At 41.2% G+C, this 144,179-nt stretch overlaps 3 protein-coding genes across 8 annotated transcripts; 2 read left to right on the top strand and 1 right to left on the bottom strand.

Moving 5' to 3' along the window:
• Positions 1 to 869: 869 nt before the first annotated feature.
• On the bottom strand, positions 870 to 55,736 carry aldh7a1 (aldehyde dehydrogenase 7 family, member A1). Its single transcript, XM_048526973.2, has 18 exons — positions 55,358 to 55,736; positions 45,407 to 45,460; positions 45,225 to 45,290; positions 40,166 to 40,246; positions 36,233 to 36,356; positions 32,123 to 32,255; positions 29,703 to 29,747; positions 26,599 to 26,676; positions 22,315 to 22,412; positions 22,131 to 22,172; positions 15,152 to 15,246; positions 14,912 to 14,996; positions 11,309 to 11,415; positions 10,699 to 10,815; positions 10,268 to 10,365; positions 9,595 to 9,668; positions 6,856 to 6,931; positions 870 to 1,197 (listed from the first exon to the last, which is right to left on the bottom strand). The coding sequence occupies exons 1-18, from the start codon at positions 55,544 to 55,546 to the stop codon at positions 1,143 to 1,145; spliced, it is 1,617 nt and encodes a 538-aa protein (XP_048382930.1). The 5' UTR covers positions 55,547 to 55,736; the 3' UTR covers positions 870 to 1,142.
• Positions 55,737 to 61,315: 5,579 nt separating this feature from the next.
• Positions 61,316 to 96,312, top strand: phax (phosphorylated adaptor for RNA export). 2 transcript variants are annotated; one of them, XM_048527429.2, is made up of 6 exons: positions 61,316 to 61,427; positions 64,427 to 65,109; positions 70,404 to 70,524; positions 72,670 to 72,753; positions 93,269 to 93,377; positions 96,167 to 96,312. In XM_048527429.2, exons 1-6 carry the CDS (start codon positions 61,350 to 61,352, stop codon positions 96,193 to 96,195), a joined length of 1,104 nt encoding a protein of 367 aa, XP_048383386.2. In that variant the 5' UTR covers positions 61,316 to 61,349; the 3' UTR covers positions 96,196 to 96,312. The 2 variants fall into 2 exon arrangements, with proteins under 2 accessions (XP_048383386.2, XP_048383385.1); XM_048527428.2 differs by lacking the exons at positions 93,269 to 93,377; positions 96,167 to 96,312 and adding an exon at positions 73,769 to 74,400.
• Positions 96,313 to 103,340: 7,028 nt separating this feature from the next.
• LOC132209490 (protein JTB-like) lies at positions 103,341 to 135,267 on the top strand. 5 transcript variants are annotated; one of them, XM_059644664.1, is made up of 8 exons: positions 103,341 to 103,628; positions 107,278 to 107,372; positions 109,260 to 109,384; positions 115,152 to 115,262; positions 119,216 to 119,256; positions 127,478 to 127,563; positions 130,616 to 130,689; positions 134,557 to 135,267. In XM_059644664.1, the coding sequence occupies exons 4-8, from the start codon at positions 115,189 to 115,191 to the stop codon at positions 134,711 to 134,713; spliced, it is 432 nt and encodes a 143-aa protein (XP_059500647.1). In that variant the 5' UTR covers positions 103,341 to 103,628; positions 107,278 to 107,372; positions 109,260 to 109,384; positions 115,152 to 115,188; the 3' UTR covers positions 134,714 to 135,267. The 5 variants fall into 5 exon arrangements, with proteins under 5 accessions (XP_059500647.1, XP_059500650.1, XP_059500646.1 ...); XM_059644663.1 differs by lacking the exon at positions 103,341 to 103,628 and adding an exon at positions 103,954 to 104,084; XM_059644665.1 differs by lacking the exon at positions 103,341 to 103,628 and adding an exon at positions 104,490 to 104,508.
• Positions 135,268 to 144,179: the final 8,912 nt, after the last annotated feature.

Here is a 144,179-nt window from a genome sequence, read left to right as displayed (position 1 = left end):
ATTGATAGTCGAGGGTGGGGGGGGGGAGTGATATCCACAAACATATCCTCACCAATAATTGTATTACAGTTTAGTAGTTCGTTGAGGTGTTTTCTCTATCTGAAGCTGGTATCTTCTCCCTCAAAAGATGCTATCCTTACTCCGCACCAGTCTGAGGCCAAGGGTGTTGGGTCTGTAGTTTGCCTTGATGGCACTAAGAAATCCTGGGTGTCACGTGAGTCAGCAAGGAATTACAGCTCCTTATTTTTCCTCAGTGCACCACTGGTTCTTGATTTCCCTTGTTCTTCTTTATAACTCTGCCTTTGGCGTTTGAAGAGTTCTTCTCTTTGCCTCACTGGTGATGTTGTTTTGCCAGGCACGTGCTTAGGACACCTAAGTTCTGTCTGCCGAAACAAATGGTCTTCATCCAGCTCAATGAGGGGAGGTCAAAAGAAACATTTCAAAGACTGCCTGAAGGGTTCCCTCAAGAAATGCAATACAGATGTCAACGCATGGCAGACCCTCACTCAGAAGAAACCGACTTCGAGGAAACCCCTGAATGAAGGGACACATTTCTTCAAGACAACCAGTTACCAAGAAGTACAGAAAAGCAACCAGAGAAAGGAATGCCAACAATCTATACGTCAAGTACCACCATCACTTCCTGGAAACACCCACCAAATGCATGGTTGGAGATGTGGCTCGAGAATCAGGCTCATCAGCCGCACATGGACTCACTGAACCTATGGCCAGTGATATCAAATTTCCTGTCATTCCCTGTAGAAGTTACGTTAGCAATTTCTGCCATCAAGAACTCAAGGGAGAGGATTACGTTTTTATAGCAACAATTTTTTTTAAAATCTGTTCAACAAAACAAGACCACAATTGAATAATTTCAAAAACATCAAATTTTATTTCCCATCTTGGATGTTACTGTTGGGAAAGAAATACATGAGTTATCGAATCAGCAGAAAAAAAAAAGTGATTTGTTGAATTTCGCACAACTGAAAAGTGAAAGAGTATATAAAAGCCCATTTCTGATAAATCACAGGTGCAGTTATTCCACATCATTCACATGATTTTGTTCCTCTTCTGTAAAATAGCCTACTTTTCTTGTTTCATCGTGAAAATCTTGATAGCTGCAGAAATGTTGGTGGCTCTCATCACTCAAACTTGATTCCTTGGGCAAGAGGAAGTTCCTTGCTGTAGTTGATGGTGCTAAGGAGAAACAAAGACTAACTTGCAATCAATGAAGCAATCATTATCTGAGGCAAGGAATTTTTCAGAAAAATCAGAAAGATCCTCAAACTAATGTAATGGCAGTCATGGGCTAACTCTGGACATAGTTACTTTTTTTCTGCCCCTCTATTTTAAAAATACTTTGAAGGAGGTTTATTAATTTTGGAAGAGACATTACAGGTCAATGGCGTTACTGAAGTTTGCAATATCTCCTAGAAACGGGGGCTTTCTTATATTTTGCTTTATTTTGACAAAAACAAAAGTTGCAATAACAAAGAAAAGCAAGAATACTTTGAGAACAGTTTAAAATGTGAGACGTGGTAATATGTAGTCAATAAAATGTATAAAGTGCTGGGAAGGTTTAAGTATTAATTAGCATCTTTACCGATCTTGAATGATTTAAAAAAAAAGCTCATGTCGATATGAAATTCCACAAGCTAAAAAAGTGAAATTGAAATATGTCCTGAAGATTAAAAACAATTGACTAAATGCTCTTAAAAAACAATCCAAAGAAAGTTAAGACAGGTTTGTTGTTCACTAACGTCAGGCTTTTAACTACTGCATACACTATCCTTGGAACAAGTCGTTTTATGAGATGAGACTTCATCATTGCAAAGTCCTGATCCAGAAATTCTACTAAGCAAAGTTTCACAATTGTTTTACTGACACCTATAGGTCAAATCTGCATTTACACATTCAGAATAATCAAGTTACGTTGATGTAGGGGCTTTAATGTAGAAAGCCACCTATTTTCCACTTAAGCATCATGACAAAAATCGGACACTGGCGAAGGAAGTCATAAACAGTAGAGGCTCAGGGCTTGATGAAAATTCTGGGTTGTAAGGAATGTCTTCAAGAAAGACGGGAATAGAAAAGTTAAGCATTTCATCTTCAAGTGGAACATTAAGGGGAGGTGACGGCAACCGAGCTTGGGGAAGCACCTCTTGAGTGAAGGCAATTGCATGACCTTACACAGGACACATCTTGAACGGAGGGACTCAAGGTCAGCCCACAGTAAAAGCCCTAAACAATGCCAAGCCTTGGCCAAACGGTTAAAATGTACTTCAAGATCCAGGCCGGTAAGCCATAGTTGCTGCCGGCATGCGGATGACTTACTGGCCAAGTGGCAGCCCCACTAGGCCCAAACTGAATTAGAGAACTCATAGGCTGATATCCAGCAGAGTGCACACCATGGAAAGTCCTCCTTCATCTGGTTTGGAACAATTAAATTGCTTAACACCCGCCAAATCAAAACCAATCAAAATAAACATCTGGTTAGATTGTCACCCAATTCTACTGGAGGTCAACACTGGAGCAGCCATTTGAGCAATCGCAATACCAGTCCTTAAGAAACTTCGCACTGGACTCCAAACCTTAAATCAGCGAATGACTTCAGCGAGGCTGAGAACCTATATCTGGGACCCTTTACAGATTAAGGGTACAACTTCAGTTCCGGTCTCTTATGAGAGGCAGCTGTTTCAGTTACCACTGATTGTAGTAAAAGGCTCAGGCCCAAGGCTGATGGGGCAAAATTGGTTGACAAAGATTCACCTTGATTGGCTCAATACGTTGCAATTAGAAAATGGCTGCCTGAGTGAAGTCCTAACTAAATACCCGGAATTTTTTCAGGAAGGCCTACAAACTATCAAAGGAGCCAAGGCCAGCTTGGCTGTTGACGAGGAAGCAATTCCAACATTCTGCAAGGCCTGCGCAGTGCCATTTGCCTTATGGGCAAATGTAGAGGTGGAAATCAGGAGGCTAGAAAGTAAAGGAATCATCAAACCAGTCTGGTTTGTGGAATGGGCAGCACCAGTCATACCGATTGAGGCCTGAAGGACTGGTTCACCTTTGTGGGGATTTTATACAAACAGTAAACCTCTTTTCTCAGTTGGATCAATACCCAATCCTTCACATAGAGGATTTATACACAAAGCTGGCAAGAGGACTGTCCTTCGTGATGCTAAACATGAGCTATTTGGACTTGCGGTAGATGAGGATCCCCAGAAGTATGTTCTAATTAATACCAATAAAGGTTTGGCCAATACACAAGACTGTCATTCGAGGTATTGACAGCCTCTGCCATTTTTTAGCGGACGATACAGAACATTTTACAAGGTCTACCCCAGGTCACCATTTATCTAGATGATGTGCTAATAACAAGGAAAACCAATAAAGAGCACTTAGATCTTAGACGTTTCTCCCAGGTGGGCGTTTGCCTTAGAAGGGAAAAGCATGTCTTCCAGCACCCAAGTGACCTACAAAGTCGACAAGACTGGGTTACACCTATTGGAAGATAAAGTGAGGGCAATCGAAGATGCCAAGGCTCACACGTCTGCACCAGACCTTAGCTTTTTCCTTCGGCTGGTCAATTATTACGGAAAGTTCATACATAACCTGGCAACCTTTGCATCAGCTCTTAGAAAGGGTCACCTTTGGAAATGGTTACGTACACAAAACCGAGCTTTCAGGGAAGTGAAGAAACAGCTATCATCTTCCGCGGTGTTGGCACACTACAACCCCAAGCGTAATCTGGTGTTGTCATGTGATGCCTCCCCATGCAGCATTGTATGGCCCAGTGAAAAGAAATACCCAATAGCATATGCATCCAGGATTCTGGCTAATGAGGAGTGTAAATACAGAGATGGGGAAATACAGAGAAGGAAGGTTTGTTGGCCATGTGTGGAGTTAGGAAGTTCCACCTAAACCCTTATGGGCATAAACTGTTAAAATAACTTACCAGAAACCCATACTACATTGGCCTAAAGATAACAAGGCAGTGCCGCCCATAGCTTCAGGCTGAATTCAGCAGTATATTAAGTGCATATAATTACAAGTTAGAACTCCATCCGGGAGGCCAAGTCGCAAACACAGACAGATTGAGCTGCCTCCCGCTGGTAGATACGCTACAGGTGGTACCACCACTGGAATTTTATGGGCACACTTGCAGTCACAGTTGACAAAGTCAGACTTTGGATGCAGGAAGATCTGGTCCTGGTGAGATTAAAACAGCTGGTGGTGATAGAGGAAACCAAAAGGGTCATCACAATCAGAATTGAAATCTTTTTAGACCCAGAGAGACCAGGTACTAGTACAGGACAACATATTATTATGGGGAAGTGACTGTCCCAACCAAGAGTCACCACCAAATACTGTGTGATCTCCACCAAGGTCATCCAGGAGTTTCCAAAATGAAGATGTTGCCAAGGCATTACGACTGGTGGCCAGGATTGGATACAGACATAGACGCATTGTTGGCACAGTGCCCAGAGTCCCAACAAGGTCAAAAATTACTTCCAGCAGCTCCCCCACATCCATGGGAATGGCCAGGTAAACCCTGGGCTTGGTTACAGGTCGACCACACAGGTGTTTTCGTGAGATCAATGTTCTTAGTTACTGCAGATACTCACACAAAGTTGTTGGATGTGCGTAGAGGTCATTCATCAAAACTCAGGGACAACTGGTGAAAAACCACGCACATCTTTTTGAAACATACAAACTCCTCATTTACCAGCAGGGAATTGATTATTTCCGCTAACCAAGAGAGGTAGTTTACTTTGGGGGCAAGAATTGACGTAAGAACCACAGGAATAGCCTTGCATGGGCAAGAGGCGTGGTCAATGCAAGAGCAGGTCCAAATGATGTATAAAGATCCGGTAGGTGATATGGTCCTGAACAAGCACATGGATCATACCAAAGTTGCAAACTCGCAAACTGAGCAGGAGACAAATGTGCCCGGCTCCTCGATAGCCTTTCAGATTGTTCTGGAACCTGTGGGTTCTTCCTTTCCATCAGCAAAGATACCTCGGGATCTTAGATGGACATGGCAGATGTCACTGCTTCAATGCTTCTGCTGCCTGATGAAAAGAACGAATTTCTTGCGAGGCACTCCAGACACAAGAGGCAAGCTAATGTGCATTAGATGCTGCAAATATCAGGGGCAGAGTTGGAGGCACCTGACCCAGTGCTAAGACACCCCAGAGGAGGTACAAAACAAAAAGAAGCAGACTCTGTCCTCAGGCTCAGAGGGAGAGGGATGTAGTGATCGTAATGAGATCAGCCAGGGGAACCTCACTGAATGTGAGTTCCCTGATTGGCGCTGTTAATCTGGTCTAATCAGGAAGCTCTGGCTGACAACATAAACAGGAACGTCAGAGACTGTGTTCACTCTGACAGCCTGCTCTGAGGAAGCTGAACCAATGTTAAGTGCGATGTGTAATCAAGGATGACTGGGTGATGTGATATCGGTCTCTGCGGATTCTTTCACATCTCTTGTGCATGGGAAAATAATGGTCACAGTGAGTACATAACCAATCTCTTTGGGATGATTTTCTCAGCCTCAGTACTTCATGAATAGCACCAGTCTCTTGTGGACCAACTCTGCCTGTGGGCAAGTAAAGGAATTCTTATTGCTGTGCTATATCTAACTTCACCTCAAAGCTGTACATTAACATCATCTTTAATAATAAAAAACTAAATGACTCCTAAAACAACGCAGGCTTGCTGGGATGAATGACTTGTTTGCTGTACTTTCCACGCAGTTCTGTATAACCACAGGGGAATCCAGCAGGGTCAGGGCAATATTGCTGGGCTTCAGGCCTTAAATCGGTGGAGCAGTAACAAAGCAATTCTCTGGGGAGTGAGTGACGAAAAGATGAACTACTTTTAAATATAAGAGACTGCTTTCCACAGTCTTTAACAATGACACGAGGAGGATAGGCAGAGCTCTTGAGGGATTTCCAGTTAAGCTAATGTATTCAAAAGATTTCCTTTTAAAATTATGCGGCAAGTGAAACCATTATTTGAAAATTTACACTTTACTACTTTGGATTAAACCCTGTTCGTTGAGCTTGCAGCAATGAGATGGAGGAGGAAAAGGATCGCCAAAAAATATAAATTTTTGAATTATCTTGTGGAGTGGTGGTTTAAGATCAATTTTTTGATGAGAGCATATCCAGCCTCACTTCTGGTGTTTCATTGGCATTTTGCCAGTCAGTTCATTATGATTTGCTGCGGCTTTACAAATTGCAAATTGGGCAAATACTTTGCATAAATTCACTAACCATACAGTAGACGAAATATATCTCTGTCTCTGCCTACTTATCTGAATGTAAATATAGCATTTGAACATTTGGCACACTCAAGTCTAACACCCGCAAATTCAACAATACATTTTATTTCAAAGCATGGCTTAAAAAAAAGGCAAATGTAAAGAAACATTTACACCAAGGGAAAATGCTCAATGCTTTACTGATGCAATAACCAACTTTAGGTGTACCCAAGAACCTCTGCACAAGAATTATCGAAGTGATACATGAAGACAAGCCCACAGAGCCGGTGGTTTACAGCAACCTAATCAATAACAGACTGATTTTAGCAGTAGAAAAATATATTGAACTTTATATAACACTCCTGTATAGCACCACAGAATTCAGCCTGGTGCAAGGATCATCTGCTGGCTTTTTCTAAATTTCTGTTTTAGAGAATAGAGCTCAGATTTCTAGTGTCAAGGACATCTACCAATTTACAGATAAACCTAAAATATGAAGTTTTAAGTTCTTCAATATGTTTTTATAAAACCTCTGCTTTATTACCTGATGATATTCATTCTAAGTAACAAAGACTAACACATTTACGTACCAGGTAGACCTCCTCATATAGTGTTTCCAAGCATCACTGCCAGACTCTCTACCACCACCAGTGTGTTTTTCTCCACCTAAAAACATGAGAAAAAACAACAGTATTTCCATTTCCTTAACTTTAAGTCAAAAATAACCACTTTTAAGAGGCAGAAGTGTCTCGTATCGTTAGCTTTTGCAGGGATCAACAGCATAATTGTGCAACAAAGGTTGAGGGGTTTAACTGTAAACCATTCCTTGCCCCCTGATGTGCAAAAACTCAGATGAATTTAGATCAGACGGCAATTTAACATGTTAAATTGCTGAAATAGAACATGTTCACTGGAGGCAGCACAACGGCAAGGCAAATAACTCTTCCTCAGGTGACGGGAGCAAGGGCTATGCAATTGAAACCATAGCAAAGTGGCTCATTATTTCTGTTCTCAATTCATCTTGGCAAGTTTTCATAGACCTCAGGAAACAGCAGAAGTAGAAGGAAATGTGAAAGGTTGAACACATGAAGGGAATGCATTTACAGCATTGCTACTGTGCTCGGAGGTGGCAATGTTTCTTCACAGCCCCACTAGCAAACCTTTACACAACCACCTATCTCTACATTCTGTTGACACGCCTCAGCCCTCCCACTATCAACACAAAACCAATATTCTCCTCCAACCTCTCTGCAACCCACATACAGACTACAGAACATCCACTAATCATCATCGCCTGTTGTGATCATGTTTTGACACGCCATCCCAATGCCTCATAACAGTTAACCTAATAATCACGAATCATAATTGCCCCGGGCTGTGGCCCTGTCCGAGGGCCCAACAAAGACCTAAAGCCCAGCAACCAATCAGGCTGGTTTCAGGAACAGAAGTTGCTGGATGCTCAGAAGGTCTGGTTGCATCTGTGAAGAAACAAGTCAGAGTTAATGTTTCAGGTCCAGTGACCCTTCCTCAGAATTGACGTTAGCTGAGAAAACATTGGTATATACGCAGAAAGTAGGAAAGGGGATGGGGTAGGGAATAAACAATAGGATCAAGCCTGAAGAGACAGAAGAGCAGTTGGATAGACAAAGGAGTTAATAACAATCTGGTTAGGAGTGTGTGAATAGTTGTAAATGGGGACTGTTAGTGACTAACAATTGGTAGTGTGTAATGACAGGCCATGTGATAACAAGGCCTGATGTGAGAGGTAAGGGGTTAGGACCCGGGAATGCTCAGGCCCTAAAATTATTGAACTCGATATGGAGTCTGGAGTGCTGTTGGGTCCCCAAGCTGAAAACGAGGTGTTGTTCCTCCAGCTTGCGCTGAGCTTTGCTGGAACACTGTAGCAAGCCAGAGACAGAGATGTTGGCCAGAGAGCAGGGTGGTGCGTTAAAGTGGAAGGTAACAGGTAGCTCAGGGTCATTTTTGCGAGTAGAAATTAGATGTTCTGGCTGGTTTCAAGGCAGGGATTCTACTCAAAAAAGACAACACTACTATAAAGTTAAAGCTACAATGAGTTAGTGGCTACAACTCGAATCTTTTGCTCCAAACCCCTGCCCATGAAACAATGGGGTCAAAAATTCCAATGGAGCATCCTTAAAAAGGTTAGAGAGCTACCAAATCACTGGTGCTGCTGATGGAAGAAACGATAGGTTTCTAAGAGGTGCTGGTGAAGATCAAGGTTCTCGCCATAAATAACAGTTTCAAAATTGTTTTGGAAGCTACGTCTCGAAAACGTGTAAAGATTGTCACAGCTCCGAAACCTGAATAGCCATATTTAACGTACTTTGACTCTGCATCTTCCTAATGAGAAAAACTTTGATTTCCTTTATTGGAAATCAGTATGTGGAACATTTTAAAACAAGTTTAGAAACTTCAATTTAACAAGTCAAATTCCAGCTTTTTAGGGGGAATAGACAAGTTTTTCCTGGGGCTGTCGATGTTTTCCAGGATATATGTAGCCCTTTAGATACCATGGTTAAGGAAGTTACAAAGTGACCTGTTTTAAGGGAAGGAGAACAGTTGGAGGTTATTTTTCACATTAGTAATAATGACTTGGATAGCAAGTAAAATGTGGCTCTGCAATCGTAGAAAATTAGCAAGCAAGACCTCATATGTAGTAATCTCCAGATTACTGCCAGTACCACACACAGATATGAGCAGAAACAGAGATTACTACACGTGAACAACAGCTGCAAAAGTGGTAAAGGAGGGAGGGCTTCTGGTTCCTGGGGCACTGGGATTGGTCCCTTCAAAGATGGAACCTGTGCAAGATGGAGGGGTTGTACCTGAACAGCGTTCGGACAGAGTTGCTTGCAGGGGTGTTCTGCGAGCGCCATAGGAAGAACTTTAAACTACTCAGCAGGGACGTGGGTTCCAGAGCAAATATTATAGAGGAACAATAGGGTGCATGAAATACTTGGAGAAAAATAGCACCAAAGGACTGAACATTTTGTCATACAGAAAGTATCATAATTACTTGAGGTAGGTTGCATGGAGCAGAGGATCAGTTCCAGGCATTCGTTGTTAGTATGTTGATAGATTGCCCATGAACTGTAAAATTTATGCAGGTTTATTGCAGCTGCGTAAGTTATTTAAGTAGAAGTAAACTAATATATACTCGACCTGGTGGTTATTATGCAACGTATTCCAACATATTTTAAGATTTCTTCAGTTATATAACATGTATACTTTCAAAATTATTCTTACTTTAAAATCCTGTGACATCAAGTATCATTCAAAGAACAAGGTAAAATATACAAAATCATTACCAAAAGCTCCTCCAATTTCAGCACCACTGGTTGGAATGTTAACATTTACAATTCCGCAGTCTGAACCTTTGGGTCTGAAAAAAAATAAAAATTTGTAATTTAGTAGGACTGAGCCACAAGAAACAACATGAATATTCTGAATGTTACACCAGAAGATTCCTTTTGATTTCAAATTCACTATTTGCATAGTATGCGATTGAAACCATTTCCAACTTTAGTCTGCTGCATTTTGCACGTGATTTGAGCAAATTCAGACATGAACAATTTGAACTCTGAAAGACTACACATTCGCAGTTACTCATTCAGTATCATATAAGAGCTGATGAGCCAAATGTAAGTGAAACTTTAAAACAAAAATCAGATGACACGTGGGCTACTACAGTTCCAATCATTTACTTCTTTTTTCCACAACATAGAAGCCATTACTCCAAAAATAAAAGAAAAAATGAATGTTTATGCTTAAAACCAAATTGTAGTCAAAATTTGTAAGTGGGGTGAGGGGTAGAGGAGAGCAAAAACAAGAATAAATGGGAACATTGTCAAAATAGAACAAGAAACATTTGTTCTTGTGTGTCCAGCCAATGGCAAAGAGCTGTGTAAGTATAATACATCTGACACCCACACATCTATTATTTTTTAACCATTTTCTCAAGAGATGAATAAAAATTATTACCCCATCCAACGAAACATTCTGCCGACATCCTTGGTGAAGATGCTACTAGATAGCCCCTGTTTAACTTCATTGTTCCATGCAAATACTTCGACTTCCGACTGTAAAAATAATTCAGCACTCAGAAATGTAAAGCAGTGTAGAACAATTCACAACACAAAACAATATACTGACACCAAACAGTTGTGTGTTATAAATTAATACAGAATGGGGTGCAAGGCTTTTGCGTGAGCCACTGCACCATAACCAAAATGTTCCACAAATTCTTGTGCAATTACAAAAAACCCAAACAAAAAACTGTTAGAATTCTTCAATTGAAAAGACTCAGTATTTTACTTCAATAGAGCCAATAAAGAATAAATTGAGATGATGTAAAAGGTTCACCTATCCAGTGCTCTGTCACATTACATTTTAAACATAAACTTTTGCTTTACCTTAAATTTAAGCACATACAAAATGGGAGCAAATGTCTCAGTGTGAACAATTGATGCATCATGGGGAAGTCCAGTCACAATAGTTGGTTCCACGTAGTTTCCCGGACGATTAATCACCTATCACAAGACAGCAGCAATCAATATTAATAAACCTGTCACTGCTCTTTGGCCCTTAAATATATTTACACTAAGAAAACAAGAGGATTCGAACTTGAATTAAAGCTCAGACATTCTTCATTGGCATCACATGCAGATGTCTGTTAATTCAAGCTGAATCAACTCAATAATAGTGAAATGAGTCATGACCAGAAGGAACCTAGTGTAGCATCTTAGTGAAACCTACAGGGTAGATTGATCTTAGTAGGATAATAGGTTGGCACAACATCATGGGCTGAAGGGCCTGTACGGTGCTGTACTATTCCATGCTAATATCTGGAGATTGTATTGGCCTGTCTCACTTATCTAATTAATAAATACGGTAAATTTTCAATCCTCATCTTGCTGACTGTTGTCACTGCACCATACCTCTGCAAAGTCCTACAGAGATGAATCCTTCCGACTCAGTGTTCTCTTAACCCATTTCATTCTGCCACTGCAACAAAGGACTTACATTTCCACCACAAGCCACAGTGCCACCCTGCTGTTTGGCCTGTTCCACTGCATTCTTGTACATATCCACTGCCTGCTTAGTGTGGAGAGGGCCATATAAAGTAGTAGCTGAAAATAAATTTTAAAAAAATTTAGTGTACTTGCACCATACAGCAGTTGAAAATCTGGAACATGGTTGCTAAATTTTCTGATATGGTACCTAAAACAACTTTGTTCCAAACATCAAGAGTCAACCCAAAGCAAAAAAAAAATCAGCAGAAATCAATCTACGCTGCATACAAGAATCCAATTTTTGTAAAAACTGAAAGAACAGCGGATGCTGTAAATCAGGAACGAAAACCGAAGTTGCTGGAAAAGCTCATCAGCTCTGAAAAAAAAAAAATGTGAGGATGGTCACCGGACCGGAAACATTAACTCTAATTTTTCTTCACAGATGTTGCCAGATCTGCAGAGCTTTTCCAGCAACTTCTGCTTTTGATTCATTTTTTGTCACAGGGTTCAAATTCACAACCAGCATTTTCAATATCTATGCAAGAACGGCAAAACAAACAAAAACATTTTAGCAACAATTCTGATTTTCCAAAGTTCTAAGGAAAAGTGTAAGTCTTATGAAAACAACATAGGGAGGTGTCTGATAGTATTGCCTGTTGTCAAATTTTAATTACCCTTGTCTCCCAGTGTATTTGTATCACTTTCCATTACTCCTTTAGTTATTATGCTGAATTGTAAATGGTTTGCAAATTTACCTCAGTGGTTTACATCTGTGCTTCTACTAGCTGATGCTTGTGGTGCCACAAATTTCACTCTTGAACATTCCTATCTTAGCGGTCAGCAGTCTCTCTCTGCAGCCATGTGTATTTAGGGGTTCCCTTTCTCAGGGACCAGTTTGTACAGCGTTAATGGCACAGGTTATCTTTACTGTCGCAAACATTGCAAAAGGCGAGATTATAAGTATCACCAAAAGAACTGCTTGCTGAAATTCAAAATCCCTAGGCTTCTATCGTTAGCTTTTCCGAATGGGTGCCAAGAGGTGGCAAACAGAACAGGCAACAAATTGAAGCTGGTAGTCTGCCAAAAGAAGTTGGCATCAAGTCCAAACTATGAAGAGGAAGAGGACAACCAAGGAGGGAGAGAGATATAGCTAGTGAGGTGCTGGAGACTGTAGGTAGACGGCTTCTTGTAAGGGAATCAAACATCACAGGATTAACTATTAAAATGTAAGTGGAAACAAGTAGTACAATTACACCATATTTGTAATCTAATCTTAACTATAGCATTACTGCATAGTCACAACCTGAAATGGGCATGACAGAACAAAGGTGAAGATTTTAAAAAAAAATTCAGGAATCATGGCTTTGATCACAGATAGCAAAAGGAAACGACATGCCTCCTAACTGTTTAATATAGAAGGTGGACAAGTTAAACACATCCACAAGACTTGTCTGAGCTTGGCATCAAGTTTTTTTTATTGGCAGCATGAATGCTGCTCCTGCTGGTTTCAGCATTAATGTTGGTTTTAAGCTTCTTGTCACAATCGTATCCCATTTCTCCATTTTAAATTTTCAATGACCAATTTGATTCTGTACTGTATTTAAACTTTCTAAAGGCACTTCATAAGATGCTACACGAAAGGCCACTGTGGAAAATTGAAATTCATGACAAAGGGATAACATATTGGCACAGATAGACTTGCTAGATAACAAGAAAGCGTATAGGCACTTTTATTTTCTTGCTAGCACGCTATAACAAGTGATGTGCCACAGAGATCGGTGTGCAGCCTCAATGTTACACAACTGATGTGACTGACTTGATGAAGGGGCCAAAGGCATGGTTGCTAAATTTTCTGATGACACAAAGTCAGAAAATAAATGTAATGAAGAATAAAGAGCCTACACAAGGATATAGACAGATTAAGCGAGTGGGCAAAGATCTAGCAACTAAAGTTTAATGTTGAGAAAATACAAACTCATCCATTTTGGCAGGAAGAGCCAGAGAAGTAGATTAGTGAAATAGTGAGAGATTGCAGAGCCCTATGATGCAGACAGATCTGGCTGTCACAGTACATAAATCACAACAGATTTGTTGTGCAAGCTACAAAAAGCAAGTAAGAAAGCTAAAAGAATACTATTTTTTAACACAAGAGGAACTGAATACAAAAGTAGGGAGGTTATGCTTCAGTTTTACAGATCACTGGTGAGACTGCATCTGGAATACTGTGCACAGTACTGGACACCATACTCCTTAAAAAAAGGATACAAATGTATTGGAAGCAATTCAGAGAAGCTTACTAGGCTACTGTGGAATGTACATGTTTTCTTGTGAGAAGGTCAGACGTGCTAGTTTTATACGAGATGAGAGTTTGGAAGAGATGACTTAATCAAGCCCGTAAGGTCCCGAGGGCTCTTGACAAGGCAGAAGTGGGAACAATCTTCCCTCTTGTGAAAGAATCTAGCATGAGGTGTCACCATTTGAAAATAAGTGGCTGTCCATTTAAGACACAGCTAAGGAGACTTAATGTCTCAGAGAGTTGAGAGCCTTTCAAAGTGTCTTCTTCAAAAGGCCATGGAGTCAGAGTCTTTTTAAGGCAGGGTGGATATACTAGATAGATTTTGAAAGCCAGGACAGTTGGAGGCAGGGGGTTAAGAAATAGGTCAGAACATAGCGTATGCAGATCAGCATGATCTTATTGAAAGGCAACAGCAGGCAAAAAATGGCTTAACAGCCTAATTGTGCTCCTTATTCATATATTTCCTAACATCTAGTTCTGAATTACTTTTAATTATCCTCACAAGCACTGAATGTTTAATCAAACTATCTCAAGTCTCCTTGCTCAGTGATATTCCTGAACAGTTTAAGTGAGGGACAGTTCATGGTAACATATGAAGTAATTCACATAATTTTATGACGGTGCTGTCACTTTAAAAAGGTGGTTTTGCCCTGGGTTTTTTGAAAAGAGATGGTGTGGGCAAAAGGTTACAAATGGATTCCTGTAAACAGCTTAAGTAAATAACTAGGAGACCTTTAGGTTTTGTCTATAAATAGTTGGAACAATGGAAGGGGAATGGCCAACTCTCAGACTACGCTCTGTAGTTTCTTTTAAGCTGTAGCAGTCAGAAGCTGTTTGGGGTCCCAGAAGAGCGAGAAGCTTTAATAAATAATGCTAGCTGATCACATCTCTGAAGTCTCTCTTGATGTTGTTTCCTCTGGGATTGGAGAACTGCATGTAAGAATCTGCATCTGAATTTACCATTTTGCCAAGGGATGTGTTTATGGGATATTATTTTGTTGGAACAGTGAATTAGAAGTAGGTACTGTATCTACGATTTGGTTAAGTTTTACGATAGTTAGGTTATTCTAAATTCCTCTTTATTTCATTTGTATTTTAACTATGATGTTTAAATAAATTGTGTTTTGCTTAACATCAAGTACTTTGACCAGTCACATCACATCTGGAACATGCACTTCACATCTACTTTTAAAGTAAGTAGTAGAGAGAGTCTGGGCTACCTTCCTAAAATATTCTGAGGGGTCTAATCCATAACAATTTATAATGATTTTTAAACAATGAGCAATTGGGTTTTCAAGAAAGGAGCAAAAAACTTACAATCTAATGGATCTCCAATTCGGACCTGCTTGTAAGCTTTGACTAGTTTTTCCACCACACCATCATGAATACTTTCATGTAAGAACTAAAAAAAAAGCAATATTTAATATTTCTATTTTAGTTAAATTTCTGAAAAATTATAGAATGATTTTTAATCAAATGAACTTCATAAAACAAATGGTTAGTCATTTTGCAAATATTTATTCAGAAAAACACTGGGCAGTCTTGGTTATAACTCACCAGACGTCTAGTTGTTGTGCACCTCTGCCCTGCAGTTCCCACAGCAGCAAAGAGAACAGATGGAATTACCATGTTTAAATCAGCATCATCGAACACTGTCAGTGATAAGATAACACCAGTCAAATTTCATGAAGAGATTCAGTTAGAGAACAAACTTGTTCCAAGAACTGCTCACAATCTGCAGATTCTTTGTGACATATAGCGACAAAGTTATTCATCTGGTACTTAATGTCCAGCTGATATTACAGAAGACCACCAGCCCTTGCTGGTCTTCACAAAAATATAACTAAATGTATTAAATTACAACTTCAGCCATTACATTGCTTTGTTCTTACGGGAAATGACAATCTTATAGCATGGCAATTTATTAACCATGCAATGCCATTTCCATTTCAGCACTTCTAAATTATGACACTGAATTTACAGGGTACTTTTTAAAAAAAATTAGGTACATGAAAAAACTAAAATTTATGTTCTAAACATTTGGTTACCTGCTGAGCTGTCATTTCATAATCGTTGGTCAAATAATTTTCAGTGTTCCACAAACAGTTAATGTCATGGTTGGACTTCAATTTTAAGTAATAAAGTGATCTGCTCTCCAAAAAACAATTAACCCAGTGTATTTAGTTTAACAATAAAGCATATAAAGACTTCTCTTAAGAGGATCGGAAAGTTAAATATCACTGATTCTACAACTGAGAAAGAATCCAAGTTCTATAAATGATCATATATAGTAAACTGTAACAGCTTTATTTGGGGTCCAAAAGCTCTACATAGTATGTTCCTTTCATATCATGGTAAAGGTAAAAATATTAAAAGGACATTTTGGACATAATAAAGAGTGATTTACATTTCAACAAATAAAAGAGAAAGGCACAGATTTAAAAGTAAGAAATATTTCATTTGTCTTGTGGTGGAACTGGGAATTCAATTTTAACTATCATTTGGGAAAAAACAAAAATATAAGGTTCATTCCCAGCAATATCATTTCTGCAGTACTTGATTCTTACCAGATGATGGCAGCTTGTCTCTTTTTGTGTGTAATCTGAATTTCCTCTAATCAACAATCATTTCAAGAAAGCAAAACTAGTCCTGAAATTCCATACAAGATTTTGCTGATCTCCCACCATAGCTTATTAGCAGGCGAACTCTCAAGAAATTCCACATTGGAGATTTCCATTGCAATGTAATGTGCCTGAAGTGAATTTGTGTCTCTGGGAGCGCAAGAGGGGAAAAAAGTCAGATAGAAGAGAACACAATCACGGCAAAATTAGGTTTACAATCCATGTGTGCCAGCATGCAAGCTGTCGTAACTAAGGTTGGTGAGCTATTGGCACAGATATGGAAGGTGGTGGTACATGACATTGTGGGTGATAAGAGAGACCTGGCTCAGAAAAAGGAGAGGCTTGAAACTAAATAGAATCCTAGAAACGTACAACATGGAAACAGACCTTTTGGTCCAACTCACACGTGCCGACCAGATATCCTAAATTAATCTAGTACCATTTGCCAGCATTTGGCCCATATCCCTCTAAACCTTTCCTATTCACGTACCCATCCTGATGCCTTTTAAATGATGTAAATGTACCAGCCTCCACCACTTCCTCTGGCAGCTCGTTCCATATATGCATCACCCTCTATATGTGAAAAAGTTACCCCTTAGGCCCCTTTTAAATCTTTCCACTCTCAACTTAAACCTATGTCCTCTAGTTTTAGACTCCTATCCTGGGAAAAAAGACCTTGGCTAGTCACCCTATCCACGCTCCTCTTGATTTTATAAACTTCCATAAGATCACCCTCTCAGCCTCCGATGCGCCAGGAAAATTGCCCCCAAGCCTATTCAGCCTCCCCCTATAGCTCAAACCCTCCAACCCCAACAATATCCTTGTAAATCTTTTTTTGAACCCTTTCAAGTTTAACAACACCTTTCCTATAGCAGGGAGACAAGGATTGAACACAGTATTCCAAAAGAGGCCTCATGATTACGAAGTATTTAGGAAAGGGAACAAAAAGAAGGAAGGAGGTTGACAATACTGATTAAATGCCAGAGGGGGTTGTTCTGGAGGGGCTGAAGATAGATTCTATTTGATTAGAGTTAAGCAACAACAGGCATAAGCATTATACTGTTGGGTGTGTTCTATAAGATACCATCAGGAGGGATGTAAAGGAGCAAATTTGCAGGTAAACACCAGAGCATTGCAACAACTATTTAGCCATCATTTCCATCACCCTCCAGCAAGATGCCACAATCAGACACATACTTGGATTCTCCAGCATCTGCAGTTCCCATTATCTCTGATCACATATTTCCCTACCCTTCCCTTGTCAGCATTCGACAGGTACCATTCCCTCAAGGGCACCTTGGTCCACTCCTCTTCCATTCTCAACACCTTCCCACAGTCCCACGGTACCTTCCCCACCCACAGAAGGCACACCACTTGCCGGTTTCCTTCCTCCCTCCTCGCAATCCAAAGCCTCAGATACACCTCCTCGGTGAAGCAGTAATTTTTCCTGTACTTCTCTCAATCTGTTCCACTGTATTCACTGCTCACAATGTGGTCTCGTCAACTATAAGGAGATGAAATACAGACAGAGTGACTGCTTTGCAGAACATCATTAAAAAGTTCCCAGGCTTTCAGTTGCCTGCCACTTCAACACACCACTGTGTTCCCATGCAAACATTTCTGTCACAGGACTTGCTATTGTTCCGTCGAATGCAGCGTAAGCTTGAAAACAGCATTTCATTTTCTGCTTGGGGACCCTACAGCCTCTGGGACTAAACATCGAGTTTAATAACTATACAGACTGATTTAGTCCTTCCATGTTTTTTTACCCACCCTCACACCATGGTTTTTTCAATGACGTGTCACTTTCAGTACAGCCTGGCCATTCTTTTCCTAATCTCAGCTCTCATTATCACTTATTCACCTTCTCTTCTGTCATGGCCGACTATCAACAATTCTCTCAACTGCCTACCCCATTCACATCTCTCTCTCTGCTCTCTCCCCACCCATCTCTGGCTTTCCACTCACCTTTCCACCACCCCCATCTCATCTTGAGCGTAAATACCATATTTTTCTAGCTGCTATCAGTTCTAATGAAGAATCAATGTACTTGAAATCTTAACTTTGCTTTTTATCCACAGATACTGCCAGGCCTGCTTAGTTTTGCCAGCAATTTTTGATTTTGTTTCAGATCTCCAACATCTGCAGTTCTTTGTCTTATTTTAGGGCGGGTGGTTCGATTGCCAGCAATCAAAGGAAACCTTAGATTGTTTTATTGAGAAGAAGCTGCAAAATATGTACACTTGGCAGACAAATGCATCGGCCAGTTTGTTAACAGTGGAGTCTGACAAACTCCAAATTTCGAAAAAGCTGTTGAGAATGTCAACACTCCTGTGTCAGCCTGTATTCAGCAGCAACACATAAAATTATTGCAAAGACTAGTAAGTCAAGCCCTCTATGAAAAGCAGTTTTGTGTTAGCAGCAAGCCAGAACGCTTGGGGAAATAAAACATGAATGAGTGAAAAGAGATCCCAGTAAAAGCAACATGAATAGCGCAGGCATGTGGTCAGTGCTGGAACCTTTGTTGTTTACATAAATGATCTGGATGTGAATGTACGAGGCACGATTAAGTTTGTGGATAATACATAATCTGGGAGGTATCGTTGTTGGCAAAGTATGTCAAAAATTACACAGCAATCTTGATCAGATTGTACAAAACGCTAGTGCGACCTCACTTGGAATATTGCGTACAGTTCTGGTCGCCCCATTACAGGAAGATGTTTAAGCATTGGAAAAGGTGCAGAAGAGGTTTACCAGGATGTTGCCTGGTCTGGAGCACAGGCCCTATGAAGAAAGGCTGAGGGACTTGGGTCTGTTCTCATTGGAGAGAAGGTGGTTAAGAGGGGATTTAATAGAGACATACAAGATGATCAGAGGATTAGATAGGGTGGACAGCGAGTCTTTTTCCGTGGATGATGACGTCGGCTTGTACGAGGGGGCATAGCTACAAATTGAGGGGTGATCGATTTAAGACAGATGTCAGAGGCAGGTTCTTTACTCAGAGCACGGAATGCCCTGCCTGCCAATGTAGTGAACTCAGCCACATTAGGGGCATTTAAACAGTCCTCGGATAAGCATTTGGATGATGATGGGATAGTGTTGGGGGAGGGGCTTAGATTAGGTCACAGGTCGGCACAACATTCAGGGCCGAAGGGCCTGTTCTGCGCTGTATTGTTCTATGTTCTATGTAGATGAGGAAGCAGGCTGAGGGTTGGCAAATGCAATTCAATCCAGATAAGTGCAATTTGGAAAGTCAAACCAAAGTAGGGCATATTGCAGTAAATGGTAAAGTCCTGCTGAGTGTTGTGGAACAGAGGGACCTAAGAGTACAATTTGATAGTTTGTTGAAAGGTGCGTCACAGGTGGACAGGGTGGTGAAGAAGGCATTTAGCATGCTGGCCATCATTGGTCGAGGCATTGAGTCTCGGAATTGGGACGTTATGTTACAGTTGTATAGGTTGTTAATGAGGCCATACTTGGAATACTGTGTGCAGTTTTGGTCACCCTTGCTATAGAAAAGACATAGTTAAGCTGGAAAGTGCACAAAGAAGAAGTACAAGGATGTTGCCAGGGCTAGTAGGCCTGCGTTCTAGGTACAGGTTGGACAGGATAGGATTTTATTCCTTGGGACATAGGAAAATGAAGGGTAATCTTATTGAGGTGTATAAGATCATTACGGAATAGATAGAATGAATGCATGTAGCCTTTTTCCCCCAGAGAGGGGGAATTAAAAACTAGAGGGCAGAGGTTTATGGTGAGTGGGGAAAGATTTAAGAAGGACCTGAGGGGCAATTTCTTTACATAGAGTGGTGCATATATGGAATGGGCTGCCAGAGAGAGTGGTTGAGGCTGGTACAATAGCAACATTTCAAAAAACATTTACATTGGTGCATGGATAGGAAAGATTTACAGGGATACAAACCAAATGCCAGCAATTGGAACTATCTGAGTGGGCACCATGGTCAGCATGGACCAGGTTGGGCCGAAAGGCCTGTTTCCATGCTGTACTTCTCTATGATCTGCTGAAATTCCCCAGCATCTTCCCTATTTATTTTAATTGTTCTGTTGGTGGGATTTTGATTAACTTCAATCAACTATCAGGGCTAATTCTGATGACACACAATCCCGAGATTTATTTTAAAAAGCAACAACGTTTAATAGAAGGATTTCAATAGAAGGACAGAAGGATTCTGTCCCTGTCAATGGAAATCCATTTTATTCGTAAGTGTCCACAAGAGTGTTGAACAGTGGTCAGCCAAATATTGAAGGACAGAGGTGAAATACTCTTAGAACACATTACTCTCAAGTAAAACAGAATATCATGTAAAATAATTTATTGGAGTTGGTCCTCAAATGGTAAGCCCAAGATAGCACTGAATGTCCATTCAGGGGAATACTGAGTTTGGAATCTGAGTCCCACTGGCAATTTTTAAGGTGATAGGTATTTAATTGGGTGGGAGAGTGTTGTACGAGGGTCCAACATTCAATTAAGTTTGAGGCAGAAAGACTGGTCAACAATCTTCCCACCCTGACATATTACTTCAGGTCCTCACGTAGGTAATTAATGCCCATAGTGGAATAGGTGGTTTCCTTATGCAAAGGCACACTGATTGACCAACCTGGCATCAGGAACAGAGGTCACCGAAAGTCCACCTCCCCTTTACCTCCAAATCGCCTCTCCTCCTCCCGCAATCCCACCGTGCCCCCACTCACCTTTGACCTCAGGTTCTATTCTGATCCTGGGCCTCTGGCGGGTGAAATACAAACAGGTGCCACTTCTGCTAGTAGCCAGGATGTAGACGTGCCAATGAAGTCACCTGACGAAGGGGCTACACTCTGAAAGCTTATGATTTCAAGTACATCGGTTGGACTATAACCTGGTGTTCTGTGACTTCGGATTTCTCTCAGTAGTTTGAGGTGGTGCAATGTCTGTCCCCAGAGTTATTCATCCTGGGGAAGGCCCAATGGTGGGTATATAACTAGCTGACTGGCTCTTAATAGAACAGGCCTTCCTCAACATCTAGCCAACCTGAGAGACCCACATCACAAACATTAAATTCCACCTTTTACACTTATAACGAGCCTGAGTATCAATCATTTGACAGATACTGCAGCAACATCAATAAAGGATACCATTTTACAATTTCATCCAGTACATTTTGTTTTAAAAAATGTCATTTTAGTAATGATTCATTCCAGAGAATTATAAGACTCTGTGTTCAAGATTTAACTGTGCAATTATTTGTACCTGTTCAGAATTAAAGTAATGTGCTTCAAGGGTTTTACAACATCGGGATGCATATATCTAGAGTTTCATGAAATGTCACTATTTCATAAACTCCAGTGCCCAGTTTTTGGGTTATAGTTGTAGCATTTTAGAATCCCTACAGTATAGAAGTAGGCTATTTTGCCCATCGAGTCCACACCACCCCTCTGAACAGCATCCCACCCAGATCCACACCCCTATCATATTCCTGTAACTTTGCATTTCCCATGGCTAACTCACCAAGCATGCACATCCCTGCACACTACAGGCAATTTAGCATGGCCAATCCATCTAACCTGCACATCTTTGGACTGTGGGAGGAAACACACACACACACACACACACACACACACACACACACACACAGGGAGGATATCTGGTGGGGCGTTTGCACAGTCGCCTGAGGTTAGAATCGAACCCGGGTCCATAGTGCTGTGAGGCAACAGTGCTAACCACTGAGCCGCTTATGTTTTCTTTTGTTTAAGCTCATGATTATACTTCAAATGAGAAAAGGAAATAACACTAAATGACTACTCTAGATCTAAATGCATTTCCTCCTCTTTGCTTTGCTTAGGAATAGGACAGACTTCTCCAATCTGAAAATCTAGCTTCACATCTAAAGATTACACTGGATCAAAACTGACATTACCAATGATAGCATTGTTCCCGCCAAGCTCCAGAAGCAATCGCCCTGGAAGTGCAGACAGAAGAGAAAAACATTATAGTTCATCTTCACAAAACCATCAACAGTCAAACAATTTCTACTTCACATTATGCATTTTATTGCGAAAACGTACAAGTTTCGTTACTTGTATCTACAAACGACTACCTACCAAATCGCTCTTGAACCACTAATGATACTTGTTTGCCCACATTTGTGCTACCAGTAAAAGACATGAGATTTATCCGTTCATCTTTGCTCATTGCAGCACTGAAAATTAATCAAAAACAGCTTTAGAATATCAGTTAACTTCTGGGGTACTCAAGTATAAAAAAAATCACAGAAAACTTTAAGTTGCTTGGAGCCAGCTGGACAATCAATAACTGAAAGATATCAGCTTCTCCACAAAATCACATTAACTGAAACGCCTGCAGAGTTTTGCAATAATTTTGGTTTTGTTATAATATGGAATTTGGTTTATATAAATAATGGATTACAGAGAGGAATATTTTAACATTGCAATTCTGCCTGGTAATGTGGAAAATTACAGTAATGGACAAAAGATTTAGCGTTATAGTCGTAGGATGAATTCTAATGTTGAACCGATTACCATTGAGTTTTTTTTACACACACAATATTATGGAGAAAAAGGTCATTCAGCTTGTCACCTACTTATATCAAGGGCAACTCAGCTAGTCCCACTCTCTTGCAGTGCTGCTAATCTATTTTATACACACGTTTATTAATTCCTGAACTCACAATTGAACCTCCCTCCCAACTACTTCTAAGCAGTGCAGTGCAATCCAGATCCTAACCATCTGCTGTATAGGAAACGATATTCCTCTAAACACCACTGGCTTAGTTTGATGCAGCCACTAATTTATCTGCATTCTTAAAAAAGGAAAGGACATCAAGATTTCAAAACTTCACGAATCCTGCTGCTAAAATTCGACAGCTGCACGAAACTAAAGGTACAGTCATACAGTGGTTTCAAACAAAAAGGATAAGTAATCTAGAGAAACAAACCGGTGACTTGCATGCAAACACCACTATGACAGCTGTGGAATTTAAAGCTAAGTAATTAGACGAGTTTAACATTGGTGATAGGAGTCTTGAACACCTCCACTGGAGAACTGGCAGGAGCCTTATGTCCATGCCCTAGGAGAAGTCCTCTCGAATTAAAAGCTCATCAGGCCGTTAACAGGCTGGTGTCAGCATTTAGGAATCCAATTCTCAGAGCTGCCAGTTACTCTAGGCTGACAGCTTTCCACTGTTGTCCAGTACGACCAAGAGTGCTGGCTGTTGTGAGGAATGCACCCACCAGAGGCCTAGGACCAACAACAGACCTAAGCCCAGAAGTGAGTAAAGCCAATCTGGAGGTTGCTAAATAATGTGGAGGGGGGAGAAGGGGTCAGAAGGACAGAGAATGGTTTTTCAGCATGCTCCCACCCCATTCTGATACGCAGCAATGTGACAATAATGCCTCAGAAATGGCATGTTTTTGGTCATTTCAATTAAACCATTATGCCAGACCAAATCAGCATTAAGATAGCTACAGGAAGCAACAACAGCCCACACTGCCATGACAACATTCAAAGTCACCCATACCGGGAATCTGTGCCAAGATTGGGAGAGCTTTTTCAAAGAGTTGTTAAGCTACAGTCCAACAGTCATAAAGTGAGTTATATATCACAGCCAAGATCCTCCATTAATATCACTATCAGGGCTGAATCACTAACAATGGAGGCAGGGCACTGTACAACCAACAGGCTCGGAGAGTCCTCAATAGTGACTCTAGGACATAAAGGTCTGAGGCACCCAAGTAAACATGTTCAAAGCAACTTGCTAACTAACATCAACCTTCATTCCTCAGCAGCTAAGAACATAACTCAATAGAATGGTCAGTGACGATAGTGATACAAACTTTTTTTCACTGATTCAGAGGAAAAATGACTTTGTTGGCTGGGCCAATGCTTATTACGCATGCCTAACTGCCCTTGAGAAAGTGGTAGTGAACTACTTTCTTGAATCATGGCAATCCATTTGGAGCAGGTATCCCATAATGCTGTGAGGGAAAGAGTTCCAGGATTCTGACTAAGCAAAAGAAAAGGCATAGCAATACATTTCTGAGTCAGGATAGTGATTGGTTTGGAGGGGATCTTGCAGGTGTGGCATTCTCATGTATCTGCTGCCCTTGACATTCCAGATGGTGGTGATCATGGGTTTAGAAAGTGTAGTCTAGGCAACATTGGCGGATTTCTGCAGTGCATCTTGTAGATGGTACACACTGCTGCCACTGAACGTCAAGCGTGTGGTGAGCAGATGTTTGAGAATGTGATGCAAATCAAGCGGGCTGCTCTGTCATGGATGGTTTCAAGTGTCCTTGGAGCTGCACATATCCAGATAATTGGGTAGCTTGCTATCGTACTCCTGACCTCTAAGTGTAGATGGTGGGAAGACCTTGGGCAATCAGTTACTCACTGCATAATAAATAGCCTCTGACCTGATCTTTGAGCTTCAGTTTTTTGCGTAGCTAGTCCAGTTCAGTTTCTGGTGGAGGATTCTTTGATTGCAATGCCACTGAACATCAATGATTATTTCTCTTTTACTCATACCCTAGTTTAGTGGGAATGTTACTTGTCAGCCCAAGCCTGGGAATACTGTTCAGGTTTTGCTACAGTATCCGAACATTACGCAATCATCAGCAAATCTTCTTCACTTCTGGTCTTTTGATAGTCAATGGATACACTGGCAGTAATCTTCCAAAAATCCTTACGCTCTGGAACAATCTATAGATGATTGTGAAGTGCCAATGTAACACATTTATTCAAAAAGGAAGAGACAACAGAAAGATAACTGCAGGTCTATTAGTTGTAACACCTGTCATTTGAAAGTCTACTATATAGTCTTTACAGTCTACTATAAAGGACTCAATAGGAGAGCATTTAGAAGTATAATCAAGCAGAAACAGTATGGTTTAATGAAGGGGAAATCATGTTTGATAAGAGCCCATGGTAGTGTGGATAGAACATTGTCAGGGATAACTAAAGAAGACTGAGAGTTGGGATAAAGGGACCATTTTCAGATTGCAACCTGTATTTAGTGCAGTGCCACACAGATCAATGTTGAGGCTACAACTATTTACAAGTTATATTAATAACCTGGATGGGGTAAGTGAATGTACTATCACCAGGTTTACAGATCACATAAGAATAAGTGGTTAGGCAAGCAGCAAGGATGACTCAAAGAGTCTGCAGACGAATACAAATAGGTGAAGTAAGAGAACATAAACTTGGCAAATGGAATATAATGTGGGAAAATGAGAGGATTGGCTGGCAGAATAGAAAACCTGAATTTTATTTAAATGGGAAAAGACTGCAGAGAAAATTCCTGCACAGAGGGACTTTGGGGTCCTTGGGCACGAATCACGAAAAGCTAGCATCCAAATTCAGCAGATAATACGGGAGAGAAAAATGAATCGTTAGCCTTTGTTTTAAAGGGATTGGAGAATAAAAATAGCAAGGTCTTGCTAAACTATGCAGGCACTAGTGAGTCTACAACTGGAATACTTAAACATTGACTAGATCCCTTACCTAAGGAAAGAGAAATGGGCATTGATGGCAGTCCAGAGAAGGCTCACTAAGTTGTTTCCAGATATAGAGGCACTATCTTATGAGGAGAGGTTGAGTCAGCCTGTTCTCATTGAAGTTTAAGAAGAATGAAAGGCAGCCTTATTGAAACATCCAAGATAATTAGGGGACTTAACAGGGGAAAAACTGAGGTAGTTTCCCCTTGTGGGAAGGTCTAGGGACATGTGAAGTGAACACTATTTGAACAGAACTGCTTTGCAGTAAGGTAATGGCAAGTAGATCAACATGGCAAAAACATTCGGCAAAAATTTAACATTGCTTACACTGTGTTGTTCCAAATGGCAAGTACTCTAACTGCATTTTTAATATTCTTTCACAGTATGCAGTGTTTCTGGATAAGCCATACCTAACTATCCATCAAGAAGGTAGTAAATATGTTCATATGCCACACATTATATATATATTCTAAGAGGGTTCAGAAACTTGCTCTCACAAAATATATTCAATGTTTATAATCTAAACTGCATCCTCTGGTTACTCTTTCCTTACATCATCAAATTGTTTTTGAAGAATTTCAAATATTTCTGTTCATTCATGTGACTAGTTATCACGGACATTTAATCTGGATTATAAAGGATGCAAAGTATTTTACATAAGAGTTCATTGTGGAAAATCAATTTTCACCAAGTCCATCATTTCTTCACTAATAAACCTGCATAAGAAATTGTAACAAACATGTATTTAATTATTTTTCTTAACTATTATTGTACTGGCGAGTGGGACAATAATTGATACCCACGGTTCAGCTAGTCAACTAATATACTTCAAGAGCATTAGTCTGCTGTCATTACTCTTTCTTCACTTACCCAATGTCAGCACCTCCACATGTAAGGGAACATATAGCTCCGGGTAATTTGTTGTTTTCCAAAACTTCAGCAACAATTCTGTAAAAGGGGAAAATTAGAGCAACTTGCAAAGTTTGCAAAAACTTTAATTTCAAAAGTAGATAAAGCTAAAAGACTAAAGGCAGTACAGACTGTCTGGATTTTAATCGCTATAAATTTACGATTGATGACACTTTACAGGGTTATTTTTAAAGCCGTTAATAATCATTCCAACACTGACAAGGACGCAATCCAATAAACATTTAAAATACTTTATGGTGAAAATGGAAATAAGATGAAATTATGCTTTTTTGGACAACTGAAGTGAAACTGAAATTTAAGCTTAAATTTTAAACTTGCATAATTTTGAATAGACAATTATATATCAGTCAACTGCAACAGCTGAATGGTCAAGCGTTAGTTACACAGAATGGTTCCTGGCTATCTGAAACAATTGTTTGAAAGATGAAATCTTATGAAAATAAGCTGGGCATCGTGTGAGGCTTACAAAGCAAATGAATTCAGAAAAGTTAATTCAAAGGACTTTTTATTTTGCAATTCTCCTAAACTTTTTTTCAAAAATAAAAGCTTTAATCAAACTTAAAACTAATATGAAATTGCACAAAGGGGACAAACTCTGTAAATTGATGAAGTTGGGAGAAATTGACATTCTAGACCCAGGCTGTGGAGGATTCTTGTTGCTAAACGACTAGCTACCAGCTAAAGTAGTTAACCTTCATGAGTGACTGGCAATGCATCAAAACATTAGAGAGGGAGTAGTTTTATAGCCACGTTACAGAAGATCAGACGAAACAAAAAAGTTTGTTGGAAATAGAGTCAGAAATCACATGTAAATGTACAAAATGGGAGCAAAAGTTGACCATTCAGACCTTCAAGCTTGTCCTATCATTTAATGAGATTGTGACTGATCTGTTGTGTTTTCCCATCGACACCCAATAACACTTGGTTCCTCTGTCTGACAAGAATTGATCGACCTCTGTCTTAAAAATATTCAATTACCCACTCTTCAAAGGTCAAGTTTCAAAGTTGCTCAACCCTCAGGAAAAACAAAGTCTCACCTCTGACTTGTGTCCATGCTGTATGAGTCTATGACTTGAAAGGGCCTCAGTCATTTTGTGAAACCAATCCTGGTTCTAGGCTAATCCACAAGAGGAAACATTCTACCCGTCCACCTTGTCAAGATTATTCAGGATCTTATAGATATTTTTCAAACAACCTCTTCAAACATGTTATGACACCCCACTGGAGCAGTTGGGACTTGAACCCAGACCTTCTGCTACCCTCAAAATGTTGTACACTCAAATCAAGCTCAACCCTCACTCTTCCAATCTTCAGCCTGTCAAATGTGCCTTAACAAGGCATCCACCAGTTTCAAGTATCAATCTCATAAACTTTGACTGAACCAGTTCCAAAGCTTTTACATCTTTGTTGAAAAAGGACAGCAAAACTGTGCACAGTATGTGAGACGTACTCTTACAAATGTCCTGTGTAACTGAAGCATAATATCCTTTTTGTGTTCAATTCTCATGAGAAAATAGCATTACATTACCCTTTTTGATTACATTCTGTACCTGTATTCTAATTTTTCATAATTGAACACACAAATCCCTCTGTATCTTAGAATTCTGCAGGCCTCTTTCTGTATTACTCATTTATTATTCATATATTTACATTCATTAATTTTTTTAAACTATTCTGTCAGAGGGAAGAACTTCACACTTTCCCACATCTGCATCTGTGTCTCTATTAATCTATCCTACATACGAGTACAACAATCCAGTTAGTTTTCATGCCAACATACTCCCCCTTAAATCGGTCTAAAATACTAGTCTTAGCCCTAATCTTCTCCCTTTCAAATTGCATGGAAAATTCACTCATTAGTGTCGCTCTAACAATGGGCGCCTTAACTCCAAGGTCAATTATCTCATGTTGTACAAGCCAAATATAATCTACCCTCTGGGTAGTTCCAAGACAGGTTGCTCTAAGAAATTATCTGAAAAGCCTTCTGTGAACTTATCAAAGCCAGTACCACCTATCTGATTTTGCCAACTAACATCTTTACTGCTGTCCCTATAAACACATTTACCAATAATTCTTATATACTTTGTCCTACATTGCAGTTACTGTTAGACCACTCCCACTAGTGACTTTTTTCCTGTATTATTGCTCATTTCCACCTGGACTGATTCTACACCCTGATCCCATGATCCAAGGTCATCTTGAACCAGTGCACAAATCATTGATTAACAGTGCTACTCATCAATCTTTATGATCCTGAAGCCATGTCTCTACAATATCTACCAAGTTAACTTATTTACTTCAATGTGCATCACCATCAGTTCAACCTGGTTGTGGGCCAGGTGCCACCACTCATAATTCAGTATCCAGTCAAGGAAGAAAGGAAAAAAGGAGCAGACAGGCTTTGGCATTAGCTAATTCAATTATTATGCTCGCAGATAGAATTCTGTACGAAAAAAATGGGCTCAAATGAATTGTATGGTGCTTCCTGGTACGTGGATCCTATGTTCAACACTGAGTCGATAACGGAGGGAGCAATTGTTGTCAACTATATGGTGATAAGTAACATATCAAGAAAACTCACTAAACTTAAGCTACTGGAAAGCCCAACACCTGCACCTATGTGCACTATTTTCTGAAACAGTATGTACAGCACATGCAAATGAAATGACACGTGTTCCTTATATTTATCACTTGACTATGGGTTTAGTGTAAGATATCGGACAGTCAGTATTTCAACCAATGGGACGGATTTTGGTGTATACGTAGGTAACATAGGTTCCGACTAAACGAAAAGAAAAATATGAGTAGAGACATTGGCAGGCAGAGTTATTTCCCAACTCATTCTTTGCGCATGTTGGCAGGTTGCCTCCAATCCCATGAGCTCTCATTTTTGTTACGACATTTAAATAGAATTGAGTATCCATAAGAAAGGTCAGTACAATATAAAAGAGTCAAATTACATAACAAATATACCTAGGACTAGGGATAATCTATAGTTGCTGGAAAACAATAAATCATTACATGTCAATAGAAAGTATACTTACTGTGTAACTGCTACACTTGTCAGAGGAGTCGTAGGAGCTCCCTTCCTGTGAACATAAAACAGATAGAATCATAAATCTGAGGCACAAGTGGCCCGTCTCATCCAAACCTCATCCCAGATTTTAATTGGTAGCCATCCATGTTATCACAGAATCGCCACAGTGCAGGATTGTCTACATTGTGTCTTCACTCTGAGCATTTTAACTTAGTGCCACTCTCCTGGTTTATGTAATCATGTATTTTAGATGATTTTAAAACTGCATCTCATTTCCACAATAGAAAACATCACCTATATCCACACCTAGTGCCTAATGGATGTCAAGGACCACAGGGGGTCAGATAAGGCTTCAATTGCCAAAATAAAACTTAAAACACTGAAAGAAGAAAGTTCCAGAGAAGCTCAGAAGGTTTGGCAGACAGAAAGAGTCTCAAGTATGATGCAACTTTCCTTCATGCAGGAAGTCATAGCAGACTCAGAATGAGGTTGCAGATTGTTTCTGTTATTGTTAGCCGGTTCTCTTTCCACAGAGGCTGCCAGACCTGCTCACTTTCTCTAGTGCTTTCAGTTTTTTGTTCAGATTTTCAACATCCAGCCAGAAATAGTGGCGTGAAGATAAATCTGTGTCAGAACTGATGGGGAGATTTAAAAAAGTCATGTTACTGCAAAGAAAAGCTCAGAGCTTTCCCAACCATGGGTACCTTGGATATCAAGGAGCACACAGGATAGTAAAAGGCATTAAGGGGAAGCTTGTATCAGAGACTGAGAGCGCAATACTACAGAAAGCCGAGAGAAACGGATAGATTATTGTCAAGCAAGGGTTACGGGGGTTTACGGGAATGTGGAATTTAAAATGCAGACAGATCAGCCACGATCTTAGTGAATGGTGCAGCAGGCTCAGGGGTCTATGGAGAAGAAAAAAAAATTAGGAAACATTGTGTGTAACTTTACATCAGACATAACCATTTAGCTCTTTGGAACCTCGGCTCCTTGGAAACACTGTCCAAATTAATACAGTGTCTGTTAAAAATTAATTCTTGAAAAATTCTTCTATTCTATTGTTGTTTCGCAGCAGTTTATCAACTTAGATGTTGGTTAAGTCCACGAACTAAGTGCTGGAGCTAAAAGGTATATGACAGACAGATCCATGCCTAGGAAACATACCCATTAACAATCTCCTTAAAACTCAGTTTTAGGAGCCTGCCAGCAACATTTCCTGATTTCTCAACCTCTTATGCTGTTATATCACTATTGTTAGAATTCAAGTAAAACACTAGAATTGAGTGGTGTGCTGTCATTTTCCATACATTACCTTCGCAACATATACTACACAGAGACTTTAGTTGTTTTATTGAGACAGATAACTGAAAGTTTATTAACAATGAAAAATAATACTAATGACATCTCAGACTTAAATATATTCTGAAGTCTTTGCTTACTTATGTTACTATCACATTATAGACACAGTTGACATGCTAAGTAACTAACCATCCGAGTAACTAGGTGGCTGTCTGACTTACTGCTTGTCTGCACGCAGGGTAAGAAGGTGACTTTTTATATTAGAGCACCACATGTCATGATCTCATTTATCTGTCTTAAAGATACAGTGCCATTCTGAGATCTGTGCAATAATGCAATACGTAGTAAACAATGTAATATTTATCTCAATGTGAGACGTCATCACACAATCGCAAATTTAAGATGTCTACATTTAAAATTAAAGTTAATACTGGAACCAAACACAGGTTCTGAGAAATTAGCATCCAGGTCTTGCAACAAAGACATCTTAGAATTTTGTGCAGTGAGCAATAAGTCAAAGGACTGCATTAGGTTTGCAAGTATGCAAAGGAGCAGGTTGTATAGTTACTCTTGGATATAAGAACACAGTAACAAGAGTTGCAGCATTAATAAAAAGCAAAAATCGCACTAATAACTGTTAAACTGGACAAAACTGACAACTCATCTGCTATAAGTCACTATCACTTTGTGTAGGGTAAACTAAACAAGATGTGGTTAACTTTATTAATTACACAGTACCCTGAGTAAGGCAACATGACAAGAGTGAATTTAATTGAAATTTACAAGCAAATTTTTTCTCAGCGTTAGTTTTAAAATTGAATCAAAGAAGTCTAATCCTTTGTAGGCTGATAATAAAAGAGTGACATACAAGATGCTGGCTTGTTGTCCTTACAGCCTGCAAAAAGAAGAGGAAGGGAAATACTTTCAGCTAATGTACCCGTCACTTTTGGCTGCAAACGAAAAGTAGGGAATCAAACACAAATCTATCTTGTCTCAGGCAAATTTCAGTCAATCAATCAAGTTATACAGTGAAACATACCTTTGATCAATCTATGAAAATGTATTAGTATAAAAAGCAGGATGGATATAGCTTGGATTGCCTACATACAAGTAAAAAATACTTACCAAAGACAACAGTTGCCGCAGACAAGTGCAAGGGCATTATTCCAGCCATAAACAGCAACTGGGAAGTTAAATGCAGTGATGATTCCTACTAGACCAAGTGGATTCCATTGTTCAATCAGAGCATGTCCAGGACCTTGGAAAGATGTCACGAAAGTCAAGTACAAGTTACATACATTGTGGATTTGTTTCAGACTCTCTAAATAAAAATACGGGGAGAGAACTTCATTGGGATGGGTCCCATTTCCTATCATTTATGTTATTTCACAGAACTTTTTTTAACTAAACTTTCAGTTAGAATGTGATGTGAGAGTGGGAGGAATAGTACGAACAATATACCCTACAGTCATTATCTACCTAATGTTAAACAAATTATGTACCCAACAGGTTGAGGAATGTTAATGTTTCGGACCTTTAGCTGCAGTGGGGTCCCACCTTTGGTTTAACAACTGCAGTTGCTCAAATCTCCTGCACTTGGAATTTCTGTTTCTCTGGCCTGACCGCTTTCCACAAATCACTTTTCACGCAAGACTAATATAATGGAGAATTAAACTTGGATCCTGAGAATTCTAAGTAAGATAAAACCAATTAAATACACTTGAAGATTGAATGCTTTAAGGGATAGTCGGAGAAAGGACAGAACTGTGAAAAAAATAGGCTTTTTGAAATTTTTTTTTTAAACAAAGTCCTAAAAAGAACCAGAATATTACATTTCTAGAGTCTCCGGATAACAACATGAGAAATATACTATCACCACCAAAATCTGACACTTTAACATGACCAGAAAAACTAATTTCAGAACAAGTTTTGTCACAGTCACAAAAACGAAACAGTTAATTTTTTTAGCTGTTCTGATTAAAGTTATGGCCTGAAATGTTAACTGCTTCTCTTTATTGATGCTATCTGCCTGCTATTTCCAACAGTCCTGTTTTTATAGAGATGGTAGGAACCGCCGATGCTAGAGAATCTAAGATAACATGGTGTGAAGCTGGATGAAGCGGGCGGTGCGGGTTTGGGGAACAATGAGGTTAGAGGCTGTGAGTGGGAAGCCACCTGAGGTAATGAGGTTGTGGATGGTTTGGGAGAAAATGGTTTGGTGCTTGGGGGTGGGGTCATGATCCGGGGGATGGTAGGAGAAGGTATTGGAGAGTTGGCATCTGGCCTCAGTAATGTAGATGTCAGTGTGCCATACTACAACTGCGCCTCCCTTGTCTGGGGGCTTAATGATGAGGTTGGGATTGGAGCAGAAGGCTGCACGTGGTGGAGAAGTTGAGGCGATCGATGTCTCGACGACAATTAGAGATGAAGAGGTCAAGGGAGGGTAGGAGGCCTGGGGTCGTGTCCAGGAGGAGGGGGTGCATTGGAGGCGAGAGGAGGTGTCAGTAGAGGGAGGGTTAGTTTCACGATTAAAGAAATAAGCGTGGAGGCGGAGGCGACAGAAAAACTGCTCAATATTTCGCCCAGAGTTATATTCATCAATGTGTTGGTGGAGGGGGACAAAGGTGAGACCCCCTTACTGAGGACTGACCATTGGTCCTCAGTAAGGGGGAGGTCTGGAGGGATGGTGAAGACTCGGTAGGGCTCAGTATTATTGTTTTGTCTTGAGATACTGGCTGTGAAAGTGGTGGGCAGAATGACATCAATGGGTGGGACGCCTAAACCCTCCGCTTTTTCCTGTCCCGCAGACCTGACCAGTCACCCTACAGTGACACCCTCATCCGCTTATCCAAACGCGTCCTCACCCTCAACTTCTCCTTTAATTCCTCCCACTTCCTACAGACAAAGGGGGTGGCAATGGGTACCTGCATGGGCCCAAGCTATGCTTGCCTCTTTGTAGGGTACGTGGAACAAGCCCTCTTCCAAAGCTACACTGGCCCTGTCCCCCATCTTTTCCTCCGTTACATTGAATACTGTTTCGGCGCTGCCTTGTGTTCCCACGAGGAGCTCGAACAGTTCATCCACTTTACTAACACCTTCCACCCCAAGCTCAAGTTTACCTGGACCATATCTGACACATCTCTCTCCTTCCTGGACCTCTCTGTCTCCATCTCTGGCATCCACCTGGAAAGCGATACCCATTTTAAGCCTACCGACTCCCACAACTACCTAGAATGCACATCCTCCCACCCACCTTACTGTAAATATGCCATGCCCTATTCCCAATTCCTTCGCCTCCACTGCATCTGCTCCTGAGAGAAGGTATTCCACTCCCAAACGTCCCAGATGTCTCTTTTTTCAAAAACCGCAACTTCCTCTCCACAGTGATCAAAAATGCCTTCGACCATGTCTCCCGCATTTCCCGCGACCCACCCCTCACACCCCCATCCACAATAATAACCAAAACAGAATCCCCCTCGTCCTCACTTACCTCCCCACCACCCTCCAAATCCAAAGCATCATCCGCCGACATTTCCGCCATCTGCCATCCAACCCCACTACCAAAGACATTTTTCCGTCCCCACCCTTATCTGTCTTCCGGAGGGACCACTCTCCCCATGACTCCCTTGTCCGCTCCACACTCCCCTCCAGCCCCACGACCCCCAGCACTTTTCCCTGCAACCAAAGCAAGTGCTACACCTGCCCTCTCCCCTCACCCCCCATCTCAGGCCCTAGGAAGACTTTTCACATCAAACAGATGTTCATCTGCACATCCGTCAATGTGATATACTGTATGCGCCGTTCCCGTTGTGGCCTCCTCTACATCACGGAAACCAAGCAGAGGCTTGGGAACTGTTTTGCAGAACACCTATGCTCTGTTCGCAACAAACAACTACACCTCCCAGTTGCAAACCATTTCAATTCCCCACCACTATCGTCGGACGACATGTCCATCCTGGGGCTCCTGCATTGCCACAGTGATGCCACCCGAAAGATGCAGGAACAGCATCTCATATTTCGCTTGGGAGCTTTGCAGCCCAAGGGTATCAATGCGGGCTTCACAAGCTTCAAAATCTCCCCTCCCCCAACCACATGCCAAAACCAGCCCAGCTAGTCCCCTCCTCCCTAACTATTCCTCCCACCTCAAGCGTGAATCAGATCCATTTTTACAGTAACTGGTGAATGTGGTTAGCAATACTACAACTAGATTTCAATTCCACACTTCTTAATTTAAATTCAGGTTGCCATGGTGAAATTTGAACCCGTATCCTCAGAGTTTAGCCTAGGTTTCTGGATTATTAGTCTCTCCCAGATCTCTCAATATCTCCTTTGGGGCAGCACAGTGGCTCAGTGGTTAGCACTAATGCCTCACAGTGCCAGGGACCCGGGTTTGATTCCAGCCTCGGGTGACTGTGTAGAGTTTGGACATTGTCCCCGTGTCTGCGTGGGTCTCCTCCAGGGGCTCCGGTTTGCTCCCACAGTCCAAAGACATGCACGTTAGGTGGGTTGGCGACGCTAAATTGCCCAATATGGTGTTCAGGGATGTGAAGATTAGATAGGTTATAGGGGCATGGGTCTGGGTGGGATGCTCTGAGGTTCAGTGTGGACTTGTTGGCCCAAAGGGCCGGTTTCTATACTGTCGGGATTCTATCTGTATGTAATATTTTTAAGGCACTCTTGGGCATTGAGTGATTATGATAATTACATTATGACATATCAATAAATGCAGTCTTAATTATCAAATGCAAATATTTTGCATGTTGCCACAGTTTGTGCAAATACTGTCTTAGGGACAGTTATCTCGGATTCTCCAGCATCTACAGTTCCCATTATCTCTTGTGCAAATACTACCAGTTTTTTTTTAAACATACAACCTTCCAGATAGAAAGGTAACTGCAAAAAAAATTGCAATTCTTACAGGAAAACCAAGCTTGATACCTGTATTCAAACATTAGATGCCCTTGAACAATGGTTAGACACAGGAAAGGCTATAGAAAACAGCTTCATCAACAACCATGATCATATAGGTGGTGCTGATGTCAAACAACATAGGATATTTAACTAAAAATGCAACTGTAGTGAAACGGTTATTACTCTCTCAGTCTTGTCTGTTTGTCTAGGATTATGGTAAATCACTTCCCCGTTGTCTAAAATGCAGATTTCATTCCACTGTATTAAATCAAATACAAAATAAATGTACTCAGCATTAAGAAGAGTCGGAAAAGCTTCGCTTACGTTCAGATGGTAGCACAGGCCCTCCAAACATTCGAGACAGTCCAACCGCATAGTCACAGATATCAATATATTCCTGCACCTCTCCGACACCCTCGACTGAAATTTTCCCCATCTCCAAAGAAACCTTAAAAAAAACAAATTTTTTTTAAAAAATCAGTATTAGAAACTTAAATGCATCCCAATGTACCATCAAATTCAGAAGGTATCAATATCAATTGCTGCTGTAAGCCTACCATCTCGAAATATCGATGCAAAAGTGTCACTTCATATTAGAATCCAATATTGATCATACATTCTCCAGCTTCCACAACTGGTGTTAAGTTAAATCAGATGTGAAAAAGAGAAAATAAATTAAGCCAAATTGCAAATGAAGCCAATTACAATCAATGTTTTTCTTTATTCTTTCATAGGATTTGAGCATGCCTGACAGTAAGTTGACTTCTCGATCCACATTAGTTTATCTGGTGAAGATGAGATTAAGGAGGGAGTGTCATGATTTTGACCCAGTGACAGTGAAGGAATGGTGATATATTTCCAAGTCAGGGTGAGATATGACATAGTCTAAGCTATTCCTTGCTATAATTTTGGTAATAACATTTTGACAATAAGCATGTTACGCAAATGCACTACCACATACGAATTACTTCTGAGATTGAAGTGCAATTGTACTGGCATTGGACAAAATACAAGCCAAACCACAGTACATGGCAATCCCAAAACAAATCCCTTGAAAAGTAAAGTTGAGGTTATGTGACGACATCATACTCAAGTAAGCTCAATGTAGTAACAGGAATGAAGCTCTGGAGTTCTAGATCATAGATGACAAGCAAACATCAGTCATCTGAGCCAGAGCAGGTTCAGGAGTTTGAACATGTAACACAAAATATATGAGAGATTTGGAGATGCTGCAGTGGACTAAACAATTGACCATGAAACATATCCTACAGAAGTACAATAATGCAACGCTAATACAAGAGAATGGTAGTACGCATACTGAGCAAGTCAATGCACATGATAATGCATGCAATTATTATTTTGTTATATTGCATTAAAGGATAGGGATGTATAGGATAGAAATTTAGTCTGTACCATATGTCTCCTGGCTTTTCATAGTTACGTGACCTGAATCATGCATTACTTAAGACAGGCTGCCATCTTTTACGTCAGTTTTCATGAAGTCACAGCACAGGTCAGCCTGTTGTCCAAAGCAAGAGAAATAGCTGATCATAGACTGCGGTGCTTAAGGTACTAACAGAGGATCGGTGACAAGGCAGAGAGCGACATCACCACTGGGCAGGAAAGTTGTGGGAGAGTACAGCAAAGGTGTGGGATTTGAGCGGGTACAGGTGGGGAGGGGAAATGGAAGTGCGAAGCCAGTTGGCAATGCCACAAGGCAGTGTGGGGTAGGACAGAAGCAACATTTTCTTTTGGGGTGGGAGTGGCACCACCTAGAGGTGGGAAGACAATAAAGGCAGGCAAGGCCTGTTTCCTCATATTAAAAAAAACTTTGGCCCATAGTCCCTGAGTTTCCACAGCATGAGCCAGCAGGGTCCCAGTGTCAAATGATGAATGTACACAACAATGTTAAATGATGACAGAACTCAAACAGGTCCTAAAAATAAACCAACATTAAAGTGAAATAATGTTAAATGGGGCCAATTTCAAACAAATACTTTACTGCAACTGTGTCCTTGCCACTGGAGCTTAACAAATAAAATTGCAAATTTTAACATGTTGGAGTCTGTACCAAAACAAAATCTCTGTCTGTGACCTAGCAATTATTTCACTCACAGCTCCATTTCCTGCAACGACAATAATATATAAAAGAATTAGTCCCATTTCCAAAAGCTACTGACTGCTGTTTCAAAATTCACCTACTAATTAGGGTCATGAGGTCAAGGTATCTGGGAGGTCAAACTCCAGCAAGGAATTTAACAGTTTGAGCAGAGAAGAAAAATAAATACTCTATTACCAAAGTATGGGACCATAAAGCTGCGAATGCTGTGAAAGAAATAGAAAATGCTGGAAATATTCAACAGGTTTGTTATTCTCTATGCCACTGTTAATTTTCTTTAACTCCGTTTTTCTCTCTCTCCTCAGTTACTGCTAGACCCTGCTGAATATCGCTGACATTTTCAGTTTTATTACTCTCAGTGATCCTGATTTATGCAATCAACCTAAATTAGTTACAAATAAGAAACAAACAGAACATGAAGCGGCTGTTCAGGCAGTAAGTCTGCCAAGCACATAATAGGAATATTCAAATGGTTTTGTGATCCATGAATGTAAGAAGTTCAACTTTACCTCAACAATTTACATATACACTTCATGCAATGCAACAAACTTAGAGAACTGCTCCGTAAAGCCATCAGAGTTGCCAAGAGGCTGTCCCAAACTATGTTGCAGGCCCAAGCCAACAAAATGGATACCCACCACCTGTGGCAAGGCCACGGCCACATAACAGAACACAGAATGAAGCAAAGCAAGATAGCAGGCACTGGCACATCCCTCCCTGGACACGCTCAGTGCTTTCTGTGCTCAGTTTGAGCAGAATACCACCAGCGTGGTAACACATGCCATGACAGCCCCAGACACCCCTATTCCCTGTCACCACTTCAGGCATCAGATCAGACTTCCTGGGAATCAACCCAAGGAAAGCAATAGCCTGGACGGTGTCGCCAGCCATGAACTTAGATCTTGTGGACCAGCTAGCCAAGGTATTCACTGGCATCTTCAACCTTTCCCTCCTACAAGCTGAAGTCCCCATCTGCTTCAAGAAGACCACCACCATCCCAGTACCTAAAAGAAAAATCACATGCAGTGTGCCTTAATGAATACTGCCCAGTGGCTATGACCTCCATAATCCTCATCAAATGACCAACCCTCCATCTCATCCCCACCTCCTTGACCTGACAAACCTGTCCATCTTCTCTCTCAGCTATCCATGCCTCCCACCTCACTGACCAATCCCCACCACTGCCTGCCTGCATTTATCTATCACCATCCCACTTACCTTCCCCTGCCCCACCCCTTTATTTCCGAGTTTCCCTCCCCCACCTCATTTCTGAAGAAGGGACCTGACTCGAAACATCAATTTTCCTGCTCCGCTGATGCTGCCTGGCCCACTGTGCTCCTCCAGTTCCACGCTGCGTTATCTTTAATCTCTATGACCTTGTTTGCTATGATCTGCCTGTACTACTTGCAAAACAAAGATTTTTACTGTGCTTAGGTACAATAAATCAAATCAAATGTTTGTTTAATAATCTGCCATAATAATTATACTCATTTAAAGGCTCTAGAATCAAAACAGTGATTGCAATTGCTTGCAAATATCAAATGCCATGCCAATGAATTGCTTTCTTTAAAAAGAAAATATTGTTTTGCAATTACGATTTAGCATTGTGATGGTTAAAAGAGGTTAGCAAGATACACACATCATCCAGGGACCCGATCAAAGAGAAAACAGAAGAAATCCTGCTCCAGGGCAACAGAGAGAAGTTGATATCAGGTACTAACGCCAATGCAAGGATTTAGAAAGCCAGTAAGAAATCAATTATTAATTTATCTAAATTATTTTAGGACTTTATTTAAGTAAATAACTTTATAAACATTATTTACGTAAATAAATCTCTGAAAGTAATATGTGAGCAGCTCTTTTCAGCCAATCTATTTAAGGTAATGGAATTTTTAACAGAGGTCATAGCATATAGAATAAATTACTTTGTACTTTCAAAAGGCATTTGGAATTTACAGAATTCACTGAAATGACAAAATATTTGTTGGATGCGAGACTTTTGCACAAACTGACATGGCAACATTGCAGTATTAATTTTAATGGCAAAAAAAAATTAGTTAACTGATGAAAAATAATTCACACAATCCATGCTTTCTCTCAACATCAAACATAAAAAATCTCCACCCAATAATACATACCAGATTGCCCAGTACTTTAAGTTTCTTTCTCAAAGCATCTCCAATTTGTCTCACAATTTCTCCTCGTTTTGGTGCTGGAATCTGGACAAGATTTTAAAAAAAAAGTCTTGTTTTAAAAAATTGACTAGCTTCTGGATTTAATTTTCCAATTTTAAACAGCCATGAGCTCAGTGAATAAGATGAAGATCAGTTAAAGACTGAAAATAAATATTCACTCTATGCAATAGAACTGATGGAATTACAAAAACAGCTTATATAGCCCGAGTACATTGAACTAACAACTTGATTCTGCTTATTTTTCTAATGGCCTCCAAACTGCTACTCCAAACATATTTAAACAAAATATTCAAGAGTGATCACCATATCTTTGCTGGGAACAGCCCCAACAGACAAAGATGGTACTCCTACCCCCATCATCTCAAATATTTATTGGCAATGTACTTAGTGGTCCTACACTGGGTATTTCCTGGCACAGAGATAATGGGAACCGCAGATGCTGGAGAATCCGAGATAGCAGCATCTCAGGAGCACAAAAGCTGATGTTGCGGGCCAAGACCCTTCTTCATTCAAACCGTCAGCTTTTTTGCTCCTAAGATGCTGCTTGGCCTGCTGAGTTCATCCAGCTCCACACTTTGTTATTTCCTGGCACAATTCAGTTCCTATTTCAAAAGTCAGAGTTGGTTTCATCAGGAACGGTAAGTAGTACAAACAATTGTAGGACTACCAAGATCTAAACTCAAACCTTGAGAAGATATCAACTACAAATTTATCAGATCACTTATTCTTGAACCCATGTTTAAATTACAGCTTGAAGAGAATTAACACCTTCCTTGCAATTAACTGGAAAATCTTGGCTATCATAATCCAGTCCCTCATGAGAGTAATTCGTGATTAAATTGGCAGACACTTTTAAAAAAAAAACGTTTGTTGCAAAGACATATAATACTTTGTCTTATCGCAATAAGTGTATTTTGCTGTTAAAGTTAGATTTGGCCGGATAATGAACACATGGATTTACGTTTGAAAATTGCCACAGGTTCTACTTTCATTCTGTTGGCTACAGTGACTAAAGCCACTGTGAATCTAGACTTCTCATGCTCTGTGACTTTTACCACAACTATTTTCAAAACTTTCTCATTCTTCACGGGATCTCTGTATATAGAACTTCACAGACATTTCATCTATGTTGTCAATGTGACCTAATGGGTACTCCTATGATTTTTTTTCTTTATTCACTCACAAAATGAGGGCATCGCTGGCAAGGCAGCATTTATTGCACTGAAGGCAGTTAAGAGTCAACCACATTGCCGTGGGTCTGGAGTCATATATAGGCCAGAACAGGTAAGGATGACAGCTTCTTTCGCTAAAGATCATTAGCGAACCAGATGGGTTTTTTCCAAAACCAGCAATGGACTCGGTCATCATTAGATTCTTAATTCAAGATAGTTATTGAATTTAAATTCCACCACCCACACTGGCGGGACGCCAACCTAGGTCCCCACAACATCATCTGGATCTCTGGATCAGCAATCCTGCGATAATACCACTCGGCCATCGTCTACTGTGTCATCTCTGAGGCTAGTTCTTACTACCTCTGAACTCCAGTGTAATTGTCTTGACTGTGAGACATCAAGGACTCTAGCAAAACCGAAGTCAATGGGAATCGGGGAGGAGTCCCCACTGGTTGGAGTCATGCCTGGCACATAGGAAGATGGCTGTGGCTGCTGGAAGTCAGTTTTCTTAGCCTTAGGACATCTCTGCAGGAGTTCTTTTGGGTAGTGTCCTCATCCCAACCATCTTCAGCTACTTCATCAATCACCTTCCCTCCAACCTAAGGTCAGGGGTGAGGACGTTCGCCCATGATTACACAATATTCTGCACCATTCACCACCTCAGATACTAAAGCATTTCACCAACAAATGTAGCAACAGCTGGACAATATCCCTTCTGGGGTTGATAACTGGCGAGCAGCTTTCATACCACAAAGGCGACGGGCAATCACCATCTCCAACAACGGAGACTCTCTTTGAAAATCACGCTTTGACATTCAATGGCAATACCATTGCTGACTCACCCACTATCAACAGCGGTGAGTGGGTTCCACAGGGCTCTGTCCTTGGGCCTCTACTGTTTGTAATTTTTATTAATGACTTGGATGAGGGGATTGAAGGATGGGTCAGCAAGTTTGCAGACGACTCAAAGGTCGGAGGTGTCGTTGACAGTAGAGACGGCTGTTATAGGCTGCAGCAGGACATTGACAGGATGCAGAGATGGGCTGAGAGGTGGCAGATGGAGTTCAACCTGGATAAATGCGAGGTGATGCATTTTGGAAGGTCGAATTTGAAAGCTGAGTACAGGATTAAGGATAGGATTCTTGGCAGCGTGGAGGAACAGAGGGATCTTGGTGTGCAGATACATAGATCCCTTAAAATGGCCACCCAAGTGGACAGGGTTGTTAAGAAAGCATATGGTGTTTTGGCTTTCATTAACAGGGGGATTGAGTTTAAGAGTCGTGAGATCTTGTTGCAGCTCTATAAAACTTTGGTTAGACCGCACTTGGAATACTGTGTCCAGTTCTGGGCGCCCTATTATAGGAAAGATGTGGATGCTTTGGAGAGGGTTCAGAGGAGGTTTACCAGGATGCTGCCTGGACTGGAGGGCTTATCTTATGAAGAGAGGTTGACTGAGCTCGGTCTCTTTTCATTGGAGAAAAGGAGGAGGAGAGGGGACCTAATTGAGGTTTACAAGATAATGAGAGGCATAGATAGAGTTGATAGCCAGAGACTATTTCCCAGGGCAGAAATGGCTAGCACGAGGGGTCATAGTTTTAAGCTGGTTGGTGGAAAGTATAGAGGGGATGTCAGAGGCAGGTTCTTTACGCAGAGAGTTGTGAGAGCATGGAATGCGTTGCCAGCAGCAGTTGTGGAAGCAAGGTCATTGGGGTCATTTAAGAGACTGCTGGACATGCGTATGGTCACAGAAATTTGAGGGTGCATACATGAGGATCAATGGTCGGCACAACATTGTGGGCTGAAGGGCCTGTTCTGTGCTGTACTGTTCTATGTTCTATGTTCTAACATCCTGGGGATTAACATTGAGAAGAAACTGGCCATATAAATAGTGTCCATACAACAATCTAACCTGTAGGAGAACAAAGTTGGACTTTGTACAACTGTAGCGTCTATCTGTAGACTGACTGTTCCACTTGACTGTTCCATAAGAATGGCAATTTGTTTTCATACTGTAAAATTCCATGCAAATAAATAATCCAAGAGCAGGTCAGTGGACACAAATCCCGCAGCAAATGACTCACCTCCTGACACTCCCAAAACCTGTTCACCATCTATATGGCATAAGCCATCTCCCTTGCAAAACAGCTGTTATCACTTGCTTGATCCAATATGCTGACTTACTTGAGAAGTGAAATTAGCCTTTTCTGGGGTGAAAAACTGAGGCCAATTACAAATGCAGGAACAGCATTTGGAGCTGAAAACAAGTCTGAGGGCAGGGAGGCAATTTCTATGCCAGAAATATGCCAAAGTATGATTTTTGGCAATGAAAAAGTAGGGGTCGATTTATATGCCACAGTTCAAGATGACTAATCTGCTAGAATAGTCTTGTCAATAGATTCAGATTTTCAGAGTTGTTTCACATAATTTCACTAAACAGCAACAGAAACGTCAACAGTTAAGCAAGCATAAGACCTTGCTGTTTGAGTTGGGTTTTTTTAAGTACTTCTTTTTAACTTGAATTCTTGATATGTAAAACAGAGAAATACCAGATTATCAATAACACCTGATCAGCAAATTTCCTCCACAGAACCTTCCAGTACAAAAACAAAATGTTTCACTTGAAAGCACAAGAATGGCAATCAGTTTACAGATTGTTCCACTGTAGTGTCTAAGTCCAACTCTGCTCTCCTTCAGGTTACATTGCTCTGTGGTCAATTGTCGAACTGTTCATTGACAGCTTGTCAGACTAAACTGCCTACTTGTTAATCCAACCTATTAAAAAAAAATGTAGCAATCAAATACAAGTCAGCTTCCCCAATTTAAGAAGCTGAGTTAACAGACCAGGAAATTTCTTCTTCAACTTGTGTGAAATGAGCTGATGTGAACCAAAAGAGATGAGCTACAAATGTACACTGCGAACTCCCATGTCAGATTGACAGCCTAAACATGCCAATCAAGTGCTAACGCAAGTGGAAACCCAAATTACCTATTATAGGCAGAATATGGGAACAGGCTAGATAAGCAAACAGACAACTCAATCTCTGGGGCACCTCAGGAAGAGGGCCAAAATAACTGCAAGCTACAATGAACTTTCATTTTAAAAAGTAGCCAAAGCTCAACAACCAATAATATTAAGTATTATGATATTGACTGTGCCAGCTCTCACTTTATGAGCTAACATTAGGCATTTAGAGCATCAGTTACTACAACAATCCAGGGATGGAAAAACTTATTTCTAAAGTTTAATGTAATTATTTCCAAGCAATTAACAAATCAAAATTGTCATTGTCAGATAACCATTCATGCTGCGGAATCTCTAATTTAAAAGGGAAAAAAATGATTGGGTAAAGTATTACCATCAAGAAAGATATGTGACAGATTAATTTAAAATATAAATTTAAGACGACGAACAGGTGAATAGGGTAGGGCAAGATGACTGAACACACTGGCAGTGAATGATGGACTAAACTGTGAGGTCACAAAGGGGTCCCAAAATATAAAACCAAAGAAAAATAGGAAGTTTGAGAGATAGGACAGGCTGAGACCATGGATGGATAATAAGGATGACAGCACTTCAAACTCCTCAATTATGAACTTGATGGTACTCAAGCAGGGCCCACCTCAGATCAAGAGGAAGCTTGAGTTTTTTTTAAAAGTTGTTATAGACTTCAAAACAGAAGTGATCTAGCCAGGTTTCTGGTCAATAACAATTCCCAGGATGCTGCCAGTAAGGGATTTTGATGATAGAGGTACTACTGAACATTAGCAGAAAGAAGTAACAGGCATCATGATCTACTCCCGATCTCTTTTTCGAAGATAAAGCTTACATCAGCCCATATTTTCCATGCTTCTTTTGCCTTTCGTACAGTCTCTTCATAATCTTCCAAAGTAGCCTGCAATATAGCCAAAACAAATTTACATCACCACTATCTGACATTGCATCTGAATACAACATCAATAATTTAATAGCATCAAGTTTCAAGTCTGAATAATTAAAAAAAATCATCACCTGTCTTACTCTGGCTATTGGTTCATTGTTTGCAGGGCAGTAGGAGGTAACAACCTACAAATAAAGCAGAATAGAACAACTGAATCGATACAGTCTTTGATAGTCAAAGTCATTGAATCAAAGTCCATCTCTAACGTAATAATCACTCCTAAACAATTCAAACAGAAAAGAAGTACTAATAAAAAAAAAGAGTTAGGCAAGGGGTTTTGAGCAACCTTTCAAAAAAAGCTAGGAAGACAGAAATGCTTTGGGAGATAGTTTCAGACGAGATGAAAGTAAAATGGTGAATGTAGGTCAATGAATGTGCATATCAACAGGTTTGCTGCTATTGAATGTCAGTTTTCTGTGTTCCTTGTCTCTCTGAATATCAATATTTAGAAGTTTAATTCATTTTAGGATACATTCTTTATTTTTGTCCTTACAACTAAAATGAACAATCTCACACTCCCCCACACCTTGTCAGCCACCTTGTTGTCCAGTCACATTTAGTGGAGCACAAGTTGCCTTTTGCAAATTATTCAAAATGAGTTACTTCAGGAAATCAACTATATTCATAAAAAGGATGCAGAGGGTGCTATTTGTATGAATTTTAAACAGCACTTACTGAATTGCTGCAAGGAAACCTGTGAGAAATATTAATGGATGTGGTGTTGTCAGGTATGTAGCCACATGATTATGCAACATAAAACAAGGAAGACAATAAATACATGGTTACCAGATTTGGCAGCTATAAAAAAGTGGGTCATTATTACAGACTGCAACACAGATGTGGAAATATGGCTTTTCTGGATGTGAGTTTGCTCACTGAACTGAAGCTGAAAAAATATACTTTATTCATAGAATGTACAAAAAAAAATTATACACCTACCCAGTCATGCAAGCCGCTCTGGGTTACCCAGGGGGTACGTACACCAACTACAGGCAAAAACAAAGCAAAGAAGAAAAAGAAACAAAGCAAAGAAAATACCCCGGCAGATGTCTCCCCGCACAGCCCCAACTGGTCAGGGGGACAACGGGGAAAGGTGCCAGCTGGGCCCAGTTAACAAATAGGGCCCTTTTTTCTATTCTGGACGAGGGGTTTCACACGGTGGTCTTTCCCCACCGCGCCTTGGCGGCGGCTGCCCCAAGCTTTAGCACGTCCCTCAGCACGTAGTCCTGGACCTTGGAGTGCGCCCGTCTGCAACACTCGGCCGGGGTCAGTTCTTTCAGCTGGCAGACCAGCAAGTTGCAGGCAGACCAAAGAGCGTCTTTCACCCCATTGATGGTCCTCCAGGCGCAGTTGATGTTGGTCTCAGTGTGCGTCCCGGGAAACAGCCTGTAGAGCACGGAGTCCTGTGTCACGGAGCTGCTCGGGATGAACCTCGACAAGTACCACTTCATCCCCCTCCAGACCTCCTGTGCATAGGCACACTCCAGAAGGAGGTGATAGACAGACAGTCTCGTTTCTCCCCCACCACCGCCACAGCCGCCTCAAGGGCAGCGTGCTGTGACACAGAGATTCCGGGCATGCATAAAGGATTTCACTGGCAGAGCCCCTCTCACCGCCAGCCAAGCAATGTCCTTGTGCTTGTTTGAAAGTTCTGGCGATGAGGCATTCTGCCAAACGACTTTGGCAGTCTGCGTGGGGAACCACACAACGGGATCCACCCTCTCCTTTTCCCAAAGGGTCTTGAGGACACAACGTGCTGACCACTGCCTGACGGCCTTGTGATCAAAGGTGTTTCCCTTCAAAAATTCCTCCACGAAGGACAGATGGTACTGGACGGTCCAATGACTCGGAGCATTCTGCGGCAACGAGGCCAGGCCCATCCTTTGCAACACTGGGGACAGGTAGAACCTCAGTAAGTAGTGACACTTGGTGTTTGCGCACTGAAGATCTACGCACAGCTTGATGCAGCCGCACACAAAGGTAGCCATCCGGGCGAGGGTGGCGTTCGGTGCGTCCTTTCCCCCATTTTCCAGGTCTTTGTACATCGTGTCCCTGCGGACCCGGTCCATCCTCGACCCCCAAATGAAGTGGAAGATGGCCCAGGTGACCGCAGTGGCGCAGGTCCAGGGAATAGGCCAGGCCTGCGCCACATACAACAGTACCGAAAGCCCCTCGCACCTGACAACCAGGTTCTTACCCACGATGGAGGGGGACTGGAGTGTTCACCTGCCCAGCTTCTGCTTCAATTTGGTGATACGCTCCTCCCAAGTCTTAGTGCACGCCCCAGCTCCACCGAACCAAACACCCAGCACCTTCAGGTAGTCTGTCCTGACGGTGAAGGGGATGACGGAGCGGTCGTCCCACTTCCCAAAGAACATGGCCTCGCTCTTACCCCTATTGACTTTGGCACCCGAGGCCAGTTCAAACTGGCCGCAGATGTCCAACAGCCTACTCACCGACCGACAATCGGTGCAGAAGACGGCGACATCGTCCATGTACAGGGAGGTCTTGACATGAAGGCCTCCGCTGCCAGGGATAGTCACGCCCTTTGGAGAGGACGTCCCTCATGTAAGCATGAGAGACCCTGTCGAAGGCCTTGTCCTGGTCCAGGGTGACGAGGCAGGTGTCCGCCCACCTGTCCTGTACGTAGGCGATCGTATCCCTGATGAGCGCGAGGCTCTCAGCAATCTTCCTGCCCGGCACAGCACAGGTTTGGTCAGGGTGAATCACCGACTCCAGGACAGACCTGACCAAAATAAAGACCCACTCTTTTGTGGACCGAGAGGAGGAGAGCGTGACTGTGTTGGAGGTGGAAGGAAAACGTCGGGTTGGCTGTGCGCCCTTGCAACCGGTGGATCTTAATGCTGGCTTCGGCCTAACGCTGGTTCAGGGGAGCAGCCAACCTGCAACGATGGCTGCGGCAAGTGCTCATGCCCTGGGTCAGGGGGTCCGGAACACCATCCGTGCTTCCGTGAAGAAAGTGGATGAAGGTGCACCTGTGGACCACACCTTCTTCGTGAAGAGGGTCCTATTGGACTGTAGTGGGTTCGCTGCTGCGGACATTTACTGGAGGAGGTTCCTACGATGTAACCTTCAGAAGCACCAAGCTTTGTGTGCGCTTTCTGGAGGTTTTCTAGGAAAAAGGAGGTGAGGGCCCCCTCTCTACTGACCGCCATTCTGTTGTTCGTGTTGCCAGTGCAGAGGAGCCGTATGGTCACTATACACATGTACAACGCACATGTGCCAGCAGCTGATGACCAACATAATGGACCCCTTCGGGATCTGGACCAGTAAGAGGCAGGTCAGGGTGATGCTGAGGATGGGCGCAGACGGGAACATCATACACCCACCGTCCAGCTTCGCGATCGGCGGGAGCAAGGGCTACCTGACCTACGCAGGGCAACCTAAAGTCTGCCATGCCTGTGGTAGGTCAGGGCACGTGGCGGCCGACTGCAAAGCCACCATCTGCAGGAATTGCAGGGAGGGGGGACACCTTGCAAAGGATTGCCCACAAGAAAAAAGCTGCAACCTTTGCGGGGAAGCGGGCCACCTCTATAGGGCATGCCTGCGGCGGGGGACCACCTACACCCAGGTCACGGCAGGGGCAATGCAGGGCAAGCCCCCTCGGAGGAGAGGAAGGCACCAGGCCCCTGCAAGGAGCCCCCTACTGTGCAGGAGGGCCAGGTCGTGCAGGAGGGACCAGCCCTGCAGGATGGACCCGAGGCCAGCAAAGCGCCCCTGCAGGCTCCGCTCCCCCCCGACAACCCGGAGTCGATGGAGGAGGCGACAGGTGACCCAGGGGAGTGGACGACGGTCCAGAAGGGGAGGAGGAAGGCGCGCCGGAGGGCCCCAGCTCCACAACCACAGGCTGGAAGAGGCAGCTACAGGGGGGCTATAACAGCTCCTCTGACGAGAGGGATTCGGAGGAGGCCCGCCCAAAGCAGAAGCTGAAGACTTCCACTGAGAAGGAAAGCAGCACCCCACTTCCAGTCGACGGGAGGTGTCCCGAGGTTCCCGCCGACACGCAGCCACGTGCCGCTGGGGCCCTGGAAGGCCCCCTGAAACCTGCAGGCGGGAAGCAGGAAACAGCGTGCCCCCGACCTGACCCAGAGCCGGACTCTCCTGCCTCCGTACCCCCGATGGGAGGATGCCACCCGGAAGGCAGCACGGACGGTTTCCTGAGCCCGGACAGCATCCAGCAGTTCGCCCAGGCAATGGGCATGAAGGGACAGATGGAGTGGCTGGACCTTGGACTCGGGGAGGGTACTGCGGTCTCTGCCCACAATGGGGATACGCGTTGCGGGTGTCAAGTCCACCGCAAGCTGTGTGTCCACATTGGCCTACCTGACCACCGTCAAGGCGGAGCTCCTGTTCCTGTAGGAGTGCGGGATACCACACCTCAGCAAGTACGGGAAACGGTCGGGCGCCTGGACCTGTAGGCCTTGAATCTGGTCGGGGGGTAATGACTGTCGCGCCTCAGGCCTGGCCATTCTGCTGCGGGGGCGCAACTTCACCATCTCTCAAGTTCAGGAGGTGGGGGGGGGGGGGGGGGGGGGGTGCATCCTAGTGGCTGACGTCACCTACAGGAACGCTCCCCTGAGGCGGATCAACGTGTACGCCCCAGTGGTATGGAGTGAGCGGTTGGCCATCCTGCAGCGGCTTCCACCCTTGCTGGCTACGTCCAGGCCGGGCATCCTCGGCGGAGACTTCAACTGCATCATTGATGCAGATGGAAGATCCGGCGTTGGGACAGGGGTGGGGGGAGTTAACTGGACGTCACGTCCAGATTCCTGATGGGCACGGTGAAGGACGCCAAGCTGCTCGACGTCTTCAGCACCCCTGCAGATGGAGCGCAGCGGAGATATACCTGGTCGCGGCCAGATGGAGCTATCCGCTCAAGGATTGACTTCCTGTTTGTGTCACGGGCATTCACGGTCAGGTCCACCGGCGTCGAGCCAGTGTTCTTCTCTGACCATTGCCTCCTGCTGGCCCACTGTCACTTACAGGACAACCAGCAGGCCGCAAAGGGGATGTGGAAGCTCAACACGGCTCTGTTGACCCCAGAGAACGTCAAGGAGCTTAAGAGGGAGTACGCCGGTTGGAGAACCATGAAACCCCTCTGAGTCTCCGGGCGACTGGTGGGAGACAGTGAAGGAGAACATCAAGAGCTTCTTTGTCCTCAAGAGTGTTCGGAAGGCGAGAGAGAGGTGGGGAAAGCAGTCGCGACTCCAGAAAAGGATGCAGAACCTGCTCCTTCTGCAGTCGATGGGGGTCGATGTCACGGAGGGCCTCCGTGAGCTGAGGGGCCAGCAAGCCTCGCTCTTCGCCGCGGAGGCCTCCAAGATAATCTTCCGGTCCAGGGTCCGGTCCGTGGAGCAGGTCGAGACGTGCTCGCGTTTCTTCTTTCAGAAGGTGCACCAAGAGAGCTCTGCGCTTAGCCGGCTGAAGGAGGACAACGGCTCGGTGACATCGTCTCGGCCCGACATGTTGAGGATCAGCAGATCCTTCTATGCCGGACTGTACGACGCGAAGCCCACGGACAGCACGGCCTCTGAGTCGTTCCTGTCGTCTATCACGGAGGTCTTAGACGACGGCATGAGGGAGTGGCTGGACCGGTCGATATCCCTGGTCGAGCTGACCACAGCCCTCAAGTCCTTGGAGAGGAATAAGCCTCCCGGGAGGGACGGCTTACCGGTCGAGCTGTATTCCGCTCTGTGGGACCTGGTCAGCCAGGACCTGCTGGAGGTGTACGATAGTGCGCTTCGGGCAGGGGAAATGTGCAAGTCCATGAGGAAGGGCATCAGCACCCTTAATTAAGAATTGGTGTCCCATTTCACTATTGAACATGGACTACAAAATCCTGGCCAAGGTCATAGCCAACCGGGTCAGGTCTGTCCTGGAGTCGGTGATTCATCCTGACCAAAACTGTGCTGTGCCGGGCACGAAGATCACTCATCAGGGATACAATCGCCTATGTGCAGGACAGGCAGGTGGACACCTGCCTCGTCAGCCTCGACCAGGAGAAGGCCTTCTACAGGGTCTCTCATGCTTACATGAGGGACGTCCTCTCCAAATTGGGGTTCCGGAAGGGCATCCACAACTGGATCCGGCTGCTCTACACCAACATCGTCGGTGCAGTCTCGAGCAACGGGTGGGAATCGGACAGTTTTCCCGTCAGATCTGGAGTCAGCCAGGGCTGCCCGCTCTCTCCTGCCTTGTTCGTGTGCTGTATGGAGCCCTTCGCCGCATCCATCAGGAAGGACGTGAGCCTGAATGGCGTGACTATGCCAGGCAGTGGAGGCCTTCATGTCAAGACCTCCCTGTACATGGACGATGTCGCCATCTTCTGTCGGTCGGAGAGTAGGCTGTTGGACATGTGCGGCCAGTTTGAACTGGCCCCGGGTGCCAAAGTCAATAGGGGTAAGAGCGATGCCGTGTTCTTTGGGAACTCGGACGACCGCTCCTTCAACCCTTCACTGTCAGGGCAGACTACCTGAAGGTGCTGGGTGTTTGGTTCAGTGGAGCTGGGGCGTGCACTGAGACTTGGGAGGAGCGTATCACCAATCTGAAGCAGCAGCTGGGCAGGTGGACACACCGGTCCCCCTCCATCGCGGGTAAGAACCTGGTTGTCAGGTGCGAGGGGCTTTCGGTACTGTTGTATGTGGCGCAGGCCTGGCCTATTCCCTGGACCTGCGCCACTGCGGTCACCTGGGCCATCTTCCACTTCATTTGGGGGTCGAGGATGGACCGGGTCCGCAGGGGGACCATGTACAAAGACCTGGAAGAAGGGGGAAAGTCGTACCGAACGCCACCCTCGCCCTGATGGCTACCTTTGTGTGCAGCTGCATCAAGCTGTGCGTAGATCCTCAGTACGCAAACACCAAGTGTCACTACTTACTGAGGTTCTACCTGTCCCCGGTGTTGCGAAGGATGGGCCTGGCCTCGTTGCCGCGGAACACTCCGAGTAGTTGGACCGTCCCGTACCACCTGCCCTTCGCGGAGAAATTTTTGAAGGGAAACACCTTTGACCACAAGGCCGTCAAGCTGTGGTCAGCACGTAGTATCCTCGAGACCCTTCGGGAAAAGGAGAGGGTGGGTCCCGTTGTGTGGTTCCCCACACAGACTGCCAAAGTCGTTTGGCAGAATGCCTCATCGCCAGAACTTTCAAACAAGCACAAGGACACTGCTTGGCTGGCGGTGAGAGGGGCTCTGCCAATGAAATCCTTTATGCATGCCCGGAATCTCTGCGCCACCGCACGCTGCCCTCGAGGCGGCTGCAGGGGGGAAACGAGACTGTCTATCACCTCCTTCTGGAGTGTGCCTATGCACAGGAGGTCTGGAGGGGGATGCAGTGGTACTTGTCGAGGTTCATCCCGAGCAGCTCCGTGACACAGGACTCCGTGCTCTACAGGCTGTTTCCCGGGACACACACCGAGACCAACATCAACTGCGCCTGGAGGACCATCAATGCGGTGAAAGACGCTCTTTGGTCTGCCTGCAACTTGCTGGTCTGCCAGCTGAAAGAACTGACCCCGCCCGAATGTTGCAGACTGGCGCACTCCAAGGTCCAGGACTACGTACTGAGGGACGCGCTAAAGCTTGGGGCAGCCACCGCCAAGGCGCGGTGGGGAAAGACCACCGTATGAAACCCCTCGTCCGGAATAGAAACAAGGGCACTATCCAGTAACTTCCCCAAGTGGTCAGGGGGCCAACAGGGACTGTGCGGGGAGACAACTGCCGGGGTATTTTCTTTGCTTTGATTTTTTTTCTTTGTTTTGTTTTTGCCTTTAGTTGGTGTACGTACCCCCCTGGGTAACCTGGAGCGGCTTGCATGACTGGGTAGGTGTATAAATTTTTTTTTTGTACATTCTATGAATAAAGTATATTTTTTCAAATAAAAAAAAGGTGACAAAACATGTGAAAACTAACCTTCCAGCTCAGTGAGCAAACTCACATCCAGAAACTCAACCCGAGCTACAAATCTTCTCAAAACTCACTAATATGGTTTTTTGTTTACACATATAATAATTTGTTCATTCAAGAATGAATTAAATATAAAAATTTACAAAAGCAAAATTAGGAGGAACTGCTGTATCTAACAGAATACAAAAGGCTAAAAAGAGGCCCACGGATTATCCGAGTTTGTAAAGTGCTGGCAGCTACTAAGAACTACGAAGTAACAGAGTTTGGAAGCTGGAGTAATGAAAAAAAAACACCCTGGGTTGTAAAATTCTCAGTGAATAGTGTGGGAAACTAGGTGTACAACTAGACGTTGTTACAATTTTGGTTGAGATGAGCAACTCTTAAATTTAAACTCGTGGTTATTAATTGAACAAATGTTGTCACAACATTTCACATACTTAAACAAAAAGACCCATTACATCACAAAAGATGAACAAATCAACTTACCATCAGTTGTCCCCTGATTCAAGAACATCACCTACTCAGGGTTAAGATTTCTGCTGTGGATCTTCACGTAACTAAACAGCACAATTCACGTTCCACAGCACTTTAGGCATATGTGGCAGACTGTCCCATGAGATAGTAGGGTTACTTAGTAAGCATATTTTAACACAAATTTCAACAGAACAAATTCTCGTCTTATTTCCAAGGAAGATAGTTAAAAAGACCTTGCAAGTTCCTTCATTTCTCGTGGGACTAAACCAAGGTGCACAGCCACCTCAACAATTTCAGTGTTCCCAATCTTCACAGAGACTGGAAATATTTTTTTAAATGGTCCATTTATACCATTTGGCTAACATCTACGACTGATCTACTGCTCCTGCCAGATTCTCTCACAGCGCTTGTCTGGAAGATGTTTGCAAGCTGATCTCCACAGCCTTTTAAGAGAAATCGCAGAGATAAAATCCCAAAGAAAAATAAACCTCAGTACAATCTATCCCTACAAAATCATGGCATATCCAGGATGTACTAGATGGATTCAAATTAATGATTTTACTTCAAAAATCTAAGAGTGTGATTGGGTAGCTTATGATTACTATTTCTGCCACATCTCCACGCTACAAATTGTTCTTTTATTTCTACAGTTAGTTTCCTTGCATTTCAGTGCTGAAGAATGCAAGACCAAATAAGTTTCAATTTCATGTGGTCTTTCAGCAATGTTTTGAGTTCTGAAATAAGACCACAAGAGTCTAGACATCAGTATATGTGCAGACAGGAAAGTGGTAAGGTTTCAGATCAATGATCTTGATCTGGAGGATGAACCTGCCGAATTTGAGTATTTCAACCATTTTCTAATCTTACTTCTGATTAGTTTGGAATGGTGCTAGAAGGCATCGGTTTGGCACTTAATCTAAGAGCCACCTCCTACTTTTGCAGTCGTCCTTATTGGGCCACATGGTCAAATCCTGGAATGGAACTTTGGAGCAGCAACCATTCCTAGACAAAAGGAGAGTTACCAAATGTGCCAAAGTGGCACAAACTATCACTAGAATCGGATTTAATACTTAAACTCTGGATTTAGTAGTTCTACTGTGCACTTTAGACATGGCCTGTAGGAGGAATTAAATTAATTTTCCTTACATTACAGAAAACAGAATGAAAATAATCAGATTACTTTGAAAACAACTTTTTCAGATTCTTGCAGCCCTTTTGTTATAAACGTATTGCAAACGGGTGCAGGGTTTTGGCTGGATAGGAAGTTGGGTAGCGAATCCTCGAAGAGAGTTGGCAAGTCTGGCCGCTGAAAACTGCAGTCTCTGTCGGGCTGCGTGAAATTCCAGGCACACGGCAGGACACACTGACCTTACAAACGTCCGACTAAAGCAACAACGCCGACCCTACCCACTGCTCAAAAGCCAAAAACATTGAATAACAGTCTGCAGCTGGGGCGGGGGAAGAAAGAAAGTCAGAAAGAAAGATTAGTCCGAACGTTAGTCTAAGGTTGCTTCTGTAATTTGCAGTGCAAGAGGAAAGACTTTCTGGGTGAAGTCCTGTTTGCAGTGGGCCGTTGTCACCATTATACAGAGACAGTCTCTCTCTCTGCCTCTGCTGCTGCTCACCTCTCCTCGCCCTCCCCAGCTCCCGTTGAAAACGCCGGGGTTGTCCTCCTTTAGACCCAGCTCCTTAAGCCAGGCATAGTCGGGCTGCTGGATGAGCAGACTGGACATGGCTGCAGACAGTCTCCAGCTGCAGAACACCTCCCTCTTTCGGAGCAAAGGCCTCGCGAAGGACAGCGTTACCCGGTGCATCCTATCAGCGCAGCAACGCAAAAATCGCAGCAATTTAAAACACACACACGCTGTCGGTGAAATCGGTGGAGCGCAGCCTGTGTGATTGGCAGCAGCATGCGCTGCCCACCTCCCCTCCAACGTCCAAGGAAAAGGGAATGAAGCGAAGAGCCGGAAGAGCTAACCGCAGATCCTGCCCTGAACCCGGTTACTCAACCCCGAAAATAGATCAGCAGCACGTCCGCTGACCGTGCAATCCCAGAGCTTGGGGCAGGGGGGTGGTAGAAAAACACATAGTCACTTCGTTTTAAAGCATTTCCCTTTCTGCAATAATAATAGTCTCTCATAATGAAACGTCATTGCAGCACCAGCTAAATTTAGAGCTGCATTTTAACAATTGAAAGCATAATCAAAATGGTTTTGGGGGGGGGTTGTGGAAAGAGAAAGATGGATGGGAAGCTTAGGGCACAGGACTAGCTGATAAAAGTGAATTCACCATAGTCCCGGACGACTCTCATTAGGGAGACACTACTAGTGGTGGTTTAAGCAGAGAGTCACCACTTCTCAGGGAGGGGAGAGGTTAAGGAAATACTTTCGTGGTAACCTTAGAATGTACAGCAATTGAGCCTAATGTTTGGGGACATCACCCGATATCACAAACCAGCTGTCTAACCAATTGAGATACGTGACTCCCTACCAGCTGAAAGGACGGTTATGATGGAAAAAACATCAGTGGTGTGCAGCAAGCCAGAAATGAAGGCATGTGAGGTTCTTAGAGGATCGTAGATGATGTTCCATCCATTTGTTTCTTTGTCTGGTTATTACATTATGTACTTCCTTCATGATTGCTGCCATTGGCTTTGCCCATGTGTTAAAAGGACCGGTGGTTTGTGCAGTCTGTTTGTTTCATTGCGCTTATTATGGGTTGCTGCTCACCAGCCTACCTGGCTGTACAGCTTAGAGAGAGTGTCAGTTGTCAGGTTGGAAAAGTTAGAGGCAGGATGGACTAGGCCATGGGGAGATTTGAACACAAGGATATGTGAGCGGGACTTGGTGCAGTGTTAGGAAACTGCCAACCGAGTTCGATGAAGAGAAGTCTACAAAAGGTGCAGCGCAGGTGCCCATTCAGCAAAGTGTTGGAATCGTCAGTTATGGGGGTACAGAATTAACCTGGAATCACATCCATTGTAAAGAAAAATCAGAATAAAGCCATGGAAACTGGTTTCGGGATCAGAGGGTCTGAGATAGGAGGGCAGATAGGCATTACTAAAGAAGTGAAAATGCTGACTATGATCAGAGTGTTACTACTATTCAATTTCTTCCAACATTAACTTTCTCAGATTTGTTCCATTTTGGCCTTTGTAACCACAGTGACCACTTGATTCACTATGAAGCATTTGGAGACATTCCAGAGAAATAATAGGCCCATAAGATACAAGGATAGGATTAGGCTATTCAGCCCATTGAGTCTGCTCTGCTATTTGTTCATGGTTGTTAAGTTTCTCATCCCCACTTTGCTGCCTTCTCTCCATAACCTTTGATCTCCTTACTAATCAAAAACCAAGCTATCTCTGTCTTAAATACACTCAGAAACTTGGCTTCCACAGCCTTCTGTGACAATGAGTTCCATAGATTCACCATTCTCTGGCTGAAGAAATTCCACCTCATCTCAGTTCTAAAGGGTAGCCCTTTCACTCTGAGGCTGTACCTTCAGGTTTTAGCCTCTCCTACTAAAGGAAGCATCTTCTCCACATCCACTCTATCCAGACCCCTCAGTATTCTGTGAGTTTCAGTGAGATTCCCCCTCATCCTTGTAAACGCCATTGAGTACAGACCTGTCAACAAATGAAAAATTTCATGCAAAGTCGTCAAGTCACTGATAATATCGAAATTGAAGGGAAGGAAATCAAGTGGGGACTGCAGTCAGGGACTGAAAAAGGCCAGAAACAAATAAACTTATGTCAGGACAAAGATTAATGTTTTTAGCAGTCAGTGATAAGGAACGACAATGTCATCCAAGTCAGGATGACGTGTGATATGGCGAAGAGTTTAGAGATGGTAGCGGCGTTCCTATGCAAATTCCCTCATAAAAATTTGCAATACACTACAATTTGCTGGGCAGAATTCTCAGCCTACAGATGATGTTAATTGCGTAGAAATATCTAAAAATACTCAACCACTCCCCATAAGACAAGTCCTTCATCCCCAGGATCAGTCCCTGAACCCCTCCAAGGCCGGCACGTTCTTCCTTGGATACAGAACCCAAAACTGCTCACAATATTCCAAATGTGGTCTCACCAGAGCCTTACCACCTTGGCAATAAATCTCCGCTTGTATATTCTAACCCTCTCGAATGTGAATATTGCATTTGCCCTCCCAACTGCCAACTGACCCTGCATGTTAACCTTAAGAGAATCCTTAACTAGGACTCTTCTGTCTCTTTGTACATCGGATTTCCTAAAACATTCCCCATTTAGAAAATAGTCTATGCCTCTATTCTTCCTACAAAAGTGCATGTTCTCATACTTTCCCACATTGTATTCCATGCCTTCTTTCTTAGGCTGTCCAAGACCTTTTGCAGCCTCTCTCCATCCTCAACACTAACTGTCTCTCCACACAACATAAATGACATAACATAAGTGCAAATATCTGTAGACATTTCTGTTAATGATGTTAACTTGACAAATAAATCAGGATCCATGTACCTTTCCAGGCCAGACCATTCAAGACTGTCCTGCAACTTATAACCTAGAATGCATTCTAAAATAAGATCTTCATTTACATTTTAATTGTTCATTCCTTATTTAGTACATTTCAGAGTATTTAGCAGCTGAATTCACTCTCCACAAAATAAATATAAGCTATTGAACGGAACAGAAATTATATTGGTAAATTTGTAAACTGCAGAAATTGAAGCAGCTTTGCTAAGAAATAATAAGTTGGCAATATTTTTATAACATCTGTTTCGAGGTCTTAAGACAGTCATCATATTAACCTGAACTGCCTTGTTTATTTGCTTCCTTTTACATTTTGCAACAAAGTCCAATACAGTTTAGAAACACAGAGCTTTCTTTGTTTGTAACTAGCAGTTTCTAGGCTGCGTTAATATGTTGCTCTTGACCCTGACATCCTATTCATAGCTATGACAATGGTAATGACAAGTATGATGTTCTAGATCAGACAGCTGGTTTGAGTTTGGAATGTTTGAAACAGTTTCAAGGAGTAATTGATTTAACTTAACTGGAAGAACAGAAACTATAGATCAAATGACATCTAGTTTTGTAATAATACAATATAAAATGTTTTTGTTGACTAGCTTTGGACAGAAAATGCACAAACTTTTAAGTGTATCTATGGAAGGTGACCTCTTCATAATTTCATAGTCTTGATTTTCAGACAACTCAATTCTTGAGAATTATACTCTTGACACTGTTGACTCCCAGCTGAATGTGACACTGCGGAACAAATGAAGGGGATTGTGACTGAGAGGGGGGATGCAGATAAAATTAGTAAGCCATTAAAAATATACAAGTTAATAAAAGTTGTATTTGTTAAAGGTGTGTCATGTTTGCACATTTAATTTTGATACAGTAATGATCCAATAAAAAGCATATTGGAGACGACAGGCCCATTGGCGACAAACATTAATCTTTCTAATGCTGCTGAGGTGGGATGCCCCTTTGGATTGGAGGTAAGCAGTCCACAATTTTATATGGTCAATGTTTATAGAATACCTCTAATGCAACAAAACATCCATGACAATTTATATTGCAGCACAAGGCAAAATGTGGTTTCTGGTTATATAAAGTGATATTAGAAAGGATAGCCAAAAGCCAAAAAAAGTTAATTTTAAGGAGCACCTTCAAGGAAGAAAGAGATTTCAAGAGGTGGAGTGATTTCAGAGTAAATTACTGAATTTAAGTCCCTGGTAGCTGGAGTCATAGCTAGGTTTTAGACTGGTAAAATCTCTGGCAGGAATTGAGTCTGCCTGTCTTCATCTCTTTCAAGGTCTTTTGCATGTCCGGGTGGTCCTGGTGGCAGGAGTATGTAGTATCTAAGGTTGCGCCTGATGAACATGAACAGTGGGCAGCTCAAAGTATAAAATGCCTTGTGAGAGACTTGTGGCACAGTGGTAGTGTCCCTAACTGTGGGCCAAAAGGCCAGAGAAATGCCATGATACGCCTAAATAGATTAATTAAAAAATAACTACAATGTGTTGATGACATCAGTAACAATTTGGAATATTGTGTGCAGTTGTGGTCGCCCCATTACAGGAAGGATGTGGAAGCATTGGAAAAGGTGCAGAGGAGATTTACCAGGATGTTGCCTGGTCTGGAGCGCAGGCCCTATGAAGAAAGGCTGAGGGCCTTGGGTCTGTTCTCATTGGAGAGAAGGAGGCTAAAAGGGGATTTAATAGAGACATACAAATGATCAGAGGATTAGATAGGGTGGACAGTGAGAGTCTTTTTCCGAGGATGATGACTTCAGCTTGTACAAGGGGGCATAGCTACAAATTGAGGGGTGATAGATTTAAGACAGTTGTCAGAGGCAGGTTCTTTACTCAAAGAGTGGTAAGGGCCTAGAACGCCCTGCCTGCCAATCTAGTTAACTCAGCCACATTAGGGGCATTTCACCAGTCCTTGGATAAGCATATGGATAATGATGGGATAGTGTAGGGGGAGGGGCTTAGATTAGTTCACAGGTCGGCGCAACATCAAGGGCCGAAGGGCCTGTTCTGCGCTGTATTGTTCTGTGTTCTATGTTCTAATGTTTTGATTTCATTGAGATAATATGTATTTTTATTTTGGGCGGATCTGAAGTTTTTTTTCAATTTGAGTAAATTAGAAGTATCATAAAAGGTTGTAGTAATTCTTATTTGGTGACCTTGCCTGCAGCAACTGGTCACCTTCATTTATTCAGCCAGCTTGCCACAACTATTTAATAAAGAGACATTAAAAGAATCAAGAAACAGAGGGACAAATAAAAACAAGCACAAGCTGGAATCCAAGGTAGACAGACAGGAGGCTGGAAGAACACAGCAGACCAGGCAGCATCTGGAGGAAAGCAGCAGTCAACATTTCAGGCATTACCCTTCTTCAGAACTTCAAGAAACAGAGGCCACAAGTTTAAAGTGATCTGCCCAAAAAATACAAATGTGAGGGACATTAAAAAGCATTTTCACACAACGAGTAGTAAGATTATGGAATGCGCTGCCTGCAAGTATAGTTAAGGCATTCAAGAGGGCAATGGGTGATATTTGGATGAACATAATGTGCATGACTACAGTTATAAAGTGGGCAACTGGCACGAAGTAACGGTCATCATTTGGAGATCCGATGCAGATGAGATGGTCTGAACAGCCCCCTTCTGCACTGTAACACTTATATGATTCTGTGATATAAAACCAATTGTCTCTCTATCTCAGAGATAGCGGGAACTGCAGATGCTGCAGAATCTGAGATGCCAAGGTGTAGAGCTGGATGAACACAGCGGGCCAAGCTGCATCAGAGGAGCAGGAGAGCTGACGAGAAGGGTCTAGGCCCGAAACGTCAGCCTTACTGCTCCTCTGATGCTGCTTGGCCGGCTGCGTTCATCCAGCTCTACACCATTTTATCTCTGTCTCACTGTCTCTCTCTTTCCTATCATGAAGAGAGAGGATATCTATAGCCCACTGCAATCAGCCAGTGCAGCGCCCCCATCTGGTCAGGGCTAGAGCAGCCCGAGGCGTGGTGTTGGGGTGTGGAGAGAGCAGGGAGGCTGTGACCCGGAAGTGCAGAGCTGGAGGTTTTGTTTCCGGGTTCGGGGCCAGGCTCTGCTTGCAGCGATGGCGGCGCCGCTGGAGGACGGTGAGGTGTTGGACACCGAGTCGGACTCGGAGATGACCACGGGCGGAGAGCTGCAGGTACCGGAGGGGAGGGGAGGGGGGATTTGCAGTGAAATGGTTCCCTGTGTCCCCAGGATTAGCCACATCTCTCCCTGACGGAGCAGACCCTTGCAACATGGAGATCCAGCTGGAATATAATGGGCTCTCATTCTCCTCTCCCTCTGGAGCTATGAGTCCTGGGGCGGGGGTGTGATTGCCTTCTGTAGCCGCCTCCTGTTCCTGGGGTGAGTCTGTACCCTTCCTTCACATCAAGCCCCAGGCCACAAATGCTTCACTTGTAAAGTTCACACCTTCGTTCCAAGACCATTTTGTAGCCAAAAAAACCCAGGAATTGCTGGAGAAACTCAGCAACATATACAGAGAGGTAAACAAAAATCCGTAAATGTTTCGACTCCTGTGACCTTTCTGAACCCTTTTGTAGCATTTTCCCTCTCCATCTGTGAACCTCTTAAACCCCCATCACGGCTCAAGCTGTCTTCCAACTCTGTCCAGCCCCTTGCGCATCTCCCTGCAATTTATTTCTCCCCAGCTTGCATAACCGGCCTTCGACAATCATTAAAAGCTGACAATGCTATAAGATATTCAAGCATTTTTTAAAAGACTATCTTGGTCCTGTACCTCTTACTTCCTTTAAGATGCTCCTTAAAAAGTATTAGGAAAGCTGACCAATGGTTTGATCAGATATGTCTACATAGTCTGACATCATTTTCTTTTCCCCCTTTGAGATTATTTCAGTGCACTTAAGATTGTTTTGCTATCTTAAGATATTCAGGTGGATTCAGAATGTCTTATGATACTCATTAATCTTTGTGCAGGGAGTAGCCTACCCAACATGCATTCTTTGACAGCAAAACAGAATAGCTGGACAGTTTGTTCTTGTATAAGACATCTTTCTTGAAATTTAGCTACTGTGCTCTTTTTAACCATCATTCAGTGAGAACTAGTTAGTGTTGTGAAAAGGTGCTTTTATGATTAAACGGTAGGAAAATTCAATTGGAGCTACTTGATCTGAATTCATCTTTTGAAGGGGAAAATTTTCTGTTGCTACAACAATGAGCATCTTGAGTGTCTAGGTCTATAGATGAACATTCTGAATTCTACAGTATAAAAGCTGTGGTATATCTGTCATAATATTCTGCCGTTTCTGGTGGATTTAGTTTTTAAAAATAAATTTTACTTGAATTAATTTCAAATTTGAATGTTAATCTTTCTAAAGTTTGTAAGCGTTTGAGTGAAAGCTTCCAGAATATTCTCTCAGATACTGGTGCAGATGCATCCTGAGAATTTTAAGTACCACACAACTTCCTATTCTTTATTACCCACTTATATCTGTAGCTTCTCCAAGGTTCTCTCCATGGCTGCCACTGTTTTTCAGCAACATGGTATTTCTCAGGGCCATCTTGTAAAAACTTGCCATTTTCCACATGTACACAGAAAGCTGGTTTGTCACTATTTCTCTCAACCTGTTCACGTCCTTTGACTTGTCATTGTGCTTATCTGACTTAAGGTGAACTGAATTTCTTCCATTTAAGTGTCAGACAGACCAAAGCCATTGCCTGAGGCCAAGCCAAACTGTTGGGACTTGGTGTAATGTTTAACACAGTTTCCACCTCCATATCATAAAATCCCTACAGCATGGGAGTCGGCTATTTGGCCCATTGAGTCCTGACCACACCCCCCACCACCCCCACGAAGATCATCCCGTGTGGACCAACTGGCACCTCCCCCACCCGATTTCCGTGTAACCCTGCATATTGGACAATCCACCTAACCTGTACATCTTTGGACTGTGGGAGGAAACGCATGCAGATTTGGGGAGAATTTTCGAACTCCATCCAGTCTCCCAAGGGTGGAATCGAATCTGGGTCCCTGGCGCTGTGAGGCAACAATGCTAATCACTAAGCCTAAAGCCAACTGTTGAATTTCCACTTGACGTTCAATCCACGTTTTATTGACCTATATTGTTGCACAGTCTGGCAACAGCTCAGCTTTTAAAATTCTCAAATAAGAATAAAAACTGCTGGGAAAGTTCAGCAGGTCTGATAGCATTTGTAGAGAGAAATTAGAGTCAACGTTTCGAGTCGAGTGACCCTTTGAGAATGGATTCTGAGGAAGGGTCGTTCGACCTGAAACTTTGACTCTGATTCCTCTCAGCAGATGATGCCAGATCTACTGAGCTTTTACAGTGGTTTCTAGTGTTGTTTCTGATTTACAACTTCCGCAGTTCTTTTGGTTTTTGTTTAAAATGCTCATATTTCTTTTCAAGTCCTCCTGTGGTCTTGTCCCAGCTTAGTCCTGCAACTTGTTACAGCCCTAAAGCTCTCCAAGATTGCTAAGCTTCTCCATTTTGTGTCTGTTGCACATCTCTAATTTTCACTTTGCCACTGTTGTCTGTACTTTTAGCTGCCTAGACTCTAAGCTCTGGACCCACTTCCCTAAACCTCTACATCTATTTCCTTCCCTCTCTCTTGTTTAGATGCCTCTTTGACCAAGGTCTTGGCTATCAGCCCCAATATTTCTTTATTCAACTTGTCAAATTTTGATTGAAATTTCTCATGATGTTTGTACAAACCAAATTCAGTTCAGGGCTGCAGTCCTGGGCAAAAGTATCAGGTTCCAAGCCCAGACTTTTGAGAGACTGAGACCTTCACTTAAAGTCTTTAAGGATGGAATTTAAGGTTGCAATCAAAATTTGAGATTAATGCCGTCTCTTTTTATTGTTGAAGTCTTTTCTTTGGACAAATTCCTTCAGTTGCTGAAGGAAAGAAATCTCGTCAAACACATGGGATCATGCAACTAGATTGCACATTAAGAACAAGATGTTCCGTAGGCAAAATTCATTATGAATATGGGTGAAGGAATAAATTTGAAACACTGGAGAAGTGACAGGCGTTTTAGGAGCCACTGCAAAGTGTGAATAGCAAATTATTGCTTGCATGCTATTTTCCAAAGCAATAATTTTAATTAGGCCAATCATAATGTTCACACTTACTAACTGTGTTGTACTTCATTTACAGAACCAGCAAGCTGCTATTCCCAACTTTCCAACTACACCCTTTAGTACACAAAATGATATGCCAGCTCATCCATCTTCATTTGATTTGAGCAGTCGCTACAGAACCGCAACATCTGACAATTCAAGTGAAGAGAGTGATCTTGATTCCGATGATGAGGAAAGACTCTTGTGGCGAAGGAAACGTCAAAAGTGTTCAAACAGTACAAACAATCTACCTTTAAAGCCTCCAGTCGTGCCTTTTGGTCCGGTTGGTGATGGTTTTACGGGGGCTGGAAATCCTGCAAAAGTCGGAAGTCACAAAATTAACAATATTTGGGGCTCAGTGTTGCAGGAGCAAAATCAAGATGCTGTGGCAACAGAGCTGGGAATTTTGGGAATGGAGGGCAGCATCGACATGAACTCTCGACAGTCTGAGACTTATAATTATGTAATGGCAAAGAAGATGATAGCAAAGCAGCGTCAGGAGGAGGAAGAGGAAATGAATAAGTTAGAAACAGAATTAGATGAGTATGTACAGGATGGAAGGAAAATCAAAAACCAGGAAGAGTCTAATCAAAGTAATCTCAAGCGAAAAAGGCCAGTTAAGGAGAGACTAGGGGAAAGGCTTGAAATGAACTATAAGGGAAAATATGATATTAAAGAAGATGATAGCCCAACGAAGATTTCAGATGAAATAGCTTACAGGTTGGTATGTTCTGTTTACAGTTATTGCTAAATACAGGTTATCTAGAATGACAACTGAAAAGTTTTCTGCAGAGGTAATAGTAAGATGCTATCTGCAGATGTTTTCTGCCTTGTGTGAGCCTCGGAAAATTTGCCTTTGTTCGGTGTGCCTCTGAGCCTTGATGGTACCCCCAACTGTGCAGTAATCATCAAACAATACCTCTGTTCATCCTGCTTTTTTGTTCTTTGAGAAAAGTCAGCGTTGTTCGAAGAAGGGGTAAGGTAAATAATACTTTTGTCTCCAAACGGTAAGTGAAGTAGGCTGTTTGAGTAGAATTAGTTTCTTTTTGCTTTTATTATTTCTTAGGATATGGATGTTCTTGGTAGGGCCAGAATGTTGATCATCTTTAAGAGTCAACCAGATCGCTGTGGGACTGGAGTGAGGTGCAGGCCAGACGGGGAAAGCTGGCGGATTTCCTCCCCAAAGGATACTAGTGAAAAAGCTGGGTTTTTGCAATAATCAGTAATAGTTGATCGTGATCACCATCGCTAAGACCAGCTTTATGTTTATCAATTTAGTTTAAATTCCATGCGTTTCTTTGGTGGAATCCGAATCTCTGTCCCTGGCCTCTGACTCACTTAGTGTGCGGAAATTGGTTGGCTCCATTTGTCAACTGTACCATGAATAAAATTGAACCCACTTCCATGGTGCAGCAATTGGTTTGAAGAAAATGTTTGACTGTCGGTATTTACAATTTTGCTGTTTTTAAGTCAGCTGCTGGGATGCACATGATGGACCTTTTGTTTTGTCCTGCCTCACATGACTGTCAAATGTGATTGCTTGCCTCTTGTGCCAAAAGTGAGAACACTATAAACCACTTCCCTTTTTACTGTTGTACATGGATTTAGCAATCATTCCAGGGACCATCATAGTACACTGACATGACGTTATCAGTACGAATGAAGTGGCTTTGACTTGACATCAACAGAAACTATAATGTAATATGGGAGAAGTTGATCCAACTAAAGCTACAATCAGACTTTTAGAGAATACCTTGAGTCCTGTCTCAACTCCTCGGTTTTGAACGCAGTTGCATTGTAGCAACAAGTATTGCACAAGAGCTTTGTTTCTAGGCAACGATATTACTTGAGCCCCTTTCTGATATTTCAAAGATTTGTTTCGCGTAGTCAAGGAGATATGTAGCCTTTGGCTTGTCAGTAGCCAAAATAATTTTAGCTGATGTTTAAAGGCTGAATTCTAGGCACAGCACATTTTGTATTAACTGACACCTATGGGACCAGGAGTGTGATGATTGGACAAATACTGTATTGATCAAGGGGTCCACATCATCAATATCAAACATAGAGTAATAGAAATGTAATGCAGTATATATATATATATCACTGTTATACTTTATTTACAGCATACATGACTTTAATAATGCCACTTTGCCTTAAGTAAAGCTTACTGGCACAGAGCTTTCCCCCTTGCATCCTCAACTAACTACTCAGACATCGTGATAATACAATAAACTTCTGTCACTCGAGGTATATAATTTTTGCCAGTTTATGGAGAGTGCCATTCATTAGGTACCAGTTAAAACAAAGTTTGCAGTATTTCTAATCAATCTACACATGTTAGACACTGCACTGGAACAGGTGACTTGAGCCTAGGCCTCCTGTCCCAGAGATAGGGAAACTACCACTTTATCACAACAGCCTTTATGGACTGAATTTTACACTGCTGCTTAGTCTGATACATTGTTGCAAGCAGGTACTCACTCATTTGCAATACAGTGTCCCAATTTATACTTGTAAACCAGCATTGAGCAACTGAAAGTCACATGCAATGAGAGATTTTACATGGCAGCTATTACTGAGGCATTATTACAAGACAATCAGGACTGAGAACTAAATATACCAGGTTAGAATTTCTTAGGAAAGATAGGGGAAAACGGCATGGGAAAGAGCAGCCACCCTGAGTAATCATTTCAATGGAAAGAGAGGATAGAACAAGAGGCAAGCCGTTTTTGGGTAGAAGTATGAAATGGGAAAGGATTAAAACAGTAGTAGGAGTTGTGTAAATACCCCAGATAACTGCTAAGTAGATTATCTCTGCATTGACACAGGTAAAGATAGTAAAGGCAGGTGGGCTTTAATTGTGGACTTCAAAATGTATATGGATTCTCTCAACGTCATTGTTGCTAAGTTATCAGAATAGATATCAAATATTTAGTACTGGATGAGCAGAATCAGGCTGTTCTCAACCTTCAAGTCATTTTTGACACCAAGGTTTTCTTCCATCTACATTTGTATTATTACTAAGACTACCTTAATAAGAAATAGGCTCATTCAGCTCATCAGGTCTGCTCTGCCATTCGATCATGGCTGATATGCTCCTCACCTCCACTTTGCTACCCTATCCCAATAACCCTTCAACCCATTACTAATTAAAAATCTGTGTAACTCCTTAAATTTACTCACTGTCCCAGCATCCACCGCACTTTGGGGTGATGCATTCCACAGATTCACCACTCTTTGGGAGCAGTAGTTTCTCCTCAGTTCTGCTCTAGATTGGCTACTCCCCTAAGACTATGACTTCTCATCCTAGAATGCCCCACAAGAGGGAGCATCTACTCCACGTCTATTTCATCTCTACCTTTTATTATCTTGAATACCTCAAATTGATCTCCATTCATTCTTCTAAATTTTACAGAGTACCGGCCGAAACTGTTCAATCTCTCTTCAAGCAACAAGCCCCTCATCTCTGAGATCAATCTAGTGAACCTCCTCTGAATTGCTTCCAATGCTGCTACATCTTCCCTCGAATAAGGGGACCAAAACTCTGCACACTGCTCTAGGTGCAATCTCGCCAATGCCTTGTGTAGTTGCAACAATACTTCCTTACTTTTATATTCTATTCCTTTAGCTATACCTACTTCCAACTCCATAACAATTATGTCCGTCTCAGTTGAACTGTTGCTGAAACCCTTATGTTTTTGTTACCTTTGAAATATGACTTCCATTGCATTCCTGGCTATTCTCCCACATTCTACTTTCTGTAGGCATGAGCTTGCCCACCCCTGATTTGTGCTAAATTCCTTTTATCACTGTTGTGCACGCTGTCATACAGTGGCTCTCATTTGGTAGTGTCTACCATGTCAGCAAGGTAGTGAACATGTGTGGCTCAAGCTATAAAACAGAACCAACAAAATTCCTGCCGCATTAGATTTACTAGAGAGCCTGATTTAGTTAGATGTCTATAGGTGCATGAACATATATCTATTATCAATCTTAATCTGGTTGTGTTCCGCATAGCATTTGAAAAGAACAAACAGAATTTAGGTAAGGCTGACTTCAATGGGATGAGAATAGTGATTATTCATAGTAAGCTGAGCAACTCTGTTAATGTGTAAAGCAACAGAAGAATAGAGGGAAATGTTTTTAAAAAAACAATGATTCAGAACCTGTTTAAACCTCAAAGGGTAAGAACCATATTTCTTAAAAAAAGACATACATGGCTAACTAAAAAGGTGAGGTAAAACTAAAATAATGCAAAAAAAAATTGCATTCTGGAAAATGGAAAATAAACATACCAGTGGAGATTGATTGAACAAAAGCCCCTCAATTTTGAATTTGAAGAGATATGTAAAGGATATTAAAATCAATGCAGTTACTTTGCAGTTATGAAGAAAAAATTCAAGTTCATTGTGGACCCTCATGACAATTGATATTATCAATGAAAATAAGGCAATTACAGACCTGAAAATAACTTTTTTTTAAATTTTGTATTTAAGGGAGAGGAAGACGATGAGATAACAGATAACCCAAAGAAACCAGCACTAATCAGAAATAGATCCATGTTAACATAAGCGAAAAAAAAATTTAAAAGATTGACAAATCTTTAGAACGCTATGGTTTGTGTCTCAGGGTTTTAAAAGGAAATAGGTTGCAGATACCAGAGCTATAATCTTCAAGAGTTCGTTCTTGAGGCTAATGGGACCAGAGATGAAAGCTACAGCAGTGTACTGAATTGGATGATCAATCATGATCATATTAAATGGTGGAGCAGACTCAAATAGCTGAATTGTCCACTCCTTTTAATTTCTACATTTCTCAATTTTGGAATTGCTTCTTTAGTTTGGAAAATTACATATCATTCTCCTATTTAAAGATAAATTGAATTATTGTTGTCACATTGTTGAGATACAGTGACAGTTGTTTTGCACGCTGTACAGACAGATGGTACCATACAAAATACATCAGGGTAGCTGAACAGAGTGCATAAAACAGTGTTACAGGCACAGAAATTACAGAGAGAGATCAAAATTCACATTGGAATGGTCTGTTTAAAGGTCTGACAACACCATGGAAGAAGCTGTTCGTGAAACCATTTTCAGACATGTATTCAAATTTTTATATCTCCTGCCTGTTGGAAGAGAGTATAACCAGGGTGGGAGGGGTCTTTGATTTTGTTGGTTGCTTTCCTGAGGCAGCGGGATGTATAGATGGAGTCAGTGGATGGAAGCTGGTTTATGTGATAGACTGGGCTGTGTTTGCAACTATTGTTTCTCGTGGCCTTGAGAAGAGCAGTTGCCAAACTACATTGTGATGCATCTAGATAGGATGTTTTCTATGGTGCATCTCTTAAAAATTGTTGTTAAGGGAGTGGTTCCAATCCACAAAGGTTATGTGACTGGTTTACTATCTTTATCAGCCTTTTTGTATCATATTTTCAAATGCAAATTGTTTTGAGTTCAGATTATGGTCTCCCTGTACTGAACATGACAGTACAAAGGTGGATTTGGAAATAGATCATGCCTGACAGGTGTGATGAATACTGTTGAATTTTTCTCCACCTCTTCCTCCTCTCCTCTCTTCTTCCCCACCCTCTGTTCACCAATAAGGAACAGTCATTTGGTGGATTTAACTTCACTGAAATGCATGCAAATATCAAACTTGAAGTGCGTGTAAAAGCTGACGTTTTTAAGACAAACAGCTTTTGAATTCACAGATACAGTACGTACTGATTACTTGGTTTGTGTACAATATCTAGGGCCGAAAAGTTTGATGCCTTGGTGGCAGGTTATTGTCAATTTTCTGGAGAGAAAAGTGGACTGCTCGATATTTACGCTCACCTGACGGCGCTTACATTGGCCTGGAGTTCATTTTTCCATAGAAAATTATTTTAACATATGCCCCAGGAATTCCTTGGCCTCTTTAAATCAAAATGATCCAGAATGTTGAAGCTGTATGCACCTAGTATGAAAAATATGTTGCAGAAAAGATAACCAATTTGAAATTCTATTATCCAGGCTCCGAGAACCAAAAACTGATTTGATTCATAGGGTGGTTAAAGTTATTGGAAGGAAAAAAGCAATAGAACTTCTGATTCAAACAGCTGAAGTGGAACAGAATGGTGGACTCATGATTGTTGTAAGTTAATGCCTTTCTATTTTTTCTTTTAAAATTGTGCATGGCTCCACAACTTTGTCTATTGAGTAACTAAACAATGCTTTCAGCAAAAAAAAATCAGTTTCAATCCCCATTCTTTGCTTAATTAGCTAATCTCAGCAGAGCTAGTCCTGGGAGTGTGACAGTAATTCTTTTTGGTGCTGTTGGATTTGTGTGTGACCTTGTGTGTGGGTGAGGAGAGGAATGGGATTGGTTGTGATGCCTTCTGCAACATCATTAAGTTTCTTAAATAGTGCTTGATTGTGGAAGATACTAAATGAAATTTGTGGCACGAGGGACTGTGCTCCGGCAAGGACTTAACATAGTCGTGGTCATAATTGTTTTTATGTTGATTTGAGTTCTATCTTAGTGCTTTAATGTAAATAAAGGACATCCCCAAACATTACTGATCACAAATTCAAAACCCCTGTCTTGTGTGTGAAATGTCTGCGTTAATTTCAATGAGTGTTAGCCAATCGTGAGCTAAAATAGGTTGAGACACTCCCTCCTTATAATATGAAATAAGCATTATCTCAAAGACACTTTTTGCAAGTTGACTTCCTAAAGTATTTAGCACAAGGAATTGAAAAGTACAGAATGCTGGGTTATGGTTCTGAAGTTGTAATTTTTGCAAGTTGATTCAGGGTATTGCCCCATTATAAGCTGTAACAGAAGAAATAGATCTGCAAAAAAATTGTGTAATATTTAAGTCATGAGGTATACATTAGTGCATTGTCATGCAAGTAGATATAGGGGGCTAAGGTTGTCACTGTTTATTGGAGTGATTGATGTCACTGCATCCACAAAAACATCCAGTCTTCCAACTTGCTAAAGAGTCTTGTTTTTCCAATGCAAGGCTGGAATAAAGAAAGGTGTACTGGCACTGGAGAGCATAGGTGTAAGTTGGGAGGGGAGAGATTTTTAAAAAGGACCTGAGGCATGACTCCAAACAGGATGGTGCACTCGTCCAGAGGAAGTGGCGGAGGTGGTGCATTGACAACATTTAAAAGGTGTCTGGGTGGGGATATGACCTGAATGTTGGCAAATGGGACCAGATGAGATTGGGATGTCTGGTCTGTTTCCATGTTGTCTAACTCTATCTGTATGAGACAGATGAGGAGGAATTTCTTCTGAGTGTGTACCTCTCTGGAATTCTTTACTGCAGAGAGCTGCTGAGTCATTAAGTACATACAAGGCCAAGGTAGACATATTTTTAATAAGTAAGAGAATCAAGAGTTATGAGAAAAAGGCAGGATAATGGCATTGGGGTTTCAGATCAGCCATGACCTCGATGAATGGTGGAATCGACTTAATGGGCTGACCAGCCTAATTCTGCTCCTGTTTCTTGTGGGTTTTATGATTAAAGGGGGTTTGGGAGGTTATACTTCCCACTTAAGATGGGAGAAATCTCTTTCCTAAAAGTCCCCTCTTAAGAAAGTATTCACCAAATAGTGTTTGAGTGGCAGGTTATGGCTTTGTACTGAGGGAGAGCTGAAATGCATCTGTCACTTATTTTTTCTTTCTCCATTAATGGGATGAGGGTGTCGCTGACTAGGCAGCATTTATTGTCCATCCCTAGTTGCCCAGAAGACAGTTAAGAGTTACTCTCATTGCTGTGGGTCTGGAGTCACTTGTAGGCCAGACCAGGTAAGGATGACAGTTTCCTTCCCTAAAGGACATTAGTGAATCAGATGGGTTTTTCCAACAATCGACAATAGATTCATGGTCATAACTAGACTCTCAATTCCAGATTATTTTTAATATGAATTCAAATTCCACCAACTGCTGTGACAGGATTCGAACCTAGGCCCCCAGCACATTATTTGGGTCTCTGGATTAACAGTCCAGCGATAATACCACAAGACCATCATCTCCCCTAAAAAGATTTTCAGTTGGAAGCGTTCCTCCAGGTTTCTGTGAAAAAGTGAGGATGTAGAACGAATTCACAGGAGGTCAAAAGAAAAGGTACAAATGTCTGATACACATGTAAACAAAAAGAAACGTCTGGGTTAACATTAGTGGAAGGCACAATGAATTAGTAGGCAGAGGTGTACTTGTAGTAAGGGAGGCTAGTTTCTTTTTGCATGAGCACAGCTTTGTTGTGCAATTTTTTTTTCTACTTCGTAGGATGGCAGCCGCAGAAGAACACCTGGTGGAGTTTACTTGCAATTATTGAAAAATACACCAAGCATCACTCAAGAACAACTTAAGGTTAGAGCTCAAACATTTTTATATAACTAACTTAATCATCATATGCCACTGTTTCATGAGGGCATTTTTTCTCCCTTAAAATCAATGTTCTAGCTGCTAGTCATTATATTGTAATGTCTGCTGAAGGTGTAAATGTGTTGGCAGAATTCAGATGCAGTACATGAGTAGCATAAAGCTCAGTGCAACAGAGTAATGCCTGTACAGAGTTCCTAGCTTGGGGAATGTGGTGAGCAATTAAGTTTTCTTTGCTGCTAAAGGCAGTGGAGAGGGTGCAAAGTAGATAAAGGCGGAATAAATCAGAAATGGGTAGGCGTAAATGTCAGGCAAGGATTAACAGGTTTTTCTCTTAATTTCAAAATTATCAAAGCTTCTGATAGGTGTATACAGGGAGAATGTTTACAGTTACGGGGAAGAGGATAAGTGAAGGTCATTAGTTTTGGATTCACAATGCCTAAAGAGAATCTGAGATAAACCCCTTTAACCAAAGAACGATGTGAATGTGGGACTTGCTCTTATTGGATGTGGTTGAAGCAAGTAGTATTGATGTAGTCAAGGAGAAGCTAGATAAGCATGTGATAGAGATGTGAATTAATACTCCGATGGAAGATTTAGAGGAGGAAAGATTCGGGTGAGCATAAACACTGGCATGGACTTGTTAGGCCAAATGTCATTTATCTTGTGTGACACTGCATCGTCAGTTACATTTTGTTTCCCAAAACATGATATGAAGAATGGCCACTAGAGGGCTTCTTAAACCACAATTGTACAAGAACAAGTATTCCCATCTTCCTGTTAAAACCCTTTCTTGTTTTTGTTCCTTTATAGTTCTGTATTTGACTTTAAAACTCAATTCCTCTGCCTTTGGTTTTCTGTGCATCCTCTATTAATTCATAGACTAAACTCTCAAAATTTAATTGCAAAGAACACAATCTACCAATATTTTTGTTACACCTAAAAACGTAGATTGCAGTCATATTAAGTGAGTCAGAAAATATCTATTGCCTTTGATCAACAGGAAATTTTTTATGATGAAAATCAGAGAGAATATAATTGCAAAAAAGCAGCCAAAAAAAGGAGACGACACATTATTGGGAAAAAGATGAAGCAAGCTATTAAGGAACTGAACCTGCAAGTCGATGATGATGCCTCACGAGAGACTTTTGCTAGCGATACAAATGATGCCTTGGCTTCAGTTGAAGATACAGAAGAAGTTCACATGGAAAAGCCAACAATAGATCCTGAAGATGCAATTGAACTTGATAACAGCAATGATCTGGAAATCTTTTGAAAAGCTTGCTTAGTTACAATACTGAAATATTATGCCACAAATGTAATAAATACCCCTATAATGGTGATCTCAGTAAAATTTCTAGTTGACATATTTGTGCTACATTTATAACACCCTCCTTGAAACAAGTTTTTTTGGCTAGTAATGTGGTGTGTTTAATTTACAAATTCATGCTTAACTTGCAAATGACATAAATTGTCAATTAACTTTGTTGTGCTCATCACAGCATTTTTGAGAATATAGGGTGAAGTAATGCATTCCTATCAGCAAAGGAATCTTAAATCATTCTTCTATGTAAATTTTATGTTTGTGCATCATAACTTTTTACATTCAGTAAATTTTTTTTACTTAAATGCAAATTTTTTTGCAGCTGTTTTGATTCATTTCAGCATATGATGGTGATGTTATTGGAAATTACTGGATGGTATTGAATGAACAGATATTATGAAGTTAAGCACATGGCATGTGTGAGAGCTAGTTGATTAAGGCATGAAAATGACCAATGGAAAACTGAATTATGTGAGTAGGAGTACACCATACAAAACCAGTGAGGAAATAAAATATATAGATCAATAGTTTGACTGCACAGTTTTGGGTATCCCATTACAAAATTCAAGTAAAAAGATTAAAATACACTGTAGCTTCACCAAAATTAGAGCCAAAAAATGTCAATGGTGGGGATGTAGGGTACTGAAACCATACCAGAGTAGATGAGGCTTAAGAGGATGACTTGAGCTTTTGGGCAAATAAGTAAAATACTGTTTTCTCTGGTTTGCAAAGATCTAATGTGACATCCCTGACAAGGCCATAATTTATTGCCTGTTCTCAATTGCCACAACTGAAAGGTTTGCTTTGGAAAATCAGTTAAGTTTCCATCTCATTGTGTATGTATGCCATACGAGATTAGAGAAGGAAATACAATATTCGTAAGGGCGTTATGAACATTCAGATCAAAAAGGGGCCGAAGAGCCATTTGGCTCTTGGGGTATTGCTTCAGCAAGTTTCTCCAAAGGTACAGAAAACTGAACCTGGTTTGAGGTTCTGCATGGGTTTGAGCTGAGCCTCCTTCCATATAGACAAGGCAGAAGTGAGGGAGAGGCCTCTTAATCATCAGAAAAGCCACAGTACAGTGCAACAAGGGCCAGACTGACAATGGGAAAATGAATGACGATCCCTTTTGTTGAAATGCATGGTTAAAATAAAAGTAGAATTTAGTTTTTGAGGGTAAAACTTGTCATTAATAGATTAAAAATTAACTTTAATACCTAACTATACTTAGTGGTTCTTTTCAAAAGATGTTAAACAGGCTAAGAAAGATGGCTACTATGGCATATAGAATGGATAATGGATGAGTGTTTTCAGCAAGTGTCGGTACAAAAATCTGCTCCCCATTTCTCTCAAATATTGCCCTTCTCATTTGTATAATCATTTCAAACCAGCCAACAACACACTGGAATCATAGATGAGAGATCTATCCTAGCCAGTTATGATTTTAAAAAAATGCTGCAAATTGGTCTATTGACTCCACAGTTATCTGCTACAAGATACAATAGTTTATTGAATACAGCATCAAAACTCAGATCACCTGAGTGCTGAAGCCCCCAATCTCTCGTTACATGATTAGAAATTGTGGTTTGTTTGAATCACCTTTGATTATACAGTCTTTGAGTTCTATCATTTGTCTGCTGATAACACCAAAAAAGTCAATTGCAAAAGTTACTACATGCCTGGCTAAGCCTGTGTCTAGTGGCTTTCTGGAAAGAATCCTATCTTTTCCCTGTAGGGTGAACACATTCTAAACCTAGGGTGACCAAACCTCTGCCATCTGCAATCCGACCCCACCACCAAAGACGTTTTTCCCCTCCCATCCTCGTCTGCTTTCTGGAGGGACCAGTTTCTCTGTGACTCCCTTGTCTGCTCCACACTCACCTCCAGCCCCACCACACCCGGCACTTTATCCCACAACCGCAGCATGTGCTGCACCCACCCCCACACCTCCTCCCTTACCCCCATCACAGGCCCCAAGAAGACTTTCCACATCAAGCAGATGTTCACCTGCACATCTGCTAATGTGGTATACTGCATCTTCTGTACCCATTGTGGCTACCTCCACATTGGGGAAACCAAGCGGAGGCTTGGGGACTGCTTTGCAGAACACCTACACTTGGTTCGCAATAAACCACCACCTCCCAGTCACGAACCATTTCAACTCCCCCTCCCATTCTTCAGACAACATGTCCATCCTGTGCCTCCTGCAGTGCCACAGCGATTCCATGCAAAGGCTGCAGGAACAGTAACTCATATTCCACTTGGGATCCCTGCAGCCCAAGGGTATCAATGTGGATTTCACAAGCTTCAAAATCTCCGCTCCCCCTACCACATCCCAAAACCAGCCCAGCTCGTCCCTATCTCCCTAACCTGTTCTTCCTCTCACCTATCCCATTCTCCCACCTCAAGCCATACCCCCATTTCCTACCTACTAACCTCATCCCAGCCCCTTGACCTGGCCGTCCTCCCTGGACTGACCTATCTCCTCCGTACCTCCTCACCTTTACTGGCTCCATCTCAGCCTCTTTGACCTGTCTGTCTCCTCTCCACCTATCTTCTCCTCTATTCATCTTCTATCCGCCTCCCCCTCTCTCCATATTTATTTCAGAACCCCCTTCCCTTCCCCATTTCTGATGAAGGGCCTAGGCCCGAAATGTCAATCTTCCTTCTCCTGTGATGCTGCTTGGCCTACTGTGTTCATCCAGCTCTATACCTTGTTATCTCTGTGTCCAAAGATGTGCAAGATAGATGGATTGGCAATGCTAAATTAGTGCCCATTAGTGTTCAGGGATGTGTAGATTAGTTATGTTATGGGGGGATGGGTCTGGCTGGGATGTTCTGAGGGTCGGTGTGGACTTGTTGGGTCGAAGAGCCTGTTTCCACACTAGCGATTCTATGATTCTACAGGGTAAACACATTCTAAACCTACAGGAATAATAATCTCTACTCCAAGAGAAAAGAAATTAGGTTTTCTTCAAAGAAATGAAATGGACAGAAGAGAACTTTTTTTTTTAAAAAGCCTCGTCATTTACAGTAGTATTTTTTCCAGATACATTAGAACTACAATAGCTATATTAATTTATGTGATAGTTATCTCTTGTCCTATTTTTGGAATATGGATCTAAAGGCCTTTTGTACTTTGTAAACCCATGGCATTTGTGATGTACTTATGATTTCCATACAGATTTTTTCGAACAAAAGCTTTTAAGGATGTGGATGTTTCTGGCAAGGCCAGTATTTGTTACCCATCAGTAAATGTCCTTGAACTGTAGGCCACTACAAAAGGTAGTTCAGAATGGACCACATTGCTGAGTGTCTGGGGCCACACGTAAGTCAAGCAAAGAAGGCAGTTTTCCTTCCCAAAAGGACAGTAGTTAACCTGATGTGTTTTTATGATGATCAATAATAGCTTTGTGGCATCTATTCTTGGGACTAGTTATTCGTTAATAAAAGTCATAAATATAGTTTAAATGTTGCCAGCTGTCATGGTGCAATTTAAATATGTGCATTAGCATGCAACAGTTGATGAGTTACAAGAGGCTAACTGAAGTCGTCATCTGAGTTTTTTTTTTAGTTGAGAGCTTTTGACACAAGCAAGTGTTAGTGGCTGTTTTTGTGTAACGACTGGAGTGTTTATGCATAACGTTCTGTCAACTGTAGTTAGTTAGTCCACAGGAACAGAAAAGCAGAGTGTCAGCAACAGGTGGTCATCTCCAGAAAGTTAGAGCAAAAATCATTGCAAGGAAATCTTAGGGGGCTGTATTTGCCCAGTAAATGTACAATTCCCAGGTCATGAGGGTGTGAATGATGCTTTACCTTGCACCATGCACCACTTGCATTAAAATCTTTATCAATAAAATAGGTGAACAATTTCAGAACATCTCATATCAGTGACTGGGCAGTCAATTCAGGGCTATTACTGGGAATAAGCCTCTCCCAAAACATCAACAATAAGATCAGGAAAAATTTGCCCAGTCAACCAACCTCTTTGCTTGACCTAAAGTAGATGCCTCAAGTAGATTTAAGATAACATTTCAAGACTCTCAGGTTGGCAGAGTGGTACACCACCACACACTTAAGCTTTAAGTCCCCACTGGCGTTGGTGCACAGTAGCACAGTCATGCAGTGTTTGCTCAGGACAAAGCTAGTGAAATGATTGTGACATCAACGTTGGAATCACGTTACAGCCAACACAAAGTCCGCATTTTAAAAATACCACTCTCCTGTCCATCAATTGTATTATAGCCAATTTGTGTTGTCAGAACTCGTGTTATTGCAGAACCCTCTGTTGCTCAATCTGTGTGCATGCAGAATTGATACCCGTATTGTCATTTTTGGATTGCCGCATTCCAGCTAATGTCAACTCTTAACCTTGCATAGCTGAGGACAATTTTAGCAGCAGCATGAACTCTTCCACCAGTCATTTTTTAAACAGCGGCACCAACTGCTTTCAGGTTAGTTCAGGGTTTCCATAACTGGTTTGCAACCCTTTAGTGAGCGTCATGAGATGGGATTGCTAACTCTGAGCCAGGAATGGCTACTTGAAGTTCTAAGCGTAAACAGCTCTCACTGAAAAATCTGTTCATTTTTAATGGTTAGTGATCTGGAGGCTTCCCCCAAAAAAAGGGCTCAGGGGCTAGGTTTTCTAAAAATCCCTGAAGATTAACTGGCTTGGCTCCTTCTGCCCTCACAGCTCCCCAACCCTGATCACCATTCATACAGTTCTCACTGAGGGATTCATGGCAATTTTAAAGCCTTGAAATGGGTCACAGTGGGAAGTGTTTGAGAAGCACTGAGTTCATTGTGGATTAATACCTGTTGGCTGCTGGGTAATATTTTCCAGTGGAGTAGACTGATGATTCTCTTATAAGAGATCTTTGAGCAGTTCTGGGCCTGGAGGGCGTGGCTTTTGACTACAACAACTCAGCTCAGGCTAGGATATGGGAAGAAAGATTGGTGAAATGGCCTACTCCAGCTCTTTCATGTGTTGCTGTATAAGTAAGTAGGAAATAAATCATTGATTAAGATTTCTAAATCATTCAGATATACTTGCGGTAAAGACAGTTAGTGGAATTATCCCTGATATGGAGCGAGCAATGGCAGGACAGATGCAAAAATACTGAAAGAATGATAATATCAGATTTTCAACATGGAGAAAGGATTATCTGATGGTTCCCTTAGCTGTAAGTGATTGACTTCAGATTCTCACCATTGAGCAGCAGCCGCCATATTTCTGTGCACTTAAATCTCATGAAAGTTCCAACTCACTTTTAGTTGTCATTTCCAATTCCCTTCTCCTCCACTGAGAAATGCGACAGCACAAATTACTGGCAGGTAAATCAAATGGCTCATGACGGCTAGACCTCATCATTATGGAATTGCTTCATCACAGCAACAACTTTTTCATGTCAACCAGCCTTCTTGTTCATGCAAGTTGATACTTGCACCAGCCTAACTACAGCGGTGTGCTTGCTCCTGAACCAACTCTCACAAATTTGATCCAGCAAACTTTACTTAAGAGCTTGGGGATGCCAAAGTCTTTTGTAATTCTACCAGGTCACCAGTAGGGACACATAGATATCTCACATATCTGCATGGGATGCATCTTTTGGTTTTTGTCTTGCTTTCACAGTGCTCGCTCACTTTGTGCCTATTTGAAGGCAGGCCGCTAGCCACGATCTACTTTGTGCTACTATCTTTGTGCAGAAAACCTTTAAGTGTTTAGTTACAGGCTGCCAGCCTCTGTTACTGGCATTGCTTGTTTTTAGTACAGACAGGCAAGCAGCATGTGATTGTTGGAGGGTGGAGTGTGTGTGTCATAGCCACATGTCCACTGTGACATATCATTGCTACACCTGCAGTTTGTGCCAGCAGTTCTTCTGGCAAACAAACTGCATGTGCTTCAAGCACATGGCCATGTGTGAAAGTTAGAGAAGCAGACCTTCATGCGTGAAGGTGTCCACAGTCAGTCAGGGTGCAGTGTCACAGTCAGTCAAGGGGCTTGTCTGATTCTACTCCAGTGGGTTGGCCACAGCCAATCAGTGCTTGGTCCTAAGAGAGTCTGGGATTGGGCCGTGGCCAGTCCTGCAGATCAAGTGTGAACAGTCGGGAACTTTAGTAGATCAGTTGGAATCTGTGGACACATCAGTGCAGGGAAATGGGACTTGGTCAGTTGGGGCTATTCTACCATGTCAACCCAGGGGTAGACCAAGGTCTATCTTGAAATTTTCATCAGTAATGTTTGGGATCTTATCAGGGGCAATCTACGGAGTCCTGTGGAAAGTGGGTGACTCAAGGCTGAGGATGGGTTTGATTGTTACTTGGTCACTGAGGGATTTGGGCAATTATAGATAATACAGTGGGATCTAGGAGGGGACTGGGAATTACAGAAAATGGGGCAAGCGCAGGGCACTCATCAAACAGCTTATGGCAACTCTGGCCTCTATGTGAAGGTGTTGAACCGACAAGCCCATGAGAACTTCCAAAGTCATGTTCTCTGGGGATAAACTGGGCACCTTAATAGTTGTATAAAGAGGCCCAATGGAAAGTATGGGAGACTGAAGGATTATAAGGTCCACAGGAATAGAAACAGAAGATGGAACTTGAAAGGATGAGAGAAAGTTCACACATCCCAGGCAGAATCTGTAGTTGGAAGTAGTTGAATTGAAGTTGGAACCTTGTCATGTCAGATCAGAAGTCAATTGTGTAGTAAGTGCAGAACATTGTTGATGCTGCAGACAAAGTGTGTGCAGTAAGTTACTGCTTTGAGAGGAATAAACCTGCTGGAAGTGGAGGGATAATTACAGTAATCATGTCTTCACTAATTCAGTAATGCATCTGGCTTCAATTTGCAATTCATCTGTGGGTCATTCATTGTCCAAAAGTGCAGATTATAAATCAGGGCCTCAAACAATCATGACATTACATGGCACAGACTAATTGCGTTTTTTTAATCACTTCAATAAGCCACTTTTGTCAGACAGAAGCAGTTAAAAGTGAAACCCTATCAAACATGTTCTGTAACAAGCACTGGAAGACAACACCTCACTTCTGGCGTTTTTACACACAGGACTGAAAATATTCATGGGTATAGCCTGTGATGAGGAAGAGCACTTGTTCTTCAGGGTGTGAAGGCATGTAGGGATTATGAGACTTCCTGGCAGTATTCTGTTCTCAATAACTCATCGAGACATGACAATGACCTCCATAGGAAGCTTCCTTTCCAAGCTGTGGGGGCATAACATGACTACATCCATGATGTAACTGTTAACACATTCTCCAAAAGCACAGCTCTCCATTTCCTTTGTTTTCATGACAAGGAAAGTCAAGGAGCCTAGCCAGCAGCATTCTCCACCATCACTAGTGCAGGTATTATCAATTGCATCGAGGTTATTTTTAGAGTGCCCAATCAGCAACCTGGGGAGTTTGTCAACAGAAATTGTCAAATTACATGTTATCATCTGTGGCAAACACCAGGGGTCTGCACAGATATCCTCGGAGCTGCTAGGGATCTTATATGCCAATCTCATATGTTTTAGGGTGGCACAGTGGTTCAGTGGATAGCACAGCAGCCTCACAGCACCAGGGACCCAGGTTTGATTCCAGCTTTGGGTAACTGTCTGTGTGGAGTTTGCACATTCTCCCTGTGTCTGCGTGGGTTTCCTCTGAGTGCTGCGGTTTCCTCCCACAGTCCAAAGATGTGCAGGTTAGGTGGATCAGCCATGCTAAATTGCCCGGAGTGTTCAGGGGTGTGTGGGTTATAGGGGGATGGGTCTGGGTGGGATGATCCAAGGGGCAGTGTGGACTTGTTGGGCCAAAGGGCCTATTTCCACCCTGTAGGGAATCTAAACAATGAACACGTACATTTCTCCTTCCGGGTCCTCAGGCCGCACAGGGATGGTTGCTGGGAGACAAGAAATACCTGCTCCAAAGGTGACTCATAACACACTCGAAAACCCTCAGATTAAAGATACAGTACTGCTTAACTTCCACCCTGGCCATGGTAGAACAGTCAGAAATCGCACAACATCAGGTTATAGTCCGACAGGTTTATTTGAAATCACAAGCTTCCGAGCACTGCTCCTTCATTGGGTGAAGTGGATGGAAATGCACTTCCTTTCACTTCACCTGGCGAAGGAGCAGGTCTATGAAAGCTTGTGATTTCGAATAAGCCTATTAGACTATAACCTGGTGTCGTGTGACTACTGATCTTGTCCACCCCAGTCCAACACCAACACCTCCACATTATAGTAGAACAGGCCTCTTCAAGATGAGTCTTTGATGCCTGGACTGCTCTCGTAGGGCCTTGCCAAACAGCCCAGAAAGGATTGAGTGAATTCCTGGAAGAGCATATAGGCCGTAAGAGAATACTCGAGAGGGAAATCAGGAGGGCAAAAAGGGCACATGAGATAACTTTGGTAAATAGGGTTAAGGAGAATCCAAAGGAATTCTGTCATTAAGGGCAAAAGAGTAAAAGCAACTAGGGAGAGAATAGCGCCTCTTAAAGATTAGCAAGGCCGCCTACGTGTGGAACCACAGGAGATAGGGGAGATACTAAACTTGTATTTTACATCTGTGTTTACTGTGGAGAGCGATATAGAAGCTAGAAAACCTGGTGAAATAAATAGCAACATATTACAAAATGTCCAAATTACAGAGGAGGAGGTGCTGGATGCCTTAAAACACATAAAGATGAATAAATCCCCGGGACCTGATCTGGTATACCCTAGAATTCTGTGGGAAGCTAGGGAAGTGATTGGTGGGCCCTTGCTGGGACATTTGTATCATTGATAGCCACAGGTGAGGTGCTAGAAGACTGGAGGTTGGCTAACATGGTGCCGCTATTTAAGCAAGGTGATATGGAAAATCCAGTTAAGGAAAACTATAGACTGATGAGCCTGATACCGGTGGTGGGCAAATTGTTAGAGGACATCCTGAGGGACAGGATGTACATGTTTTTGGAAAGGCAAGGACTGATTAGGGATAGCCAACATGGTTTTGTGCAAGTTAGTATCTCACTAACTTGATTGAGTTTTTTGAAAAAGTGACAGACAAGATTGATGAAGGCAGAATGGTGGGCGTAACCTATATGGACTTCAGTAAGGCATTCAGCAAGACTCCTCATGGCAAAGTGTTTGGCAAGGTTAGATCACATAGAATATGGGTAGAACTAGCCATTTGGATGCAGAACTGGCTCGAAGATAACAGACAGAGGGTAGTGGTGGAGGGTTGCTTTTCAGACTGAAGGCCTGTGACCAATGGTGTGCCACAAGCTTCGGTGCTAGGTCGACTGATTTTCGTCAGTTATATAAATGATTTGCATGTGAACATTGGAGGTACAGTTAACAAGTTTGCAGATGACACCAAAATTGGTGGTGTAGTGGACAGTGAAGAATCACCTCAGCGTTCAATGGGACGTTGATCAGATGGGCCAATAGGCTGAGGTGTAGCAGATGGAGTTTAATTTAAACAGACGTGAGGTGCTGCATTTTGGAAAGGCAAATCAGGGCAGGACTTATATGGTTAATGGTCAGGTCCTGGGGAGTGTTGCTGAACAGAGAGACCTTGGAGTGCAAGTTCATAGTTTCCTGTAATTGGAGAGACAGGTAGACAGGTTAGAGAAGAAAGCATTTGGTATGCTTGCCTTTATTGCTCACTGCAATGAGTATAGGAGTTGGGAGGTCATATTGCAGCTGTACAGGATATTGGTTAGGCTATTTTTGGAATATTGTGTTCAGTTCTGGTCTCCCTGTTATGGGAAGGGTGTTGTGAAACTTGAAACGGTTCAGAAAAGATTAACAAGGATGTTGCTAGGGTTGGAGGACTTGAGCTATAGGGAAAGGCTGAATAGACTGGGGCTATTTTCTTTGGAGTGTTGGAGGCTGAGGGGTGATCATTGGTTTGGAAGATCATGAGAGCCATGGATGGGGTGACTAGCCAAGGTCTTTTCCCTGGGTGGGGAATTCCAGAACTAGAGGCCATAAGTTTAAGGTGAGAGGGGAGAGATTTAAAAGGGACCTATGGGGCAACATTTTCATACAGTGGATGGGGCAGGTATGGAATGAACTGCCAGAAGAAATGATGGAAGATGATGCAATTACAACATTTAAAGGCATCTGGATTAGTATATGAATAGGAAGGGTTTAGAGAGGTATGGGTCAAATGCTGGCAAATGGGACTAGAGTAATTTAGGATATCTGGGTGGCATGCACAAGTTGGAGCAAAGGGTCTGTTTCCATGCCGTGCAGCTCTATGACCCTATGAGGATTAGTTTATTAATAAAGAGGCTCATTCAAGAGACCATGACACAAAATGTAACATTGAGTTTGAAAGTCCAGAGAAAACCTAACAGAAACCCATTTCAAAGATTAACTAAAACAGTTTGGATTTGAAGAGTCACAAGACTCAAAATCTCTGGCATCCACACTTCTTTGTTTTATTTTTGGTTTGGATTTAGTTTAATTGTTTCAGATTCTGTTGGTAATGTGGACAGCAGGCACTGCTTATTGCAAAGGGCATGTGGAGCTTTTTGCAGTCCATGACCCTTTGTGTTGCTGATTAAATGTCTCATTATCCATCTATTTGATATTTTCATGTAATCCCACTTTCAGGCCTCTATACATTACAGATCCCATTGACTGTGAGGGCAAGAGCAGCAGTTAATGAGACAGTAGCCTAATATCACATGGGGTTAACGTTTAGTTGATCTTAAGCCCTCTGTGAGCATGCCATATTGGCGTTTTTTGTACTGAATTCTGGCATGATAGCCAGCAGGTGGAGAAGAATCCCTGAGGATTACTCTTTTAACCCTTCCATCATCAGTAACCCCTCAGAGTATGCATAGACTGCTTAGTCATCCTGAACTGTTTGAGCATCTGGTAGGACAGTACTTTCTGGGAGGCAGTACATTGTGCTGCTTTACTTGGCAGACTAATGTACTATTAAGCAGAGTGGAAATATTATATGCCCAATATACATCACCTACTTGAAAGGCCATGCATTCCTTTGAAATGCCAAACTATTAGAATGAATGTTTCGCTCCAGAGATGTGTGGAGTTATCACTGATTCTGTACCCACATTCTCTCCATGTGGGTATAAGTATGGAAGATGTGTGTGTGGAGTAGGTCATAGCACATTCCCTGTACATTGCATTTTGTCTCAGTGTCAACCACATTAAAGTACAAGACGCACATATAGAAGTTGCTGGAAAAGCTCAGCGGGTCTGGCGGCACCTGTGAAAAAGTGTCACAGTTAACATTTCAGGTCCGGTGACCCTTCCTCAGAACAGTAGCTCTGATTTTTCTTTACAGATGTTGCCAGACCTGCTGAACTTTTCCAGCAACTTCAGTTTTTGTTCCTGATTTACAGCATCTACAGTTCTTTTGAATTTTTTTATTAAAGTACAACACCACGTCTGTAATCCTCAAAATTATAGTTTAAGGATCCCTGACATCCAATGCTATCTGTAGTCATTGAATCAGTTGCTTGTGAGAGATGAGTAATGCTTGGCCATGACAACTTTCAACCTTGTGATGTCTGAAGATATTGCTCATCTCTTGCACAGCTGTAGATTAACCATGACTAACTGCAAAAAGTATTCTATGGGGGATATTTTAAACAATGCAAGTAAATGTATATTTCCAAAAGTGATACGTTACTTACAGTGACATTTCATCTGTGCCCTCAATAAATTTTCTCTTTTCTCTTCCTGCTACTATGTTTATGTGCTGCCCCAGCTTCTGCAGCTGTGGTATTAAGGGCCTGTTACGTGTTTGTCCCTGTTGCTTAGAAGATATGAACAGTTATTCCCTGGTGTGGTTGGGCTAAAGTGCTCCAAACTGCTGAACCTCTCCTGCCCAGATTCAGGTTTAATCTCCTCAGCTGGAGGTGCTATAGGCTTTGATATCACAGGTAGTGAAGAAGTGATGGAGCCAGGTACCTCTGCAGTGTCCTGAGAAGTAGTTTCTGGGGGCTCTGTGTATTGTTTCTTCTCCCTATGAATGCTTGTAGCACTACTTTGTCCCACTGAGATGAAGGGGAACCTGGAATGAACTCAAAGCCCTTTAACCTTCTCTCACCTTGCCATTGATGCTGAGCACATATCGGTTGACATTGAGTGTGCTCCATGGTGGTTGCCAAACTGTCCATGGTGGCTCCCAAATGCATGCATGCCAGAGACAGGTATGTCTAATGGTGGCGAATGTCTTCATCCTTTGATTCAGCTTGCTGAGTGTTTGGGAGGATGAGGTGGGTGAGAGCTATTGAGTGGACGCGATACATAAGATAGTGAGTGTTGTATTCTATGAGCCTTGGTGAGATGAGTGTGCAGTGGCAGAGTTACAGTGAGTAGTGACCTACAGTGTGTGAGGTAATAAAGAGAAGATGGTGGCACTTGCCCTTGTGAGGTGCAGAAAAATCATTAATCTATTTCCTGTAGTTTCACCCAGAGCACTGACTCAGGCTACAATCAGTATTCAGCGTGGCTTGATCTGATGGAATTGTCTCCTCGGGCAGTCAGACCCAAAAAAAAGGCCTTCCTCAAAGTCCACAAAATGGCAAGAGAGCTTTATCTTCCTCTGGCCAACAACCATATCCTGAATGTTGAAGCTCAAGAATCAAGAATTACTCCTAGCTTGTAGCATCTGAAATGGTGTGTAGCTGGGCTTTGTATCTGGTGCCTGAGGCGCATACACCAGAAGATTTGCTAATGCTAAGCATTTCTGCCTCTCTAGCCATTCAGTTTCCCAAGCAAGGTCCCAAGCAAGGCAAGTGCTAAGGTCAAAATCACATTTAGAGCTGCAAAATAAGGGTCATTTAATGTGCATTTAGTCTTCCCAGAACAGAGAAGATTGCCGAGTCAGCAGAAAGTAATTGCAATGACTTTCCTTTTTTAAATGACACATGAGTATCACGACCAAGGTTAGCAGTTGTTACTTATTGCCATGTGCACTCGAACTGATTGGCTTCTCGGCTAATTTGGAGTGCAGTTAAGAGGCAACCACATTCTTATGGGTCTGTAGTTCAACCAGAAACAACCTCAGATGTTCAAAAGATACTTCAGATCTCTAACGCCAGAGACAGATCATTCAGAATAGGTACTTGGAAACAGCGAAACTGGGAGAATACGAGGAGGTGTTTTTTTATGGACAATGGAGTAAGATATATGACTTAGGTAGCTTCCTAAGGTAGAATTGTGAGATTTCTTGGCATATTTGCAATATTTGCCTTCACAGGCCATGTGGTAGGCACACCTTCTCATTGATGCAGGTTACTTGTTTGATGCAATGTATACCAAAACATTACATTCATTGTTACATTGACTAGGTCACAGGCCACTTCTGATGTTAGTTAAATATCATAAAGGACTTTGAATTTACATCATAATAGTATGTGATTCATTAACTAGAAAGTTTATTCCTGCAGTTTAAAAGCATATTAGACCTTCAATGAACAGGGGCAGTGTTGCTATGAAGAAGCTACATTAGATAGTCTTAAATCATTAATAAAATTGGAACTTAGAGACCCTATCTATTGCATAAAGTACAGTATAGATTCTCCATTATCAGCCAACATGAGCTCTTCAAAGGTCGATGTTGCAACTAACACCAAATCAAAAACGTGAGAAATATATTTGAACTTGAAGCAGTGCAGCTTGCATTGAGCATAGATGTTACCTATCTTTCCTTGAGTGTGAAAAAATTTCATCAATCTGAGTTAAATTTCTATAACCTATTTTTAATTTTGACAACAAATTGTTAATGGTGTCTAAATTAGCCTATTTTTTACAATAACAATTTCCTTAGCTGTGCCATTTCTCTAGAGAGAATGGCATGAGTAAATGGCACAGAACTGATTGTATTACTTGAACTTAAATTATATAGTATTTAAATCACTGAAAGTAACTTTGCTTGGGCTTATTTCTACCTTTTATGAGCAATGCTCCTGCAGCACCCTGGCAGAGTTTTATTTTCATTCAGTTCTGTGGTCCTAATAATATTTTCTGAAGGGATTTCCCTTCCACAACTTGTATTTTTATGTTTTCTTTTATTTTTCTACAGCCTAGCCACTCAGTTTGGCAGGTCTTTAACCTACTACAGCGGTAGCCAATGTTCTGACTGGCAATGTTGATGGTGCAGAGCAGCTAGCCAATGGCAACTGTCCCTAACGGATTGCAACAATTCAAGAACCCAGCTCAACAGTCTCCTCATAAGGACAACTATGGATGGGCAATAAGTTGGCAAATGAATCCAAAACCTCCAGGGCCATCCTATAAATTGGTTGCTACCTCTGAAATTGAGTCAGCAGTTCTGCCAAACCACCCTTGTATATATGCAACCCCCTTTGTTGATCAATATTAGGCTCTCCATCCAATTGCTCCATGTTGCTTGGTCTCTTTTATTAAGTGTAAACCTCGCTGACGTCAAAGGAAAGTATAACTTTTAAACATGTTTGTTTATTGGTTTTGTTTCATCAGACAATTTTTTGTGCTCGTTGATAAACCGCTGTTTAGGTATTATAGACCATTTCCTTTTCAATCAGTGATGGAAAAAAAATTCCTGTAGCTGGTACACCATGCATATAGCACAGTTCCCTTTAAGTAATTTATGTTATTGATTTCCTGGATTGGATGGTCTTGCAAGTCAGAACTACAAATTTCAATTAAAATGCAATTACTATCCCTTATAGACTTGTCAAAATTTGTACTTACATAATTCTGCTTTACACATGGACAGCTTTACGCACCTTTTTTTCAAAGTGAGATGCCTTGATTCCATGAAAGTATAAAAGTATAAATAAAAATCCTTTCATTAAGATGCAACAAAAAATTATGCTTGCCTATGTAATTGAAGATTTAAAATTAAGACCCTAATATTGTGTATCACATCTCCTTCTCAAACTTAGTATATTCTGTTATGTCATGATTACTCTTTCCTAAAGGACCCCTTACAATAAAATTAATTATTAACCATGCCTCATTACACAAAATATTAGAATTATGAGGTTTTTTTTCCTAAGTTTGCTCTTCAACATGTTTTCTTATGGACTTCATAATTTGCATATTCATTTGTGTCTCTGTATCATGGAAATGCCAGTTCCCCTACCTCCTTTAGAGTCTCATTTTCAAGGAAAATGGTCTCCATGGTCTTTCTACCAATATGCTCGACTTCACACTTACTTTGTTTAATGGGCAGAAAAGTAGCAAATGGAATTGAATCTGACAAAGTGCAAGGTTATGCTTTTGAGGAGGACAAACAAAGTAAGGGGGTACTCTGTAAACTGGAAGGTGTTGGGAGAGGCAGATGAAGGAAAAGACCTTGGATTGCATGTCCATTGGTCCCTGAAAATGGAAGGACAGATAGATCAGTGATAACGAAGGCATATGGAATGCGTTCCTTTATCAGGTGAAGTAGTGAATACAAGAGCAGGGACGTAATGCTGGAACTATGTAAGACACTGGTTAAGCCATAGCTGGAATTTTAGTCACAGTTCTGGTCACATTAGAGGAAAGACATAATAGTTCTAGAAGGTACAATGGAGATTTAAAAGAATGTTGCCAGGACTTGAAGATTTTAGCTATAGAGAAAGATTAGATATGCTGGAGTTGTTGTCCTTAGAACAGAGGTGGCTGATTGTTGACTTTATCAAGATATACAAAATAATGAAGAATTTGGATCAACTGAACAGGGAAGACTTGTTTCCTGGCACGGAGGTCAATTGCCAGGGCATAAATTTGAGCTGACGTGAAGAAAGGTTAAAGGGGACATGAGAGAAAAAAAAACTTTTCACCCAGAGGACAGTGGGTGGCTGGAATTCACTTCCCGGTTGATGATGGAGACAAAAACCTTCAAATCGTTTACAAGAAGCCTAGATCTGCACCTGAAGTGCTGGAACCTATAAGGTTATGAACCAGTGCTCATAAATGGGATTAGCAATGGGCAGCTAGTTCATTCATCCAGAGCAGACAGGACAAACCTAAGGTCCTCTTTCTGTCCTAGATATTTCTCTGATGCCATAGTTTCTATGGTTCTATACCAAAGCTAATACGTAAACTACAAATATATTCTGCAAGTTTGTTAATATATTCCTGCCTTATGTAATAGTTGTCCTCTATATTAAGTACAGCTCTCATTTTAGTAGCATCTTCAAATTCTGAAGTATGTCCAAATCCCAGTCCTAATGTTTTCAAGTGAATGTAAAAGAATACTGATTGCAGCACTAATGCTTATGGAACACATCTTTCCATTTTCACTAGTCTGATTACCTAACTTTAGCCTTAATTCTTTGTTTTCTGTTTGTTCTTAACTTCATGTAGGTTCAACGAGATGGTGCAGACTCAGTTGAGGCGCATAGCTATTCAAGATTGTCTTTTCATAACTCCTTTGCTTCTCTTTCTTGTTTCCTTTGAAACACGGTTTTGCTTTTACTTCTTTTTCTCAAATTCCATTTCTATCCTTTGTAACAATGCTGATGAACCCAATTTATATTTTATATGGATGTGCTTTTCCTTCCACAAGGTTCAAATCTTGAGTCAATACTTTGAGTATTTCTGCTTTCTCAATGCTTATTTTTAGATCAACTTCACTGTTGCTTTCATGGCCTTCAAATTGTTTGTTGCAAAGCACCCACTGGCAAGCTGCTTCTTTCAAGGACTACTTCAGTAATGGATGCAGCCATTTGAATTATTCAACGGATGCTCGAAAAATCACAATGGAATCTTGTTCATTTAAATGCTTGCAAATTCCAGTGCATCCATCTGTGGACTTAAAATCCCACAACAGCCCCATTTTGTACAATGCCCTTAGAGACTGATAACTTCTAAAAAGAAATTCAAGTCACAGTGAGGATGTGTTTTAGGACCTCTTCAGTAACAAATTAAAAGTTACATTCACTAAAAACTGTGTAATAAGAAACTTAAATGCTCAACTGCAAAAGAAATTCCTTTTCGTTGTTTTAAGAAGCTCCTTCATACTTTATGTTGTTCTTTAAGCAGACACATCATTTTCTGAGAACATGTCCAAAGTGATTCTGGGCTTCTGCTAGCTTGGTTTCCCTTTTGTGTTCCTGAATAAAATCTAAGCACCAGACTGACTTTTACAGTAATGGTTACCCTGAAGATTCCTCTCTCTAGCTAATGTTAGGTGAATTCTCCATTCTGTTAAATTCCTGTTAACATGGTCTCTTCAATCCAAGCATGAGCTAGTACTGACAATCTTGTTCGGTGAATCATTGGGACGTACTGCCTCCATCTCCTCATCTTCCTGAGATTGGGTGACAGACTGAATTTTTGTGGTATTGTTCAAGAGAATGCCCAATAAGTGCACAGGGACTTCCTAGAGGCACTCCTCCTCTCAATGGTAACATGGATCACCAATACCTTATACCCAGGACAAAGTATTAATTAGCTATCATTTAAATCCAATCTTTGTTCCATCCTGAAACTAAATAAATGATTTGAAGCATAACCATTCATAAGACCTGAAATTCTTGGGAACTAGAGAATAACAATTTATCAATCATCCACGCAGATGTTTTGGTCAACGTTTGCAGGTGTGATCACCCAGTACTGTCTTCCCTGTACTTACCTCACCTGCCCTCTGACCTTTAACACTCAAGCTACCCCGGTGTGCTGCCAGCAGAAATCAGAACAGATCTCATGAACATCTTCATTCCTCCATTTTACCCTAAATTAAAGACGCAGTGCCGAAACATCACAACCTTGTAACATCTTATATTTTTAACAGAATAGAAGGTTAATCTTGTAGACAGTGCTAGTAAGGTGGAAGAAACTTTAATGGAGCATAAAAATCACTCAGGCCTGTTGAGTTAAATCTTTTGTTTCAGCATTGAAAATATTTGTGTTAATCTCCTTGAAAATACCAAGGTAATGTAATAATTTAATATTGTTATCATTGCCCTGTAATTAATTGTCTATGAATTTGTCATGCGTACCACTTAGTGCCCTGTGTTGATTCTGATTTTTCTTTTTGCCATTTATGTGTCTTCACAATATTTTACTATCTATTTTTGTATTTTGATCGTAATTTTTGTAATTCGTCTTTGCCATTTTAACTTTTTTGTTTTGTTTCTTTTTAATCTTGTATTTACTTTCACAATGCTCTTCTTTTTGTTTATATTCTTAGAGTGTGTGTTTTGTTTTATTTGTCCATGTTCTGTCATTATAGACAAATTTGTTCTTGCTTTATAGCATCAGCAAACTTTCTAGTTTATTTTCCATTCTTGCTACTCCGAAAACCCTTGATGGCACACCGTAGATAAGTAAAGAAATGAGGCAAAATTGAAAATAAAGGAAAAGACACACATTAGAATATAAATCGCGAGCAGAGGGTGAGAGAAGTTCGGGGAGGGGTATTGAAGTCATGTCTGGCAATGGGGAAAGTGGAGCCAGTCCAGTGTCGGGAAGGGGGATTGGATCCTGGGCTTAGAATGAGGGGTGTTAGGTCCCACAAAGAAAGGAACAGCATTGAGTCCAGAGTGGAGGCTGTTGGGTTCCAGGAGGAGAGTGGTGGCTGAATCGGGGCCTAGAGGGAGTTTGGGGTCTGGGAAAGGTTTAGTTGGGAATGTGTGAGCTAAGTTCGGGGAAGTGGGTGTCAGTTGAATATTCACTCGCATGTTAGATTAAGTATTTAATAGTTTAACTTTTTCTTCCATAATTATTTATTTAAGTGCACCAGAACCTACCGCAAAATGAGATTATATGTTTGCACTGCTCCTGACTATCCATAACATTTATTTAGTCTATACGATGACATTTATGGCAAGAGGTTCCACCATTATGAGTTATTTTTCTAGGCAACATCTCCAGTCATTTGGGAAATGCTGATAGACATGTTGAAACTTAATATATCCTTCCAAATAGATCTTTGATTCAAGATTACAGTTTCCACAGAAGAACAGGTGGGATTAAGGAAAATTACTTCAGAAATGATTGACACATAAGAAAACAGAATTTAACTTAATCACTACAAGTTTGTAATGTAATTATTGATTAATTATTGGGTGACAGAGTTCATGATCAGAAAATAAGAATAAAAAAGTTATCACATATTGTCACAATAATATGGAATTGTAATATTGGTTTCCTTAAATATTACTTTTTAAACAAAGTATGCAAAGAAAATTGGAACTGAAAATATTCTTTTATAATTTATGTTTTCTAGTTGTACTATAGGTCATATCCCAATTTTTTCAGATCTTCATCCTTGTATTCCACTGCGCTATGTAATGCCATGGAAACAGGACATGAAAAACAGGAGGCTCATTTTAAAGGTATTATTAATTCATTCCTAACAATTTTTATGTTTGAAGACCTACATTTTCTATGGGGAGGTTAATTTAATATAATACTGCAGCATGAATATCTTTAATTTGCAACCTTAAAATCCCTGCTGTGGGAGGTTCAAATCCATCTCGATCAGAATTAGTGTTTTCATATTTATAAGAATCCTTGATTGTGTGGGTTATGTAAACTGGGAGTCTTTTGGTATATTTACATATTGTACAAAGGTATTTCTTTGGTCTCTTCGAAAAAGAAAAATAAATTTAGTGCCAATTAGTGCAATTTTGTTGAATATTGTTGATACATAGTTAGCTGATGGGGAGGCAATGGCATAGTGATACTATCGTTAGACTATTAATCCAGAAACTCAGCCAGTGCTCTGGGGACCCAGCCTCGAATCCCACTAAGTAAGTGGTGGAATTAGAATTCAATAACAAATAGCTGGAATACTGATGACTATGAAACCATTGGTGATTGTTTGAAAAACCCATCTGGTTCACTAACGTCCTTCAGGGAAGGAAAATCTCCAACCTTACCTGATCTGGCCAAGATGTGACTCCAGACTCACACAATGACTCTCAATAACCTAGCAAGGCATTCAGTTGTGCCAATCACTACAAATTCTCTTCAAGAGACAGACAATAAATGCCTGTCAGCCAGCAATGTCCACATCCAGGAAATGAATAAAAAAATACATTATATTAAAGAGAGAACTGAACAAGGGCTGAAATGATGGACTAAAGGAAATAAAGATAGGTGCCAAAGAAGTGAGCACAGGACAAAATGAGGCTCATACAAAAGAACACTGGCTGAAGTTACTCAATAACAATAGCTACTTGCATTGGTGTGGCATCTTGCAGAAATTATTACTTAAGTAGCAATAAAAGAAGAGGGTGCAGTATAAAGATACAGGATTGATCCTAAAATTGAGAGTCTGAGTTACGAAGAAAGCTTAGAAATTTAGGGCTGGGTTTTACCAGTTCTTTGGTGATACACTTGAAGGAGTGAATGTTGATAATGTGTGTCGTGGGAAGGTGGTAGGTGATGGGTTTCATGCCAGCTTCCAGCAGGGGCAAATGATGACCACCTGCCCATAGCCCAGTTAGGTCACCAGTTAATGGTTTCTTTATGACTATACTGGTATTTTACCTGCCTCATGCAAACTGATGGTTGAGACTATTTTCAGGCTCAGAACACACAAACAAGGAACAAGAGTAGGCCACTTGGCCCTTTGAGCCTGCTGCACTCTTCAAAAAGATCATGGCTGATCTAATTTTAACCTCAACCCTATGTTCCTGCATATCCCCAATAATCTTTCATCCTCTCAGCAATCAGACGTAATCCTTGTAAAACTCCATGTTGCAGTTGCCATGATGGTGGAAGGGTCCACTGCCACATGTCATGTGAACCTTGGTGGCCTCTGTTGGACACAAGGGGCAAACAGCTCACCTTCTGGGTACTCTTTGGCTTGCAACAGGGCCCAGAGTAGCAACGGCCACCGTCACGGCCACTGCAACATGGAATTGTACATAGGTTACATTTGTCTACCAAGAGGTTGAAAGATTATTGGGGTATGCATGGTTGTAAAGATCAGATTAAAATCAAATCAACCATTTACTAGGATGTTGCCTGGTATAGAGGGAAGGTCTTAGGAGGAAAGGCTTAGGGACTTGAGGCTGTTTTCATGAGAGAGAAGAAGGTTGATTGGTGACTTAATTGAAACATATAAAATAATCAGAGGGTTAGTTAGGGTGGATAAGGAGAGCCTTTTTCCGAGGATGGTGACGGCGAGCACGAGGGGGCATAGCTTTAAATTGAGGGGTGAAAGATATAGGACAGATGTCAGAGGTAGTTTCTTTACTCAGAGAGTAGTAAGGGAATGGAGCGCTTTGCCTGCAACGGTCGTAGATTCGCCAACCTTAGATACATTTAAGTCATCATTGGACAAGCATATGGATGTACATGGAATAGTGTAGGTTAGATGGGCTTGAGATCGGTATGACGGGTCGGCACAACATCATGGGCCGAAGGGTCTGTACTGTTTTGAGTCCAGTATGACTCTTCTTCATAACACTTTGAAATATTCATCAGCAAAATGATAAGGTGCTGAATAAATACCAGGCTTTCTGTTGCTAGCGTATTTTGTTACTAAATGGAATGAACAGTGTTACTATTAGATTATTCCCAGGATTAGTGAGGAAAATGTAATCCTATCAAGTTAAATATTTTCAGCTATATGTACCTTTTACAACCACAAGATATCCCGTAGTGCTTTACAGTCGATAAAGCAATTTTGACATTTGTCACTGTTGCAATGTAGAAAATGTGACAATTTTTACGTAGCAAACTCTTAGAAGCATATGGCAATCTCCAGATAATCTGATCTTTTTTATGGTATTGATTGAGGCATAAATATTGTACAGGACACTTGCTCTTTTCTTTTCAAAATAGTGGAAATGGATCTACATCCACCTGAAAGGACAAATGGACATCCAGATAAACATGTTAATCCAATAAGTGGTTTCTCTGTCACTGTGACAGTCCATGAGTACTGCAGCAGATTATCAACCTAGACCCCAAGTGGGAAGTGAGAGTGCGACCAAACAAACCATAGCTCAAAGCCAATGACTTCAGGCTCAAGTTAATGAATGTGAAATGTCTTTGTTATATCAGTTCATAAATAATGAACATTTATTTGAAAGCATTTGGAAGTTAATCTTCTTGAATTAGGATCAAATTTAGTCAGTTTATTGATCATGACTTAACATTCCCATTTTAGCACCAAAAACTGAGCGAAATACCGCCTGATGAAGGGGAAGAGAGCTTATTCTGGCAGAAACGTGAACGGCTGTGTCATGGAGAGGACAGATTCTGTCTCAACGATCAAATGAACCAATTGACCCCAGGAAATATGCTTCATATTCCTTTGTCTTCCCATCTCTCCCGGTACCGGAGCACTATTATACGACGCTGGGGTAGATCTCGCACCTAAACACTTTCTGATTGAGCCACATCCCTGTATTCTTCGATGAACATATAATAAGTAGTTGACATCTTTGGGGACCTGCTCATCATTAGTGACTAATTGTTCCATGCTTGTAAAGAATAATAAACCGTACCACTGTCTCAATAAAAATGTAGCTTTAGCACACTTGCTGAAGTCTTCATTTATGTTAACTGAATAAAAGGGATGCATCATATTATAACTCAAGAGCAACTGTTAAAATGATAATCCAAATTAAGTCACGTACAAGCTGCAAGTGGCATCAAGTCATAGAACATAGACACAGACCCTTCGGCCCAACGAGTCTATGCCAAACACAATCCTCAAACTAAAACTAATCCCACCTGCCTGTGCCTCACTCGTATCCCTCCAGACCTTTCCCATTCATGCACTTATCTAAGTGTCTTTTAAACATTGTAACTGCCCACATCCACCACTTCTTCGGGAAGTTCATTACACACACGAAACACCCTCTGTAAAAAAATTGCCCCCAATGTCTTTTCTAAATCTCTGTCTGCCCACCTTAAAAATATGTCCCTTAGTCTTGAAATCCCTTTCCTTGGGAAAAGACAGTTACCATTAACCGACCAATAAACCTCATGGTTTTATAAACCTCTGTAAGGTCACCTCTCAACCTCCTATGCTCCAGTGAAAGAAGCCCCAGCCTACCCATAAGACCATAAGACATAGGAGTGGAAGTAAGGCGACTCGGCCCATCAAGTACACTCCGCCGTTTAATGATGGCTGATGGGCATTTCAACTCCACTTCCCTGCACTCTCCCCTAGCCCTTACTTCCTTGTGAGATCAAGAATTTATCAACCTCTGGCTTGAAGACATTTAACGTCCCCGCCTCTACTGCGCTCTGTGGCAATGAATTCCACAGGCCCACCACTCTCTGGCTGAAGAAATGTCCCCTCATTTCCGTTTTAAATATACCCCCTCTAATTCTAAGGCTGTGCCCATGGGTCCTGGTCTCCTCGCCTCACAGAAGCAACTTCCCAGCATCCACCCTTTCTAAGCCATACATTATCTTGCCAGTTCCTATTAGAGCCCTGCTTTATAACTCAAATCAGGTGCCAGAACGCACACGGTGTCTTCCCAAGTGGCAGAGGGCTCACTTGATGCTAGCAAAATGCCAATGCTGGCACAGTTCGTTTCAAGGCAGGAGGATTCTGTTCCAGCTTCTCCTGCCACTGGTGAAATGACATGGCAGTCTGAAATTGATGACCCTCCAGATCCTAGCCATGATCTCACATTCTTTTGTAATTTTGCAAGCCCTCATGTATTTCAGCTTATCCCTTGACAGCAGATAAAATCCAATCCTTGATAATGCAAAGGTCTCTAATAGAGACTCAATATCAGAAAAAAAACCTTTCAAACACGTCTTAATGTTAAATATAATCATGTCTTTTTTTTGTGATATATTTTAGGTATATTTTACTAGCCTTTGAGAAAGTCCAAGAACCATTAACAAGGGTGATAACATGAACTGTGTCAAGAACGTCGGTCACTAAGGGTTGTAATCCTTAGCTAGTGGCTGTTCTAACTGAGTTGTTGAGAATAATGAAGTGAGTTTACATTTCAGAAATGGAGCAAATCCCTTTTAAAGTAAGAACAGGCAATCCTGAGATTAACAATAACATACAGTCACAAAAAAAATCAATAAAAATGTTGTCAAACAAGTTATGTAGTTTGGGATTGGCTGTCCATGAAGTTACAGATATAGAATTAAATGTGATCATTAAAGCAGCAATAGCTACACATTTGAATAGCGAAAGTATTTAGAGATATGGAGCAATGTAGACTATTACACCTTAAAAGAAAAGTACAGCTAACAAAAGCATGGAACATCCTTACCCCCAAGTTCCATAACTAAGTTAGCATAAAAGACCTAACGCCACTGTTATATAAGGAAAGCTCAGAATAAGAAATGTGATGGTTCAAATAAAATGCCCATTGCTGTTTTTTGGGCAACTAGAAATGGAAAATCAACCAGTGATGCCATAGTCTGAGAAGAAACATGACTGATTTTAATATTGCTTTCTTAAGAAATGTTGTATTGTGTTTTAAATGAAAGTTCAAGCCATTACTCCGTTAACTGATATTAATATTTCTTTTGTTGCCCATTTGTACTTCATGCAAGGTGAACACAAGTTAAAGTATAACATATGCCAAACTGGCTGTGAAATGAAACAATCAGGATTACACAGAAATTCTGTCCATTGCACTTTTAAAAAGCCTTATCAGAGCACTTACAAGTTGAGATTTGATATGGATCCCAAATAGGCCTTGGAAACAAAAGCAAAATTCATATGTGTGTATACCTAGTTATGGCAAAAAGGCCCTGAGCTTTCTGGAGTCAGGCTGTTGCAATGGTTAACACTTATTCTCCAAAAATATGTTCAAATGGCACTATCCTTTCAACATACAGGCCATTGGCCAATATGATGCCGAGAATTTCAAATTTGGATGATGGAGGTCTTTGTAATTTCTACATTGTCTATTTGTGTCAAAAAGATGTTTAAAGTAGCATGCTGGGCCCTGCAGTAACATTATTTAAAGGGTCAGGCATCCTGGTGGCTTGCACATAACATGCTTAAACTTTTCAATCACAAGGTGCCTGAAAGTACTCAGAGCATTTTTGGAAGTGTTTTGTTTTGGCATTTGCCAAAGACTATTGTTGTATCCTCTCAGGGATGACCGGATGCCTACTCATCAAGTTTGGGGGCCACAGTGTCAGTATTTCTGGGTCAGCAGATGACAAGAAGATGGAGCAGAAGCAGTGGAGAGAGTAAGCTCTGGATCTTACCCTCTGCCAAGTTGGAACTGGTCTCCCCCATGCTCCTTGACAATGACAAGAGGCTGCTTAATTGACTTTGGGTGGTAATGCCATTGAATGCCAAGGTGGGGAAAAGACAGATCACTTTTCCTGGTTGGATATTGTCATTGCTAGGCAGTTGTATATTGGGAATGTTACTTGTTACGTATCAGCATAGGTCTGAATATTATACAGGTCTAGATTTGTATGGATACAGACTGCTTCAGTATGGTAGGGGTTGTGAATTGTACACAGGAGGAAATAAAAGCCTGAGGGAGAGAAACACTTAACAATTTGTACTAACAGTAAGAGAAGAGTTCAGTGGAATGCATAGCTTCACCACACTGTGATCTCAGCATTATTACACTAAATACACTAATACATTTATAGGTTCTAGAAATCTGAAACAAAAACAGAAAGTTGCTGGAGAAACTCAGCAAGCCTGGCAGCATCTGTGAAGAGACAACACTTAATGTTTTGAGTCTAGCAATTCTTCTTCCGTGTCCTGAAGAGTGTCTCCAGCAATTTCTATTTTATGTTTGTGTTTTGGATACTGTCAAACTATCATAATAGATTTGCTCTGCTTTCTTATCCACAGATGCTGCCAGAACTGCTGAGTTTTTCCAGCAATTTCAGTTTCTATTTTAACAGTAATGCAATTGTGTAGCCTTTTGTTGATATTTTTGCTTTTATTGTTAAAAAATTCAAAAAATCCTTTATTAAGAGCTACCTTCTTTTTCAGGAGGCTTCAAGCCAATCTACACTTAGCAACCTGTTCTGAAAACTCTGTTCATAGTTTGACAGCTGCAACAAATTTCATGAGTAGCCGAGACAATCATCGTTCCAAAAAAAATTAATTTTCCCTACCATAATGTTAACAGATCAATTTATTTTTTAAAAATTGCAGAGTCCTGATTGGTATCTTCACAACAATAAGTAAGTAGTTCTTCCCTGAGCAATATCTGACTGGTGTACCAGGTTTTGGTAAAATCCATCCATTAAGTGGTAGATGCAGGTACGGTTACAACATTCAAATGATATTTGGACAGGTAGACGAATAGGAAATGTTTCGGGCTATATGTGCCAAATGCAGGAAAATGGGACTAGTTTAATTTGGGAAACCTCATTGACCTGGATGAGTTGAACTGAAGGGTCTGTTTCTGTGCTGTCTGATTCTATGAGTCCAGTTTTGACATGTAATGCTTAGCAGTCAGACTAACAAGCAGGGGGAACATATTATCATCACTCAATAACAGCAAAACACTGGAAACATTCAGCATGTCTGACACCATCCAAGATGAGAAAAATAGAACATATGTATCAGGTCAATGACCGTTGCACATTTCCATCTGTGAATCTTGAGAACTAGTCCTGATGAACAGTCATCAACTTGAAACTTTAATCTTGTTTCACCCTCTTTAGATGATCCTCCTGTTATGCTGCCAACAATTCTGGATTGTCTGACAGGTATTGAAAGTAATCTGGAGATTTTAAAACATTAGGATTCCATTAATTGATTCCCATTTAATTGATTGTGCTCACAAGTACCATTCCTGTGCAATAACATCATGATGGCATGAAACATGTATGCCAAAGTGGCACAAATGTTCAGCCTGAACTTTCACTGCCCTTGCCTGCCTGGAAAATTCATGCACACCAATCCACTTCCCGGATAGCCCAGAAAATTTTAATAGCTCCCATGGTCCCAACTGAAAGTCTTGTAATGCCACATCTCTGGCTAAAAGGGGCCACTGCATCCTACTTTGTTGCTGCCATGACTAAAGCTCCGAGATGTTCAAATCCTAGGAATAACACATTGAATAAATATCACCTGACAGGAATGATATCACCTTTTCTTCTCCTTCCCCTTTTGCATTTCATTCCTTCTATTTTATATTAGAACATTGTTGTTGGTTGCACAATGATTGGGACATTATAGCACAGTCTGTATTTAATAAGCTAACTGCTTACAATGGGTCTGACATCCCCTGCACTGGAATAATTCAATTTAAATGTCAATACAGCTCCATTGGACCAAACTCTGAAAATTCTACATTGTTAATACAGCAGGACTCTTTGTTATTGGTTTTCTCAGCCTACAGAGATCTAAGTATTATTGTGATCATTGAGATAACAAATCCATCAGTTTTAGCACCAAATTGCATGGCTTTGCATAGCAAATATTTCAGACTGCAACCTGGACCACCTTCATTTTGGTCAAAGCCAAGAAGATCTAATTCAGCAAGCTACATCAAATGATCATTATCATCACTAGGTGGCATGAGTGCATCTAACAGGTCCACAAACTAGCATGATCATTCTGGTGATTCAAAGATAAAGTAGGATTCTTAACAAATGTATTCTCAAAAGTAAACAAGTGGTAATTCTGCAAAAATCTATGTCAATATAAACTGGCCCACATACGTTTAGGTCACATGATCTCAGAAAAAAACACCAGAAGTTGGCGCATGAATTCATATATTAAGATGATATATTTCATAAGGACATCAACCAACTAATCAAATTGTGGGAAACATATCAACTACATCAACGTCAACAGTTGGCAGCATCACTCCTTCCTCTTGAGATTCCTTCCATGCCAAAGTGCACGATCACCATTGATATTTTCCATTTTCAAAAAATATATATATTTTGGTGACTGACATTCACCAATTTCTGCTTTTTGTAACAAATCAAAGGTACTATTAGTGCAATGGTTGTTGCCACATTAAATGCCATATTCACAGTTTGATGTGGCTCTACAAATTGTGTTTGACTAAAGTTCACAGTGCACTAATGTAACCTTCCAAAATGTGTAGAAAATGTGTATTTAAAAATATTACCTCTTCTCTTTTTCGCCCTCAGATGAACAGCCTGGCTGAATGCACTGTTTGTATTGTAAAACCCATGACAGTCCATTGTAAAGAGGATTGCCAAGATTTTTAGATAGCTACGCTAAATCTACTTACTACTTCTCTAATGAGTTTACTCTCAATGGAAGCTCTCATACTTGGAAGGCAGAGCCACTCAGTTCTTCCTACCCACACTTTCAGCATCTAACTACATGTGTATGACGAAAGAAAGGAGGAAAAGGTACAAAACATGAATAAAAAGCAATCAGGCAGTTATCCCATTCGAACTTGGACAAAGTGTAAAAATTCAAGGTTTACATAGAACATAGAACATAGAACATAGAACAGTACAGCACAGAACAGGCCCTTCAGCCCACAATGTTGTGCCGACCATTGATCCTCATGGATGCACCCTCAAATTTCTGTGACCATATGCATGTCCAGCAGTCTCTTAAATGACCCCAATGACCTTGCTTCCACAACTGCTGCTGGCAACGCATTCCATGCTCTCACAACTCTCTGCGTAAAGAACCTGCCTCTGACATCCCCTCTATACTTTCCACCAACCAGCTTAAAACTATGACCCCTCGTGCTAGCCATTTCTGCCCTGGGAAATAGTCTCTGGCTATCGACTCTATAATCATACAAAGACATGGGTTAGTGGAAAGAGACTACATTTCTGAATGCAGTGAATGTTATTTCTGACCCTTTTCTGAAGGGTCTAGACCCAAAACGTCAACTTCCCTGCTTCTCTGATGCTGCTTGGGCTGCTCTGTTCATCCAGCTCTACACCTTGTTATCTAGGACAATACATTATTGTGTCTAGCCGACGTCATGTAATGCTGTAATTACCAATCGTCAAATTCTATAAATAAAGAGGCAAACATCTGAGCAGCATGGTATTAACCATCAATCACACAAGATGATGACTTAGATACTCATAGCAATGACACACATGACATACATTGCAGAATGGAGCTACATAGCCAAGTCATGATAATTGTGTAAGGACTGGATCTGATTGTGTCATACGTCTAGCAGAGCATTATCCAAATATGTACAGATGCTGTATCTATATGCAGTCATGTACGTTTTCGGACAAGGGTTCCAATTCTTTGATAGGAAAAGGTGGGGTTGTTGCTGTTGTACAGATACCAGTCTAGAAGAGCCTTGCTGACAGCGATGTGACATCATGACGTACAACGTTCAAGTATAAAACTACCTATTTCACCTTCAATCACTCTCTCTGTGAAATGGGGTTAGTGTGTAATGTACAATAGCAACACGCAGACTGTGTGTCTATGATATTATAGCAATTTAAATCATTAATAAGTCCAAGCATGTTTAAACCAGAGCACACTCTTCGTGTTATTTGTAACGTGATCTAACATGTACAACAGCATTTGGGCTGTATCGTACTGACAGTGGAGTTTGACCCACGAAACTGCAAAGTAATATTGAAATACATTGCTCTTCCTTAGGAAAAGAAAAAACACTTTATTGAAAACAAGTTTGAAAATGACAAGTCAAAGGTCGATTGAAGACGGCATCATATCAGCAGAGAAGGTATAATGTTCTGGAAGTTTAACTAGGATTTGGCAGCAACAATCGTGGACTGTCTTCCAGCGATAGGGTTAGTGTTTGTCTTCCCGCTGATTCTCCACGAGTTAACACGGTGTGAAGGTGGATGAACACAGCAGGCCAAACAGCATCAGAGGAGCAGGAAAGTTGACATTTCGGGTCGAGACCCTTCCTCCGCTTCTCTTTGAGTATGAGGTTTCTAGCACCCACTGAAAGTTACATTGCAACATCCCCACCCACCTTTGTGACGCAAACATTCAGCCTCTATTGGGCGGGGTGAAGGACGTGATGACGCCAGGGCCATATCATTCGCGCTCCCTTCGTAAATATGGACCGGAGGGATTGGCTGCTTCCCGGCAGTTCTATTATGACGCAAAGGGATGGTGGCAGATGGTTTGAGGTCAGAGGTCAGAGGGCGGAGCGGCTGTTGTAGCATCAGCTGTGAGTAAGGTTTTGGGTTTGGTTTTGGGGGTGGGGTAGGGGAGAAGGTTTACATAATAGAACCTGGGGCCCGGCTGTAAGGCTTACTGTATCCCCTGGCGTGTGGGGGGGAACCCGGGCCTGGCTCTCCAGGTCACTGCAGGAGAAACACTAATAGCGACATGAAACAATATTGCGCGTTTCGTTCTCTCTTTAGTCTGTAATGAAAAAACTGGCGTTGTGGGGGAACGGGTTGTTTGTGTCGGATGGAGGTCACGTGGACCTGCAGGGTTATGTCTTAACCCATCATAACGGGCCCTGAACGCAAACCAAAGGCTGCCCCCTACCGAGCTGAAGCCTGCCTTATGTTTCTCTCACCCACGTGTGAGGCTGTTAACGTTTTTAAACTCGGCTGTGTAACGTGGTTCTGAGTCGAATCGATTAAGTATGTTATTTCGGTTACCGTGTGCTGATCTGGTTGGCAGTTACTGATCGTTGACAATCAACACAAGTGTTAATAAAGGGCATTGACGTTCTCGGATCTTGCAAGGATTTGCCACAGACTAAGAGTTTGAAAATAACCTGTATTATGTTTATCTATTTTGGCCTCTAATAACGCACCGCCGTTTATGAGCTGAGAAATAAGTTTCAAGGCAATGATATTGTGCTAAGGTGCCTTATTTGTTTTGGTAGCTCCAACTTGCAAGTTTGTTTTTGTTGTAATTATGGTTAATGGATCTTGCTGGCTGTAAAATACACAGCATCTGCAATACTTGTCACTTTGGAGCAAATTATTTGTTTTGTGAATGTAGTCCTCTGCTACACTTTTTTTCAGGTCTATTTAGTCAAAAAAAATTCAGCTGCATCGGTTCCTGAAATGTTCAAGACGTGAACACTTCAAATAGGTTGCAAGTTTAGTTTGGCACTTAGCACCGTAAGGAAGACAAATAGGAGTAGGTTGTTGGCCCCTTATGTCTGCTGTGCCATCAAATATGATCATGGCTGACCTGACATTCTAGTGACCACTTTCTTGCCTTTTCCTGTAATTCTTGATTTCCCTGTTTGGTCAATTATTGATCTGTCTCTGCCTTGAATGTAACCAAGGGACCTCAATGTACAAGATCACCATTGATATTTCCCATTTTCCAAAAAAAAAAATCATTTTGGTGACTGACTACTTCACCACAGCTCTCTGATAAGGATTCTTTCCTTGGATGTGGGGGACCCGAAAGTGTGACAGTACTCCAGATGTGGTTTCACCAGCACCTTGGACAGTTGCAGTCAGACTTCTCCACTCTTATACTCCAAACCCCTTGAAATAAGGGCCAATATTCCATTTTAAGAACCAAAAGAACTGTGGATGCTGTAAATCAGGAACGAAAACAATGTTGCTGGAAAAGCTCAGCAGGTCTGGCAGTATCTGTGGAAGACAGAGTTAATGTTTCGGGTCCGGTGACTGTTCCTCAGAACTGATATTCCACTTGCTTTCCTGATTACCTGCTGCACCTGTCTGTTAGCTTTGTGCTTCATGCACAAGTAAGCCCAAGTCCCTTTGTATTTGCAGCTTTTCTCTGTTAACAATATACTGTTATTTTGTCCTCTCTTCCAAAATGATCAGCCTCACATTTTCCTACATTATTGTGGTTGCAGACTGGTCCCTGTGGAGGCCTGCTGGTTGCCAAGCTGAAAAAGAATCCCTGAGCCCACTTGCTGTTTCTTACCCATTAACCAATTTTCTATCCATGCCAATATACTACATCCGATAGTGTGGGCTGTTTATCTTGTTGAATGCCTTCTGGGAATCCAAATACAACACTTTGTCCCTCTATCTACGCTAGTTGAGACTTCCTCAAAAAACTCTAATAAATTAAAGTGTAATTTCTCTTTCTTGAAGCCATGTTGGCTTGATTTGATTATGATTTTCCAAGTATGCTGCCTTTACCTTAACGGGATTTGAGCGGCACAGTAGCTCAGTAGTTAGCACTGTTGTCTCAACACCAGAGACTGGGGTTCAGTTCCAGCCTTGGGCAATTGCTGGAGTTGCAAGTTTCTTCCTGTATCTATCTGGGTTTATATCAGCTGCTCCAGTTTCCTCCCACCGTTAAGATGTGCAGGTTGGGTGAATTGGCCATGCTAGTTTGGCCTACAGGGTCCAGGGCCATACAGTCTAGGTGGATTAACCATGGTAAATGTGGGGATAGGGTGAATCTGGGTGAGATACTTTTTGGAGGGTCACTGTGGACTCGATGGGACAAATAGCATACATTATGTATTAATGGAAAAGTTGAATTTTTATGGATAGTTTTAAGGTTAAATTTATGGGATCGACTATTACATGGATACTACTTTTGAGGGGCTGAAACTAATGCTACAGTCCAAAACACCCTGTCATTAGCAGAAGCCCAATTTGTCTTGCAATGAATAAAGGGGAAAAAAATTGCAGTAATGACCAGATAAAGATAATAGAAACAAAAATGAGTTCATAAATTTTATTTATACAAAAGAGGGAAGTAGAAATGTGGCTTTAAATAACAATTACATGGTACATCTTAAATTAAACATGTCAGTCTTGGTTCTCTGCTAAAGTACTAAGTCATGCCTTCTCATGAGCCTTGTGCACTACTCTGCACTTGCCTTAAAGTCCAAAATTCCATCCTCCTTTGATTAGTTTTATGCATGGTTTCAGATGGCTTCCTGTCTAACACGTTTTCCATTTTGGCGATTGGGTACTTTTTATAAAAAAACAATCGGCAACCTTTTTTCCCCTCCAATTGTGGCCACTTGCTGGGTTTACATCTTTTGGCAAATGTTCATTTTGGCATTGTCCAAGGTTGATTCGATAAGTTTCTCCAGTGTCCCTCAAGTTTCTCTGAAACACAAACTTCTCTTACTGCTACACAATTATTTGTCTTCTCTGCAACTTCAATAACTTCCAGTTTAAACACTGCTGTACACTTTGTTTTTACTGGATGGCATTTTTACACACAACTTTCAAAACCTCGCCCATGTATATGACTGTATTCCACAAGTGCCTGACACTGACCTGATGTGTCTCAAACTTCTAATGCCAAATTCTTCCATTTCCCTCTTTTCTCTCCACTACTGTTATTTTAGTTTCTCAAACTAACATTTTAACTTTTTTTCATCAGAATTAAGAGCTTATCAAACATTTGACTCTCATTTAGTCTTACTGATCGTTTCCTCATCATAACAGGATAATACCTTGACTCAGTTTTCTTATTGGTGAAGAACTAGGGTTGACTTGTACGCAAGCTATATGGAAAATTCAAGATTTCTTGGCCAAAAATAGTGAGTCAACTTTTACATTGACTTTTACTCGAGTATATACAATATTGCTGTGTAGAGATTCATTGACTAATAATTGATTCCACCATTTTTCCAACAATAAATATTAAACAAATCGCCTTCTAGCTATCTACTTTTAAATAAAGGTGTCACGTTGGCTTATTTCCAATCTCCTGTACTTTTGCAGAACTTCTCCAGAATCCAAGGATTTTTGAAAAATTACAACCAATGCATCTACTGTCTCTAGCTTATTTTAGGATTCTCACATTCAAGCCAAGGGATTTATCTACTTTTAGGCCTGTTAGTTTGTCTAGTACTATTTCTCTAGTGATGGTGATGGAACATAATTCTACCAACATATTTTCTTGGTATGAATGGAATGTCCCAAGTATCTTCAACTGAAGATTGCAAAATATCTGTTTAAATCCGCTGCCATTTCCTTGTTCTCCATAACTGTCTCCCCTGATTAATTTTCTAAGGGGCCTTGGTTCACATGGACTTCTCTCTTCCTTATATAATTAGAGACGGTCTTATTGTCATCCTTGCTTGTTTATTTTCTGTCTTCATACTTTCAGTACTCCTTTGCTGGACTCTGAATTCATTCCAGTCTTTGGGGCTGTCATTGACCTTTGCCTCCCACATTGCTTTTTCTTTCAACTCCTCAATTGTCCTTAACTCCCTAAGCTATGGTTGGTTTATCTTAGAATCTTTCCTCCTGAGAGTCATGAATTACCTACTTAAATGTCTGTTGTGACTTGCTTATTGCCTTTACTGCTAATTTATCCACACAGTTCATTTTTGTTAACTCTCTCCTCATTTCATTATAATTCCCTTTTATTTAAATAAAGTTTTTTTTAACCCAAGTTAATGTCACTTAAATTGAGTATTAAATTCATTGTTATGATCACTACTTCCCAGGAGATTTTTTACTTAGAGGTCACTTTTTAAAAAAAATCTCCTCTCTAACTCTATATAGATTATTAGATTATAGATATCTTGCCTCTTAATGGCCTCCATGAGATATTGAGTTAGACGCACTCAGAATTTGTTGTAGCTAGCTTTTCCATCATGATTGGGTATGTCAACATGAAGACAAAAGCCACCCATAATTATTGCTGTATTCCTTTTTTGCATGCTCTTATTATTGATGTACTACCTCCCCTATAGTTTGCTATTGTTTGAGGCCAATACATCACTCCTACCAATGCCTTTTTTCCCTCCCAGTTATTTATCTCCACCCAAAAGGACTGTTCTTCACCTGAGCCTAAATAATCTCTCTCAGTTGTCTTCATTTTATACCATAACAGTGCTGCCCAATTACCTTTCCTTCCCTCCCACCTCTCTGGAAGGTTAAATATCTCTTGAGTATAAAGTTCCCAGTTTTGGTCTCCAAGTGTAACCATTATTCCATGATGGCTAAGACATTGTATTCATTCTGAAACTACTGCATCATTTGGGATCCTACCTTTTACGAGCTATTATACTCTGACCTCTTTGTGACTTTTAAAGAGGGCATTATATCTGTCATTAGCAGTATTTAAAGAAGAGATGGAAGTTTTCCTCATGTCTCAACCAACATTTTATCAAATGCCATCAAAGAAATTAACTGATTACATACCTCTTTGCTGATTGTGGGTCCAAACTGCATTCTAGATTATATGTTTGCCTGCATAATTTAAAATTTTGTCACTTAATATGTTCACTTTGATTTTGGGACGTTCTTAAATATGCTGTATGAATGTGATTTTTCTAATTATTTGGAACTTTCCTATTTCTAAATCTGGGAGTGACTTTTTTAAAATAGTAATCTCATTCTAAAGTTTAAATCTAATATGCAAATGGCTGAGTTACTTGTATTAACTAACCTTGCTAATGTATTGTTGGTCCCAGGTAACCTGTGTTAACGCAAATGCTGTGCCTCAGTGGTAGAAATTATCCTTCAACAAAGCCGTATTGATGAGTGCAGGACTCCTATTCTTCATTCCACTGACATTGAGGAAGTCTCCTTTTTTAAAGTAAGGTCATGTGAATATTTCATGGTATTCTAAAAAGTTAAAAAATTATTTTTTTTTAAAATAACTGGGATGGAATCACTAAGGATAACATTTTTTATTTGTTTCAGTAGCTTTAGGGTTTTTTGATATTTGTAAGCCTCTAATAGATTACACAGTTTAATAGTATGTACCAGCAAGTTTGAGCAACCTATGTGTGGAATCAGGATGTGGGTGAGGTTATAGAGCCAGAGATATACAGCATGGAAACAGACCCTTTGGTCCAACTCATCCACACCGACCAGCTATCCTATTTGTATCTAGTCCCATTTGCCGGTATTTGACCCATATCCCTCTTAAACCCTTCCTATTCATGTACCCATCCAGAGTAAATGTTATAATAGTACCTGCTCCCTCCACTTCCTCTGACAGCTCAATCCATATACACATCACCTGGGTGAAAAAGTTGCCCCTTAGGTCCCTTTTAAATCTTTCCCCTCTTGCCTTAAACCTATGCCTCTAGTTCTGAACTCCCCCACCACAGAGAAAAGGCCTTGCTTAATTATCCTGCCCATACCTAATTATCCTCTCCATATCTCTCATGATTTCATAAGCCTGTACGATCACCCCTCAGCTTCCAATGCATCAGGGAAAATAGCCCAGCCTATTCGGCTTCTCCCTAAAGTTCAAGCCCTCCAACCCTGGCAACGTCCTTGTAAATTTTTTCTGAATCCTTTCAAGCTTCACGACATCCTTCCTATAGGAGAGAGACCAGAATTGCACGATAATCTGAAAGTGGCCTAACGAATGTCCTGTACAGCTGCAAAATGACCTCCCACCTCCTATATTCAATGCACAGACCAAAAAGGAAAGCTTACCAAACGCCACCTTCACTATCCGATCTACCTGTGACTCCACTTTCAAGGAATTATAAACTTGCATTCCAAGGTCTCTTTGTTCCCAACGTGCCCAGCACCTTACCATTATGTGTACTAGTACTGCAGTGATTTGCTTTTCCAAAATACGGCACCTCTTGTTTCATCTAAATCACGTTCCGTCTGTCACTCATTGGCCCATCTGATCAAGATCCTGTACTCTAAGGTAACCTTTGCTGTCCACTATGCCTCCAATTTTAATGTCACCTGCAACCTTACTAACCATAACATTACTTACCTTACCTTACCTGTGTTCATTTTTATAACTGATGAGAAGCAGTGGACCCAGCAGAAATCCTTATGGCACACTGCTGGTCACAGGCCTCCAGTCTGAAAAGTAACCCTCGACCACTACCCTCTGTCATCTTTGAGCCAGTTCTGTATCCAGAAAGCTAGTTATCCTTGTTAACCAAGTGTGAAGCTGGATGTACCCAGCAGGCCAAGCAGCATCTCAGGAGCACAAAGGCTGACATTTCGGGCCTAGACCCTTCATCCTAGTCAGCTCGTTATCGTTGCGTTGTGTGATCTAACCTTGCTAACTAGTCTACCCTGAAGGACCTTTTTGAATGCATTGTTGAAGTCCATATAGATCACATTCCCTACTCTGCCTTCAACAATCCTCTTTGTTACTTTTTCAAAAAACTCAAATCAAGTTAGTGAAACATGATTTCCCACGCAAAGCCATGCTGACTATCCCTAATCAGTTCTTGCCTTTGCAAATACATGGATGGAATCCTGAGGGACAGGATGTACAACAACTTGCCTGCCCCTGATGTCAGGCTCACTTGTCTATAGTTTGCTTGGTTTTCCTTACCACCTTTCCTAAATAGTGGTACCATATTAGCCACTCTCCAGTCTTCTGGCACCTCACCTGTGGCTACCAGTGATACAAATATCTCAGCAAGGGGACCAGCAATCCCTTTCATAGAACATAGAACATTACAGCACAGTACAGGCCCTTCGACCCTCAATGTTGTGCCGACCTGTCATACCGATCTCAAGCCCATCTAACCTACACTATTTCAATTATGTCCATATGCTCGTCCAATGACGACTTAAATGTACCTTAAGTTGGCGAATCTACTACCGTTGCAGGCAAAGCATTCCATTCCCTTACTACTCTCTGAGTAAAGAAACTACCTCTGACATCTGTCCTATATCTTTCACCCCTCAATTTAAAGCTGTGCCCCCTTGTGCTCGCTGTCACCATCCTAGGAAAAAGGCTCTCCCTATCCACCCTATCAAACCCTCTGATTATTTTTATATGTTTCAATTAAGTCACCTCTCAACCTTCTTCTCTCTAGTGAAAACAGCCTCAAGTCCCTCAGCCTTTCCTCGTAAGACCTTCCCTCCGTACCAGGCAACATCCTAGTAAATCTCATCTGCACCCTTTCCAAAGCTTCCACATCCTCCTTATAATGCGGTGACCAGAACTGTACACAATACTCCAAGTGCAGCCGCACCAGAGTTTTGTACAGCTTCACCATAACCTCATCGTTCCGGAACTCGATCCCTCTATTAATAAAAGCTAAAACACTGTATGCCGCCTTAACAGCCCTGTCAACCTAGGTGGCAACTTTCAAGGATCTGTGTACGTAGACACCGAGATCTCTCTGCTCATCTACACTACCAAGAATCTTGTCATTAGCCCTGTACTTTGCCTTCCAGTTACTCCTACCAAAGTGCATCACCTCACACTTGTCTGCCACCTCTCAGCCCAGCTCTGCAGCTTATCTATGTAGCTTCTCAGAGTTCTAGGGTACACCTGATCAGGTCCTGGGGATTTATCCACCTTTGTGTTTTAAGACATTCAGCATGGACACTTTTCAAGATGGTGGCATTTATTTCCCCACGTTTTGTCTTCCATATCCTTCTCTACAGTAAATACTGATGCAAAATACTCATTAGGTGTCTCCCCCATCAGTGATGTAGCCTTGCTGGTCTTTAAGGGTTGTTATTCTTTCTCCAGTTACCCTTTTGTCTTTAATGTATTTGTAGAATCCCTCTGGATTCCCCTTAACTCTATATTTGCCAAATCTATCTGATGTCCCCTTTTTGCCCTCCTGATTTCCTTGAGTATACTCCTACTGCCCTTATACTCTTCCAGGGATTCACTCAATTCCTGCTGTCTATACCTGACACATGCTTCCTACACCTACCAACCTTGCGCTTCACTCTGACAGGAAGCTACAGCCTCTGGACTCATTTTTGAGGGCTTCCCATTTTCTAGCCATCCATTTACCAGTGGACATCTGCTTCCAATCAAATTTTTGAAAGTTCTTGCTCAATGCTGTCAATAGTGCCCATCCTCTAATTTAGAACTTTAACTTTTAGGTCTGGTCTATCCTTTTCCATCACAATTCTAAAACTATTTGGATAATTCTATCATAGAATCCCTACAGTATGGAAACAGGCCACTCAACCCAACAAGTCCACACTGCTCCTCCAAAGACCATCCCCATCCAGACCCATTTATTCTAACCCTGATTTCCCATATCTCACCCACCTAACCTAAACATCCCTGGGCACTATGGGCAATTTAGCATGGCCAATCCACCTAGCCTGCAGATCTTTAGATTGTGGGAAGAAACAGGAGCGCCTGGAGGAAACCCACGCAGACACGGGGAGAATGTGCAAACTCCACACAGACTGTCACCTGAGGGTGGAATCAAACCCGGTCTCTGGTGCTGTGAGGCAGCAGTGCTAACCATTGAGCCACCGTGCTGGCCCACAGACTTCAGTTACCTGCCCTGCCTTATTTTCCGGCAGTGAGTCTTTAAATGAATGTCTTTCTCCTCTGAATATAAATGAGAAACATTTTAACTGGCATTGTGAGGGTCTACAACATGTTTAATAAGGCAATATTTGATGTTTTAGCAAGTATAAAGGTGCATAAATTCCCTGGACCTGATGAAATATTTCTGCTATGAGAAATAGGGGAGGAGGCTGCCAGGACCCTAGCAGAGAGATTTGATACTTCATTTGCCCCAGGTGAAGTGCTAGATGACTGGACAATTGCTAATGTGTTTCATTTGTTCAAGAAATGCAGTAAGGAATGGGCCAGGTAATTACAGACCGTTTAGTCTGTCAGTAGTAATTATTAGAGAAAATTGAGGGATAGGATTAATCAACTCTTGGAAAGGCAGAGATTGATCAGGGTGATAATGGGAACTGCAGATGCTGGAGAATCCAAGATAACAAAATGTGAGGCTGGATGAACACAGCAGGCCCAGCAGCATCTCAGGAGCACAAAAGCTGACGTTTCGGGCCTAGACCCTTCATCAGAGAGGGTGGATTTGTTAGAGGGAAATCCTTTGACTAATTGAGTTTCTTGTAAAAGTAACTAAGTATATCGGTAGTGTAGTTGATGTGGTTTACATGGACTTTGGTAAGGTCATTGACAAGGCCCCACATGGAAGGCTGGTCCAAAAAGTAAGAGCTCATGAGATCCAAATTGGCAAACTGTATCAAAAATCCTCTTAAACAAGAGGCGAAGGGTTTTTATGATTGGAAATCTGTGACCAGTAATGTATTGCAGGGATTGATGCTGGGATCCTTGCTATTTATGTATGTTAATGACTTGGCTGTGAATATAGAAGGTATAATTACTAAATTTGCAGATGACATGAAAATTAATGGTGTTTTTAATGGTGAGGAAGATGCTTTCAGGTTACAGTCTGACATTGGACAGCTGGTAAAAAGTAGAGCAGTGGCAGATAGAATTTTACTCCCGATAAATGTGTGGTGATGCATTTTGTGGGGGGGCTCAATAAGGGAAGGATGTACACGATGAATGCTAAGTCCCTAGGGAATACTGAGGAAAAAGTGAACTTTGTACAAGTCCATAGATCCCGAAGGTGTCAACACATCTGGATTGTAGAATGTAGGAGTAAGGTACCAAGCACTGGTATTCATTTCCCTTTAGTAAATCCATGTTGATTGTGCCTAATTCTACCATTATTGCTAAAGCATCTTTTATTATTGTGTCTAGAATTTTACTGATGAATGACATTGGAGTATAGGGTTTGGTACATTATGATTTTCTTTGTTCCTCTTTGTTAAATCCCACTGTGAGGTGGCACGGTGGCTCAGTGGTTAGCCCTGCAGCCTCACAACTCCAGGGACCCTGGTTTGATTCCAGCCTCTGGCAACTGTCCGTGCGGAGTTTGCACATTCTCCCCGTGTCTGCATGGGTTTTCTCCAGGTGCCCCAGTTTCCTCCCACAGTCCAAAGTTGTGCAGGCTCGGTGGATTGGCCATGCTAAATTGCCCGTAGTGTTCAGGGCCGTGTGGGTTATAGGGGGATGGGTCTCGGTGGGATTCTTCAAGAGGCGGTGTGCACTTGTTGGGCCGAAGGGCCTGTTTCCACACTGTAGGGAATCTAATCTAACCTAATCTAAATCTTGGGATGACAGCATTACAAAACACTGATTAGGCTACAGCTAAAATGCTTTGTGCACTTGAGGTCAACACACTGTTGGAAGGACGTGATTGTACTGGAGAGGTTGCAGAGGAGGATGAAATCTCCATTGAGACACTGGAAAGGTTGGGTTTGATTTTTCCTGGAATAGCAGAGGTTGAGCAGGGATTTGATTGAGGTGTACCCTTAAAATTCCAGTACATAGGCTATGGACTACATGCCAGGGAAATGGGATTAATGTAGTTTGATGCTTGTTGGTCAGCATAGACATGGTAGGCTAAAGGATCTGTTCTTATGCTGACTTTATGACTAGAGTTTATTCTCCCAGGCATTGTTGATGGAATGTTTTTTTGATAATTAAATACCATCAAATGAGGCATGCTTGTTTAGTTGTTAATTGCATTTTTTAACATGCCTGCTGTTTTTTATAATTACAGCAAATAAGTCCCCAGTTCGGAACTAGGAAGAAAGAAAATGTTGCAGTTGGCAGAGTTGGTGTACCTTCTAGTTTATCTGTGTACAGTATGGAATATGTTCATCTCTTTCAGGTAAAATAAGGTCATATGCAGAACCATGTTTTGAACTTGATTAGCCTTTACTACTGATGTAAGACATTAAGCATACAGTTCATTTTAAATTGAAACCTGTTAAGAGCAATTTTGAAGGTTGATTTTGGGTGAATCTAAATACTTAAAATATTAAAAGCATCCCAAAATAAACGAAGCATGTTGGGACAAATGTAAATAAGGAATTGAAAGGTATTAATGTTATTTTTATAAAAGGTAATATTACAGAAACTAAAGGGACGTAAAATAGATTATTGATAATGAGAACTGCAGATGCTGGAGAAGCAGAGATAACAAAGTGTGGACCTGGATGAACACAGCAGGCCAAGCAGCATCTTAGGAGCACGAAAGCTGACATTTCGGGCCTCGACCCTTCATCAGAAAAAGCCTTTTTCCAATGAAGGGTCTAGGCCCGAAACATCCACTTTCATGCTCCTAAGATGCTGCTTGGCCTGCTGTGTTCATCCAGCTGCGCACTCGGTAAAATAGATTATTGCCTGGATCTGATCATCCACATCCCAGAAGTGACTTCGGTGATGGATGTGTTGGTGGTCACCTTGCAAAATTCTACAGTCTGCAGATTGAAAGGGGGCAGGTGTAACCCCATGATTTCAACAAAAGAAGAATGGAGAAAGCCACAATTTACAAAAGGAAAATGAGGACCACTGCTTGGTCCAAGCTATTCACTTCTGTATCAATGATTTGGTTGCCAGAATTAAATGTACAGCACACCTTGTTTTACCTGGTAGTGTTCATAAACGGGCAGAAATTTATATCTCATCCAATTATCTAACGTGATGCTGAAGTGTTTATGCTATAAATAAAGTATAACAGTGATGTCTATATCCATTTTGTTTATATTTCTTATTGTATGTCTTTACATTGATTTTGGGACATATGTTATTATTTTTATAGATTTTTTTGAGAGATGTTGATGCCTTGAAGTTTCACTTGGTCAGGGTTTGCTGTGGTTACGTGTACCTCTTGACTATTCAGATTATTTGATCACCTGGCACACTTCTGATCCCATAGGTGCTGGTTAATAAAAACAAAAATGCTTGCGGATGATAGGAGATGAATGAACGTGCATGTTAGGAAATGGATACAAACATGCTTCAAAGGGATATAGAAAGGTTAAGTGAGTGGGTGACACTGATAGAGGGAGTCCAAGAAGAGACATGAGAGATTGGGAAATCTTGAAGTTCAGAAGGGCTTGAATATCCTTGATCAGATTTGCTGAAGATTAACATGCAGGTATACAAGCAAGTCAAGACAAATGGTATGTCAGTCTTAATTACAAGTGGGTTAGAGGGTGGAAGTAACTGCCTTAATGTATAGACCCTTGATGAGATCACACAGGGAATATTGCACACAACTGTTCTCCTTGCCTGCAGAAAGATTTATTTGCCATAGAAGAAGCACAATAAAGGTTCACCAAGTTAATTCATGGGATAGATGATTTATCTTATGAGGAAAGATTAAATAGGCTGGAGTTTTAGAGAATTAGAGGTGGCCTCATTCAAACGTACAGAATTCTTGGATATTGACCATGAGGATGTTTCCACTGCTGCACTGTATCTAGAACTGGTGAGGCAGTCTCAGAATAAATTACTGGTTACCTATGATCGTGATGAAGAGGAATTTCTTCAGTAGAAGAGGTTGTTGAACCTTTAGAATTCTGTGATTCCTGTTACAGGATTGTGGAGCTCAGCTGTTTAAGACAGATGTTTTTACTGTGAGGAAACCTATTGAGGGATATAGCTGGTGCAGAGAAATGGTGTTGAGTAGAAAATCAGCCAAGATATTAAATGATGGAATTGGCTTGAAGCGCTGAATAGCCTATTGCTCCTATTTCATATGTTCTCACTACACTAGCCCTTTATTGCTCTAGTTCCTTGTAGAACACCTTCGGGCAAATTGAATTGGGATTTTTGCCAGTTATAGTTCAATCTTTAGTCCATTTGCTCAAGAGTGAGCCCGGCCATGGATAGCCGTGCACCCTCCTCAAACTTGAAATATGCAGCCTCTTGATTCTTGTTCAAGATTTTATAGAAATACAAGTTGTTGCAGGTGACCATTACGAATCAACAATGAGCACACTTCTATAAATTGCAAAGCTAATGCTCAGGATTTATTAGATAAACATATTATCCAATGTACCTCTAGTCACTGCAGAACAGACCACCTCAAATTTCATTCCTGCTTTTTAATCGTGTAGCTGATCTCAACCGAAGCAGAATCCTTTCTCATGAGCTAGGAAAAGTAAATGGTTAAAATTTTCCTTTATTCATAGTGAGAGGCTTAACATGGAAAGAGTACATAAGTGTCAGCTATGAACAGTTTAAGTTGATAACGGCTCAAATCTCTTTTGTTCTGGGTTTCTCCCAGTTTAGACTAAATGTTGCTTGCTTACCTTTGGAACAGCTTCTCAGGTGAATTTCTGGGTCAGGATCCTTTTTCAGCTGAAGCAACTTAGACAGAACCACAAAGGCAGCTGCAGAATGGATCACTGCTGAAACCATTACCCCTCTTCAGCAAAATGTCATGTGTCTTAATGGTCAATTGCACATTAATGAATACTGAGAAAGTCGGTGTGACAGGCTGCTGAGGGAGGAGAGTGCAGTTTGGCTGAGGGCATATGTGTGCCAGGTAAATTAGTGAGGGCTGGGGTAAGTCAGGGGACTGGTTCAGGAGGGGTGAAATTGGGGACTTCTGTAAAGTAGCAAATCTGCTGAGTCACATTTGAGATTGACAACCATCCTTGACTTTCTTGAGAGTTTGGGAAAGACCTTGGCTAGGGTTTTGGGTGCCAGACTGAGAACGATGTGAACATACTAGAGAGAATGTGGAAAATATTTGCAAGAATATTCTAGGTGTGAAAACTTCTGTTTTGAAGATGAATTAAAGGGATTGGGATGGTTTTACCTTGAGAGAAGGTTAAGAGGATATTGAGAATTTAACAAAGTCATAAAGAGGTCTGGATTCAGTACATGAAGGTACATTGTTCCTACTTATAAAAGAATTGGGAATGGAAAGGGTGTAGATTTTAAAATCTATTCGCTACATTTACAATTCAATGTTTTGTTTCTGGAATGCAGTGCCTTGAAGTGTGATGGAGTCAGATTCAATTGAAGCAATCAAGAAGACATTGTTTCCATTTGAATAAACATCTAATGTGCAAGGCTACATGGAAAAAGCAGGAGAATTTGGTTCATTTGGAGAGCTGTTAGGACACCATGCAGCAAATGGCTTACAATGATTCTGTGATCCTTTTAGTACTTGTCATAACACAAACTTTGGAATTGACATTGTGACGATAATAAATACCTAATTTCAAATGCCCTTTAAGAATTGAACGATGGTTTCATCTGAGCATAAGAATTCATTTTTGTTCCACAAGCTCCACAATATCTAGTCCATTTTTAACTGGAATAACACATTTGGCCAAAATTTACCAATACAGATTACCAATAACAAAATTCAATTGCAAGATTCAGTTAAAATACCAAATAGAAACTTCAAGACCTTTAGTAAGATTGCTGGCTCTAGTAAAGTTTTGAACTTTCCAATTGTTGCCATACAAACTTTTGAAATCTTTCAGTTAGAAAGATGCGTAATCACTTTCTCCTAATTGGTAGTTATTCTCCATTTCAACATTTGTCATTAGTTTGCTTTTGGTCCATTGAATTTCTTTTTCAATCATTACACTTGATGAATTATTTGTCATTTTATCAGAATATCTTGACTGCACAAAATTAAATATGATGAAAGAAAACGCAGTTTTAATTTGTTTAATGTGTACAATATTTACAACATAATGCATTTACAGACTCCATCTTATTTTCTTTTGATTTCAATAAAATCTAAAATTGAGGTGCGCAGTGTGACAGCTTGCTTGTGTATATAATCATCATTTGTTGTCTGGATTCTTCCAGAATATGTGATGCTGTGCCATTGCAGTCAGAAAGGAACGCAAGTAAGTAGCAAAATTCGCTGTAATTTTTGAACAGGGCAAGAAAAACCAATCCTAACTGCCATTGAAACTATTTATGAGAATGTTAGCAAGGACAGTGTTTAATATTAATCACTGATTGCTCTTGTTGTGTTGGTGAACCAACAGTTGAAAAAATGCTGAAGGCTGTATTGAGAAGATATTCCCATAGGGTAGCTAGATAATAAAGTTGTGGATCTTAATTCAGCAGTGATGAAGCAACTGTTAGATATTTCCAAGTCAATAAAAATGTTTACTTGATGTTGCCCCTTAATGTAAGAAAATGTCTGAAGGTGCTTCACAGGGATGTCATAAGTGAATAAAGCACGAATAGACTTGGGCATTTTACAACACAAGGCCATTTGGCCCATGATATTTGAAGTTGCCAACAAAGGTCTGATTGTACTGATGTGATAATGGGAACTGCAGATGATGGAGAATCCAAGATAATAAAATGTGAGGCTGGATGAACACAGCAGGCCCAGCAGCATCTCAGGAGCACAAAAGCTGACGTTTCGGGCCTAGACCCTTCATCAGAGAGGGGGATGGGGTGAGGGTTCTGGAATAAATAGGGAGAGAGGGGGAGGCGGACCGAAGATGGAGAGAAAAGAAGATAGGTAGGGAGGGGATAGGTCAGTCCAGGGAAGGAAGACAGGTCAGGGATGAGGTTAGTAGGTAGGAGATGGAGGTGCGGCTTGGGGTGGGAGGAAGGGATGGGTGAGAGGAAGAACAGGTTAGGGAAGCAGAGACAGGTTGGACTGGTTTTGGGATGCAGTGGGTGGAGGGGAAGAGCTGGGCTGGTTGTGTAGTGCAGTGGGGGGAGGGGACAAGCTGGGTTGGTTTTGGGATGCGTTGGGGGAAGGGGAGATTTTGAAGCTGGTGAAGTCCACCTTGATACCATTGGGCTGCAGGGTTCCCAAGCGGAATATGAGTTGCTGTTCCTGCAACCTTCGGGTGGCATCATTGTGGCACTGCAGGAGGCCCGTGATGGACATGTCATCTAAAGAATGGGAGGCGGAGTTGAAATGGTTTGCGACTGGGAGGTGCAGTTGTTTATCGCGAACCGAGCGGAGGTGTTCTGCAAAGTGGTCCCCAAGCTTCCGCTTGGTTTCCCCAATGTAGAGGGAGCCACACCGGGTACAATGGATGCAGTATACCACCTTGGCAGATGTGCTGGTGAACCTCCTGCTTAATATGGAAGGTCATCTTGGGGCCCGGGATAGGGGTGAGGGAGGTGGCGTGGGGGCAAGCGTAGCATTTCCTGCGGTTGCAGGGGAAGGTGCCGGGTGTGGTGGGGTTGGAGGGCAGTGTGGAGCGAACAAGGGAGTCACGGAGGGAGAGTGGTCTCTCCGGAAAGCAGACAAGGGTGGGGATGCTGGAGAGACCACTCTCCCTCCGTGACTCCCTTGTTCGCTCCACACTGCCCTCCAACCCCACCACACCCGGCACCTTCCCCTGCAACCGCAGAAAATGCTACGCTTGCCCCCACACCTCCTCCCTCACTCCTATCCCGGGCCCCAAGATGACTTTCCATATTAAGCAAGAGGTTCACCAGCACATCTGCCAAAGTGGTATACTGCATCCATTGTACCCGGTGTGGCTTCCTCTACATTGGGGAATCCAAGCGGAGGCTTGGGGACCGCTTTGCAGAACACCTCCGCTCGGTTCGCGATAAACAACTGCACCTCCCGTCGCAAACCATTTCCACTCCCCCTCCCGTTCTTTAGATGATATGTCCATCGTGGGCCTCCTGCAGTGCCACAATGATGCCACCCGAAGGTTGCAGGAACAGCAAGTCATATTCCGCTTGGGAACCCTGCAGCCCAATGGTATCAATGTGGACTTCAAAATCCTCCCCTCCCCCCACCGCATCCCAAAACCAGCCCAGTTCGTCCCCTCCACCCACTGCATCCCAAAACCAGTCCAACCTGTCTCTGCTTCCCTAACCTGTTCTTCCTCTCACCCATCCCTTCCTCCCACCCCAAGCCGCACCTCCATCTCCTACCTACCAACCTCATCCCACCTCCTTGACCTGTCCGTCTTCCCTGGACTGACCTATCCCCTCCCTACCTCCCCACCTATACTCTCCTCTCCACCTGTCTTCTTTTCTCTCCATCTTCGGTCCGCCTCCCCCTCTCTCCCTATTTATTCCAGAACCCTCACGCCATCCCTCTCTCTGATGGGTCTAGGCCTGGAACGTCAGCTTTTGTGCTCCTGAGATGCTGCCGGGCCTGCTGTGTTCATCCAGCCTCACACTTTATTATCTGATTGTACTGATCCTGTTTTTCCTAGCTTTCGGTCTATAGTTTTGGATAACGTTGTCTCTATCTAAATACTGCTTAAATGATATGAGAGTTTGAGTTGGAGGTGGGGAGGAGGTGGAGGTGGAAGCAAGGAAGAAATTCTCATCTCTCCTCTTCACTTCCTACTTTTGTGATAAATCTGTGCCCCTTGTTATTGACCCCTCTACTAATGGGGAAAAGTGCCACCTTTATCTATGTTCCTTCTCATCTTACAAACATCTAACAGGTCCCTTTAATCTTTCCTGCTCCTTTCCTGCTCCAGTGGAAAAAAAACTCGGCCTATCCAATCTTTGTGCATAGCTCAGACACTCCAACCCAGGCAGCATCCTGGTACATTTTCTCTGTATCCTTTTGAGTACAATCGCATCTTTCCCATAACGTGAACAGAACTACATGCAGTATTCGAGTTGTGAACTGACTAGCATTTTATATGTATTTCCAGTATGAAGTCCGCACTCTTGTATTCTATGCCTTGGCTAATAAAGGCAAGTATCCCATACACCTTTTAATCGCTATCTATCTGCCCTGCTACCTTCTGGCATCAATGGAATATGTACACCAAGGTCCTACTGGCCTCCAATGTTTTTCCAGAGTCTTATTATTCATGGTGTATATTCCGTCCCTTTAGGGTTCTTTGTATAACTTTCCCAACACTAAAGTTAGACTGACTTGGATTTGAAAATTACTGCCAAAGCCCCTGATATCTCCTCGGTTGCCTCCCTCAACAGGCTGGGGCCTGCAGTTTTATCCACTTTTAAGGCTGCTAAATCCACTAGTGCTTTCTTAGTGCTCCTTTCTTCTGATATCTCATGATATTCCACCCTGATGTCTTTAGCTGTGTCTTCTTTTTCATTGTGAAGACTGATTCTAGTCATTTTATTGATTGTGTCCACGACTTCACTGATTACCAGTTACCTGAAGGGCACGACTATTTCCCTAGTTCTCTTGCTCTGTCTATTTGAAAAACTCCCCCGTGCTCTCCATTTGTCTACCTACCAATACTTTTTCGTCTTTGCTTTCCGAATTTCAAATTTTAAGTTCTGCCCCTCTGCACTCCTTATACTGTTCCAAGGACTCTGTGTTTAAACCCTTGGTATCAATCATGAACTCCTCTTTGTTTCCCTTAGTCATCACCTGGTAAGTCTCATTGCATCTAGGATTCTCTGGCCTCAGTCCCACCCATTGTCTTTAGAGGGAAACAAATGTAACCTGTAGAACGTAGAACAGTACATCGCAGGAACAGGCTGTTTGGCTCACAGTGATGTGTGCCAAACACGGCACCAAATTAAACTAATCCCTTCTGCCTGACCACATCCCTCCATTCCTTGCTTATTCATTTTAAATCTGCACCCATTTATTCCCCATTGTTTTACAAGTAGGAACAATATACCCTCATACTGAATCCAGACCTCTTCTTTATGACTTTGTAAACTTCTCAATATCATCTTAATCATCTTCGCTCCAAGCAAAACCATCCCAACCCCTTTAATCTATCTTCATACTGAAGTTCTCCCCCTAGAATATTCTTAAATCTTTTCTACATTCTCTCTAATATGTTCACATCCTTTGCCGTCTGGCACCCAAAAAACTGCACACAATACTCCACCTGAGGTTCTTCCCAAACGCCCAAGAATGACAACCATCCCTGACTGTCCCAACTGTGCCCCAGCAGATTTGGACCAAAAGCCCCTTTAAACAGCGTATTGTATCTGCCTCCACTACAACCCTGGCAGTGTGGCCAGGCACCTGCCATTCTGCACTTTGTTTTTTTTTTAAAAAAACAGGAACTTTCCCTTCATCTCCTTTTGAACCTTTCGCCCTCTACCTTTAAATGCATTCCCTCTAGTATTAGACAATTCAATTCTGGGTAAAAGATTCTGACAGTCAACCCTGTCCATGCTTTTCATAATTTTGTAAATTACCATTAGGGCTCTCCACTGCCTCTGCTGCTCCAGAGAAGAAAATCCTATTTCTCCAGCCTTTCCTTTATAGTTCGTATTCTCTAGTCAAGGCAGCATCCTGGTAAACCTCTTCTGCACCCTCTCTAAAGCTTCCACATCCTTCCTGTAGGGGGTTGACCAGAATTGAACCAAACATGCTATATGCATTCTTTGCCACCCTATCTACTTGCGTGGCCACTTTCAGGGATTTATGGACTAGGACCTCAAGTTCTCTTTGCGCATCAATACTATTAATGGTCCTGCCACTAACAGTATAGTTTCTCATAACATATGATCTCCCAAAGTCCAGTACCTCTCACTTGCCTGGATTAAACTCCATCTGCCATTTCCCTGCTCGTATCTGCAACTGATCTATGTCCCGCTGTATCCTTTGACAACCTTCTACACACTGTTCACAATTCCACTGATCTTTGTCAACTGCAAACTTACTAACCCACCCATCGCCATTTTCATCCAAGTCATTAAAATATAAATAAATCACTAACTGCCGAGATCCCAGTATGGATCCCTACAGAACACTGTAGTCACAGACCGGGAGCTACTAAAACACCCTTCCACCACTACCCTCTGTTTTCTATGGGCAAGCCAATAATGAATTGAAACATGGATCCTGTGCATCTTGACCTTCTGAATGAACTCCTGTGAGGAACGTAACCAAGAGCCTTGGTAGAAAAATCCATGTAAACAATATCCACTGCTCTACCCTCATTGATCACCCTCGTCACCTCCCCTGGAAAAATCAATCAAGTTAGTAAGGCATGACCTGCCCCGCACAAAGCCATGGTGACTGTCCCTAATTAAGCCATGCTTTTCCAAATATGCATTAATCCTATCCTTTGGAATCCTTTCCAATAGTTTCCAGACCACCGATATGACACTCCCTGGTCTATAATTTCCTGAATTATCACTATTTCCATTCTTGAACAGGCGTACTTTAGCATTTCTCCCTTGAATACCTCCCACTGCCCTAATTACAGTTTTGCAAGTAGCTGCTCCCAGTCCACTTGGGCCAAATTATACTGTTAATAGTGTGTAATTTGAAAGACAACCTGCAAATGGCAGTGTTCCTATGAACCTGTTTCTCATGTCACAAGCTTTTGGCATAGTCATGACAAGTTGCTGCAATGCATGCTGTAAAGAATTTGAACTGCAACCATAGTCTCTCCAGCAATTTCACACTGTATTTTCGTGTGTGATGGGTCAATCCCGTATACTGCTTTTATCATGGATGGTGTCCGTTCCAATGACCTTTATAACAGAGACTATCTATCACATCCTGACTTGTGCCTTTTAAAAGTCAGGAATTCACCAGTTGGAAATACGAATAACAAATATAAGGGAGCAAAATAACCTAAAGCTCTCACCAAGTCTCTCACTATCTAAATGTGCACTTTTTTTTAATCAAAATTCTGGAATTTCTTACTGACTGCATTACCGGAGGACTTCCATCACACAGACTTAAGTAAAACCCCATGATCATCTTGTAAGCTGTTGGAAATGGGTAATAAATACTGGCCTTAGCTGCAATACCCATATCTTTAAACTTTTAAGGTTTGCTTTCTTGCATGATCGAGGTTTTTTATGATCAAGGTTTTTGACTAGTGATTTTAGTTTGATCAATTGTGCTTTTGATGTACAAAAGCATGTCAAAGCAATTGCACGTAAAGTAAATTGAACTTGAATAACTATTATGGATTTAACATTAGTATTTTAATGTGGATTTGTGAATGTGTTAGCTGGTATTTTTTTAAATTTCCAACTTAGTCCAATTCTGACCTTGATCACAAGAAATTATAGACTATAAATATGTTGATTTTTCTGTTCGCGAAAGAAAAGACTTGATTCATTTCGTACAATCTTGTTCAAATTTATTCATCCTAATTCAGGCGTCTATTGAGGAAAGAAAATGATAGTTAATATCAATTCACTAGAGTCAGATGCCAGTCTTTGTAGAGTAGTAGTCCAGATTTTTTATTTTCCTGCTCCTGGAAAAAGTATTTAATTTCTGCTTTGTGCCTTTATTCTAATATTCTCCAGCCACTGACTACCTGACATGAGAGATCACGGAAATATATATTGTTCAGTATTTTTAAACAGTGGCTGTGCTGGTTCACTAAATATTTTGTACCACTGGACTGATCCAAAAGACAAATTTTACTTTTTAGAATTTTATAATGTGATCAAAAAACAAAACTGATTTTTTACGAGGAAATAAGGACTAGTAAAGGTTCTGGATGTGAGTTTGCTCGCTGAGCTGGAAGGTTAGTTTTCAGACGTTTGGTCACCATTCTAGGTAACATCATCAGTGAGCCTCTGACAAAGCGCTGGTGTTATGTCCCGCTTTTTATTTATCTGGTTAGGTTTCCTTGGGTTGGTGATGTCATTTCCTGCATTGGTGATGTCATTTCCTGTTCTTTTCTCAGGGGTTGGTAGATTGATTTGGAGCCAATGCGTTTGTTGATGGAGTTCTGGTTGGAATGCCATGCTTCTAGGAATTCTCGTGCGTGTCACTGTTTTGGCTTGTCCTAGGATGGATGTGTTGTCCCAATCAAAGTGGTGTCCTTCCTCATCTGTATGTAAGGATACGAGTGATAGTGGGTCATGTCGTTTTGTGGCTAGTTGATGTTCATGTATCCTGGTGGCTAGCTTTCTGCCAGTTTGTCCAATGTAGTGTTTGTCACAGTTCTTGCAAGGTATTTTGTAGATGACGTTTGTTTTGTTTGTTGTCTGTCTAGGGTCTTTTAAGTTCATTAGCTGCTGTTTTAGTGTGTTGGTGGGTTTGTGGGCTACCCTGATGCCAAGAGGTTCGAGTAGTCTGGCAGTCATTTCGGAAATGTCTTTGATGTAAGGCATAACATTCACAAAAGAGGAGGAAAACAACAACAAACTGCCATTCCTAGATGTCACAGTAGAACGAACAGCCAATGGGGAACTTCAAACCAGCGTCTACAGGAAAACAACACATACAGACCAAATACTGAACTACAGGAGCAACCATCCCAACACCCACAAACGAAGCTGCATTAGAACATTATTCCAACGAGCCACCACACACTGCAGCACAGAGGAACTACGAAGAGCAGAAGAAAATCACCTATACAGCGTATTCAAAAAGAATGGGTACCCTATGAACACAGTCCGCCGATTCCTCAGCAATAAACCCAAACAGACAAAAAGGGCTCAGAAACCATAACCACTCTCCCCTACATCAACGACATTTCCGAAATGACTGCCAGACTACTCGGACCTCTTGGCATCAGGGTAGCCCACAAACCCACCAACACACTAAAACAGCAGCTAATGAACTTAAAAGACCCTATACAGACAACAAACAAAACAAACGTCATCTACAAAATACCTTGCAAGAACTGTGACAAACACTACATTGGACAAACTGGCAGAAAGCTAGCCATCAGGATACATGAACATCAACTAGCCACAAAATGACATGACCCACTATCACTCGTATCGTTACACACAGATGAGGAGAGACACCACTTTTGATTGGGACAACACATCTATCCTAGGACAAGCCAAACAGAGACACTCATGAGAATTCCTAGAAGCATGGCATTCCAACCAGAACGCCATCAACAAACGCATTGATTTGGAGCCAATCTACCATCCCTGAGAAAAGAACAGGAAATGACATCACCAATGCAAGAAATGACATCACCAACCCAAGGAAACCTAACCAGATAAATAGAAAGCGGGACATAACACCAGTGCTTCATTGGAGGCTCACTGATGATGTTACCTAGAATGGTGACCAAATGTCTGAAAACTAACCTTCCAGCTCAGCGAGCAAACTCTCACATCCAGAACCTCAACCTGATCTGCAAATCTTCTCACAACTCGCTAACTAGTAAAGGTAATATGACATTGCAAAGCTTGATTTTATGAATTTTACATTTGAATTTTTTAAAATTTACTATTAAACAGCAAGTATTTCACAGTCGAGGCCTTGCTGGGAAAAAGAAGAATTCAGCATTATAAGAGAATGTACTCCGTGTCATGATTATGAAAAGGTACTGTGTGCATGCAATAAATGGTTGCATGTAATTTATGAATACTTTATGCTTGCATTGAGAAATTAGAATTTCTTTTAAAGATTGGAAAAATCATTTACGTTGATATTAAATAAAATAGATGAGGCATTTATTTGCTGTGTTTGATAATCATGGTAACCCAGAGCACAAACTATGTTGTCAGTGTGGTTTCATTAGTAGTTGGGAAATTGCACAGAATAACAATATGTTGTGCGTTCAATGAAAATTCAAGAATATTATTTCTACTTGCTACCCCTTATTTATGCTCCTACTTATAATTTTAAAGTATGCCAAAAGCCTGTGTCCTCTTCCACTCAATTGTATGAATATTTTCTAAATGCCCTGCCATTTCATCCTAGTATTTTCCCTACCATTGTTGTTAAGCTAATGAGTCTATAGTTCACCATTAATTGATCCTGCCTCAGTCGCGGTGTACTTCTGAAAATCCATTTTTGTTTTTCGCGTCTTTATGCTTTATTTCTTGCTAGTTTCTTCTTTTTCTCTCTGTCAATGTGTTTATTTGGTCATTTGTTTGTATGTTAAGATTTGAGGTTGTTTAGAATTCAACAAACAAATCATGAACAGGCCCCAAGATGACTTTCCACATTAAGCAGAGGTTCACCTGCACATCTGCCAATGTGGTATACTGCATCCACTGTACCTGGTGTGGCATCCTCTACGTTGGGGAAACCAAGCGGAGGCTTGGGGACCGCTTTGCAGAACACCTCCGCTCGGTTCGCAATAAACAACTGCACCTCCCAGTCGCAAACCATTTGCACTCCCCCTCCCATCTTTAGATGACATGCCCATCATGGGCCTCCTGTAGTGCCACAGTGATGCCACCTGAAGGTTGCAGGAACAGCAACTCCTATTCCGCTTGGGAACCCTGCAGTCCAATGGTATCAAGGTGGACTTCACCAGCTTCACAATCTCCCCTTCCCCCACCGCATCCCAAAACCAGCCCAGTTCATCCCCTCCCCCCACTGCACCACACAACCAGCCCAGCTCTTCCCCTCCACCCACTGCATCCCAAAACCAGTCCAACTTGTCTCTGCCTCCCTAACCTGTTCTTCCTCTCACCCATCCCTTCCTCCCACCCCAAGCCGCACCCCCATCTCCTACCTACTAACCTCATCCCACCTCCTTGACCTGTCCATCTTCCCTGGACTGACCTATCCCCTCCCTGCCTCCCCACCTATACTCTCCTCTCCACCTATCTTCTTTTCTCTCCATCTTCAGTCCGCCTCCCCCTCTCTCCCTATTTATTCCAGAACCCTCACCCCATCCCCCTCTCTGATGAAGGGTCTAGGCCCGAAACGTCAGCTTTTGTGCTCCTGAGATGCTGCTGGGCCTGCTGTGTTCATCCAGCCTCACATTTTATTATCATGGATTCTCCAGCATCTGCAGTTCCCATTATCAATGAACAGGAGTAGTGCATTTGGCCATTTGAGCCTGTTCTGATTATTAATAATCACAAAGCTGATGTGACAGTGATCTCAACCCCCCTTTCATTTCAATGCACATCGAAGATCAAGATGAGGAATTTCTTTTGAGGGTAGTGAACCTGTGCGTTTCTTTACTGTGGAGGGCGAAGAAGTTGGGGCACTTATTCAAGCCTGAGATCAGTAAAAATTTTAATCAGTAAGGGATTTGAGCATGGGGAAAAGGCAAGAATCTGGAGTTGATGACTATTAGGTTTAATGGTGAAGAAGACTCAATGGGCTTAAAGGCCTCCTGCACTGCTGCTTTTTGTCTTCTCGTAACCGCTGATACGCTTTGACTTCCTTGTTAGCCAAGAATGAATTCATCTATGTGTTCCTTGGAAATATTTTATGACTGTTCCTCTACCACTCAGGAAGAGAGTTCACCATGACCTGTGGAGAAAAAATCTCCTGATCTTAAAATAGAAGCAAAGTTCCTTTTATTAAATTGTGCCTTAGTTCTGTCTCTTCCAACAAGAGGAACATCCTTTTAACATCTATAATGTTAAATCCACTCAAAGTATTACATGTTTCAGTAAGATCAGCTTTTATTCTTCTAAACTCCAACTCACTCAACATTTCCTCATAAGCCCTTTGTCCTCGGAATCTTGAGTGAACCTTCTTTGACCTGCTTCTAATGAAGTTATATTCTTTTCTAAGTAAGAGCTCAAATTGAAACACTGTGCTCCAATTTTGTTCTCACCAGAACTGACTAGTTTGTAGCAAAACAACACCTACCTTTTATGTTCCCCATGCGGCTTTCAAAACAAATAATCGCCTTTATAAAAAAAAATGCTGTACCTGCAAATTAACTTTGTGCTTCATGTACCAGGACAGACCCCATTGTTCTGAAATATTTCTCCATTTAACTCATGTGTTCTAAATTTTTCTTACTAAAGTGGATGAGTTCACATTTCACCATATATTCATTCTCCAAATTGTTGTCTATTTGTTTATATCCTTTGACATCACCCTCTTAGCTTGTCCTCCTACCTACCTTTGCAACATCAGCAAATTTAGCAACCATACATTTTAAACCCTTCATACAATTAATTTGTAAATTTGTGAGGACTCGGCACTGATCCCTGTGATAATCCTCTTGTTACATTTAGCCAATCTAAAAATTACCTATTTATGCCTAGTCTCTTTCTTGTTAGCTAACCAGTTCTTTATTTGTGCCAATAATACAGTCTCGGCTTCAGGTAATGCGACAAAAATTGTGCATAGTGTTGCAAGTGTGGTCTTGGCAAGGCCCTATACAATTGCAGTAAGACATCCCTGCTTCTGTACTTTAACCTTCATAGTGGGAAGATTCGTGAATCATTTTACTGCCTTCACCTGCACCTCCATGCTTGATTTTTCACAACTAGTGTAGAAAGGCACCCAGGACTCATTTTGCACCTCCTTCTTTCCCAATCTGTCTTGGATAAGAGTTTCCCAGATAGCTTGTGTTGATATAGTAAACTGTCCTTGTCGCCTTTATGTTTTAACAAATACTCCTGATTGTAACTCGTTACTGTTACTCAATTTATTTTTTTAACCTTTTGCAGACTGTGCACATGGAATGTACATTTACTGGATTTGTCGAAGAAGTAAAGTGTATATCAGACCAAAGGTATAGGAGGTAAGATAAACTTTGAAGTCAGTCCATTAGTACGCGTTTATTTTAAAGTGTTGGTGACATTGGAAAGGACAGATTTTTCACTAAATACTGAATTACTTTTTGGGGAAGGAAAATCAGTACTTCCATTTAATAGCAGGGTGGATTCACTCAGAAACAAAAATGAAGTTTGCCTTTCTGTTTGTTTATACTTCACTTGTAACTTTGTGATTTCTCCATTTGAATTGTTTGCTATCTTTTTAAGTAACATTCTGTGTACCCATGTATGAACACTGTCTATTTTATAGTTGCCTCTTTTTAATGGCCATCTTTGGCATATATTTTGGGTTGTTTGGGATCATGTAGTTGCCCTGTCTCCACTTCTAACTATAGACGTTTTTTGATCAAAAATGCACTTCATTGCATTTATTCCGGATCCATAGTATTGGAGAAGGCTGATGGTAATGGAGCAGATTTGATCTTTAAAATGATTTGGGGATGCAAGTTCTGTGTAGATTTTTAGGACATAGACTGCAAATTTATTAGTACTTAATGCTTAGTGTGATGAAAGATGGATTTTGTTTTGTTTTTGGAGTTTGGATTTTACACTAATGGCTAATGGTGTTCATCTAGTTTTATGAAGGTGTTTAATAATTAACTGGGTCGTCTTTCCAGAATCGTGGTTTTAAAGCAGTGTGAAGTGGTGAGTCTGTTTGGGATGCACTTCAGACAGTTTTGTGTGGACTTGTTGGGCCAAATTGTCTGTTTCTTCACTGTAGGAACTCTATGGAGATTGATTTTTAACTGAGGGGGGAAAAACCCCAGAGATTGGAAACCATTTGGGCAGTTCAAAGACATGATTGAGGTCAGGTAGAAGTATAGTTTCTGGCGGAAAAATGAGCTTGTTCAGAGCAGTTAAGGAACGAAGTTACCTCAGTAAAAGAGTTTAGTTAGTCACGCTTCCAGATTAGAAGTATTTAGTTAGAAATCTGCATTGGTAATTTCAAAAACTGAGCAAACCTAAGCTCTAATTTGTTAGCATATGCTCGAGGTGGAAATCTCCCGAACTTGAGAGGCAAGAACTAAGAAGGAACAGTTGAGTCAAAATCTATGGATTTGGTAGGGAAGGGATTTATCTGGATTTTTATTACAAAGTGATAGTTGTAGGTAGTAGATGGGATTGTATTTGGCCACGTGTTTCAAAACTGTTCAAAATGGTTATATTTAGCTTGGTTTGGCATTCAATGGTGTTACCATCACTCATCACCCTGGGGGTTTATCATTGACCAGAAACTCAACTGGACTCACCACATAAACACTGGCTACAAGAGCAGGTCGAGGCCAGGAATATTGTGATTCTCTAAAGCTTATCTACCATCTCCAAGGCACGAGTCAGGAGTATGATGGAATATTGCTCACTTGCCTGGATGGGAGCAGTCCCAACAACACTCAAGAAGCTTGACACCAGCCAGAACAAAGCAACTAGTGCTTGACTGGCACTACATTCACAAGCATCTATTCCTCCCTCCTCCAACGCTCAGTAGCAGCTGTGTGTGCTATCTACAACGCACTGCAGAAATTCGCCAAAGATACTTGGACAGCACCTTCCAAACCTACCGTTTCCATCTCAAAGGACAAGGGGAGAAGACAAATGCGAACAACCACAACCCTCTAGTTCTCCTCCTTGCCATTCACCATCCTGACTTGGAAATATATTGCCGCTCATTCATTGTTGCTGGAATCCTGGAATTCCCTCCCTAATGGCATCGTGGTACAACCCAGAGCAGGTCAACTGCAGTGGTTCAAGGCGGCAGCTCATCACCTTCTCAAGGGCAGCTAGGTACCAGCAATAAATGCTGGCCAGCCAGTGATGCCGATATCCCAAAAATGAATTTTAAAACTATATTAAATCAAATTGTTTAGGTTGAAATTTTGTTTTTGCTTCATTGTTATAACTGCATTAATTTCCATCATGACTTATTTAACTTGCTTAAAATGCAAATGTAAAGAGGCAAAGGGAAGCATAAGTGATAGCATGTTTTCTTAAGTCCATATTTTTTAAAAAATCACTAATGTTTGAATTCAACTTGTGGTTTTTTTATTAGATTTAAAAATTAAGTGGCTGTTATATTAACTCAGTTGGTAAACTTGGACCATGATCAACTAAATTAACTAGCTGGAAAATTTGTAGCTGAAATTAATCTCAAGGGAGAAGAAAATCAATGTATTTCCAGGGCTTTGGGGAAAGGCAGAGGACTGAGTGCTGTCAGACACAACGAGCCAATTGATCTCCTGTGGTGTAACCATTCTATGAATTCATATTTCACATTATTGAAATTCTCAATTCCATTTTAGTACATAAAATATTTATGGTTTAGTATATGGGGGAATAATCTGAAAATACATGTTTGTGAAATATATAAAAAGATTTTCCATTGCGCTTTTGTATACTGTGGATTAACACTTTTTCATGGTTACACACACCTAATCATTTTGGATGCAAACTTTTAATTGTTCCCTTGTCCTGGAGGAGCAAAAGTTGTGGAATTTGTTTTAGGATATAGAATGTCTACTGACCACACTTTAATTCTACAGGAAGAATGTACTGTATCTGACTTTATAAATTTGGATCATGGCAGAAGTGCTTGAACCAAAAACACAAGAATATATTGGGCATTAGAGTAGATCTTGTGAACTGGCTGCCATTTCATTATCTCTTACAGTGTCTTTGACTTATTGCGTGGGTGTCATGCTGATGCTAAAGACGTTTGGGAGTTGTTCAGTTTGTTTAATGACATTTAGTTCTACTTCCACTGCCACACAATTCTACTTCTCCAACACCCCAGTTCTGGATGAGCTGAAGCTTTCGCTGACTGAAGATAGAACTGTTACATTCGGCCCTTGCTACAAACTCCATTCCCAGCCACAGCTTCCACATATCTTCTGGTCACTGCCTGTTGCTGAACCAGTCTGTTTTTAATCATTGTCATGTTTCATCCAGCTTCGGATCTTTATTTCAAGTGAAATAATGAATACCTTTTTTTAAAATATTGTTCCTGTCTGCTTCTGCATTAGTCAAAGTGCTGAAAACTTCATCTATGCTTTTGTAACCATTCGGAACTCTCCTGGTCAGCTTTCCTTTTTCTTACTCTTCACAAATGAGCTCCTCAAGTTCTGCTTCTGCTCTAACTTACTTGAAATCCTCTTTACCTATCACCTTTCCGTTTGCTGACTAAGGTATTCCCTCCACCCCAACTCCTTTCCATTATTCACAATCATTCCTTCAGCAGTTCAAGCTCTGGAATTTCTTCCCTAATCCTCCGCCATTCTATTTTAATGTACTCTTCAAAATCTGGATCTTTGTCCAAGAATTTATTCACCTATATTTAGTAGCTGCTCCTGCAGATTTCTGTTAATCTTTGTCTGCATTCCTTTAAAGCATCTTTGTATTTTTTTAAATTATGTTGAAAACACCACATAAAAGCTGTTGTGGAAGCATTATTCCCAGCAAGCTGTAACAACATTAGGCTGATTTTGTGACTTCAGCTTGTTAGCCGTTTTCAGATTATGTAAGGGGCAAATGTAGACATTGCCTCTTGTGACTAATCAGAGAATTTATGTGAGACTGTGTTTTAAGATGTACTGCAGGAATTGATACCTCATTTTTAGGCTGTTTCCACTTTTGGGGTTCAGTTGTTTGATCCCTATGAAATGTATTAAACCGCTGCCTATCTTTTATCTTCTAAAATTTGTACTTTTATAAAGAATTCAAAGTCAATGCTCTGTTTCATTTTGCCAGTAGATCTTAATGTTGGCTAAAGGAAGTTGTCTAAAGTATATATTAAGTTTTAATTTCTAATTAATGTTACTTTCACCTCTACCTCTTTCTAGCTGTCGTTCAGTTGAAATGGAAGAACTGAAGTTCTGGAAGTTTGAAGGAATTATGGTTTTGCTGGGGGTAATCTTTGCTATTATTGTTATGTTTAGACAAAGAACCCTAGATAGACGTGCAGAACAAAAGGTGCAACGACAACTTGGTGTGATTTAATTACTTCGTAACTTTACTGATGTTTGAAAGTTTTTTGGAGAGAAAGAATACCTTGCTTCTGAATTAACTTTTCCTTATGTTGATTCTCAACGTTGTGTTCATTCTAAAAAATCTGACCCATATACATTGCAGAAATGCAACAATTCACATTTTTGTTTTCCTTCAAGTATTGTCAATTTCCAGATGATTATAAACATTGATGTAATTATATAGCAAAGCCACTACTAGTTACACAATGTACAATATTTATTGACAAAGTTGTTGTAATATAAACTCTATTTATATAGAAAATTAATAAAATAGTTTGCAATTCTGTTCGTATTGTTTTGTCTTGTTTTTACAAGATGTCATTTGAAGCAACACTTTCTTCTGTATAAAACTGCTGAAATTGGGCATCGGCACTGATTTGCAATTCTTGTACCGTGTAAAGTTTTTTTTTGTACTGAACAACTTTGTATTCCTTTCTCACTGTGCTTACCTCAGCAGGAATGTAATTTAAATGTTGTTGTAAAACACAATTTTGAATGTGTATATGTTGTCTCTTGGGTCTTGTTTGTGTGGAATAAAGTTGTTAAAGTTCTCAGGTTTTGAGAAATTTCTGTGTAGATAATGAGAAGTAAAACTAAGTGTTGGGTCTTGCCCAGAAAAACAAGCTTTATTTTAAGCTTTTTTTGAAAATGTTTTACTTATCTATTTTTTGCATTTTGTCTCTAACTAAAGTCAGTAATTCCTGCATAACTGATTAATCGTGTTGAGAACAATCAAGGTGTACATATTGTAGAATATTATTTAAATTGAAAGTGACCTGTTTGTCCTCGTAGGAACATAGAAACGTAGAAACGTAGGTTTTCGTACTAAGAGTACACCATTTTTGGTTCTTTGATCCTGCTCCACTATTCAATAGGATCTTTGTTGAATTGGTTCTGGTATTAACATTGTTCCTGTCTGCACCCATTCTCCGGACCAGTCAAAAATCTGTCTGATTTTTGCCTTCGCTGCAATTAAAGACACAGCCTTCATGACTTTTTGAGAGAGAGAGAGAATTCACAGAAGAAATCTAGTTTTCTTAATACAAACTTCTCATTAAGCTATATGTTTTTAAGTAAAGGCATTAAGGAATATGGGCTACAGGCAGGTGCATGGAGTTAGGCCACAGATCAGCCATGATTTCATGGAATGGTGAAACAGGCTTGGAGGCGAATGACCAATTCCTGTTCCTATGTTTTAGTCTCCTCCTACAAGAGGAAACATTTTCTCCTTGTATCTACCCTAACTGGTTCCTCAAGATCTCGCGTTTTCAGTGTGATCATCACATTCTTCGAAATACCAATGGATATTGACCTCAACTATTCAGTTTTACTGCTAACCACAAGTTGCCAACTCAAAAGATCCACTTATCCCTAATCTTTGCTCCCTATTAGCTAACATATCTCTAATCTCTGCTAATATATTACCTCCTGTACCATGTACTGTTTTGTGTGACAGCCTTTAATGTAATTTTTTTCAGATGTTTTCTGGTTTCCTTTTATCCATTGTAACTGCTACTTTGCCAGAAAACATTAAGGCGTGGTAGTAAAATTCTTGAGTATTGTTGAATAAGAGCTTTAGCAAAAATTTTCATCTCGCACTTGAGGGGAAATTTGCAAGAATGCCAATTTAAGGGAAAACAACACAAGTCGGCACAACATCGAGGGCCAAAGGGCCCGTTCTGCGCTGTAGTGTTCTATGTTCTATTCCTGTTAAGAGTGCAAATTGATAGAGGTATTGCTATGCAGAATGCACCGGTTACTAATGACTTGCAGTTAACTGCTTGGCTTTGTTTAGAATCTAAACCAGGCCTGTTGACTGATTAGTCAAGGGATAGCTCTGAGAGATGGATGATTTAAGGCTGTATTTCTTTGTGTTGAAACAGGTGCAATGCATGTACACTTTCTTTTTGTCTGCAAAGAACAGGGACCTGTCTATTAGTATATGTCATGTCCACAGCAATGTATTGACAAGTTAGTCTCCTCATTTATTTGATCATTGTCGATTCCTAAGACACTGCATCTGGGGACAAACGTTAGTTATACTTGTCCTATACATATTCTTGTAGAAACCCCAATATCTGTTTTTGTTTTACTAGCTGGCTTTCTTCTCTTCAGTATCTTTGTCAGCCATGCATAAAGCAAAATAATGACCACGCTAGCATGAAGGTACAGAACATAATTACAAATCTAAATTGAATATTGACCATTATTACTAGGTGACTGGAGTATAAAAGTCACCTTGCTACAACAGTGTATATTGTTGAATCTACAGCTAAGGCACTGAGTACAATTTTGTTACCTGGAGAAGAAACATATTTCCATTGGAATCACTTAAGAAGTTTTAATACATAAATTGATGAGATTAAAGGGTTGCCTTGTAAGGAAGGTCTAGGTAAGATGGGCCTGTCTGCATAGAAGCCCAGAAGAATGAAAGGTACCTTATTGAAATATGTATCACTTTGAAATATGTTGACAGTTTTTCCACTTTAGGGGACCTGAATCAGCAGGCTGACTTTTGGAGGTATTTCGTTGTGGATAAAGACAAACTTCTGAGGGTCATTGATATTTGTAATTTTCTTCCCCAGGAACAGTGAAGGCTGGGTCATTGAATATATTTAAGTGAGGTGGACAGGATTTTGATTTAACAATTGCAATCATCAGGATAAAAGGTTTAAGCTGGTAAATGAAGTCAGTTCAGCCATCTATTAAAGAAATGCTGGAGCAGACTCCAAGGGACTAAATGTTTTTATAAAAAAAAAATTGTGCTCCTTTTTGGAGAAGTTATTGGAAAGGCTTGATAAGATGGAAGTTTTTTTTTAAAACTTAAAAGTACTTTTGAGTTTGGCCTATTCTTTCTCAATTTTCACCCTGTCTGTTAATTATCAACCCTTCATGAACCTGTGCTGGGTGTTTCCCATGGGATAATTTTTAGATCCAGATGTCTTGCTATTTCTTCCTTTAATGATAGATTACCCCCACTAAAGTTACGCTAACTGGCCTATAGTTACCTGCTTTCTGTCTACTTCCTTTTTTTTAAAACAGTGGTGTCACATTGGAAAACAGCCAATCTATGGGAACTACCCCAGAGTCCTGTGAATTTTGGTAAATAATTACTAATGCATCTTTGCTATTTTCCCCCATGACCTCTTTTAGTACCCTGGAATGCATTTCATCAGGGCCAAGAGACTTGTCTACCTTTTAGCCCCATAAGCTTGCCCAGTACTGCCTCCTTAGTGATAATGATAGTTTCTAGGTCCTCACCTGCTATAACCTTCTTGCCATTAGCTTTCAGCATGTTATTTGTGTCTTCTACTGTGAAGCCTGACATGAAATTGTTTAATGTCTTGGCTATTTCCTCATTCCCAGTTATTAAATTGGCCTTCTCATCCTCTGAAGGACCAATGTTTACCTTTGCCACTCTTTTACAACTTACAGAAACTTTTGCTGTCTGGTTTTTATATTCTGAGCTAGTTTACTCTCATAAATTATCTGACTTCTCTAACTTTTTGTGGCTTTCTGTTGGCCTTTAAAGATTTCCCAGTCTACTAGTTTCCCACTACTCTCTGCTTTTTTTTTACATGTTTGTTTATTTTTTCAATCTGATACTTTCCTTTTATTTTCTTAGACATCCATGGTTAGCATTCTCTTTTCCTACAATTCTTCCTTATCGCTGGAATATACTTTGCTGAGCACTGTGAAAAGTTGTTTTGAAAGTCCTCCACTGTTCCTCAATTGACCCACCATAAAGTTTTTGCTCCTATTCTACCTTAGCCAACTTCTCCCTCATTCCTTCATAGTCTCCTTTGTTTAAGCACAGGAAATAGGTGCTGGATTTAACCTTCTCATGCTCTGTCTGTATTTTAAATTTGACCGTACTGTGATCACTCCTTCCCAGAGGATTCCTAAGTGTGAGATTGTTCATTGTTCATTTTTCCTGTCTCATCTTGCAGGACTAGAGCTAGGATAGCTTGCTCCCTTGTATGTCCCATTACATACTGTTCAAGGAAATTATCGCAGATGCATTCTATGAACCTCTCCTCACCTGACTTGGTTTGACCAATCGATATGTAGATAAAAATCCCCCATGATAATTGCTGTACCATTTTTACATTAACTATTTCTATGTTTATTGCCTACCCCACCACAATGTCATTATTTGGTGGACTATAGACCACACCTATTGGTGACTTCTCCCTGCTATTCCTAATTTCCACCCACATGGATTCAATGGTTCAGCAGAACCTAATATCATACTTAAAAATCAGAACACCACCACCTCCCTTAACTTCCTGTCAGTCCTTCCCAACAGTTTGATACCTCTGCACATTTAATTCCCAGTCATGACCATCCTGTAACCATATCTCTGTAATGGTCACTAAATCATAATAGTGTAGGTTAGATGGGCTTGAGATTGGTATGACAGGTCGGAACAACATCGAGGGCCGAAGGGCCTGTGCTGTGCTGTAATGTTCTATAACCATTTGCCATGATTTGCACCATCAACTCATCCACCTTGTTTTGAATGCTCCAAGCATTCAGATAAAGTGCCCTTATGCCAGTTTTTGGATCCTATTACCTCCATTACTAACAGCTCTTGAGTTCTCCTTCCCTTAACTTTATTCCCTAATTTTCATTGGAGTTGAAGCTTCCTCATCATCTGCTAACCTGCTGTTTTGCTTCCCATTAATTGTTATTCTCCCTCTTTGCCTTCTTTTCCCTGCTTCCCCCTTACTAGTTTAAAGTCCTATTAATTACCCTTTTTGCCACAACACTGGACCTGACCCTGTTCAGATGGAGTCCATCCCAGTAGTATAGATCCCTCCTGTCCCAAAACTGATGCCATTGCCCCATGAAAAGGAAATCCTCTTTCCCATACCACTTGATAAATCTCTCTTTATTTGATCATCTATTATTCCTCCATTCTCAATATCCTTGAGTAAGCACTGATTGTAGAGGTGAACAGAATGTAACAGCATCATCATTATGTGCGATGACCAACACTGACTGATTAGGCAAAGGCTCTGTGACCCCACAACATCAAAGTGATACTGCTGAACACCCATGCTACACTGTGCTTTCACCCCTAGCTGACCTGTACTAGACCGATGTAATGCCAGTAATCCCAGTATTATCTAACAATGTGGAGATTGGACCAATCGAACACAACAAATAATAGCTTCGTCAACCATCTCCCACTTATTAGAAAGTGATGGAATGAGACATTAATAATGGCATTAAGCAGCACCTACTTAACAATAAACTGCTCAATTTGGATTCGATCAGGACCATTGAGTTGCCAATGTCATGACAATTTTGGTTCAAATATGAACTGATAAAACTAAGTATTACCACCCTTGATATCAAAGCAGCAAGGAAATGTCTGTGGCATAGAGGAGCTCAAGTAAAATGACATTAGGAGAAACAACTTTCAATAACTGGGTTATATATGGACAAAAAGTAATGAGTGTCCTTGTTGGAAATCAATCATCTTAGGCTGAGGACATCACCTTGTATGAATTCTACAACAGGCTGCAGTAACCTGAGACTTCCAATAGCATTGACTAAATCTGTGACCTCCATTGCCAATTAGTACAAGGGCTGTCAAGACATTTAAACGCTATTGTTTCATCACACACGATCATGATTTAAACATATGTTGCAATTATTTTCATTATTGCAATTTCCTCCTGAACAGCATTGTGGCAGCACCTTCACCAATTGATTATAACAGTCTCCTTACAGGCATTTAGCCCAGATTAATAATTACTAGCTTTGATAATCATTTTCTAAAGAATTAGAAAGGAAAATGAGGTGAAAATGATGTGGGACAACATTTTAAAGATATGATCAGAATTTTTAATATGAGGCACAGAGCAAGAGGTTGCATTGTAGAATATAGCATAAGTGATAAGCAGGATGTGGTGTAATAAAAGATAATAAAGTGTGAAGCTGGATGAACACAGCAGGCTAAGCAGCGTCTCAGGAGCACAAAAAGCTGACGTTTCGGGATGAAGGGCCTAGGCCTGAAACGTCAGCTTTTGTGCTCCTGAGATGCTGCTTGGCCTGCTGTGTTCATCCAGCTACACACTTTATTATCTTGGATTCTCCAGCATCTGCAGTTCCCATTATCTGTGGTGTAATATTAGTTATGGCAGTAGAATTTTTGACAGTCTTTAAAATTTGCAGGCTTTGAAGGATCTTTGAAGATCTAAAAAGCAAAGTAGACAATGGGGGTCCTGTAGGTATAGTACATCTGGTCTTCCAGAAAGCATTTGATAAAGTCCTGTACAGATAGTTAATACACAAAGTAAAATCATACAAGGCTGGGATTAATGCATTGGATTGTATTGAGGATTGGCTAACCAACCCCTAAGTTTGCAAAGAATTATGCTGATAGCTAATTTAGGATTGCAGACACAGCATTCTCTGGTTCATTTTTCATAGCAATGACTTGACCAATCAAAGTTAACTTGCTTGGTTTATAGTTTAACAAAAGCTTGACAGTGAACTGGCAATTATTATTAACTGATGCATTCTCCATGGCAATGTCTCTAATGCGTAACTAGGCAATGACTCTTGCAAACTGCATAACGTGTAAAATAGAGCAGATTTTATACTAAATAGTAGAGGCAAGGACCCAAATTTGGGAAGTGGTGGTGAATCAATGAGTGAGGAAAATGCATTAGATGAAGGAATTATTATGGGAAATGATAAACAATGACAGGAGGGAATAGAGAATGCAAATCTAAGAGCAAATCAGCTATGACTAAATTATAGTTAAAAATAATAAGGACAAAATGTGAGACACTGCATTTGAATATGTGTAGCATGTGAAACAATAGAGATGAACTTGCACAAATTGAGATAATTAAGTATGATCTAGAGGCTATAACTGACATGTGGCTGCAGGATGACCTAAATTGGGTTCTAAATATTGAAGGCTATATGAGATTTAGGAAGGACAGAAAATTAGAAAAGGTTGGAGAAATGGTTTTGTTCATTAAATATGATATTATCAAACTCAAATACGAAGATCTGAATTCAGAAAACCAGGATATAGAAGCAGTCTACAGATGAGTAATGATTAAGACAAGAGGTCATTTGTGGGTGCCCCCTAACAATAGCTACATGGTATCAAGGAAGAATTAATGGGAGCTTGGCAAAAGGGTATAGTAATTGCAGGGAATATTAACCTACGTGTGGATCAGAAAAATCAGATGGGAAAATGTAGTCTAGGGGAGGAAGTCATTCAACGTTTTCAGGACAATTTCTTATACTAACATGTTATGCCACCAACCAGAATGTAGATTATACCACTCCATATTTGCCCAATGAAATAGGATTGATTACTGAGCCAAAAATATAAAAACAGACACAAAAAGTTTCTTAAGATGTTTCAAAAAAGAGATAACAAGGTAAGTGTTAATCCCTTAGAAAATGAGTTTAGGGAATTAGTAATGAAGAATAAAGAGATGGCAAAATTTTTTCATTGCTCTTCACAAGAGAAGATACAAGTAGCATTCCAGAAATACCTGTAAATCAGGAATTGAAAGGGAGAAGGAACTTAGGAAGAATACGTTTATCAGTGAAGCAGTACAGAGTAAATTTTGGAACTGTGAACTGACAAGTCCCCAGGTCCAGATGGATTTTATCCTAGGATTATCAAAAAGATATCTCATGTAATTGTTGATACATTGGTTTTAATTTTCCAACATTTATTAGAGTGAATTATCAGGGACATTTTCTTTTGATTCGAGAATAGCTAATGTAAATTATTATTTCAAATAGGCAGGAGGACAAAAAGTAAGAAACTACAGACCAATTAACTTAACATCTGACATAAGGAAAATGTTAAAAGCTTTTCAAAGCTTTTAAGAAGATTTATAGCTTGGGTTGTGGATAAGGTTATAGACATGCTCATCGAGCTGGTGTGTTAGATTGCTGGGGTGGTTGGCATCACTTGCAGTTCATTTCGTGGTTTGTATATCGGTTCCAGTTCAATGTGTTTGTTGATAGAGTTCTGGTTGGAATGCTAGGCCTCCAGGAATTCTTTGGCATGTTAGAAGCTTTTCTTAAAGTCATTATGATAGGGCACTTGCATAAGTTCAAGACAGTCAAGCAGACCCAATATCCTGTTGTCAAAGAGAAATCAGATTTAATTAATTTATTGGAGTTCTTTGAACTTGTGCTGTAAATAAAAGGGAGCCAGTGGATGTATTGTACTTAGATTTACAGAAGTCGTGATAAGATGCTGCATTAAAGGTTATTGTGAAAAATAAAAGCTTCTGGTATGGGGGTTACACATCAGCATAGAAGATTAGCCAAATAACAGGAAGCACAAAATAGGAATTGGGTCTTTTTTAAGGCTCACAAGATGTCATGAGTAGTGTGCCACAGAGATTGGTGCTGAGGCCTCAACTGTTTACAATTTATGTAAATGATTTTGATAAAGGGATTGAAGGTATGGTAGCTAAATTTGCTGACAGGAAAATGAGTTGTAAATATGACATAAGGTGTCTAGAAAATAATATAGATAGGTTAAGTGAGTGGGTAAAGATGGTCTACAATGTGGGAAAGTGGGAAATTGTCAATTTTGGCAGAAAGAATAAAAAGAAACATATTATCTAAATAATGAGAGGTTGCAAAGGTCTTAAATGCAGAGAGATCCGGGTGTCTTCATGCAAGAATCATAGAAGATTTGGTGTGCAGGCGGATTAGGTAATCAGGAATGATAATAGAATGTTATGGTTAATTGTGAGGGGAATTTAATACAAGAGCAGGGAGGTTATCCTTCATTTATATGAGGTGTAGGTGAGACTACATCTGGAATACTGTGTACTCTACTAATAGATGGCTGTTAATGAATTGGGAGCATTTCAGATAAGGTTTAGTAGACCCGGATGAGTGGATTGTCTTATGAGAAAAAGCTAGGTAGTCTTTGTACCCTCTGGAGTTGAGAAGGGTCAGACATGACTTAATTGAAACATATAAGATTCTGCATGATGTGGATGTTTAAAGGATGTTTCATGTAGGAGAATCTAGAAGTAGGGGAGAAAGTTTAAAAATAAGAGGTGTCCATTTAAAACAGAAATGTGGAAACTGTTTTTCTCTCAGAAGGCTGAGAGTCTTTGGAATTCCTTCTTTCAAAAGTCAGTGGATGCAAAATCTTTAAATATTTTTAAGGTAGAAGTCAATTACGTAGAACAACAATATAGAACAACATGGAACAGTACAGCACAGTACAGGCCCTTCACCCCACGATGTTGTGCCGACCTATTATCCTACTAAGATCAATCTACCCTGCAAAGCCTACTTTTACTATCCTCCATGAGCCTATCCATGAGTCGCTTAAAAGTCTCTAATATATCTGACTCCACTACGACTGCCAGCAGCACATTCCACACGCCCACCACTCTCTGTGTGAAGAATCTACCTCT

The sequence above is a fragment of the Stegostoma tigrinum genome, chromosome 3, assembly GCF_030684315.1.
Source record: "Stegostoma tigrinum isolate sSteTig4 chromosome 3, sSteTig4.hap1, whole genome shotgun sequence".
Lineage (NCBI taxonomy): Eukaryota > Metazoa > Chordata > Chondrichthyes > Orectolobiformes > Stegostomatidae > Stegostoma > Stegostoma tigrinum.
This window is presented reverse-complemented; position numbering and strand designations above follow the sequence as displayed.

What these genes read in the sequence shown, in the direction of transcription:
- aldh7a1 (XM_048526973.2), bottom strand. Translation starts at nt 55,546, where the DNA reads ATGCACCGGGTAACGCTGTCCTTCGCGAGGCCTTTGCTCCGAAAGAGG. An exon ending in CGGGAACAATGCTATCATTG is followed by an intron (nt 15,247 to 22,130) that starts GTAATGTCAGTT and finishes TATCACTGACAG; the next exon opens with TGTTCGATGATGCTGATTTA. An exon ending in CTGTGGCTTGTGGTGGAAAT is followed by an intron (nt 10,816 to 11,308) that starts GTAAGTCCTTTG and finishes GTCTTGTGATAG; the next exon opens with GTGATTAATCGTCCGGGAAA.
- phax (XM_048527428.2), top strand. Translation starts at nt 61,350, where the DNA reads ATGGCGGCGCCGCTGGAGGACGGTGAGGTGTTGGACACCGAGTCGGAC. An exon ending in ATGGTGGACTCATGATTGTT is followed by an intron (nt 70,525 to 72,669) that starts GTAAGTTAATGC and finishes TCTACTTCGTAG; the next exon opens with GATGGCAGCCGCAGAAGAAC. An exon ending in TCACTCAAGAACAACTTAAG is followed by an intron (nt 72,754 to 73,768) that starts GTTAGAGCTCAA and finishes TTTGATCAACAG; the next exon opens with GAAATTTTTTATGATGAAAA.
- LOC132209490 (XM_059644667.1), top strand. Translation starts at nt 115,189, where the DNA reads ATGTTGCAGTTGGCAGAGTTGGTGTACCTTCTAGTTTATCTGTGTACA. An exon ending in AATATGTTCATCTCTTTCAG is followed by an intron (nt 115,263 to 119,215) that starts GTAAAATAAGGT and finishes GGATTCTTCCAG; the next exon opens with AATATGTGATGCTGTGCCAT. An exon ending in TCAGACCAAAGGTATAGGAG is followed by an intron (nt 130,690 to 134,556) that starts GTAAGATAAACT and finishes ACCTCTTTCTAG; the next exon opens with CTGTCGTTCAGTTGAAATGG.